We start from the raw sequence: 121896 nt of genomic DNA, 5'->3' as shown, positions 1-121896 counted from the left end.
ACTTGGAGAGTAGTTGGAGTTTGTCAAGATGAATTGCCCATATTTATATTCTATGACTTGTCCTCTTTCCCTCTTACTTTAGAGTTCTATTACATACGTGGATGCTGTGGTGGGGAAGGAACTGAGTGGCAGTTGGATCCACACTGCCCTTTATAGCTTTGATACAGGGGCAGGAGGGCAACCAGGGCACATGTGGTCTGAACAAACAATGCTGGCCAAAACACCCCAATCTCAAGCACCTGGGGTGCATGCACACCAAGAGTAGAATATACAAATAGACGATTCTCGAACTCCAGTTACTATACAAGTTAGTAACTTTTCTATAAATGTTCAAGTTTGGAATAGCTAGGGATTTGTGGTGGTGGTTGAAGTATGCTTGCAGAACTGTGTAGAGTACACAGAACGAGTCTGTACAATATTTGGATGTGGACAGCACTCTCATGGGAATCTGTTTCACTGACAAATTGTGAATATTTGCACATAGGTCTCAAAGTCTATTTTTGTATATGTTCTCTAAAAAATTTCAGTTCCCCTGTGGTAGGATTTTGGTGCACTTCAGTGATTATAAAGAAGGTGTAAGGGAAGAGGCCCTTCACAAATCTGAAATGCAGAGCACGGTCTGACACATGAGATCACACAGGAAAGAAGCACAAAGTAAATCATTGCTTAGGCAGGATCCTGTCACTGTTTAAGCTTCTGTGGTAGATAATTTCCACTACAGTAGTGGAGCAGACAGAAAAAATAGCATTAAAGAAAAGAAACTTCAAGCCAGAGTTTGAGGTAATATTTGCCTACCAGGGAAGCAGGGCAAATTGCATCATATTGATGCATTTCATTAAAGTATTTCAGTGTAAGGGTAGGTAACTAAGTCATAAGGGTCCCAGTCTCCTAGTTCCTACAGCTAATAATCTCTAGCTGTATTACATTTTTAAAAAAATTGTTAATAGAATATCATGGTTGGAAAGTCAAGCACTCCAGTTAAGAAATGCTAGAATTAAGGTTGCCTGTGCAACCTTAATTTTGTCGCTTTGTGCATACATTGTGTTACTGTCTTTAATTATGTGATCAGCTACTCTGATCATGGGTGATCTGAGAGCAGAGGACTTCTTCTGGGAGGCAAGAGTCTGGCATCTGCACACAATGTCCAGCCCAGCAGAGTTGGTGCATGAGGATCATTGCTTCCATGCTGATGATATTGGCTTCAGTGAGGATGCTGGCGTTAGTGCAGTGATCTTCCCACTTGATGCGAAGGATCTTCCAGAGGCATTGTTGGTGGTACCTCTCCAGACTCTTGAGGTGCTATCAATACGTCACCCAGATTTCACATCCATAAAGGAGTGTAGGAATAATAATTGTCTTATAGACCTGGATCTTGGTGTCCTGCCATAGGTAATGGTCCGTGAAAACACATTGGAGCAATTTCCCAAAGGAAGCACTTGTGCACTGAATCCTGTGCTGGATCTCACTGTCAATTTTTGCATTTTGAGAGAGTTGGTTACCAAGGTAGCAAAAGTGCCTGACTGTCTCCAAAGTCTGTCCCTTGATAGTGATTTGTGGTGGGTCATATGCAAGGTCTGAAGTAGGCTGATAGAGCACTTAAGTCTTCTCAATATTGAGTGAGAGTCCTAGGCTTTGGTAAGCTTGTACAAAAAATTCACAGTGTGGACTGAAGGTCATTCTCAGTGTGCAAAGGATGGCACAGTCACCAACTTACTGAAGATCAATAATGGACGCCCTGAGGACTTTAGACTTCGAGCAGAGACAGCGAAGATTAAAACGTCGTCCATCCATTCTGTATTGAATGTCAACTCCATGGGGGAGACAGTCTTTAATGAGGACCAAAATGACTGCTAAATAAATGGAGAACAGGGTTGGGGCAATAACGCATCCTTGCTTAACCCCAGTTTTGATGATGAAAGGGTCCGTCTCAAGATCATTACAGAGAACTGTGGCAGTCATCTGATCATGAAGAAACCTTAAGACCTTAATAAATTTTGGTGGGCATCCAAATCTGGCCAGCACCTTCGACAGGGCTTCGCGATTGACCAAGTCGAAGGCCTTTGTCAAATCGATGAAGCCCATGTGCAGATCCTGATTTTGCTCCTGAGACTTTTCCTGGATTTGGCGGGTAACAAAGATCATGTCTGTTGTCCTGTGGGATGGTCTAAAACCACTGAGATTCTGGCAGTATTTCCTCAGCAAGGGGAAGTAATCCTTTTAAGAGGATACGGGCAAGAATTTTCCCTGCTGTAGATAATAAGGCCAGTGCCTCAATAATTTCCACACTCTGACTGATCTCCTTTCTTAAAGATTGCAACAGTATTGGCATTTCTCAAGTCTTCTGGAATCTTCTCATATCAGATATGAAGAAAAAGTTTGTGGAACTTCCTTACCAGTTCTTCTCCTCCAGACTTGTAGGCTTCAGCTGGTATGCCATCTGGTCCTGCTGCCTTGTTGTTCTTGGTATACATAATGGCTCTTATTACTTCTTCAAGGGCAGGGGGGTCAGCAAGAGATTCTCTTTCATGTTATTGAGGTATAGATTTGATAGTGGCATCAGAGACAGTTGACTCACAGTTCAGGAGTAACTCAAAATGCTCCCTCCATCTGACTTTGATGGCTTTGCTGTCCTTAAAAAATACGTCGACCTGTCTTGGGTTCGGAGTGGTGTGGGACCATGGGAGCATCGACCATAAATGGCCCTTATTGCCTTGAAAAAAGCTCCTGATGTCATGTTTATCAGCATAAAGCTCAATCTCCTTGGTCTCTTTTCGCCACCACTTATTTTTGATGTCACGGATTTTCCTTTGAGCTTCAGCTTTGAGTTGCTTGTATGACTCTTTCTTCTGCTGGTGTAATATGTCGTTTTGCCATATGCAATGAGCTTTTCTTTTCTGGTCGAGCAGGCCCTGAATCTCAGCATCGTTCTCATCAAACCAGTCTTGGTGATGGTGGGTGACATTGCCATTCTCTCAGCATGTGCTGAGTCCGTTGGCTGTGTTCCTGCTCAGTTGCTTTCTGGGATGGCACATGTGAAGTCCTGTCACATATAGGGGCTGTGATGGGATGGAGCATGCTCAGTGATTTGAGGGGTTAGCAGTGAAGCTCTAACAAGTCTCTACTGAAACTGTGCAAAATGCAATTTGTTAAAGGCTCATAACTTGGCCAAATTTGGGTGGTTTTTCATTGGAACAGCTAAAGCCATTCCCTGATACCAGCGTGATTTCTCCCACCCCGCAATGTCAAATTGAAGTCCCTGCTCCAAAGCCTGGAGATGCTAGAGCTTCTGAAGAAAATTCTCATAACCAGGTATTTAACATGGGTAGAACAATATGTTTTCCCCTAATCTCACTGAAATGGCTGAATATTTTTGCTGAAACTTTCAAAAAGAAAAATTCAGCCTGAGGCAGATACACAGCCAGAAATTTCAGCATGAACAGTTAAATCTGGCAAAGTTATAAGCAACTGAAAGTTATAATCAAAAGTGTGAAGCAACGTTAAGTTTACGTGTCACTAGCTGTGTCACCTATAATACAGCACTTTTTATCCATGTATCTCAAAGCATGTGGTCAGTTAGCCAGATTTTCAAAGGCCCCAATATATCTCTGAAAATCTGGTCCAGTATCATTATCCTCATTTTACAGATGGGGAAAACAAGCCACAGGGATATTGATGTGACTTGCCAAGGTCACCCAGCAGGCTAATAGTAGAAGCCGGAACAGAACTCAGATCTCCTGAGTGCAAGTTTAGTAGCAGAGCCAGTGGACAACACTGCTTCCCACTGAGGAATAGAGAAGGCTTTTGGTCACTATAAGAATGGATCAGGACTTTTTAAACTTTCTCTTCCTCTTAATCAGCTACTGGCAGGAAACCCACCAGAATTTTTCTCTATCTGTGTTGTCATAAATATAAAGGGAAGGGTAAACCCCTTTGAAATCCCTCCTGGCCAGGGGAAAGCTCCTCTCACCTGTAAAGGGTTAAGAAGCTACAGGTAACCTCGCTGGCACCTGACCAAAATGACCAATGAGGAGACAAGATACTTTCAAAAGCTGGGAGGAGGGAGAGAAACAAAGGGTCTGTGTGTCTGTCTATAGTCTGTCTTTGTCGGGGATAGACCAGGAATGGAGTCTTAAAACTTTTAAAAAGAAAAGGAGTACTTGTGGCACCTTAGAGACTAACCAATTTATTTGAGCATGAGCTTTCGGGAGCTACAGCTCACTTCGTCGGATGCATACCGTGGAAACTGCAGCAGACTTTATATACACACAGAGAATATGAAACAATACCTCCTCCCAGCCCACTGTCCTGCTGGTAATAGCTTATCTAAAGTGATCATCAGGTTGGGCCATTTCCAGCACAAATCCAGGTTTTCTTACCCTCCACCCCCTTCCCCACAAATTCACTCTCCTGCTGGTGATAGCCCATCCAAAGTGACAACTCTTTACACAATGTGCATGATAATCAAGTTGGGCCATTTCCTGCACAAATCCAGGTTCTCTCACCCCCTCACCCCCCTCCCAAAAACCACACACGGAAATGGCCCAACCTGATGATCACTTTAGATAAGCTATTACCAGCAGGACAGTGGGCTGGGAGGAGGTATTGTTTCATATTCTCTGTGTGTATATAAAGTCTGCTGCAGTTTCCACGGTATGCATCCGATGAAGTGAGCTGTAGCTCACGAAAGCTCATGCTCAAATAAATTGGTTAGTCTCTAAGGTGCCACAAGTACTCCTTTTCTTTTTGCGAATACAGACTAACACGGCTGTTACTCTGAAACCTTAAAACTTTTAGTAAGTAATCTAGCTAGGTATGTGTTAGATTATGATTTCTTTAAATGGCTGAGAAAAGAATTGTGCTGAATAGAATAACTATTTCTGTCTGTGTATCTTTTTTGTAACTTAAGGTTTTGCCTAGAGGGGTTCTCTATGTTTTTGAATCTAATTACCCTGTAAGATATCTACCATCCTGATTTTACAGGGGGGATTTCTTCATTTCTATTTACTTCTATTTTTATTAAAAGTCTTCTTGTAAGAAACTGAATGCTTTTTCATTGTTCTCAGATCCAAGGGTTTGGGTCTGTGGTCACCTATGCAAATTGGTGAGGCTTTTTATCCAACATTTCCCAGGAAAGGGGGGATGCAAGTGTTGGGAGGATTGTTCATTGTTCTTAAAATCCAAGGGTCTGGGTCTGTAGTCACCTAGGCAAATTGGTGAGGCTTTTTACCAAACCTTGTCCAGGAAGTGGGGTGCAAGGTTTTGGGAAGTATTTTGGGGGGAAAGACGTGTCCAAACAGCTCTTCCCCAGTAACCAGTATTAGTTTGGTGGTGGTAGCGGCCAGTCCAAAGACAACGGGTGGAATATTTTGTACCTTGGGGAAGTTTTGACGTAAGCTGGTAAAAATAAGCTTAGAAGGTTTTTCATGCAGGTCCCCACATCTGTACCCTAGAGTTCAGAGTGGGGGAGGAACCTTGACATGTGTGAACACACACACACACATATATATAACTATGTAAAGTATAAAAATTCTGAGAGCATTTAAAGCGGTTCCATTTCCATCTCTTCCATGCTTCCCCTTCCTGGCTCCTGCCATTAAAAGTCACCATGTAGCTGAACTCCTTACAAGAGGGGAGGTTCTGCTACTCCCCTCTGAGCAGTTCCTCAAAACCTCACAGTTCCCAAAAACAATTCCCTGGCAGTTCCCCAAACCTGGACAGCTCAGTAAAGCTGCATGAGAACAGTTGTAGCCACCACTCGCCAGCACAGCTAAGAGTACTTCCTTTTTAAAATGCCTTCCGCTGCTTCCCTTCAAGATTGTTGATGTAACCTTAGCTTGTGTCTTCTTTCAACCTGAACATTTATGGATGTTTAATGTATCTTGTTTTGAATTGCACTCAGCAGCCTTACCTATAAATTAAGACAGATTTTGTGGGGGAGTTATTTCCTTGTTGTACATAAGATGGTGGGCTTTCTGTACAGTTGAGACTTGAAACTTTATAGTTGTACCATCAGCCTGCTAGTTAACGAATTGAGAATGGTAGTGAGTGTTGTAGAAGATGCAGGGTACCAGCATATGACCAGTGTCCTCCAACTCTATTTCCCACTTGACATGACACTGTGTGAATGCAAACCTAACAGTTTTACTTTTTGTGGGCACGAATTTTATTGAACCAGTCTCAGTGCTGCCAACTCCCAGGATTTTGTCATGCATCTCATGATAATTATTGTTTTCCTTAAAGCCCCAGCTCCTGGAGTCAAGTGGAGATGTGATGATTTCAGCCTTCATGCCTAAAGAAAAAGTTTCTAGCCCTCATGGCTGTGGAGAAAGGGTGCACTGGGGTCAAGTTTTGAAGCTAAGGGCTGAAAAAGCAGAAGGCAAATAAAGAACATCAACTATTATTTTTACAGGTTTCAGAGTAACAGCCGTGTTAGTCTTTATACTCCTTTTCTTATTATTTTTACGTAATCTCATGATTTTAAAACCAATCTAATGATTTTTGGTGAGCCTGACTCATGATTTTTGAACATTTGGGGCTGGCAGTACTGCAGTCTATTGAACTGACTCTGGCATTATTGGTCCTCAGACATGGAGTCCTATCCTGAGAGGTGCTGAGTTCCTTGGCCTCCCATTGGCTTCAGTGGGAGCTGAAGTGGCACCACAACTCCCGCGTTCAGGTCCTGATCCAGCAGAGCCCCCTTTCCCTGGAGAAGGCAGTTCAGCCACCCCATGAAAAAGAGTTTTTCACTCACACAAGAGTTGAGTGGCAACAACAGAGAGAGAACTAGAGTGAAAGGCATATATTAAAGATGGCTGCTCCACTGAAAGGTTAGGGAAATGCCAATTGACTATTTCCCTCTTTTATGCTTTAACAAGACTTTCTTGCCATGTGAATTTTCAGAGCTGCCATGCTAAATGCATCAGGACTCAGCTTACTTGTACTACTGAAAAATAATTGTGCTTTTAAAATCCTAAACACCGTAGTGCAGAACAGCTCTCCTGTCCTGAGTGTTTTCAAGCACAACTCAGACTGGTTGCTAGCACATAGGCATTAATTTATTAGCCTGGGTGCCTGGACTTCTCAAATCACCAGGGGAAAAGGAAGTAAAAAAGCTTCAAATAGATGACAGACACTTCCTGATTTTGGATACATTAGCTCATATATAAATGAGGCTGCTCTTAGACTCCATCCTCTTCTGTACGTGCTCTCCCTCCTCTGCGCTTATCATGGCAGGTGAAATAGTTTATGCTGATTTAAACATTTTGAAAGCCTCTTCCAAACCATTGCATCCAGCTCGGCACCTCAGTAAGTCTTTAATTTCTTAGTTTTTGTGCTAGTATGATCTCTCTTTTCAATTAGAAAAATGGAATCCTAATGTACTTTTTTATTATTTGAATTGCAGCACAGATAGCTTAGAAAGAAGGTCTTTAGAACCAAGGAACAGCTCTATATGCTATGTTCACAGAGTGGGACTTCTGAGAATGTGAAATCCCCTACTATTGTCAGAACTGGATACGGAATTTCTTTAAAGCATTATCATAGCAAGCATTATGTCAGTATTAAAACAGCCACATCACTACAAGAGTAGCCGCTGGCAGCCTATATATATATACAATTACAATTATATATACAAATACAATACGTTATTGTATGCCATCTTTCATACATATTAGGAGGATTGAAGTAAACTAGTGAATCTACAATTTACTATAGTGGGATAAGTCAGAGGGATAAGGAGTAGGGCAATGGTCAAGTCTTGGGAAGAGTGAACAGAACAGAAGGAACCTGGGAGGCTCCAAGAACAGGAAGGATTTCATTGTCTCATTAGAGAGGATTAGAAGAAAAGTGGTGGGGAGATATTTAGGTACACTGTGTCATGGAGCCTGTGTCACTAAGAAGTGCAGAGTAAAGAAAAGGATTTACTGGCCTCTGGTTAAAGACCCAATGTTTATTTGAGGAGGTTAGGACCTGGGGCTGGAGAAAAAGGGAAATTTGGCTAATAGAGAAAATTACAAGCAACCATGGGATTTTGCACAGGATTCTGAAATGGGAACATATTCCCACCTTCCCTTCTATCTCTGAGTGCAGAACAGGAGTGGACATGTTTCATACCAAATTAATTTTGAAAAGTTGTAACTTAAAGGAGACTCTCAAGGAGGAACATAGTAGCAAGGATGAAAGGAGAGAGGGAAAATGAATATCAGAATAATGAAGAAATAAGAAACTGAGCTAAATGTTAATTTAAGGCAGGAGTTCTCAAGCTTTTCCATACTGTGATTCCATATTACTACAAGTTTTAGGGCACCCATCCATGTATCCAAAAAGAAAGTGAGTGTGGTCACAACCCCCTGAAACCTGTTTATGCCCCACTGAGGCTAAGAATCCTTGACTTCAAAGGATGCAAAATGCAAGCATAAAAATTATAGAGCAATTTTTAAAGGATTTGCCAGAAAATTAGTATTATTTGAAACTTTAAAATTTTGATGATGCTCTTTTAGAACTGATAAATAGTGTAGATGTTAAATATCTCTTTTCAGGGTAGTACGGTGGAGTGATAACCCAGTAAGACTGTGGCAATTAACCTTTTAATAGGAGTATTAAGCCTTTAGTTTTAAGAAATTATTTCAAAGTGGCAATGAACAAAACACAAATTAAAACTGATATTTGAATTTGTCCTGTTAGTTTGACAAATGTAGGTCCATTACTTAACAGGAAAAGAGAGCAAATAAAGGATGACACAGAGAAAGTTGAGGTGTTTCGTGCCCTTTTTGCTTCAGTCTTCACTAAAAAGATTAATATAGAGCAGATACGTAACACAATATTAACAACAAGGGGGAAGGATCTTGGGCTAGAATATGGGAAGAACAGCTTAAGGAATGTTTAGATAAGATAGATGCATTCAAGTCAACGGGGCCTGATTAAATTCACAATAGAGTATTTAAGGAAATAACCAAAGCAATATCAGAACCATTAATTGGTTTTGAGAACTCATGGAGGATGGGTGAGGACCCAGGGGACTGGAGAAAGAAAATCACAGTACTTATCTTCAAAAAGAGGAAAAAGGAAGACCCAGGAAATTATAGACCAGTCAGTCTAACTTTGATACCTGGAAAGATACTGGAACAAATTATCAAACAATCAATTTGTTCAGACCTAGAGGAGAATAAGGTGATAATTAGTAGCAGCATGGAATGTCAAGCACAAATCATACAAAACCAATCTAACTTCCTTCTTTGACAAGGTAACTGGCCTAGTGGCTGGAGGGAAGCAGTAGACACGATATATCTGGATTTTAGCAAGGCTTTTGACACAGTCCTCCATGATAGTCTCATAAGCAAACAAGGGAAATGTGGCTTAGATGAATTTACTAAAAAAATGAGTGTACAACTGGTTCAAAGACCATACTCAGAGAGTAGTTAACAATGCTTCACTGTCAAACTGGGAGATCGTATCAAGTGGAATTCCATGGGTGGCTTTTCTGTGTCCAATACAATTCAATATTTTCATTAATGACTTAGATGATGGAGTGGAGACTAGACTTGTAAAATTTGTGAATGACAGTTTCTAGCTAGGAGTGGTGCAAGCATTTTAAAGGACGGGTTTAGAATTGAAAATGACCTTGATAAATGGAGAATTGGTCTGAAATCAACAAGATGAAATTCAATAAAGACGTGCAAAGTACTACACTTAGGAAGGAAAAATCAAATGCATACCTCCAAAATGGCGAATAGCTGGCTAGGCACTAGTACTGCAGAAAAGGATTTGGTAGTTATAGTGGATCACACATTGAATATGAGTCAACAGTGTGATACTGCTGCAAAAACAGGCTAATGTCATTCGGGTTTGTATGAACAGGAGTGTCCAATGTACAAGCTTGTCTACTTGGGAACTTTACAAGCCCTTGTGTGCGTTAAACTAGGGTGTGACTCTACAGAGCACCAGCTTGCTACACACTAATGTCACGTCTGGATGCATTTTGTCTGTTCTGAAAGTTCTGGCGTGTGGTTTGGCTTAGTGTTCTTCCAGACACCGGTCAGGGATGGGCTAGGACCTGATATACTTAATCCTGCCTCAGCACAGCTGATAGGCTAGATGATTTGTTAAGGTCCCTTCCATCCCTACATTTCTGTGATTAATCTGTGTTTATACCACCTCCAATTATCAGAAAAAAAATTAAATTAATGAGGTGTATTACCTTTTTTCAGAGCTCTTTGGCAACAAATCTGACTTTTTGAACTGTTTGTTTTGTGTTTTTGCCTTGCAAATTATTTTCCACATGGCAATTGAATTAATACAATAACAATTATAAATATCTACTTCTGAGCTCAATGTTTTCTTCAAATAGTGGGTGTTAAAGACAAAAAGAGAACCCTGGAGTCTGATGCTGATAATGTAATGCTTTTTGGCACAAAAGTTCAGAAGACACTCTGTTACCGGAATAGGAGTTGTTCCCACAGAGGATTTTAGGAGTTAAGACAACACAGTGTTTCAGACATAGCGTTATTGTGGCAGAGGGTTTTCAGCAGAGGATTCACAGGACATGCCTCTTACAAAAAGAACCTGGCACATTCGACTGTCACACAATCCTCACTTGTGTAATGTTTTTCTACCATAATATTGGAGAGGTCTCTGTACCTTAATGCAGGACCTTCCTTGCCTTACCTGTCCTGATAGCTTGACAGGCTCCCTACATTGGGTGAGAAGGGAAGCTGATGGGTCAGGGTAAGATACAATCCAATTTTTCCCCTTACAGAAAGGCGGGGGAGGCCTCCAAGGGGTTGCCAACAGTAGCATTGAGATATGGGAGAGCATCCTGAAACAGCTGTATGGTATGTGACGCAGTAGGAAATTGTGAGTGTTGCTGAGGAAGAAGGGGGCTATTTGCTGATCAGGTTAGGGAACATCTCTTCTCCTGTCAGTGCTCCACATGTACTAAGCTCAGACTGCCTGCTTTACTTTTAAATTGCAATTAAAAATTCAGCCACTTGACAAAGTACAATTAGACGTTAATGTGGACATAAAGACAATGAGACATAGACACCATTATATGGTTAAATGTGGAGGCTGGAACTTTATTTAAAACTATTACCTAACTAGGGTAACTACCCAAACTACCCAGAAAGGTTGTTCCAGTGCGGCTCTCCAGTTGGCACGAATGGCCTTGGTGTACTACAGACTAGAGGGTAAATGTGAAAGTCATGCCCCCTCTCCACCCTCACCCTGACTGGTAAGCCAGAGTCCCAACCCTTCCTCCATGCTAAAGATAGGAGAGACAAGATGAGGTGAGCCACAAGCTGCATGAGACATAGGGTATGTGCACAGTTCGAGCTGGGGTGAGATACCCACCTTGAGCAGACAAACCCCGCACTAGTTCTGATCTAGCTAGTGTGCTAAAACTAGAGTGTATTTTAAAAAATAGTGTGTCTAGCTGAGCAGCAGGACGGGCTCACCACCCTGAGTACATCAGTACGAACCCAGCTGAGACCACAGGCACCTACTCAGAGTGGCTAACACCCTCCTACTAGTCACGTTGCTGCTGCTGCAGCTACGTGTGATTTTTAGGGCACTCGCTCAATCAGAGTTAGCACGGGGAACTGCTCCCCCAGCTCAAAGCATAGACAAACCCCTGCACCAATTAATACTGTGCTCAGGACCATGGCCAAGGCAGACCACCGGGTTACAGGAACCTGTAAACAAACCCTTTCTAAACTACCAGCCACATGGGAACCTGTCAAAGTTGCAACAATTATAATCTAAACCCAGACCACCTTGATGCTGAATGGAAGGTGGAAAAAACCCACACGGCAATTTGCCAATTCTGCCATATGGCAAATATCCCTTCCAGCCTCCAAAATGGTGATCAGCCGAACCCCTGACATCACCAGCAATCCACCAACTATATTAAAGGTGCAACAGGGAGCTCACAATAGTTACCCCACATAGGTAACTCAAAGCACAGTCAGGTAGTTTAGACACTGGTTTTCTAGCAACAAAGGACAGGTCTATGTGTTCTATGCACCATGTATCTGGCAGGACTTAGCTAACCTGAATCCTTTACCACTCCTGGAGCTGGGTACTGAATTTCTTTAATGCCCTGTGGTGCACTTTACTTCAGAGTAAATACAAACTGTCTCAGAAAATGTCATAGTCAGCGACAGGCCCTACATACAAATACAAGGGCCATGCTGTTATATTTTGATGACCCTCTTTTCCTTCAAATTCCTCAAGCCCTATCTCTGCTGTGATACCTACAGAAAAATCAGGCAATCAATGATGCCTAAGTTGAATGATAGTTTGGAGCAACTGATTTAACTTTACCAAAGGAGGAAACAAATTTCAGATTACTTTATTTATTTATTTAGATTTAAAATAACAAAGATTTTTACCCAAGTCTCCAGGTATCCTAACATAATTATACAATTAAATTCACCATCAAACTGTGCACACAGCTAATCTCTGTAATGTCTGATCTTATTATTGTTCTGCTCAGCCTCTCTCCCATTGTGTTCTGTACTCAGTGAGAACGTCCCTGGCATGAGAAGTTTATGATACAGTCTCTTAGGGCAGGTCTATTTCCTAGTGTAGATCTGGCCTTAGTTAGCGGATAGGTTACTGCTCCAGACTGGAACCTTTGGGTGCTACCACAATACAAATAAATCATATATTTCATAAACCTGTTTGGAGGCTGTAACTGAACTATCTAGATACTATAGCAGGGCAAGGCAAATGGTAAGGACCCGTACATTTGGTGAGTCTTGAGAGGAATGACTGGGCAGAAGGCATCTAGCAGAACTTCATTAAAAAAAGAAAAGGAGTACTTGTGGCACCTTAGAGACTAACCAATTTAAGAACTTCATTGTTCTATTAGGAGAGGTGTGGGAGTCTCACAGTCCAAGGAGGAAGGATGGGATCTGAAAATAGTTGGGGAGCCAATTCAGTGCAGGGTGTTGTGGAGCTTGTGCCACTTGATGGGCGAAGTGTGGAGCGGGACAAGCCTACTAGTATCTGTGCAGACAAGAATAAAATCTAGTATCTGAGGAATACAGGAAATGGGGCTGGAGAAAAGGAGGAAAGGAGGGAAGCCTGGTCGAGGGGGAATGATGAAGGCACAAAGGGATATCTTCTCCTGGATTCTGAAATGGACAGGATGCCAAGGACGTTTCCAAGGCTAGGGATGAGGTGTTCACATTTCCTGAGTGCAGAGATAAGCTATAAGACTCGGTATTTGTGGATCAGTCAAAGTTTGGGAAGTTGTGACTTAGAACAGACAGGAGGGAACCCGTGGTAAGGATGAGAGGAGATTGGGGGTGGGCAGTGAATATGCATCAGTATTTCTAAAATAACGAGGAAACAAGAAATCATGAATTAAATTTTAATATAAAGGATGGACACTTTTTTCTTAAAGGATTCCCTTGAAAATGGCTCGGTGTATTTGAAATGTAACTATACAAGTTATTTTACAAAACAGATATCTTTGGGGTGTAACTTCTATAGGTACATGAGCTTATGGATATATGTGAGAAAATTTTAGATGATTATGTCGTCAGCCTCTATTTTTATTCTACTAACACTGCAGTTGCTAAATAAATATTAATATCCCAACTATGATGTTACATAGGGCATATGGAACATGTTAATGTTGTACTGTAATTGGCCAAACTTGCAAGGCCTTACACTCAACTGGGTGGCATTTCTCTGTCTGTCTGGTTGTAACACAATAACTGTAGAGTGTCACTGTCACGCTGCCTGGTAAGGGACACAGCTGAGAGGGCCAATCTCAGATCAGACTGTCAAAATACAGGGCAAGTACCCCAGACTGGTGGTATAGTCTATCATAGAGTGACCAGATGTCCCAGTTTTATAGGGACAGTCCTGATATTCTGGGCTTTGTCTTCTATATGCACCAATTACCCCCCACTTCCTGTCCCGATTTTTCACCCTTGCCATCTGGTCACCCTATTCTATCATAAGATTTCACCAGACAATAACAAATATGTGCTTCCAAAATACTATACTAGTTATCATGAAGCCACATACAGTCCCTTTAGGCTCTACAGTCCCTGTTTACCACTCAGGCAAACTGGACTTTATGATAAAAGGTTATTAAAACCAAAAATCACATACATTGGGTTTTTCCAATCCCAGAGGATCAGTCACTTACCCTAGGTAACAGGCTGCTCAAGATCTTACCAAAATACAGTGCTAGTAGCCAATCCTTATTAAACTAACTAAAGATTTATTAATAAAAAAAGAAAAGAGAGCTGGTAAAAGTTAAAGCAGACTCCGTGAAACTTAAAGTTAAAGTAAAACTCCGTGAGTTTGTGTGTGGGGGGGGGGTGTGTGAGAAAACCTGGATTTGTGTTGGAAATGGCCCATCTTGATTATCATACACCTTGTAAGGAGAGGTTTCAGAGTAACAGCCGTGTTTGTCTGTATTCGCAAAAAGAAAAGGAGTACTTGTGGCACTTTAGAGACTAACCAATTTATTTGAGCATGAGCTTTCGTGAGCTACAGCTCACTTCATCGGATGCATACCGTGGAGTGGTCACTTTAGATAAGCTATTACCAGCAGGAGAGTGAGTTTGTGTGTGGGGGGGGGGGGTGAGAAAACCTGGATTTGTGCTGGAAATGGCCCAACTTGATTATCATACACATTGTAAGAAGAGTGATCACTTTAGATAAGCTATTACCAGCAGGAGAGTGGGGTGGGAGGAGGTATTTTTTCATGCTTTGTGTGTATATAATAAGATCTTCTAAACTTTCCACAGTATGCATCCGATGAAGTGAGGTGTAGCTCACGAAAGCTTATGCTCAAATAAATTGGTTAGTCTCTAAGGTGCCACAAGTACTCCTTTTCTTTTTGCATGACTCATGTCCCAGACAGACAGAACAGGTTGCCAACATGGCCTTATGACAAGGGAGCACCTTATTTTTTCATCTCTGTACAAGATCAGGAGTTGCTGAGTGCTGAAAAAAAGTAGCAAGAAATACCCCTGGTGAATGCGGTTGAGTGCCGATTATCGTTGTTATTTATTAATAATAATGATAATATTGGGAGGAGGGGTGGGGCAGGGGTGCTAAGAAAACAGTCCCTTATTTTTGAAATACAATTTTGGCAACCCTAGACAGAAGAGATATAATGATGGTTGGAGGGGAGTGTGAAGGGGACAATGGAGGGGCATGGGGGAAGGAGGTGTGCACACAGCTTCTGGCCTGGGAGGAAATGGGAGACTTTTGTATGGGGCACAGGGGGAAATGGGGTGCAGACCGAGCCCCTGCCATAGAGGGGAGAATGTGGGAAAGTGGGGCATGAGGGGAAAGGGGTGAAATGGGGGCACATGTAGAGTCCTACATGGAGGGCAATGGGGGTTGCTGGTCCGGGAGGAGAGGGAAAGGGGGTGCACACAGAACCCCGGTGGGAGATTGGGGGAACATGAGTGGAGAAAGGGGGAAATGGAAGGAGGACAGAGCCCCTGGCATGGATGGAAGTGGGGGGAAGGGGGCATGCAGGTGCACACAGCATCCCTGTCATGAGGGGAGAATGAGGGACCTGGAATGGGAAGGAGGGAGAAATGAGGGGAACACAGAACTGCTGACATGGGGTGAAATGGGGGACCCTGGTTTAGAAGAAGGACAGCATGGGGGAAAGAAAAGGGGACACTGGTATGGGAGATAGGGGAATGGAGGGCACAGATCTCCTGGCAGGGGGAGATTGAGGGAGTTGCAGGGAATCCCTGCAGTACAGGAAGGTGGAAGGGGGCACCCAGGGAGCTTGTGGGGGGAATAGAGGGAAGGAGCCCCTGGCATGTTCAACAAGCTTGGTTGACAGATGCTACAACGTGTGCGAGCCTCTGGTTATATGCAGTTGTTCTATGTCACTATGAAAATGTGCACCTATTTGGTATAGATCCAGTGACTCTGACTTCCTTGATATTGTTGCTGTTTTGCCAAGCGTTAGCAGACTTTGGGCCTGGCAGGTCAGTTTCCCATTGGAGGTGAAATTAGTGATCCGGTCTCAAGCTATTTTCTTAGTGAAGCTTGTTTACTTACAAAATACCGACCTGGCTGTCCTTGACCAGAGGTGTAACAGACTGAACACAGATAACTCCTTTGTGCAGAAAGGAAGGAAAGACTTGGGGGTTGCCGAGTCCATCCTGCATTCACCCCGCAGCCGTGGATCCTGCAGCTCCAGTCTGCAAGGCTGGAGCTGCTCCGGGCATTGTGATCTGCTGCAAAGGAACACAGTGGTTTCATTCAGGCTTGGCCCAGTCTCTCCTCAGTCATGATGACAGGGCTGGTGACAGGTCAAATTTGCGTGAGTCGCACTACGAACCTGTGCACTGGGTCACAATGCCACTCACACAAATTCGGATCAGCTGCCCCTGTCAGGCAGGCCAGGCCAAACCTGACCAGCACTGTGACCCTGGAAGTCACAACACCAGAGTGGGGAGCCGAGCCCAGCCCGCCCCATGGGATAGGAAATGCAGATACTGCTGCTGTGATATGTATGGTATACAAGCACTAGTTACACTAATGTGTATATTCTTGAAGAAGCTTATGACAAAGACTAAGATCTTGATTTATAAAGCCTGCATAGTCAGTATCCTCCTTTATGGCAGCGAGACATGGATCTCATATAGCAGGCAAGAAAAGAGATTCAATAGCTTCCATCTGTGGTGCCTGAGATCCATTCTAGACATCACCTGGCAAGGTAAAATTACTAATGAAGAAGTGCTAATGAGGGCACAAATCTCCAGCCTGAGAGCTATTATCAAGCACAACCATCTTCGTTAGTTAGGTCATGTGCATAGGATGCAAGATGGAAGACTTCCTAAAGACATCTTATAATATGGTGAGTTAAAGGAGGGTCAAAGACAGAGAGGACACCCAAAACGTAGGTTTTGAGATGCCTGCAAAAGAGACCTAAAATAGAATCATAGAATATCAGGGTTGGAAGGGACCTCAGGAGGTCATCTAGTCCAACCCCCTGCTCAAAACAGGACCAATCCCCAATTTTTGACCCAAACGGCCACCTCAAGGATTGAACTCATAACCGTAGCTTTAGCAGGCCAATGCTCAAACCACTGAGCTATCCCTCCCAATGCTTTGGTATTGAGTCACAGACTTAGGAAGCCCAAGTACAAAAGATCATTCAAGTTGGCAATCCAGTCTGGAGACAGGCATCACAGAACGTGATAAACAGTGGCTCTCTACACTCAAAACAAAAAGTCAAAGTAAAAAACAAGTGACTAGCCTTGGACAACAGGAAAACACCTTTCGTTGCACTCGATGCGATAACATGTTTGTCCAGAATTGGTTTTTATAGTTATCAAAAAAGCTGCAGCACCAACTGTGACCTCACATCCGCAATACCAAACGTCTGTAAAGACGAACGGGGCCAATACTAACGTGCATATTGTGTGTTGTGGGTAAGATATTTAGTAAGTCGTGTGGCTTTTGCACTAATGCTATTTACTGTGTCGTGACAGGCCATTGAGGTTTACAAATGTGTCCTGACCCCAGAAAGGTTAAGAACCACTGTCTGGTCAACACAAAGCCTGAGGGGGCTGATGCAAAGACTCGACATATATCATGGTCAAATATGCACCACTCTAAGTGGGATAGAACCATGTTGCTAAATAATTGACAGTAGAAATCTGTTAGTATTGTCTTCACCTTTGCAGTATTTTGCTCTGTTTCTTTATGGGGTGCCCTAAGAGTGACGTGGCCCTTAACTGACAGGTTTAAAAATATTCCTAGTATTATGTGAGGACTGAGGGGGAACACAAATGCCCATTCAAGGATGCTGCACGGGTTCCACAGGACAGCAGGTGGCCATTATTATTTCTTGCACAATGTGCTGAAGATATTTCACTCAATCCTGACTCTTCCAGATCATCATCTACATCAGCGTCCCCACTGTCATTGGATCACTGCAGGGCTTGGAGCAGCTGGGATCCTCATCCTGCTGGGAGCTGTGATAGCGATAAGTGTTTGGGGTAAGCAGTTCAAAATTAATTTGTGCAAAATGCGGCACTCTGAAATTCCCCCTTCCTGCACATTTCTGATTCCAAAAATCAGAATAATATCCTGGACTCTTCATTATCATCACAAAGGGAACAATATCACATGAAGAAGCTAGTGTTAGAACTTGATACATGAGACCTATGTGATCCAGCTCTCACAACGCCACTGCTCAGTGTGCACAGGGAAAAGTGGAAGACACCTTATAATGTGTAATAAATTAGATTTTCTCTCTTTCTCTGTCATGCTCTCTCTCTCTGTCCCAGTTCTCAGTTTGATAGCTACAGCATGTAACTGTTTATTACACACACCCTCATTCTCAGTTTGCTAATCCCTAAATGGTAGTTGCCGCTCATTCTCATGCTCTTCTGAAGTTTCTCAGCTCAAAGGATGTCTGAATACACCGGAGAACAACAGTACCAGGGAGGGAATCATCCATCAATCCAACTGCAGCACTGGCCTAAAAGATTTCCATTTCCACTTGAAACAATTTGTGTGTGAATCATCTCACAACAACTCAGCAGGTAACCTCAGCACCTTCTCTCTCCGCAGCTTCCTGTATTGTAGTGCCATCTAGTGGTTAGCTCGGGTAACCCAGTGCAGGACACAAACCACTTCAATAACTACTTATAGGGCATCTGGTAGCGATTCCTGTTTAGGGTCCCTAACGCTTCCATTGTAAAAGGGTCTTGTGGTATCTTTGAGGAGCTCTCACACTTCCCTTGTTCGAAGCAGGCCTTTGAAATAGGGGGCCGAGGGGCCTTCATGTTTTCTTTGGCCCATGAAATTTCATCCAGGTTTTGCTGAGATGGGAACCTTGGAAGAAGAGCCACCATTTCCCTCCTTGCTTGTGATCCTCAGGAAAACTCTGTAGCATGACAAAATAACAGTCAAAAGTGCTGGGCTCACCTTGCCATAGCAGCACACTCTGCACTGGGAGTGACCTGAGCAGATGCAGGTGGAGGTGGGGAGGGGTGAGAGCTGGGCCAGGCTCCCCCTCACTCAGCACATAGCCCCAGTGGTCTATCAACCCCTTGCTCCCAGGAACACCACATGGGTTAGAAGCTCCTCCTGGGGAAGGCAGAGAGCTGGCTGGGCTCCCTTTGACCACTCAGGCCTATTCCCTGCCCCCATCCCTCAGGATCACAGACTTTTCCTGTAACCAGCAAGCAGAGTTATTCCTGTTGCTGGAGCGATAGCAGTGTGGTGTGATACTGAAGATCCAGGGTCCAAACGCTGCTGCTGATTCAAGCTGGTGCAGTTGTTCCAGTCACAGAATTTTTTTATGTTTTTTTAAAAACTAGGAAATTAAACACAATACTGGATTAAGAGAACACAAAGATTACAGAGTCAAGCTCCCAAAAGTTAGGAAATGCCAAATTATCTGCACAACCTTAATTCAGTTACCCGCACAACCTAATTCAGCCCCCATTTGTGTGTGCCTTATGATACGGTCTTTATTGCAGGATTATCTACTATTTTTATCTCAGGGCTGCTGCCTCATTCAGTGCACAGGCCTATTTGGTTCCAGGTCCATGATGGCTCCCCAAGCATTCAGTGTACTGGATGACCTCACGTTGAGGCTGAATTACAGTTGCATGGACAACCATGAATGTGGCATTTCCAATTTTGACTTTGCAACCTAAATAAAGTTTTTTTAACTCTTTTATATGTAGTATTATCTCCCCCCAACTGGCATGCAGCCATCTCTAAGGGGAAATGCAATGGCTGTTAAGCAGTGCACAGGAACACTACACTAAAGGGGAGGAAGTGAAGGAGGATCCCAGTAGAGCCTGACCTGCGTTAGCCCGTGCTATTTCAGGACTGAGGTACTCACAGCTTCACCAATACCCCTCCCTCCTGGCCTGCAGCACCTGCGGCGAGTGGAGTGTTGGACCTGTCCTCAAACAAAGCCAAGGCATAGCTCTGCTGAAAATGTTGAGTCTGGAGGTCTGTGCAGGAGTTTAATGCAGTTCAGAACCTTCAGCTCCATTAAACATTTCCATTTCCCCCTCCAGAGGGATCAGGGTGTAAGCTCTGCCCCCCAAACTGGCTGCTGCACAGGGACAAGTGCTACTGGGTGTCAAAAGAAAAAAATCCCTGGAACGAGAGCCGCGATGACTGTTCAAGGAGGAGCTCTCGGCTGCTGGTGATCCGGGACCAGGATGAGATGGTAAATAAAACTAGTCCTGGAGATATGAACATCACTAGTAATAATTAATACACAAAACCACTGTGCTATGTGTCTGTCAAGGCTGCTCTATATCAGGGGTGGCCAAACTTACCGACCCTCTGAGCCACATACAACAATCTTCGGAAGTTCTAGAGTTCTTCATCCCTGCAAGGAGGGGGGCGGAGGTGGGGGGGTGTCTCAGGGCTTCAGCCCCACAGGAGGCACCTGACAAGGCTCAGGGTTTTGGCCCTGTGGGAGGCATCTGCCAGGGCTTGGGGCTTTGGCCCTGCAGGGGCAGGGGTCTCAGGCTTCAGCCCCACAGGAGGCACCTGCCCAGGCTCAAGTCTTCAGCCCTGCTCCTGCTGAAGCTCTGAGCCCCAAGAGGTGTGCCCTGCAGGACTATAGCCCTGAGAGCCCCCCCTCCATAGGCGCCAACTTTACCCAGCGCCAGTGGGTGCTCGAGCCCCCCACCACCTCCGGCCCCTCCCTGACTCCGCCCCCATTCCAACCCTTTCCCCCAAGTCCCCACCCCAACTCCACCCCCTCCCTGCCCCTATTGGACCCTTCCCCAAATCCCCGCCCCCGTCTCTTCCCCCGAGCGCACCGCGTTCCCCCTCCTCCCCCTCCCTCCCTCCCAGTGCTTTCCGAGCAAAACAGCTGTTTTGCGGTGGCAAGCGCTGGGAGCTAGGGGGAGAAGCGGAGACGCAGTGCACTCAGAGGAGGAGGCGGAACAGAGGCGGAGGTGAGCTGGGGTGGGGCGGGGAGCTGCCAGTGGGTGCAGAGCACCCACCAGTTTTTCCCCATGGGTGCTCCAGCCCCGGAGCACCCACGGAGTTGGCGCCTATGCCCCCCTCCACACTGGCAGGAAGCCAGAGTTGATGCGTGAGGGGGCATGTGCCCCCCAGTTTTCCCCAAGGTTTGCTGGTCCAGCTCGATCACATGGTGCCACTGGGCCCAACTCCCTGCACTGGGAGCTGCGGCTGTGGGGAGAGGCAGCGACAATCAGCTGGGAGCTCCTCACTGCAGTTCCCAGCTGTTTGGCATTGCCTCTCCATTCGGAGCTAACACCTGGGAGATGCAGGGTGGGGGCACTGAGGGTAAGAAGGAGGGCAGCTGGGGGGACCTTGACTCAAGCTGTTGGGAGAGGGAACCTTTAAATTGTGCCCCCCCCTACTCTCAGCAAGCACCAGTCATCTGTAGCAGAAGCCCCTCCTAGCCCCACCACCCCACCGCAGGGCAGAAGCCCTGAGCTCCCCGCCAAGTCTGGTAGGTGGAGAATGGGAGTGGGAGGGGGCTCTGGGAGCAGCACTTTAACTGTAAAGAGATTCCTGTGGCTCACAAGCCATGGTTTGGCCACCCCTGCTCTATACATACCCACACACACTAAAAAGCAAGGAAAAGAAAAGTTAAGGCCAGCAACAGTACATAACCTGTGCCCTGCTACCCAGCGGTGGACACCTCACCGATAGCATGACCCCCAGACACCACAAAGACTGTACCAAGGCCTGAATTCTCCCCAGTCAGGACAGAAAATACGAACTGGCCCACTGTCACAAAGGGTGGCTGTGGTGGAGTGGGGAATTGAACCCAGTTCCCAAAGTCTCTAACTAGCACCTTAACCACGTTAACCCTCCTTCCCCGTCACTTCATTCTTCCATGTCATTTACAGACTTTCATACAAACTACTTCCAAAGACACAAACCAGATCTGGCTTGGACTCACTGTTACATCCTGTGCGAGGAAATGGACTTGGGTGGACGGCTCCCTGTTCAATCAAACACTGTGAGTGTTTTTATCCCATGAGTCCATGTAAGATGTACAGCAGGGGGCACAGGGTTGTTGCTTTCCAGAACTGGTGTCAGCAGAGGCTACATATGGTCGCAAGAGATATTCAGAGCTAGGAATGACACTCTGCACAGAGAGGAGATGAATTGAGTCCTGAGCCTCATTCGATGGCTTTCGCATCCTGAGGGCTGGGTTTTGTAATATGGACAAGTGTTTTCAGAAATAGATCAAGGCCAACCAGCTGCTACAAAAGGGTCATGTGCTCGGAAGCGTTTTATCAATTAGGGCTCTGTAGGAAGAGTTCAGCAGTTAAGGAAGAAATTTGAGAGGTGTGTCCGAATGAGGAAAAGCTGCTAAACATCTTGTTCAAAAATTCTAAACAGGGATTTATTTATTTTGTTTCCCAGGTTCAAGTTAGTGGATCCTGCTGAAGGGAAATGCGGGGTGATAAAAGCAGATGGGATTCAGTGTGAACCCTGCACTACAGTCTCTAAATGGATTTGTGAAAAAGACGCTCTCCTCATTAGACAGTGACATTAATTACGTGTATTTTCTAAGTATGAACTATAAATTCTTCTTTAGTTTCAGTCTGTCACATGAACGATGAATATTGAAGATGAGCTTCAAAGGGAAAAATTGGGCTTGTGCCCTCCCACTTTTCTAAGGTGGATAAAGACAGCCTGAAAGGCTTTTCTTGCATTTGAAATTCAGGTCCTGTCTGGGCTGGCAGATTAAGGTGAAGGGAGAACTAGTGAAATGACATCACAAGTAGAGCTGGGAGACATTTTTCCACTGAATAGTTTATTTGCCAAAAAATGCAGTTTTGGAAGGAACAAGACTATTCACAAACTGGTGTTGAATTCACTGAATAGTTTCAGCCAAAATAATAATAAATAATAATAATAATAATACTAAAAAAATTCAGGCTAGATTCACAAAGGGACATCTAGACATGGCTGTGCTATTTTAGGACCGTTTTCTGTCAGCAACATAATCCATTCCCAGGAAAGAGCTCATCATACCTTATACACAGATATGAGTAAGGCAAATATATTGCAGACCAAGGTTACACAGGTCAGACACCTTCAAGAACCTAAAGAGCTGCAGAGAAGGCACCTAACTCAAGCAGCAACAATCTGCCCTCTGGAATTTGGCATAATTAGCATTTGTGTAATTAGCAGCCTGGACATTCCAGCACTACACGTTGTTGCACTGCAGTTTCTTTATAAAAGACACGTAAGAATATTTTACATGAAAAAGTGCCTTAAAGAAATCTGTCCCTGAAGTGCAGCCTGCGGATGTGAAAATTGGCAGTCAGTGAACAGGGGCAGCACAAAAGTTGGGCAGGGAGGGGAAAGAGGAGCCTCCTGGAGAGGGGGGCAAGCGTGTCAAGCTGGTTCTAGGCCCGTGCCACATTTTCACCAAAGGAGGCTCCCAGGCACAAATTCAGAGGCTGGGTTTGCATGACGACACCCACACTCCATATCTCACAGGGCAGCACAGCTGCATGGCTGGCTGTAAACAACAAAGGCGGACAGAGCTCGGAAGTGCCACCACCCCATGGAACCCGACCACCTGGGCCCAAGGCCCAAGACATTCTATGGCATCCAAGGGGTTGCAGGGATGGCTGTCTGCAGGAAGGTTATCCTAATGATTAGGTTACCCTAATTTGTCACAGTTTGGGGACACAATAAGGAGCCATGAGAACCATGTCCCAGTCTGAAGGGTGCAAACCCCGAGATGGCAAGAAATTATTAAAGGCACCAGGGATCAATTGGAGCTAATGGGATGAATTGTGCAAGGGAGAAATTTTCCGACTGGTGCTGAGGAGACTATCCCCAGCAATAAGGGAGGCTGAGAATCTGGGATATTGCAACCTCCTGCCCTGCAATCTGTTTGGGGACCATTGTGTTAAAATGTATGAGTGGCTTCTCTCTGCTTGTGGTCTACTCCATGGGGGAAGGCGACCACAGCTCCTCGGGAACTACACACAGTACAGGTTGATTAAGCTGAGTCACTAAACAACTCCAGAGAGGTACCACCCTGTGACAGCATGTACTTCCGTAGTCACACTCTACACCCTATTGTAATAATCTTTATAGAAAATACACCTTGTAAGGCATCACTTGAAAACTAATAACTTGCTGGTCAATAATATCATGGTGAAATGGACATAGTAACATTATATGTAAAGTTATAAATTTCCCCAAATGATGTTGTTGGCACACATTCAAACGGACAGAGCCCCAATTAGGCAGCATTGGTCAAGCAGGTCTGAAACAAAGGAGTGTCTTCCCCTCAGTTTACTTCTAAGTTGTAAGACAGCGAGAGGAGGAAGACAGGAGACAGGGAAAATCTGCATTTCAGGAAACAGGTGAGAAGAAACAGCACAGAATTTTTCACCACCAGACATGTCGCCTTTGGTTCACGAGTCCCCTCCCACTACACGCTCCTCTTCCTTCGTAGGGGTATCAGATTTACTGCAGATCCATTTTCTTGATGTGCTGCAGCTGGAGCTGATGACTCTGAGGTCTTCATCCAGGTACGCACAGTCGACTCCACCTTGTATTTCAAATCTGTAACCCAGAGACAATTGGAGCTAGAATCAGTGTGTGCCAGGCACAGACCGGGGGAGACACCCCAGGTCAGGGAGAGGAGCTGATGAACTTACAGACCCTCCGGATCCCCCCTTCCTGCACCAGGCCCCGCTCCCGGCAGGAGGGGAAGTTAAAGCAGCCAGTGGGACATTTCCATCACCTCTGACCCAACACAAAGGAAAAAGACTCACCGATGGTCAAACGCAGTCCCGTTGGCCCATTTCCAGATCTGGCCCGCGTCCTTCCAGAGGCCGATCCAGTGGTCCAGTTTGCCTTTGTAGGGCAGCAGGGAACCCTTACAAATGCAATATAAGCAAACAGCTGTGTTAGACCCTGACTCTGTGCTGCTCCAACACCTCACAGAGCCCTGGGCAGTAGGGGATTTCTATAGGCCTCTTCCATTGTTATTGGGTGAAGGGATCAGATAAGTATTAACCCTTCACCCTCCCCCGTCCTCTTTTTTGGGGCTGCTGTGGCATCCACTGGGTGAAGCAGGAATTGAGCTGCAAGGTCACTGTTCACCCAGCAGCCCCTTCTCAGAGCACAGCAAGGCCAGGAGGGGGAGGGCAGACAGACTCCTGCCACCAGGGCAGGGCACTTGAGGGATGCAGGCACAGAGCCGGTCTCACCTTCAGAGGGATTCCCCCACCTCACCCATGAGGGAACCCTGGGGCTGAGCTGGGGAGGCAGTTTTTCACCCCCTCCAGGCCCCAGACAGCCCATTGGCCGGGACCTGACTGAGGTGGCCCTGTCCTGCACAGCAGGAGTCTCCCACCTGGGGCTCTGAGCAGATGCAAAGTTGGGGAAGTTGGAGCCCCAAGTCCAGCCAGGATTCAACTGCCAGAACCGCACTGACTCTGGCCGCCCAGCCTGGGAGGCACCCGGGCTCCCCTCTGCCCTACAGGGGCTGAGCCCAGCCTGACTCCAGCCCTATCTGTGGTGCCGATGATCGCTGGGCTTGGCACAACACATCTGTGCTTCTCACCAGCTCTTGCAGACTCTCAATCCCAGCCAGGGAGGCAGCGTGCGATGAGCAGAAGCTCTGGCTGTAGGTCCAGTTCCCTTCGGCCTTAGAAAAATAGAAGTATTTCCCTCGGTTCCTGAACCAGCCGTCCGGGCACTGGGAGGCAGCAGCGGGGCCAGGAGGAGGCTGCTTAGATTTTTCCACTAAAAAAGAGAGAGAGGGAGAACCCAGGGTGAGAGACCGTCCCTTTTCTCATCTCTCTGTGGAGAACAAGCAGGAACAGCAACACAGGAACGGCCAGACTGGATCAGACTAGTGGGGCTGACGACTGATCTCTGAGAGCCACCAGCACCAGCTGCTTCAGAGGGAGGGCAATGCACCCCCTAGTGGGCAGTGGTGGGATAGCCGGCCCCAGGGAACATTTCCCCCAAATGCCCTCAGAGGCTGGCTAGACCCCAAAGCGGGAAGATTTATATTCCTATTCGTACCCTGATTCGGCGAGAGAATAGCCTGCCAAGAAGGGTAGGAGGACACTTCTGTCTGCCAGTGGCTGGCTCCTGGCCTGAAGCAGGCGGGTTTGTGCCCCTTCCACACTGAACCCTCTCCAGTATGACTGTGGATGGTCCCATTATCCACATCAAGGTCCAGTCCTTTGATGAATCCAGCTGAGCTCTGGGCCTCAGTTACATCCTGCGGCAGCGAGTTACCCTGAGCCTGAGGCTGCCAGTTATGTATTTAATGCATCAGGATTCAGAGAAAGAAGTTTAAGAGTGGTGCGATAATTCAATCAATTCCACAGAATGGCCACACCAAGCCCCATTCAGCTTTACCTGGACTCCTCAGCCCAAGTCCCATTGCCCCTGCACCCAGAACACCCTCAATGAGTTCCTGTGCATCCAGCTCCCCCCCACAACCCCAGGCCCCCACCCTCAGACTGACCCACACAGAATCCTTTCATCCCAAACCTGGATCCCCCACATTAGGCCGCTCCACACTGGAATCTTGTCAGGATGAGCCTTCTGTCCCCACCTGGTGCACCTGACACAGAGAGGCAGGGCCCTGGCCCTCAGGGTGTTTCTGGGGCAGGCCAGCCGGGCCATGCGCTGTGTCAGGGTCAGATGCAGCCTCGTCATTCAGTCCCTGTCCTGGGAGGTAGGGGGCTGCAGGGATCTCCCACCTCCATGCAGCCAGTGGCCTGGGCTCTCCACGGCCAGGCTGGAGCCTCCACATTTATTGACAAATAAAATTTGCAGAATTTTAAAATATCGTGTGCAGAATTTTTCATTTGTTGACACAGAATTCCCTCAGGAGGACAAGCAGCAGGGAGAGGGCCACACAAAACCACTTTTAAGCCCCTCCCTGAAATGTAACCCTTTTGCTGCAAAGAAAGTTACCTACAAGTAATCACTGGAAACGTTTAAAGTTCCTGAGTTGGGGGAAGGGCTTTGACTCCGATTTGTGCAGCTACAAAAGGTGTGAACACACCTATGGAGCTTGGCAGCTCAGTCCAGGAGGCAGTGCAGGGTGAATACTGAGCGTGTCATTTCAGCTACTAGTTTTGTGGGAACAGGTACAACAGGCGGAGGCACAAGCAGAGAGGCTGCCAGACCTGCTGGGCTCTGCCAATGCCACCTTGAAGACAAGGGGCACTCAGATCCATTCAGTTCTGACAGCCTCTCTGAGCGGGTTTCCTTCCTCACCCATCTCACGTATCAAAGCATCAGATACCCTGGAGTCTGCAGCCTGACCCCAGAGCTCACTACACTGGAGTGGAACATGGGAGCAGTGAGCGCCCCTTCTAATAACCCCGGCAAGCCGCACTTGGACCCTGCTCCCAACTGCTAGATCCTCCTGCACCCCACTTATCCCCTGCAGGAACGTGTAGGGCTGCACATTACCAAAAGGCTCACACTGCAGGGAACTATTCTGTAATTGCACACACTGTCCCTGGGGAGCCCTCCCTTTAGAGACTGCTGACCCATGGGGTAAAATTCTCAACAGCAGGGATGGGGCTTCCCCCCACAGCAATATAGCTCCCAGGGATGCTGTTACCCCTGTCAGCCCTGCTGTGGGACAACCAGGCGGAGGGAGGCAAAATGGCCAGATTAGTAACCTCAAATCACCAAACTGCAGACAAGTTACCCTGCTCAGTGAAGATCAGACAGGGGATTCCTGTCAGTCCATAAATTCAAATGCGTGTAAGGGAGAGTCCCTGGGTACAAAAGGGAGCAACAGAGCGGGCTGGAAGCCAGAAAAGAGCAAGTGTCTCGTGTTCACTGCCCTGGATGACTGGGACTCAGGAAATCCCGATACAATTCCCAGCTGAGCCCGACTCCCTGGCTGACCCAGGGCGAGTCACTTCGGCCTGGATCCACAAAGGGACTTCAGCATTTGACGTCCAGCCTTGCAACGCCAAACTTTTATTAGCCTAGGAAATCACTGGAAGAACAATGCGATCTACAAGGCCTGAGCTGGGTGCCTGGGTGCCCCACGCGATGAACAGGGAGGGAGGGGCGTCTAAGTACAGGATCCACAAGAGCTAGGATGCCAGACAGGGGCTGCCCAAACCAGCCAGTAGAACACAGTGACCAGGGTTGTGCCCCATGCCCTGCCCCTCTCAAAGCTCAGCCCCCAAGCCCTGTCTGCAGGGAGGGGCCCAGCCCTGCTAACAACCTGCAGTGGGAAATCCCCCTCCTGGAGTCAGGTACCCACGTCACTTCTTGTGATAGTGAGCTCACCAGGTGTCACATCCCCTGAAAATAGCTGGGGACAGAGGGTGGGGAGAAGAGATGACATCCTTGATAACCTTTAACTTGTAGGGTTCTTGCCCCCGATGTGGGAGACCCTGCTTCAGTCCCCCTCTCCCTGAGGAGCAGGGATTGGAGAACAGGAAGTTCCCACCTCTCAGGTGGGTGCCCTAAGCACTAGATTATAGAGGGATTCTAACTCTCTGGCACAATTAATATTTAAGTATTCAATCAAAGTGGAACAACTTCAACAGGAAATATTGAGAACACCCCTCCCCCCGCCCCACCTCAGACTGCCCACAGCTCAGTGGCTGGGCTCTCACCTGGGAGGTGGGAGACCCCTGCTCAGATCCCGTCTCGCAGAGGGGACTGGAACCGGGATCTGACATCGGAGGTGAGGGCCCTAACCACTGGGGCAGGGTTAAGGTGGGAGGGTCCTTGCCCCGCACCTGTTTCACAGAGGCAGGCAGCCTAAGCACACCTGCCCAATCCCACCCCACAGGTAAGACAGGCCTTGGGTGTCGAGGGCCAAGCAGCAGCTCAGGGAACTTCTACAGCAAAAGCACCATCCCCAGGTAAGCCAGGTAGGCACCCCCAGGGTTCAGTGGCAGCCGGGCAGGGGGTTGGCAGATCACAGGGGTGCCTGAAACTGGGACTTCGGTGCCTTAGCACCCTGTGGAACCAGCCCCGGTGCCTTGGCTCCCACGCCACCGAATGGGGACAAGGACACATCCCTGCCTCACAGGGGCTGTGAGGAGAAATCCATCAATGTTATGATGCTCTCAGTGACGGACACCATAAAAGAACCTAGAGAGAATCCTGTCTGACCTGACTGCTAAAGCAGTGAGGCGAGGAGGAGAACACACAGAGTTGTGAGCCACTAAGGATAACAAACTCCCCCACACTCAGAAACTGAACCATCAGAGAGAACCACACTCAGAGACTGAACTTACCTCCCAAAGCTGCTGCTAAAGCAATGGTGATTACCACCAAGACCACGACTATGGCAATGAATACAGCTCGACCTTCAGATAAAGCCGCTTTCCTCAAGTTGCCGTAAACTGGATCATCTGGAAGATAAAAACCCGTTAATGCTCCTGGGGCTACGGAAACCAGAATTGTTTGCCATCAGGCTCTGATCTGACACACACCAGGTATTTATTTTGATTTCTAAAATGGTTCTGTCCCAGCTCTGGACACAAATATTAACTCGAACTCCCATCCAGACTGTGAAGGAGAACATCGCTCCTGCAAACACCACTATGTGGTTAATTAACCAATTAGTCCCCAGAAAGGACCATGCAGAATTCAGAGGGATTCAGAGGAGGTTGGAGGATGATCAAGGGCCTGGAGAAACTACCACAAGAGATTGACAAGCCTGGAATGGTTTTGCCATGGAGAGGAGGTAAATGAGAGGGACCAGGATAAACTGTCTATGCAATACAGATGGGACAGAAGGTAGCTGGGAGCTTTTGTTGGTAAAGGTGTGGGCAGTCCCTGCACACCCGCGTGTGGCCTGGTGTGGCACTGTGGGTGCATCCCACAATTTCCCTTGATTGGCAGCAGTAGGTTTGCGTTAACAGCCCAGGGCAAAGAGATGCCAATACTAATTAAGAAAATAGCACTTCCCTTTTCAATAAGGCTTCAGGACAGGGTCAATTACAACAAACAGTTCATACGGCGCTCACCTCAGGACCCTGCGTCATGGATCCCAGAGTTAATCTGTGAAACCAAGTCTCATGAGGTTGGTCTCCTAGAGCCTGAGAGAAACAACCACTGCTGCAGCCTGCCTAGCTTCTATTCCCCTCTCTCCTTCAGCTCCCTCTTTCTCTTTATAAAGCACAGGCCTATGGCGGGGGCACGGCTACCTTGATTACACCCCAGGCTGTCCCAGCTGTAGCCTCCTGCCTGTCCCTTAACGGGGTAGTTCACTCCTTCCCAGTGATCTCTTTTCATAACACAAGAACAAGGGGACATTCAATGAGATTAAAAAGGTGGGAAAGGAACTATTTTTTCCAAGCAACATATAATTAGACTGTGGAGCCTGCAGGGGTGTAATCAGGAAGGACAAAACACAATTGGAGTTGCAGCTAGCAAGGGATGTGAAGGGTAACAAGAAGGGTTTCTACAGGTATGTTAGCAACAAGAAGAAGGTCAGGGAAAGTGTGGGACCCTTACTGAATGGGGGAGGCAACATAGTGACAGATGATGTGGAAAAATCTGAAGTACTCAATACTTTTTTTGCCTCAGCCTTTTTTTTTTTTTGAAGCAGAAAAGGTCAGCTCCCAGACTGCTGCACCAGGCAACACAGTATGGGGAGGTGTAGCGGGGCAGTCACCCTGCTCCCGCCCTGAAAGGGTTAAAGGCCAGCCCTTAGAGAGCACTGGGGCTGAGAGCCAATCATGAGCGGGCTGGAGGCAGCCAATCAGGACCCGGCTGGGCCAGTATAAGAAGGGCTAAGGGAGGAGCTGGGTCAGTCTTACTCCAGCCTTGGAGGACCAGACCAGAGGAAGGGTAAGAAGTGCTAGGGAGCTCCAGCCTGGCAACTCCCCAGACCGAGGCCTTGTTAAAGGCCAAAGCAGGTACTGGGGCTGCAGAGGTACAGGCAGAGGCAGCTGGTCCAAACCCCTTGCCAATGATGGCCATTACAGACTGCAGTTTGCCCCAGAGAACTGGGGCTAGATGACAACTGGCAGTAGCCACTGAGGCAAGGTAGGTATAGAGGGTTGGGGGTTCCCCTGGGAGGAGAGACCCAGAGTGTGGGGGTACTGCTGGGGGTAGAACCCCAAGGTAAGGGGCACCAGGGTCCAGGAGAGACCCGGGGCCTGAGGCAGGCAAGACACCAGCCAGCAGGGGGCACTCCAAGTGCTAGAAAAGAGCTAATTCCTGAGGCAACCAGCAGGAGGTGCCACTGCGGTGAGTCGTTGATCTGCTACAGGAGGAGGTGAGCAGCCTTCAGTGGTGAAAGAATGGGTTAAGAACTATTTAGAAAAGCTGGACATGCACAAGTTCATGGGTCCTGATCTAATGCATCCAAGGGTGCTGAGGGAATTGGCTGGTGTGATTGCAGAGCCATTGGCTATTATCTTTGAAAACTCATGGCGATCAGGAGAGGTCCTAGACGATTGGAAAAAGGCAAATATAGTGCCCATATTTTAAAAAGGGAAGAAAGAGAACCCAGGGAACTACAGACTGGTCAGCCTCCCTTCAGTCCCCGGCAAAATCATGGAGCAGGTCCTAAAGTAATCCATTTTGAAGCACTTTCAGGAGAGGAAGGTGATCAGGAACAGTCAACATGGATTCACCAAGGGCAAGTCGTGCCTGACCAACCTGATTGCCTTCTATGATGAGATAACTGGCCTGTGGATATGGGGAAAGCGGTGGATGTGATATATCTTGACTTTAGCAAAGCTTTTGATACGGTCTCCCACAGTATTCTTGCCAGCAAGTTAAAGTATGGATTGGATGAATGGACTATGAGGTGGACAGAAAGCTGGCTAGACTGTCAGGCTCAATGGGCAGTGATCAATGGCTTGATGTCTAGTTGACTACTGGTATCAAGCAGAGTGCCCCAGGGGTCAGTCCTGGGGCTGGTTTTGTTCAACATCTTTATTAATGATCTGGGTGATGGGATGAATTGCACCCTCAGCAAGTTTGCAGATGACACTAAGCTGGTGGGAGAGGTGGATATGCTGGAGGGTAGGGATGGGTTCCAGAGTGACTTAGACAAATTGGAGGATTGGGCCAAAAGAAATCTGCGGTTCAACAAGGACAAGGGCAGAGTCCTGCACTTACGATGGAAGAAGCCTATGCACAGCTACAGGCTGGGGACCGACTGGCTAAGCAGCAGTTTTGCAGAAAAGGACCTCAGGATTACAGTGGACAAGAAGCTGGATACGAGTCAGCCGTGTGCCCTTGTTGCCAAGAAGGCCAACGGCATATTGGGCTGTATTAGTAGGAGCATGGCCAGCAGATCAAGAGAAGTGATTATTCTCCTCTATTTGGCACTGGTGAGGCCACACCTCGAATAATGCGTCCAGTTTTGGTCCCCCCACTACAGAAAGGATGTGGACAAATTGGAGAGAGCCCAACGGAGGGCAACAAAAATGGTTAGGGAGCTGGAGTACATGACTTACAAGGAGAGGTTGAGAGAACTGGGATTATTTAGTCTGCAGAAGAGAAGAGTCAGGGGGGAACTTGATAGCAGCCTTCAACTACCAGAAGGGGGGTTCCAAAGAAGATGGAGCGAGGCTGTTCTCTGTGATGGCAGATGACAGAACAAGGAACAATGGTCTCAAGTTGCAGTGGGCGAGGTCTCGGTTGGATATTAGGAAACACTATTTCACTAGGAGGGTGGTGAAGCACTGGAGGGTTACCTAGGGAGGCGGTGGAATCTCCATCCTTAGAGATTTTTAAAGTCCGGCTTGACAAAGCCCTGGCTGGGATGATTTAGTTGGTGTTGGTCCTGCTTTGAGCAGGGGATTGGACTAGAACCTCCTGAGGTCTCTTCCAATCTGAAAATTCTATGATTCTAACTCACTGCCACAGGAAATTGAGAACAAGAATTTAGGAAAGTTAAAAAAGAGATTAACCATTTATATGGATAAAAAGAATAGCCAGAGAATTGCCATAATTAATAACCAAAGGTTGGCAGGAAATTTGGAAGAGAGCCTATGTACCACGGAGAGTAAATCCACAAAACCCCTGTGGGAGTTCAGTCTTAGCAAATCCTCTTCCCTAGTGCCCAGAGCCACATCTGAGGGCACAGTAAGTGCACTGGCAAAACACAAGTGAATGTGCTGTGGCCACAGGCAGCTACACCTGTTCCTTGCCCTGCAAAGAGGCAGGGCTCTGCGTGTGTTAGGAGTGTGCACACCTCAGCCTGCCTGCTGCTCACACACGGAAGGGAGGATCTGACCCTTTCAAACAAACGGAAGGAAAGGGCAGTGACAGGACGTATCCACGGAGATGTGAGCCAAAAGGGATAGACCATGTTGTCATAAATATAAAAGGAAGGGTAACCACCTTTCTGTATACAGTGCTAGAAAATCCCTCCTGGCCAGAGGCAAAATCCTTGCACCTGTAAAGGGTTAAGGAGCTAAGGTAACCTCGCTGGCACCTGACCCAAAATGGCCAATGAGGAGACAAGATTCTTTCAAATCTGGAGCCCAGGGGGAACAATGGGTTTGGTCTGTCTGTGTGATGCTTTTGCCAGGAACAGATCAGGAATGCAGCCTCACAACTCCTGTTAAGTTAGTAAGTAAGCTAGCTAGAAATGCATTAGATTTCCTTTTGTTTAATGGCTGGTAAAATAAGCTGTGCTGGAGGGAATGTAGATTCCTGGTTTTGTGTCTTTTTGTAACTTAAGGTTTTGCCTAGAGGGATTCTCTATGTTTTGAATCTGATTACCCTGTAAGGTATTTACCATCCTGATTTTACAGAGGTGATTCTCTTACCTTTTCTTTAATTAAAATTCTTCTTTTAGGAACCTGATTGCTTTTTCATTGTTCTTAAGATCCAAGGGTTTGGGTCTGTGTTCACCTGTGCCAATTGGTGAGGATTCTTATCAAGCCTTCCCAAGCCCTACACCCCCTTTCCTGGGGGGGATATTTTGGGGGAAGACGTCTCCAAGTGGGCTCTTTCCCTGTTCTTTAAAACACTTGGTGGTGGCAGCATACGGTTCAAGGACAAGGCAAAGATTGTACGTTGGAAGTTTTTAACCTAAGCTGGTAAGAATAAGCTTAGGGGGTCTTTCATGCAGGTCCCCACATCTGTACCCGAGAGTTCAGAGTGGGGTAGGAACCTTGACAACATGTGCCGTCCTAAAAATGCACGTGTAACAACAACCACACGAGAGAGCAGCGGCAGGAAACAAGCGGAGTCCATTGAAGGAATACAGCCCCTGCCGCACCGGGGTGGGATGGGGGGGCAGTTACACCCACCACTGAAAGTCAGCATCTCTCTTCAGCCTGTTGCTAGGCAGGAAAACTCCAGTTACCTGGTTTTCCTCTGCTCTTCAAGTCTCTGGAGCCGTTAAGAGGCTGCTCAGAGGGATCTGCTTCCTCTCCCTCCCTCATCTCTCCTCTCAGTGAGGCAGTGGTGGGTGCTAGACTCTCATCAACTTGGACCCCTCTCACCAGCAGCAAGAACCAGCTTCATGCAGCCGTGGCAGAGTCAGCTACACAATCCTCCACGGCTTTGGCTCCCCTCCCGGCTGACCTAGAACCTGAAATGACACAGTCAGGACAACACAAGGGTCAGTGGGTTTGTTTATGGCGTCCCATTCCCCCATCCCTCAGAACAAACCCCAGAGGTAAGAACAGCGTAGTAACCAATACCCTCCGGTGTCATCAAGCCCCTCACTGAAGATTTCCCATTTCCTCTCATCCTTCCCCCTCCAAATTCAGCAGGGGAGGGACGCACTGAGGCTGGATGGGGGTGCAGACAGGGATGTGCACACTCCAGACATAAAAGGCAAGTGTGCACAATACAGAACTGTGTGTAGTGCCTCCCCCTACACTGGCAACTCTAGGGAGGTGGAGGGGAAGGAGTTTGGGAGGGGCACAGACACAGGACTCAGCCTCCCCAACCCCGAGATTGCCTAAAAATCAGTGGTTTAAAATTTGGTGTTTTTATTTAAATACTTTTTTTAAATAACCCCCAACTTAAAATTAAACTTTTTTTTTTATTATAACAACCTATGTTAAGGCCTAAATTTACTATAATCCAATTAAAATAATTTACATTTAATTAAAAAGAATACTATTCCAGCAGAACACATTTGCTGATGAAGTCTTGAAGAAAGTCAAGCCGCTGAGCGGGTGCCAGTCACTGGCTACGCACTGGTGATAGTTTGTTAAAGCAGCTTTGGACAGCAGCAGCCTCTAATGCAGGTACAGAGAGTATTCTCTTCTTTCCAGTTTATTCAAAGAAACCGATTGGGAGTTGAAAAAGCAGCAAAGCTTGTTTTGCCCTTCTAATCTATGGATGAAAACAAGGTGAGCTCAATAGCCATGGTTCTCAACCTGCGGCCCAATCAGCACGCAGCTACAGCCCATGAGACTTCAGCAGGGCCATACACGTACTGGATGCAGCCCACAATGGTAAATAGGTTGAGGACCACTGCTCAAAAGTCTTAACGAAGGTGGCGTGGGAGCCACAAAGGACTCAAGCACTGCATCACAGCTCCTAGCTTTTAGGTGGCTAGAAAATCCAAGGAACACCATTGTGATCCACAAAGCTGACTGAGGCACACATGTGCTTATAACATCAACGGGGAGCCAGCATGGTAGGTGGAAACAACGAGGGGTCCTCTGGCACCTTAAAGACTAACCCATTTATTTGGGCAAAAGCTTTCATGGGCTGGAGCCCACTTCCTCTGATGATAAATTTATCATAGGACTGGAAGGGACCTCGAGAGGTCATCTAGTCCAGTCCCCTGCACTCATGGCAGGACCAAGCACCTAGAGTGACCATCCCTGACAGGTGTTTGTCTAACCTGCCCTTAAAAATCTCCAATGATGGAGATTCCACAATCTCCCTAGGCAATTTATTCCAGTGCTTAACCACCTGACAGGAAGTTTTTCCTAATGTCCAACCTAAACCTCCCTTGCTGCAGTTTGAGCCCATTGCTTCTTGTTCTATCATCAAAGGTTAAGGAGAATAATGTTTCTCCTTCCTCCTTGTAACAACCTTTCAGGTACTTGAAGATTATGTCCCCTCTCAGTCTTCTCTTCTCCAGACTAAACACACCCACTCCTTTCAATCTTCCCTGATAGGTCATGTTTTCTAGACCTGTAATCATTTTTGTTGCTCTTCACTGGACTTTCTCCAATTTGTCCACATCTTTCCTGAAATGTGGTGCCCAGAACTGGACACAATACTCCAGTTTGAGGCCTAATCAGCGCAGAGTAGAGTGGGAGAATTACTTCTTGTGTCTTGCTTACAACACTCCTGCTAATATATCCCAGAATGATGTTCCCTTTTTTCCCCAACAGTTGATACATATTTAGATTGTGGTCCACAACGAGCCCTAATCCCTTTCTGCGGTCTACAGCCTGGTGACCACAAAAGCCAAAGATGCCACTATAACTTCTTCTTTCTGGTGGTGGCTCAATGCTAGTTAGGGTGCGTGCTCGGCACGTACACAACTGCTGGAAGGTTTTCCCTAGACACTACCTGTCAGGCTGGCAGTGGAGCCCCTTGGAGCAGTGCCAGGATGGTGCCCTATATATATGACCCTGCCGGCCCAACCCCCCCTTTAGTTCCTTCTTGCCGGCTACTCCGACATTGAGGAAGGGGGTGGGTATGGAATAGATATGAGCAACACATCTTGAAGAACAACAGTTACAAAAAGGTGAGCAACCGACTTTTGTTCGAGTGGTTGTGTAACCCACACACCTTCTGGGTGCGGTGTGTTGTCCCATGTAGTGGCGCAAGCTCATGCGGTAGACGCTCATGCACTAAGCTCCAGAGGTCCCCAGTTCGATCCTGCCCAACGACGACCCCGCATGAGCTAAAAGCCATCTGGCTCTTACCTAAGGCTGTAGAGCAGAATTATAGAATATCAGGGTTGGAAGGGACCTCAGGAGGTCATCTAGTCCAACCCCCTGCTCAAAGCAGGACCAATCCCCAACTAAATCATCCCACCCAGGGCTTTGTCAAGCCTGACCTTAAAAACTTCTAAGGAAGGAGATTCCACCACCTCCCTAGGTAATGCAGTCCAGTGTTTCACCACCCTCCTAGTGAAAGTTTTTCCTAATATCCAACCTAAACCTCCCCCGTAACAACTTGAGACCATTACTCCTTGTTCTGTCATCTGCTACCACTGAGAACAGTCTAGATCCATCCTCTTTGGAACCCACTTTCAGGTAGTTGAAAAGCAGCTATCAAATCCCCCCTCATTCTTCTCTTCTGCAGACTAAACAATCCCATTTCCCTCAGCCTCTCCTCATTTGACCTCTCTCTGTAAGTGGTCTCAGTGTCACTACATGGGACAGTACACCACACCCAGAAGGTGTGTGGCTTACAGTTGCTCATATCAATTCCAGTTAGGTGAATCCTAAGCCCTACCTCAGAAGTGGGGTCAGAGACAACGTGTCACTGACTGAAGAACTACTGTTTCGAACGCAACGTCACCCCTAGCTTAATGGACATGGCGCAGTGCGACGTGAAGGTGTGAACAGAGGACCACGTCGCCGCCCTGCAGATTTCCCGAAGCGGAACATGAGCCAGGAATGCAGCTGAAGAGGTGGGGGAACTTCCATCCGATCACAGCAAGCACGGATGCAAGCTGTCATCCAGGAGGAAATGCACTGTGAGTAAACTGGCCTTGCATGCGTTCGGCTATAGCCACAAACAGTTGCGTTGACTTTCCGAATGGCCTCATAGGCTCTATATAGAAGACAAGGGCTCTTCTATTTGTATTATTACCTACGATCCCTGGTCATCACCAGGATACAGGACTTTTAAGTCAGGGGTTCTCAACCTTTTTCTTTCAGAGGCCCCCAGAACACACTGTGAAAACCTCCAAGGCCTACCTGTGCCACAAACTCCTTTTTTCTGCATATAAAAGCCAGGGCCAGCATTAGGGGTAGCAAACAACATAATTGCCCGGGGTCCCATGCCACAGGGGCCCCCATGAAACTAAGTTGCCCAGGCTTCGGCTTCAGCCCCAAGTGGCGAGGCTCGGAGCCTCAGGGTTCAGCCCCATGGGGTGAAGCTTCGGCTCCCTGCCCTGGGCCCCCAGCAAATTTAATGCCGGCCCTGCTTGGCAGCCCCATGAAACCTGCTTGAGGCTCCCCTGGGGGCCCCGGACCCCTGGTTGAGAAGCACTGTTTTAAGTCATCAGATTTAAATGCAAAACTTGTTTTGATAACCCTTTTTTCTTACCTCGCCATACGACTGTCAGGCATCCAGTTTCCCACCAGAACTCCTGGTGGAAAAGGGACCCTGGCAGCTGGGGTGGGCAGCACCGACCAGACCGATAAAAGTCCGGGTGCCCCTCAGCAGGGGGTCGGAGCTAGAGCAGGCTCCGGACCTGCAGAGGGCTGGGTGGGGGGGCCGGGCAGCAGCTGGGACCCTGGACCCAACCCCACCGGACTGTGTGGGGCTGGGGAGGGGACCCGAGCCCGTCGTGCAGGCGGTGGGGGGCGGTGGGGGGCGGCTGTTTGCACCTGGTTCCGCACACCCAGGGCTACAGCCCCAGGTGCTGCTCCCACCCTCCGAGCTCCCGGGGGCTGCTCCCCTCCCGCACCAGGGGCCGCTGCTGCTCTGGAAATCCCGGGGGCCCCCCACAGAGCGCGTCTCCTCCTTCCCCCCCGCTCACTGCCGCCGTGTGTGTGTGGGGGGGGGGAATGGCCGCCAGCTGCTGCAGCCTCCCATTCCCCCGTCTCCGGCCGGGCCCTGCTGCACCCCCCAACCGGGGAACCGGCACCTGCGGCCCATGCCCCGGCCCCTGCCCCGCGGCTCCCAGCAGCAGGCGGGGCTGGGGGGGGGGGCACCAAAAGCCCGAGCCAGAGGTTCCGTGGAGGGGGGGGGGTGTCCGCAGCCCTGGACTCAGCTCGGGGACACGCGCCACCCTCACCTGCGAGCCGAAGCCTGGCGGAGCTCGGCGCGGCGCAAACACCTGCGGGATCAGCCCCGAGACGGCGACCCCGCCCCGCGGGCGCGACGTGGGGCCTATCAGCGCTCGCAGCAAGGCCCCCGTGCCCTGCTGGGATCCGGGAAGTGCTGACGGATTCCGCCCCCCAGCCAAAGAGGGGCGGGGGGGGCGGTCTCTGCGGGAAGGGGGCAGGTGGGAAAACACAACCCCAGCTCGGCGTAGGAGAGAAGGGGTGTCAATTCGCTGTGGGGGCTCAAGAAAGACCTTGGGGGGGTCACTGAGCAGATGTTTTTAGAGAACTTGCCACCGTGGACGTGTGGCACCTTAGAGACCAACCAATTTATTTGAGCATCAGCTTTCGCGAGCTACAGCTCGCTCCGTGGGATGCATAAAAGTGGAAAATGCAGTGAGGATGTTTTTATGCACGCAGACCATGAAAAAAATGGGTGTTTATCACTTCAAAAGGTTTTCTCTCCTGCTGGCAATAGCTTATCTAAAGTGATTCCCTCCCCTTACAATGTGTATGATAAACATGGCTGCTACTCTGAAACTTGCCACTGTGTGCAGCGCCATTTTAAAAAAAAAAAAACCTAACCGTCAGGGTGGGAGTGTCAATGAACTAGGGGTCACCCAATGAAACAAATGGGCAGCAGGTTTAAAACAAACAAAAGGAAGTTTTTCTTCACCCAAGGCACAGTCAATCTGTGGAACTCCTTGCCAGAGGATGTTGTGAAGGCCATGACTTTAACAGGGTTCAAAAAAGAACTAGATAAGTACCTGGAGGACAGGTCCATCACTGGCTATTAGCCAGGATGGGCAGGAATAGTGTCCCTGGCCTCTGTTTGCCTGAAGCTGGGAATGGGCAACAGGGGATGGATCGCTGGATGATTCCCTGTTCTGTTCATTCCCTTTGGGGCACCTGGCATTGGTGAGACAGGACACTGGGCTAGATGGACCTTTGGTCTGACCCAGTCTGGCTGCTCTTATGTTCTTATGGAGTCCAGGAAGACCACAAGGGGCTTCAAACCTACTATTGCTTTTACATGGGAGACACCCAGACCCTCGGATGGGGATGGGGCTGTTTCCCTTGTGTTTATTTTCATGTTTATGAATGTTGTGGATGCTGTTGTGTGTATGGCACATGTAAAGGACTTGGAACTTGGTCCTGCCATGAGCGCAGGGGACTGGACTCGATGACCTCTCGAGGTCCCTTCCAGTAATTATATCTTTCTAGGAACTTTCCAGAAGGGACAGGCTCTGAGGAACTTTCACAACACAGAACCTTTTATAAGGGCTGCGCGCCCGTCAGCAGTTGCTGTCCGTTAGCGAGGCAGCCAGTAACGGACTATTTGTGCCAGCTTCAGGAGGTTTCCTTCACCACAGAGCATCCTCACCTGGGACTGACTGACTTGTCGTGTGTGACCTAGTGAACTTACCATCTGTTCCTGTGCTCCTGATCTCCTGTCCCTGGCAATCGCTGGAGGCAGTGGTAGGTCCAGGATCCACCAAGCCCAGTCGCAGACGACCGCTTCTGTGTCCATCATCATCCCGTGGGTCCGTTGGGACCTTGGTTCGTTGAGGACCTGCAAGTACAAACTTTTGGTTATTGCCAAGGGCTGTTTGGGGACCTGGCTTCAGGCCCACTGTTGGGGCAAACCACTGAGTTATTTACTGTTTTTATTTTCCTTTCCCCTTTGCATTCCCTGGTATTGTTAAGTTCTCTAAATAAGCCCTGTTTGTTTTGGAAGATATTTCCTTGTTAAGTCTTCTGTTTACCTGGTGGACTGAGGGAGGTTATTCCCCAGACAATAGATGCTGGTAGCCAGTCAAAGAACCTGGCCCTGTTACAAAACATCTGGGTAACAATGGGGGCCAAAAGTTCCTTTTCAAAAACGCCTTTCCCCATTACAAGATTGATACTCAGAGCATGAACGCCTCCATCTGCCCTAATGCTCCCCAACTTCACAAAGACCCTGACACAAGTCAGCCAACCAGCCCCCAAACTCTGAACACCTTACTCTAAGCAGAGCTTTTACCCAGAAAAGAAAGACGTGCCAGAGACACCATGAAGACCACTAGGGGCTTAGCTATTGATTGTACATGGAAGGTGCCTCAACACCACAGTGAAGAGCGTCAATATAGAACAGTAAAGTGAGACAGGCAGTTCTCCTTCTGGGTTAGGAACTGAGACAAAGGAAAACACTCTTATTTACATGGTGTAGGCCAGGGGTCTCAAACTCAATTTACCTTGGGACCAGTGCCAGTCCTCAAATCCCCCCAGCGGAGCCAATAATAACCCGCCCCCCAAAAAAAAACTCCACCCCCCACCTGCCTAAGGCTCTGGGAGGGAGTTTGGGTGCTGGGTGCAGGCTCTGGGCTGGGGCAGGGGGAGGGGTGCAGGCTCTGGGAAGGAGTTTGTGGATGGGAGGGGATGTGTGGGAAGAGGGTGCAGGCTCTGGGAGGGAGTTTGGGGTGTGTGGGGAGGGGGTGCAGGCTCTGGGAGGGGGTTGGGGGGGGGTGCGTCGCTTACGTGGGGCACCAAGGCGGGGCGGGCTGGGGGGCCTCCATGTACTGCTGCCCCCAGGCACCGCCCCTGCAGCTTCCCATTGGCTGCAGGGGCGCTTCGGGCGGGGGCAGCGTTCGGAGGGACAGCCCTCCACTCCCCACCACGGGGCCGCAGGGAGGAGCCGGCAGACAGGTGGAGCGAGCAGGCAGATGCCACTTTGCTCCACTGCGCTGCCAGGGCCCTGGGCCATTTTAAATCACCTGGGGGGTGGGAGCGCCCGGGGGCAGTAGGTGGGGCCAAGGGAGAGACCTGGCCCCAAAACTGCTGGAGCCCCGTGGGCCACACTGGGGAGGTTCGCGGGCCGCAGATGGCCCGCAGGCTGCGAGTTTTAGACCCCTGGTGTAGGCCATAGGGCTAGGCAGTGGTGACTGGTGCTCCGGGGAGGCATGGGGAGCGATGCTGGAAAAGGGGAGGGGCCAGCGGGGGCCACGATGGGGGGGCCAGCAGGGGCCATCGCCGCCTCTGCCCCCCCCCTTCCCCACACACACATCTCCCCTGCGGCTTGTTACATCCTTGGGGGCAACAGTTTTAGGAAGAAATCACTGGAGACACAGAGAGCTGTAAACCTTGAAAGCAGCCATTTATTGCCACACACTGAACTAACCAAAAACCAGCCAAAACTGGCTGGGCTATCCCCTAATGATCTAACTCGGTTGCCATAGCAACAACAAGGGTCTATTACCACGACAACCAAATGCACAACATATTCCTGCCCCCCTTAATAAGAACATCCCCTAAATAAAACAGACACTAAACTAGAGAAGGAGGGTAGACTGCCTCCGTTCCCGGCTAAACCCTGGAGATTATTTTGCCCCGTAACCATGGGTTCACCCTAGCTAAAGATCCAGCCATTGAGGAGGCCTTCTGTCTCTCGGTGGATTACGGCAGACTTCTGGTGTTGTTGCTCCCAAAAGTGTCTTGGGCGCAGGCCTGACAATGGGCTCAGGGTTCCTAGGGCGAATGGGTGAGGATGTGGTATCAGCTCGTTCTGGGCAGGGCGGTATCTCAGCCACCAGCAGTAATGGAGGGGGACAGTCAGGATCAGGTGACTCTTGATTCGGTGTCTTGCCAGAAGCGGTGAAGTCAGGCAACTCAGCTGAAGATGTCCTGAGGACTGGCATGACCTGGCAGCAGCTGATCTACACGTCGCCGCCAGGTGAGATCCTCTGCAGCCCGGACTGTGTCAGAAACAGGCCCTGTTTGAGCGATGACAGTGGCAGGGACCCATTTAGCTCCAGAAGTATAATTCCGAGCCCAAACTGGCTGTCCCAGGCTACAGGTTCGGTCTTTTGCTCTGGGTGCACGCCTGGTAACTTGATCTTGCTGCTGACTTTGCACAGTTTGTCGGGGTTCAGAAGGTTTCAGCAGATCAAGGCAAGTGCACAGCTGTCGTCCCATCATTAGAAAGCCTGGGACGTGGTGTATCCCATTTGCCTTCATAAAATTTTGCAAATCCTGAGAGACAAACTGCGGTCTGTTGTCACTCACAAGTTGTTCTGGCAGACCGAAACGACTAAAGAGTCCCCGTAGTTTTTGGATAGTACTCTCTGCAGTAGTGGACTGCATTATAGAGACTTCTGGCCATTTAGAATGGGCATCTACCACCACCAAGAACATGCTTCCTTCAAGGGAGCCAGCGAAGTCAATGTGAATACTTTGCCATGGGTTTTCAGGCCAGTCCCATGGGTGTAGGGGTGCCACTGGGGTGCATTCCTCACACCCTGACATGACATACAAGCTCTTGCCTTTTCTTCAATAGCACTGTCCAATCGAGGCCACCAAAAATAGCTTTGTGCAATTTCCTTCATGTGCACTATTCCACAGTAACCGGAATGTAGCTATTCTAACATCTGTGATCTCAGTGGTGGTGGGATAATGACATGTCTCCCCCACAACAAACCAGTTTGGATTGATAACTCCATCCTCCTGGACATGTAGGTAACAAGGTAGGGTGAGATCAGAGAGGTTTGTCGAGATGTTCCATGCATCACCAGGTCCATAACTTAGGACAATACTGGGTCAACTCGAGTTGCCGCCTTTACCTGAGTAGCGGTGATGGGTGTATTCTCTACCTGTTCAAAGTAAAAGATTTCCTTCTGGGCAATATGTTGACGTTTGATGGCAGAGGCAGCCTTGAGAGACCATCCGCGTTGCTGTGCAGAGTGGATTTCCGATATTTGATTTCATACGTGTGTGCGGAAAGCAACTATGCCCAACATTGCATACGACTAGCAGCTAATGGGGGAATGCCTGTGTGGGGTCCAAAAATTGAAGTCAGAGGTTGATGGTCTGTGAGAAGAGTAAACTTCCGTCCGAACAGGTACCAATGAAACTTCCGAATTCCAAAAATGATTCCCAATGCCTCATGTTCGATTTGGGCATAGTTAGTTTCTGCTTTGCTTGGAGTGCATGAAGCAAAAGCAATAGGTCTCCCTTCTCCAGAAGGCATAATGTGTGACACGACTGCTCCCACTCCATAAGGGGAGGCATCACAGGCCAACTGTAGGGGTAAGGATGGATCAAAGTGCGTCAGAACGTCAGAATTTAGCAATGCATCCTTAGCTTTGTTAAATGCAACATCACAGGCTTCAGTCCACTTCCAGGCCTTGTTCTGCCCAAGGAGTTGGTGAAGTGGTTTTAGCAGTGTGGCTAACTGTGAGATGAACCTTCCATAATAGTTTAATAGTCCTTGAAACGAGCGAAGCTGGCTAACATTTTGAGGAGGGAGAGCCTCCACAATAGCCTTAGCTTTTGCAGGGGCCTTATGAAGACCTGTAGCATCAATGATGTGTCCCAAATATTCAACAGGGGGCTGGAAGAATTCACACTTGTCTTTGCGGACTCGTAGGCCATGCTCTTCCAGTCTTTGTAGGGTAGTCTCTAAATTCTTTAGGTGATCCTCCTCATTCCTTCCAGTGACCATGGACTCCTGGCAAGCCACACAAGATCTGGTCCATAGCCCTCTGGAACAGGGCAGGAGCAGACGTTATTCCAAAGGGTAGATGACAGTATCAATAAAGCCCTTTATGCGTCACAATAGTCAACAGCTCTTGGGACTTTTCATCGACGTGCATCTGTATATACGCTTGACTCAGATCAATCTTACTGAACTTTTGTCCCCCAGCCAGGCCTGCGAAGAGGTCATCGATGCGGGGAAGTGGGTATTGCTCTGCACACAACACTGGGTTGACAGTGACTTTAAAACATCATTCTGGGATGTATTAGCAGGAGTTTCATAAACAAGACACGAGATGTAATTCTCCCGCTCTACTCCACGCTGATTAGGCCTCAGCTGGAATATTGTGTCCAGTTCTGGGCACCACATTTCAAGAAGGATGTGGACAAATTGGAGAAAGTCCAGCGAAGAGCAACAAAAATGTTTAAAGGTCTAGAAAACATGACTTATGAGGGAAGATTGAAAGGAGTGGATTTGTTTAGTATGGAGAAGAGAATACTGAGAGGGGACATGATAACAGTCTTCAAGTACCTGAAAGGTTGTTACAAGGAGGAAGGAGAAACATTATTCTCCTTAACCTCTGAGGACAGGACAAGAAGCAATGGGCTTAAAATGCAGCAAGGGAGGTTTAGGTTGGACATTAGGAAAAATGTCCTAACTGTTAGGGGGGTTAAGTACTGGAATAAATTGCCTAGGGAGGTTATGGAATCTCCATCATTGGATATTTTTAAGGGCAGGTTAGACAAACACCTGTCAGGGATGGTCTAGATGGTGCTTGGTCCTGCCATGAGTGCAGGGGAATGGACTAGATGACCTCTCAAGGTTCCTTCCAGTTCTATGATTCTATGAAATATCATGACCTTTAATATTGCCTCACCATCACCAGTATGGATAGAGGATTATGTTCTGACCAACATAGAAACATTCACCTACTTGGGCAACACCATCAGTCTGGGTGGTGGAACAAGCCAGGACATCCGGAATAAAATCAGTAAAGCCAGGAATACCTTTAGGAGCTTAAATACAGTCTGGAAATCATCAAACTACAACACCAAAACCAAACTCAAGATTTATCAGAGCTGTGCTTTCAACACTACTTTATAGTGCAGAATGCTGGGGAATAAGAAAGTATCACATGCCCAGACTGTCTTCATTCCATATGACCTGCCTCAGAAAAATCCTCCATATCTTTTTGCCCCAGAACAATTTCAAACCAAGATCTATTGACACAGTGCAGCCAAGAGGATCTGAGCACCATCTTTGCCAGGAAGCGTTGGAGATGGATCGGCCATGTGCGTCAGATGGAAACTGATTCCATTACCAGAGTAGCAATAAGATGGACACCTGAAGGCAAGCGAAAACGAGGCCGCCTGAAAACAACCTGGCGAAGAGCTGGGGAAGCCAAGTGAAAAACCTGGGGCACAGCTGGGGAACCATTGAAAGACTTGCCAGAAGCAGACAGGAGTGGAGGAACTTCGTTGCTGCCCTAAACGCCAGAGGCATCATGGGAACACGATGATGATGAATACAAGGACCTTACAGGCCCATTCCTATCTATACAATAATTTGAATAATACTGGGCCTGATCTTGGGACAAGAACCTGTCAACCCTCAAAATGATGACTGGGGATTCTTAAGTAATTATATATATATATATATATATATATATATATATATATATATATAGATTGAGCTACAATGGAGGACACTCAGATATTGTGGGGGATGGGCAGCAATACAAAACCCGAAAACAGAACCATGCACGACTGATGCTAGTCACACCACTAAAGCACTGGACAGCACTTGGATACCATGGGGAAGGTGTGGTATAAACCTGAACAACCACATATGAAATCAGAGCTTCATGCTACAAATAGCTTTAGGTAACAAAAATCACCACCACCACCTTCCAAAGCAGCATAAACCTGTGCGTCAAAAACTCCAAACAGCCACAAGTTACCAAAGAATGGGTTCTGTAAGAGGCCCTTACCTGGCCTGGCATCCAGTCGGTCTGTTCCTCAGTTTACCTCTGGCCATGCCTCAGTTTCCCCTCAGCAGTTGGGTAGAAACTTCAATGTAGCTCTCCACAGTCACCATGCCAACAAGTGTCCTCCCTCCTCCAGGGTAAGTGAGAATCCAAACAAAATAACACAAGCCCTTCCTCGCCCACAGTCCTCTCCCCAGCATCTCCCCTTACTTGCAGCGTTCACAGAAGTCCACAATTCCCACTCCAGCATCTCCACACCACCTTCTTCCCAAGATGCAAGGGAGCGAAGGAGGCAAGGAGATGGTGCGGGACTGGTGTCTTTACTTGGGTGGGGGCAGGGGAACTGGGCCCACTGCATTCTTCTGCTCCTGCCAAATGCAGAGTCCTTTACTGGAATGGTCTTGATGGTTTTGGGGTTAACACTCCATTGAGATGCATGGAGCAGCTCCTCCCAATTCAGAGAATGGTCTCAGGCTCTCTGTAGACTCACGCAGATGTTTCTGTGTTGCTTACAGTCAAGTCACAGTTCTGGTCTTTTCTTCCTAAGGACTCAAAACTTTTCAAACAAACAACAACAACAAAACAGTCTGAGGTAATCACATGACTCCAGGTAGGAGCCAGGGCCCTGGTCAGGGTCAATAATGTTTATGCCTTAATCTGGCTCTGATCAATCCCACTCACAAATAGACTCACTCCTGGTCTCAGTACTTGGACAGATTCATAGTTATAACCATGACAGGTCTACAACTTTTTCCATACCAGGGCCCCCAATCCTCGAGACCTGCCATCTAGCTGGGACCCCAGTCTCAATTGGGGAGGTACAAATGCAGCTGTTTGACACCCATTCACAACCCTCCTTGCCTGAAAACACTTGAACCGTAAAACCAGCTGTAGCTTCACATCATGCTCTCAGCTACTCACGAAGAGAGGAGCCCACAGCCAAAGAACCTCTTTACAACTGGAGGGCCCCACTCCATCTACTAGGCAGGCACACTGCTTGGATCAAACTAAAACAGTCCTCCAGATTTTGGATTAGGCACCTAAATACCTTTGAGGAGATCTAGGCCTTGCTCCCTCCCGGCTCTGGGAAATCAACAAACTTAGGAGCATCTGAGAACAGGGGAGCTATAAAGTAAACTGGTTTGCAACCTTCACCAGAGCAGCCAGGCCTGAATCCCCTGCGGTCATTCAGAAGGGAAGCCACTCACCTGATTCATGCCTGTTTCTGAGATTCCTGACCCCTTCATAGCTATTAGAAATCCCAGCCAATGATGGGCAGCCTAATCCTCCCCAGTAGTCAAATAAACTGATTGTCATTTACTGGGAGAAATGATGAGCTGGTTTCTGAGCCGAACCTGAGGGGAGAGATCAGAAAGATCCTCTAAGAATCAGTTGTATTCTACAGAGAACCAAGAGTGGGATTAGAGTTTCTTTGAGCAATTGGAGAGTGATTGGATAATACTTATCTGATCAGTCAGTGCTCAGTGAGAGTCTGTCCATAGGCCCCAGGAACGTTCCTGCAAAGGAAGTAACAGAAAGTTGTTAAGCAAAGCTCAGACTTCAAGGCCAAAAGGGACCATCATGATCCTCTAGTCTGACCTTCTGCACATCGCAGGCCACAAAACCTTACCCACCCACTCCTGTGATAGACGCATCTTCTGAGGATCACGTCAAATAATCCATTGGAAGGAGTTCTGCAGTGTTTTTGGATGCAACCTGGAACGAAAAGGTTGTTTTAAGGTGTTGAGCATGAAGTAATTTTATCCCCCAAATTACTAATAATTTGGAGAAGCACGGACTGGTAGGCTGAACCTTACCATTGCTGTTATTAATGCTAACTCAGGAGAGTGACCCCTAGCACCGCTCCTTACACACTATTTTAGTCATAATGTATCCTTGCTGGAGCTAAGTATGATCCAGAGTAGGCCTTGGCAGAATACAAACACAATAAGTGTCAGCTAACCAAGTAAGCATGTTCCTGACCTGAGCGGGTGATGCAGAGACAAGCTGTCATAAATATAAAGGGTAAACACCTTTAAATCCCTCCTGGCCAGAGGAAAAACCCTTTCACCTGTAAAGGGTTAAGAAGCTAAGATAACCTCGCTGGCACCTGACCAAAATGACCAATGAGGAGAAAAGATACTTTCAAAGCTAGAGGGGGGTAAGGGGGACAAAGGGTTCTCTCTGTCTGAGTGATGCTTTTGTTGGGACCAGGGCAGGAATGTAGGTCAGAACTCCTGTAAAGGGTTAATAAGCAATCTAGTTAGATATGCGTTAGATTCTGTTTTGTTTAAATGGCTGATAAAAGAAGTTGTGCTGAATGGAATGTATATTCCTGTTTGTGTTTTTTTGTAACTTAAGGTTTTGCCTAGAGGGATTCTCTATGTTTTGAATCTGATTACCCTGTAAGGTATTTACCATCCTGATTTTGCAGAGGTGATTCTTTTACTTTTTCTTTAATTAAATTTCTCTTTTAAGAACCTGATTGCTTTTTCATTGTTCTTAAGATCCAAGGGTTTGGGTCTGTGTTCACCTATGCAAATTGGTGAGGATTTTTATCAAGCCTTCCCCAGAAAAGGGGGTGTAGGGGGTGTTGGGGGGAAAGACGTTTCCTTCCTCAGCGGAGGTCATGAGGTGATTACATGGGGGGGCGGGGGAGGTTCTGAGCTGTCAGCCTGAACTCCAAGCCCCGCTTTGCATCCAGCATTTATAATGGTGTTAAATATATAAAAAAGTGTTTTTAATTTATGAGGGGGGGTCGCACTCAGAGGCTTGCTATGTGAAAGGGGTCACCAGTACAAAGTTTTGAGAACCGCTGGTATACGTTTTAAACAAACAATTTAATACTGTGCACAGCAGTGATGAGTGTGAAGCTTGGTTGAGGGGGTGGAGTCAGAGGGTGGAAGGGGGTGGGATATTTCCCAGGGGATGCCTTACTGCTAAGTGATGAACCAGCACTCGGCTGAGCCCTCAAGGGTTAACACGTTGTTGTTAATGTAGCCTCACACTCTACAAGGTTGCACAAATGGAGGGAGGAGGCACAGCATGGCAGAGAGAGACAGAGACACACACCGTGTGTGTGAATGTGTGTGTGAGAGAGAGAGACGTGCATTGCCCCTTAAAGTACGTTGACCCCACTCTAAGTACATTGCCCTTTTAAGTAGATCAGCAAGTTGAGACTGCAGCTGCTACCTGCAAGCTCCCTCCGTCCTGAGGCCTGTTGTGTCTTCCCTCCCTCCCCCACTCTGTGGAGATGGGGGGCAGGAGCCAGGGGAGGGGGACACCCTGACATTTGCACCCCTCTTCCCTCCCCCCTGCACAGCAAGCAGGAGGCTCCTGGGAGCAGCTCCAAGGCAGAGGGCAGGAGCAGCCCAGGGCAGTGGGGGGAGGGACAGCTGAACTATCCAGCAATTGACAGCCTGCTGGAAGGCTGCCCCACAGGGAACGTAGGGGAGCCAATGGGGGGCTGCCGGCCCACCCTGGTTCCAAGCCCCCACCAGCTTGCTCCAACGGGCTGCTCTTCCTGCAAGCAGCGGACAAAGCAGGCGGCTGCCGTACAATGTTATAAGGGAGCATTACACAACTTGAAATGAGCATGTTCCCTAACTGATCAGCAACAAAATAACATGAACCCTTAAGTGAGGAGTTACTGAAACAGAAAATGTGGAACTGGAAGCAGTGCTTAATAACTTCTTTGTTTCAGTTTTCACCAAGAAGGTTGGTGGTGATTGGATGTCTAACATAGTGAATGCCAGTGAAAATGAGGTAGGATTAGAGGCAAAAATAGGAAAAGAACAAGTTAAAAATGACTAGACAAATTAGATGTCTTCAAGTCACCAGGGCCTGATGAAATGCGTCCTAGAATACTCCAGGAAGTGACTGAGGACATATCTGAGCCATTAGCAATTATCTTTGAAAAGTCATGGAAGATGGGAGAGATTCCAGAAGACTGGAAAGGGGCAATTATAGTGCCCATCTATAAAAAAGGGAAATAAGGACAACCCAGGGAATTACAGAGCAGTCAGCTTAACTTGGGTACCTGGAAAGATAATTAATTAAGCAGTTTGCAAACATCTACAAGAAAATAAGATGATAAGTAACACTCAGCATGGATTTGTCAAGAACAAATCTGTGTCAATCCAACCTGATAGCTTTCTTTGACAGGGTAACAAGCCTCGTGGATGGGGGGAAGTGGACGACATGGTATTCTGAATTTTGTAAAGTTTTTGATACTGTGTCGCACTGACCTTCTCATAAACAAACTAGGGAAATGCAACCTAGATGGAGCTACAATAAGGTGGCTGCAAAGCTAGCTGGAAAACTGTTCCCAGAGAGTAGTTATCAGTGGTTCACAGTATGTGGGAAGGGCATAATGAGTGGGGTCCTGCAGGGATCAGTTTTGGATACGTTTCTGTTCAGTATCTTCATCAATGCTTTAGATAATGGCATAGAGAGTACACTTATAATTTTTGCGACTGATACCACGCTGGGAGGGGTTGTAAGTGCTTTGGAGGATGGGATGAAAATTCAAAATGATCTGGACAAACTGGAGAAATGGTCTGAAGTAAATAGGATGAAATTCAATAAGGACAAGTGCAAAGTACTCCACTTAGGAAGGAACAATCAGTTGCATGTATACAAAATTGGAAATGACTTCCTAGGAAGGAGTACTGTGGAAAGGGATCTGGGGGTAATAGTGGATCAAAAGCTAAATATGAGTCTACAGTGTAACACTGCTGAAAAAAAAAAAGGAACATAATTCTGGGATGTATTAGCAGGAGTGCTGTAAGCAAGACATGAGAAGTAATTCTTCCGCTCTACTCCGCATTGATTAGGCCTTACCTGGAGTACTGTGTTCAGTTCTGGGTGCCACATTTCAGGAAAGATGTGGACAAATTGGAGAAAGTCCAGAGAAGAGCAACAAAAATGATTAAAGATCTAGAAAACATGACCTATGAGGGAAGACTGAAACATGATAACCCTTTTCAAGTACATAAAAGGTTGTTACAAGGAGGAGGGAGAAGAATTGTTCTCCTTAACCTCTGAGGATAGGACAAGAACCAATGGGCTTAAATTGCAGCAAGGGAGGTTTAGGTTGGACATTAGGAAAAACTTCCTAACTGTCAGGGTGGTTAAGCACTGGAATAAATTGCCTAGGGAGGTTGTGGAATCTCCATCAGTGGAGATTTTTAAGAGCGGGTTGGACAAACACGTGTCAGGAATGGTCTAGATAATACTTTGTCCTACTATGAGTGCAGGGGACAACAAAGGAGTGCAGGGGAAAAAGTGCTACCCGCAGGCATTTGCTACATCAGACAGCAGTTTCTTACAATCTATTACATATCAGTAACTGCTCCAGGTAGCACATTCCTATGGGGAGCAGTTTCCAACACTACACTGGCCAGCGAGTGTCTGATTTCCGGGGCTAGTGAGGAGAGGGGAGAGACCCAGCCCCATAGACCGGCCTGGGGAAGGGAGATACTGAGGGGAGGGGATGGGGGAAGATGGGTGGGGTGGGGACTTAGAGACCCATCTTGGGGTGCAGGGGAAATGGGGTGGGGAGGAGGGAGCTGGGGGAGAGAAGGGACGCGGGGTGAGGGGGTGACACGCTGCGAGGGGAGGGCTGCATCACCCCCAGTACCCGCTGTGGTGGTGGGTGGGGTTCCAGGGTAACTTCCGGCTGTGTTTGCTTCTAGCGAGTAGTAGGATAGAACTGGGGGGCTGCATGCACGCGCTGGGGGCGGGGGACGAGGGCACAGCCCATGGGCTGTCTGTGGGTTGCCAGCTGGGGGAGCTGATCAGTTCAGGGTGCTCACCTGTCCCAAAATGGCGTCTCCCTTCAGCCGGTTGCAGCTCGGGGCCAGCCTGGCTCTCCTGTGGCCTGGGCGGGGGACAGCTCTGTACGGACTCAGAGAACTAACAGCGCCCTTGGGTGAGCTAGGGCTTGCCGACATTGAAATGCTGCAGAGCCGCAGGAGAACCATTTCGTTGCCCTTTCGCGGACAATCAGTATCTCCTCTGCTCATCAGGCTGCTGCAGACACTCCCCGCCCCCTGCTGCAATGCGGAGCGTGTAATGCTGACACAACGGGGTTTCACAACATTGCGGCAGAACGGTGACGCCTGATGCAATACGGACACTTGTTGCGTTACACTCGCAACTTTAGCTTTTCTTGATGGCTGTCTGGAGAGGCAATAATGCACAAGGCTCCAATACGGCTGGTGGGCTGTGCGGGCCGGCTATAGGCCCTGGGAGTGGAGCTAGGGCTGCCGATGCCTTGCAGAGCTCCAGCTGTCCTTCAGGCAAGTCCCTGCTTCCAGTGTAACTGTTGGCTCGGTATTGCCCATGAGCTCGTCCTACGGACTAACCAATGGAGTTAGCAGGAAAGGCATGAGAAGGAGAATACGGGCCGCAGAGTGGGGTGGCAGCAGCCGCAGAATTCTGAACTTTACAGTCTCCATTTGGGGACTTCAGTGTAAAAGGGGGAAATGTTCCATACTGTCCTTCACCAGATCTCCACAGAATCCATACTTAGCACATACAGCGTTCTTCAGTGCAGGCCCCACAATCCCCAGCAAGGGCCTAGCAACACGCCTCAGAACTAGGCCCCTGGGCGATTGCTTCCACCCCCCTAGCAGTGGGACTCCTCTGTTTTCAAGTCTCAAAGAAGCCTCTGACCCTCTGGGCAGCTTCTCTCAATGGATATCAAAGGGCATTAAAGCTGTCATAGATGTTAAGGCCACTAGGCACCCTTGTGTTAGTCTTGTTTGACCTCGTGCATAACGCAGACCTGAGAATTTCACCCAGTGACGTAAGCATCCAGTCTTGATTTAAAGTGATGGAAAATCTACTGCATCCCTTTGTCGTCTGTTGTGTGTGTGTTTGTGTTTGTTGTGGTGTGCTTGCTGCTGGACTGAAATATACAGAAAGTTGCCAAGTCTCACGAGATAAATATGTGACTCTGCCTTTCAAAAACAAGCCCAAGCCGCCTGAAAACAAGCAGCTCAGTAAGAGGTGACTTGAGCTCCCCACCCCCTCGGCCAGCCACCCTGAGCTCCTGGTTCCACTTCCCCTTTCCCGCTGCCTCTTCTCATCTCTGCTCTGTCCCTCCCTCCAGTTTCCCAACCACGATCGCGCCTCTCCAGCCCCTCCCCCCAGGCTCCCAACCAAGGGCTCGCACCTCTCTCTGCTCCCCCCTACCCCCCCACACCACTCTAGGAGCGCTAAGTAAACACATGGCCTGCAGGTAAAGCGCTATGCGCTAGGGGTTGTTTCCATCTTCATCTCAACCTGCCTCTCCTGGGAAGCCAAGCGCAGAGCAGGGAGAGGGGGGCAGCGGCCCAGGCTAGCAGGAGTCGTCGAGGTAACAGACCTGACAAATCGTGTTGAACTCGACCTCTTATCTATTAATTATTGTCCTGCAGGCCCCCCAATAACTGTCCCCTCCCTCTGCAGCTCCCTGCCCACCCCCGGCTGTAACACTGGGCTTGGGCCCAGCTCTCTGTGCTGGGTTTCATGGCATGAGCTGTTTGTCAGCTGCATCCCTATTGAATGGAAACCCAAGAGAATGTGACCCTGGCCTGGTCTCACCACCCACCCCCCTCCTGGTAACAGTTTTCAAGTTCATAAAAAGTTGTTACAAGAAGGAGGGAGAAAAATTGTTTTGCTTAACCTCTGAGGTTAGGACAAGAAGCAATGGGCTTAAATTGCAGCAAAGGCGGTTTAGGTTGGACATTAGGAAAAACTTCCTAACTGTTAGGGTGTTTAAGCACTGGAATAAATTGCCAAGGGAGGTTGTGGAATCTTCATCATTGGGGACTTTTAAGAGCAGGTTGGACAAACATCTGTCTAGATAATACTTAGTCCTGCCTTGAGTGCAGGGGACTGGACTAGATGACCTCTCGAGGTCCCTTCCAGGTCTATGAGTCTATGAATCTGCGAAGCCTCTAAAAAAGAAAAAGCATACTCCATTTAAATTTTATCAAAATCCGTTGATAAATAAAGGAGGTATGGGAAAAAGAAGATTTTCTCTAAATATAGAGATTTTTGTTCAAATATGACAAAAATATACACATCTAGCTACACAAATACCCTTACCCTACCCTTACCCTTCACTAATTGTTCATTATTGACAGGCAGGAGGCCAGGGCTGAGAAAAAAATTAAGTTTGATCCATTTCTGTCTAACCATATAAAACATTATGGAAGCAGAGGATATGGGAAACCTTCATACTTGTCTAAAACAATATGTGATGAATTCATCCAGTTTATGGCTAAAAAAGTGAGAGGATCCATTTTGGATGACTTAAGAGAAGCAGGATATTTCAGTTTGTGTGTCGACTCTATACTAGATCTTTCACACGTAGATCACTAACTGTTATTGTAGGATATGTGTCACCCGATGATGGTTTTTCCCACTGAGTGCTTTCTAACTTTCCTTGAACTGAAAAATCATAGTGGTGAAAATATGGCCAACATAGTGCTGGATTATCCATGGAATGACTGCAAAGTTGACTTCAGTAAGTGCAGAGGATAGTCATATGACAATGCAGCTAACATGGCAGGTTGGTATAATGGCATGCTGCAAAAACTTCTAGAGAAAAATAAGCATGCTATATATATTCCATGTGCTGGACATTCACTTGCTCTTGTTGGCCGTGCTGCAGCTGATTGCTGATGCAGTTAATTTTTTTGCTATTGTGCAACAGATATACACATTCTTTTCTGCTTCGTCACATTGCTGGGCAGTGCTCAAATCATTTTTGGGTCCTGAGTTCACCGTACAAAAATGTCTTTTTGACACTAGATGGGAAGCACATGCAAAGGCTACAGCAGATAGTTATGGTTCAATTATTGAAGTGCTTAATCATCTTCATACTGATGACGGTGAAAAAGGTGATACAGTAAAAGCTGTATTATCCGGCACTTTATTAACTGGAAAGCTCTATTAACTGGCATTTCTGATATCTCCCAATACAAATCTTCAATCTAGTAACCGGGACTAGTATACTGCCCCAGAGGTTATGCAATTGCACATGCTGCATTCTGCTTTTATGCAAAAGACGCAGAAGACAAGTCAGCAAGCTGATATCAGGGATTTATTTAAAAAAGCAGCTTCCAGGGTGTGTTATAGGGTAAGTACAGGTTCAGCCCAATCTCTTACACCTTCTACATCTACAACGATAATTGATGTTGATAATGATGACCCTGAGGCACTGCAAGATCCTGAAGTGCCTTCTGAATCATCAAAGAAAAATTAAATTACGTTCAGTGGGGTTTTAGTGTTAAGTGTATTTTTAGTGATAACCTACTGTATAGAAAACTTTACTGTACACACCTAAGTACTTCAAGACTCCAACCACTCTGCAGTGCAATACTACTGTTGGATTGGTGAGTACCTGTCTACTATATTACAGCTTATTCATTTTACTGTATTCTCATTCTTTGAAAATTGGTATTCCATTGATAATTATAACTCTTAGTTAACCAGAATATGGAGGAATTAGAGTTTGTGTTCATGTTAGAACTTTGAAATCGTCTGTTGAATCAGTTCCACAAAACCAGCAAGGCCCTACAGGATGCACCGAGAGCTCTTAGTTCATGTGCAAAACTTTACACATCACTCCCCCACTTCTTGAAAGAAACCCGTGAAAGACTAATTTGAACGTAAAGCAAAAGAAAACCTGTCTGATGTAGATTACAAATGTGTAGATAAACCCAGAAGAGTTAAAAAAAAAGAAGTCAATGATGGTGATGCACCTAATGCTGGTGAAACATTTTCTTCAAGAGACAAATTTCGGGTGAAATCCTTTATCCCTGTAACAGATGCACTTGAAACCAATTTGAAGAAAAGAGAAATCGTATATGAAAATGTTGCAAACAAATTTTCATTTTTGGTTGATTTAGATGCCTTGGAGAAACAGCAAATGAAAGAGTAATGCTCCTGATGAAAAACTATCCTGAAGATGTTGATGTTAACCTCACTGGGGAAATAAAGCACTTCCATGCCTATATCAAGGAAAATTATGCAGATAAAGGACATTTAAAGCACCGGGACCTTTATCAAGACATCATCCAAGATAAGATTCAGTTGGCTTAACCTACCCTGGCCTTTAATACCTGCCGTCCATGCTGGGCCTTCACAACATCCTCTGGCAAGGAGTTCCAGAGGCTGAGTGTGTTATGTGAAGAAATACTTCCTTTTGTTTGTTCTAAACCTGCTGCCTATTCATTTAATTTGGTGATACCTAGTTCTTGTATTATGAGGAGTAAATAACACTTCCTTATTTACTTTCTCCACACCAGTCATTATTTTATAGACCCCTCGATCATATCTCCCCTTAGTTGTCTCTTTTCCAAGTTGAAAAGTCCCAGTTTTATTAATCTCTCCTCATATGGAAGATGTTACATACCTTAATAATTTGTATTGCCCTTTTCTGTACCTTTTCCAATTCCAATATATCTTTTTTGAGATGGAGTGACCACATCTGCATGCAATATCCAAAGAGGATGGATCTAGACTGTTCTCAGTGGTACCAAATGACAGAACAAGGAGTAATGTTCTCAAGTTGCAGTGGGGGAGATTTAGGTTGGATATTAGGAAAAACTTTTCACTAGGAGGGTGGTGAAGCATTGGAATGGGTTACCTAGGGAGGTGGTGGAATCTTCTTCCTTAGTTGTTTTTAAGATCAGGCTTGACAAAGCCCTGTCTGAAATGATTTAGTTGGGGATTGGTCGTGCTTTGAGCAGGGGGTTGGACTAGATGACCTCCTGAGATCCCTTCCAATCCTGATATTCTATGATTCTATGTGGGCGTACCATGAATTTCTATAGAGGCAATATGATATTTTCTGTCTTATTATCTATCCCTTTCCTAATGATTCCCAACATTCTGTTTGCTTTTTTGACTGCCGCTGCACATTGAGTGGATGTTTTCAGAGAACTATCCACAATGACTCCAAGATCTCTCTCTAGTGATAACAGCTAATTTAGATGCCACCATTTTATATGTATAGTTGGGATTATATTTTCCAATGTGCTAATTACTTTGCATTTATCAACATTTAATTTCAGCTGCCATTTTGTTGCCCAGCCGTCACCCAGTTTTGTGAGATTCCTTTGTAATTCCTTCACAGTTAGCTTTGGACATAACTATCTTGAGTAGTTTTGTATCCTCTGCAAATTTTGCTGCCTCACTCTTTAACCCTTTTTCCAGATCATTTTTTGTATATGTTGAACAGCACTGGTCACAGTACAGACCACTGGAGGACACCACTATTTACCTCTCTCCATCCCTAAAACTGACCATTTATTCCTACCCTTAGTTTCCTATCTTTTAAGCAGGTATTGGTCCATGAGAGGACCTTCCCTCTTATCCCATGACAGCTTACTTTGCTTAAGATCCTTTGGTGAGAGACCTTGTCAAAGGCTTTCTGAAAATCTAAGTACACTATATCCACTGGATCATCCTTGTCCACATGCTTGTTGACCCCCTCAAAGAATTCTAGTGGATTGGTGAGGCATGATTTCCCTTTACAAAAAACATGTTGACTCTTCCCTGACAAATCATGTTAATCTATGTGTCTGATAATTCTGTTCTTTACTGTCGTTTCAACCAATTTGCCTGGTACTGAAGTCAGGCTTACCAGCCTGTAATTGCCAGGATGGCCTCTGGAGCCCTTTTTTAAAGTTGGCATCACATTAGTTATCCTCCAGTCATCTGGTACAGAAGCTGATTTAAACAATAGGTTATATACCAGTAGTTCTGCAATTTCACATTTGAGTTCCTTCAGAACTCTTGGGCAAATTCCAAAACCTCCACTATTGACACCTCAGTCTGGGACAGTTCCTCAGATTTGTCACCTAAAAAGAATGGCTACAGCATCGTTCCTGGAGTGGCTAAAACTTCCCACCAATGGCAGGAGAGAGACTCCACTATATTGCCCATTGGTTGCTTCACTTTTATCACTGATGGCAGAATATGTGCAAATTTTGGGGAGAGACCGGTATTTTAAAGGACACCGTCAATTTGAAATCTAATCAGTTAGAAAAGCTCTAGCAACTGCTAGTTTTGTTAACAACCTGCTCTGACTCACACTTCCATAGGGTGTAGTCCTACTGATGTCAGTAGTTTACACTGCTGTAACACCAGTGTGACTGGGAGGACAATCAGACACTTTCAGTTCTGGTCCCCAGACGGACTTGGGACCGGTTTAACTAAATCAATTTCAAAATCAGCTTAGTTAAATCAGGGAAACACCCTAGTAGGGATGCAAAAAAAAAAAAAATAAAATAAAATAAGAATAAGGAGCTATTTTCTCCCTCCATCCTCAGAATCCAACATTTTATGGGCGTGAGGGAGAAAACGCCTGACTGGGATGTCAGCTAAAAATCTCCATGATCTGAGTGTGACGTTCCCCTGGTGTTATCTGGACCAGTGATCTGCTAGATCACTCCAATCCTTGACTCTGGGAGCCAGCCTTACCCTGATCTGCTGTGAGAACCCCCACTCCTGGGCTGTTCACACATAGCCTCTGGCATGTAAGCTGCTCCTTGGATTGTGCAACCAAATTACACTAGCCAAAATCTCCGGTCCAAGACACAACCCTAGGAACCGTCTTGCGGTGTCCAGTTATGCCCACTGGATGCTGCAAGCTTATATGAGTTTGTCAGTTTAACAAAGAAATTGATATGCACCAGGCTTGTTATTTCCAGGGGAGTCTCTGACACGCTTCAAATCAAATGCACTGCTTCAGGTAGAATAAATAAACAGATTTATTAGGTATAAAGATAGATTTTAAGTGATTATAAGTCAAAGCATAACAAGTCAGATTTGGTCAAATGAAATAAAAGCAAAACGCATTTTAAGCTGATCTTAACACTTTCAGTGCCCTTACAAACTTAGATGCTTCTCACCACAGGCTGGCTGGTTGCTCTTCAGCCAGGTTCCCCACTTTGATCAGCGCTTCAGTCACTTGGTGGTGGTGTCTGTAGATGTAGGTGGAAGAGAGAGAGCATGGCAAATGTCCCTTCCTTTTATCATGTTCTTTCTTCCCTCTTGGCTTTGCCCACCCCCTTCAGAGTCAGGTGAGCATTACCTCATCCCAGTCCCAAACTGACCAACAGAAGGGGGGGTGACTCACTGGAGAGTCCAACAGATCCTTTTGTTGCTGCCTAGGCCAGCGTCCTTTGTTCCTGTGAGGCTGGGCTGGGTTTGTCCCATACATGCCCTGATGAGGTGTGAACTGCCTCTCTGCTCTTGGAGAGTTTTTTCCTGGGCTTATTTTAAGCCATGAAGAAACATTTTCAGCCTCATAACTACATACATGAAATTATAACCTATAACATTACTATAACGCTGCTGTAACAACAATTACTATAACATCACTATAACAACAGTGCTCAGTGCATTATGAGCCTTCCAAAGACACCCAACAAACTTTGCATTGGATACCACACAATCACTTTATAAAGATGAACATGGGGGTGTAGAGTGGTCCCACGCAGTACAGAATGTCACACTGAGTCAGGGCTAGTCTACACTGGCAATGCTTAAATGTTTTTTCACACCCCTGAGCGAGAAAGTTGTAGTGTTGCAAATTACCACTGTAGACAAGCCCTCAGTGTCAAATCCAAAGAAAGAATTTGAAAACAGAGACGCGGTCGGTGAGGTAATATCTTGTATTGGACCAACCTCTGTTGGTGGAAGGGACAAGCTTTGGAGATACAACAGAGCTCTTCTGCAGGTCAAGAGGTTCAGAGGTCAAAATAAAAAATGTGGGAGAATGAAAGGGCATTTCGCTGACATGCTACACCCCAACTTCCTGCAGTGTCCTGAGATTTCCAGCTAGATAGAACTGGAAGTTCTCCTCTGCCCTGCTCACACTACCATTGGCTCTTAGTAAAGAGATTTTCTATAAGGGGGCTGGTTAAACCCAGGCACAGTGCAGCTCAGTGCAATGTAACAGAGACGCAGCCCTCTCAGTGCTAGGTTAGTTCTGCCCAGGATGGGGCTAGACACTGGTTTGAGGTGTGATCCCCTGGGTCCTTTCCTGCATTGGGAGGTTGCTACACACTGCGCTGGCCCAACCTGTCTGTTCCCTGCACACATGGGAGGGGTTTCTCTCACTTCGTTCCCCCTCCCTCCCTGCCTTTCACTGGGATGGGGCAGGGAGTTGGGAGGGGTTATGGGCACTGGGCTGGGGATGCGGGCTGTGGGCGGGGCCAGAAATGAGGGGTTCAGGGTGTGGGAGGGGTTCAGGATCTGGGCTGGGGCACGGGCTTTGGGTGCAGGAGGGGGTGCGGGCTCCAGCTGGGGGTGTGAGCTGTGGCGTGAGGCCGGGGATGAGGGGTTTGGAGTGCAGGAAGGGGCTGGGGCAGGGGGTTGGGGTGTGGTAGGCGGTTCGGGGTCCAAGCAGCGCTTACTGAGGCTCCCGGCATAGGCACCGACTTCCCCTTTAGCTGGGGGGTGCTTGAGCCCCCACTCCACCCAAGCTCCAGCCCCCATCCCTCCTCTTTCCGCCCCGCTCTGCCCCCATTCCACCCCTTCACCCAAGCCCCCGCTCTGCCCCATCCCCGCTCTTTCCTGCCACCTCCCCCAAGCGTACACCATCCCTGCTCCTCCCCCTCCCTCCCGGAGTTTCCTACATGCCGCAAAACAGCTGTGCTGGAGGGAATGTATATTCCTGTTTTTGTGTCTTTTTGTAACTTAAGGTTTTGCCTAGAGGGATTCTCTATGTTTTGAATCTGATTACCTTGTAAGGTATTTACCATCCTGATTTTACAGAGGTGATTCTTTTACTTTTTCTTTAATTAAATTTCTCTTTTAAGAACCTGATTGCTTTTTCATTGTTCTTAAGATCCAAGGGTTTGGGTCTGCGTTCACCTATATAAATTGGTGAGGATTTTTATCAAGCCTTCCCCAGGAAAGGGGGTGTAGGGCTTGGGGGGATTTTGGGGGGAAAGATGAGTAATGGGTGCAGTGTGCTGTACACATTACTGCTCACACACAGAACGGAGCAGGGCACTCAGTGCGTATGACGCTTTATAGTCCTGCTCAGTGTGTGATGTGTCACTCATTTCAGGGAGCGGCTGCAGCTGTGTGGGCCACAATTTCACGTTTCACACCCTGTACAGGAAATACACAGGACCCCGGGAGAAAGGCTCCCAGACCTGCAGGGCCCTTTCCAGAACTGCCTAGGAGGGGTAGGGCACAGCAAGGAGCCTTGCAGTTCTGGGAGCCCCTGACTGGTGCCGTCTCCACCATCTGCCCCCACTGCATTCTGGGGGCTCCCTGACCCGCAGGTGGGGAACCCCAAGCTCTCAGATCTCACCTTGCGCTGTGTGAGCCAATGCTGCCCATTCCAATAGCCGGCCCATCCAGCAGGGAGCTGGGACTCACAGCCCCCCTGTAGCAGGGCAGCTGGCACCCGTGTATTGATGGGGAGGAAGATACATCTGCGAAAACCCCTCACACAGATGTGCTGGTAACTTACTGCAGTGAACGGCACCAGGGGAAGCCCCTTTCTGCACCACTGCAGCCCATCTACGTTAGCAGCGGGCACCAATTCAATTGCACTAATGTCATGACATTGCACAGAGGATTCCTAATGCAGACAGACCTGGATTCACCCCCCTCAGCCAGCTGCTAAACCCTCCTGGGGCCCAGTGATCAGATCCCAGGGCAACAGATAAATCCCAACCCTGACAATCTTACAGCAGCCCCTTCCCCAGACTATTGGCAGATACAGTAGGGTTCATGTTCACCATGAACAGCCGCCCTCTGCCTTAGCGCACGCTGTCTGTGCAGGCGGGGACGTCAACAGCGCGACGAGACCCTGCCCTCCCGAGGTCACCAGTGGGTGGGTTTCACGCTGCGTTAACGGGGCTGCCGGTACTGCGTTCCACGGCTCCTTTCAGTGACACGCCAGCACCTGCCAGCCCCACCCTGGGCATGACCTAGGGATGCAGGAAGGCCAGGCTGGTACCTCAGGGCGACACGCTGCAGGCAGAGGGCCCAGCTCATTGCTGCCCTGCACCCAGCCCCATCAATCTCCCCCACTCTGCACAGGTATCGGTGACTGTGCCTGGGGCCCGGCAATAGAGACTTGGGTCCAAAGTGCTCAGAGATGGGCTGGGGGGAGCTAATTTCAGTCCCGACGCAGAGAGTGCCCAGCTGCAGGGGTCTGGGAGGGAGCAGGAGGGGGGTGGTGGAGGAACATCCCCCAGGAATCCTCTGTCCCAGGGGCAGAAGCCAGACAGGCCAGGAGGAGAGACTGACTGTGGTGTCTCCATGGGGAATGGGATGCACAGAGAGGAGGGCTGAGAACTCACCTGCCAGGACAATAACAGTGATGATGAGAACTAAGAACACAATTGCGAGGGTGACTGCGAGACTGACTGTATGTTTCTTGCAGTTACAACGAGGTTCTGAAACAGAAAGACCCGTCAGGCAGGGCTGCAAGGACGCATCTCGCTGAGAGCACAAGGGCTGGAGCTGCCCTAGAACATGCACCGTTCTGCCGATTGCTCCTTCCCTCAGACACTCTGGGAGAGGAGCCCGGAGGGTCAGGCCGGCTGGGGCTGGCAGAACAATCCCTCCTTCCCCTCAGCCCAGTGCCCTCCCTGGGCACTCCCAGCCAGGCTGTCACGGGGCCTGGTGAGCTCAGGGTGGCAGGAGCCTGGTGAGCATGTTCTGGTGGCAGGAGCTCAAGCTGCCCCCCATCCCCACCCCCGCTCTGCCCCCTGCTGAGCGCTGGCTGGGCCCACACTGCCAAGTGCCCCTGTCCCCGCACACTGGGGTCTCACACTGGCCATACGCAGCAGAAGGGGGGAGAACGAACCAGGCAGAGATGGGCCAGGGCTGTCACAGGGGGTCTGACACACCCAGCCCAAAAGGCCCCTGCACGGCCCCACGGCCACCGCTGTGTGCACCAGACAGCAGCTGTGAGCCAGGGATCGGTGCCCTGAGAGCCCCTGGGGGTGATCCAGTCCCTGCTGCCCACAGACAGGGGTTGGGCAGTTGCTGCTGCCACTGAGAACATGGACCCATGGCCAGCAGCTCAACCCCCTGCCAGAGGCGGTTCCATGATGATTAAAACCACCTTAAACTCCATTGGCCCCTCCCCACCCAAAGGGCTTCAGAGACCTGATCTGCTATGGGATCTGCCTGACAGGCACCCAGCTGGAGGGGAGGGGGAAGAGCCCTCCAGGAGTGAGCCGAGAATCAAAGGGGGCAGCAGCCCGGCAACCACCGGAGCAGGGAACCGCGATGCCCAGCCACTAGCTGCCTTGTTTCCCATCACAACACATGGGGAGGAAGCGGGAGGGGAAGAATCGCTGCCAAGCCGTCTGAATACACTGGCTGGGGAGAGGGAGGCGGGTTGCTCGTATACAGCACATGCTAACAGAAAGCAACGCATCGCGCCCACTGTGGACCCTGGCTGCGCACGGGCAGGATTGTCCTGGGGCTGTGGCTCCATCAGGGCATTGGCTGTTTTGTATTCTGCTGCTCCATAGAGAGCCCCGGCCGCATCTCCCATGGGCAGCTGCAATGTGATAATCACAGCAATGCACAAAGCATGGTTCAAATCTACAATCCAACCACAGAGCCCGGCAGCTGGGTTAGAGGCCGAGTGCACAGAGGTTTGTGCTGCTCATGCAGGCAGAGGGATGAAGGCAAAAATTCAAGCCAGGAACAAGGAACCGACATTGACAACCATGACAGGCTATGAGCTGTGTCCATGTAGACAAAGATCTCATGCCCCTCAATCCCGACCTGCAGCTCCCTGCTAGCCCAGTTTTGTCAATATTCCTCAGTCCCACCCCAGAGCCCCCTGCAGTTCTGGCCCTAGGTTACCCCAGGCAGCTCTCTTGATTCTCTTCACTCCTTCTGTGGCAGATACAGGATACACAGTGGGGTGGGGTGCGGGTTTCCTTGGCACTCACTTGGAGTGAGCTCCATAACTTGGGGCTTCAACCTTCATAAGTAACATGGCCATTGCAACCCCACGCCAGCCAAACCCATAAATGGCGCCAGCAGGGCTTCCGGAGGCTATTTCTTGTGCTGCGCAGGCCACAGAGAAACGTTTTACGCCATATTTTATGCCCTCAAAAAAGAAAGGTTTTACTTTTTTTAACCCGGCCTGTTTTTTGTTTTTTGGTTTTGGTCTCCTTCTGCACCACTAGCCAGGCCCTGGGCAGAGATTTTCAGAGCTGCTTAAGGGGCCTGGATGCCTAGTTCATCACAAGTCTTAAAAACCTCTTTAAAATGAGCTTCCTAGTGCCCTGACTGGGGGTTGCCTGCTGGGGCTGACCCAGTGACCTCTGGATCTAGAAAGCAGGTGCCTCTAACAGAAGGGAGATAAACCCAGTTGCTCCCAGCAAGCAACCTGCCCACATGCTGCAGACGAAGATGAAACACCCCCAAGGTCCCTGCCAATCTGACCTGGGGGAAATTCCTTCCTGACCCAATATATGGTGATCACTTAGACCCTGAGCATGTGAGCAAGAACCAGCCAGCCAAGCCACTGAGACAGAGAAAACTTGGTAACACTCCAGAGCATTGGCCCACCCCATCCAGTGTCCCATCTCCAACCATGGCCAATGCTGATGCTTCAGAGGATGGAGACAAAAAGCAAACACCTCTCCCGCACCCCCAAAAACAATACACTGGGGGGGGGATCCCTTCCTGACCCCTGCAAGTGACCAGCTGAAGCCCTGAAGCATGACATTTAGGACCATAAGACATATACCAGAGGAGACCCCAACCTTGTCCAGACCACACCCACCATCACAGGCAACCCCCTCATACAATCACACTCATAAATGTGTCCAGCTCTCTCATAAAACTAAGTTGTTTGCCCCCCACAACTCCAATCGGGAAGCTGTTCCAGAACATCCCTCCTTTGATGGTTAGAAACCTTCTAATCTCCAGCCTGGACTTGTTCTTGGCCAGTTGAGCCCCATTTGTTCTTGTATCAACATTATCCTTTAGCTAGAACAGCTCTGCACCCTCCCTGGTGTTTAATAACCCCCCACCCCCACCTATTTATAGAGAGCCATCAGATCCCCTCTCAGCCTTTGTTTTGCTAGACTAAACCAGCCAAGCTCTTCCAGTCTCCTGTTATAAAACAAGCCCTTTATTCCCCATGCGACATTACGCCCCACTTATGCTTATGATATGAGTATGGCATAACTAAGATGTATTTTATGCAAGATGCATCTTGAGAGATATCATTGGAAAGGTTATGATTTACTGAATGTGATTATCCAATTTGTGGGCATGTATCATTTCTGTATCTAGAGTTAGGAATATTGACTATGTAAAAATTAGAACTCTAGTGGCACATGGGAAACGCCCACCAGACAGTAAGCTATCAGCCTGGATGGGCCATTAGGAAAGACAATGGGTCTTTGAAGGTGCTGATCTCCCATCTTCCTGGAGTTCCTTCCTCTGAACATTACAAATAAACCTCATCTCATGGTTGCTTTAACACCACAAGTTCATGTGATCATAGAATCATAGAATATCAGGGTTGGAAAGGACCTCAGGAGGTCATCTAGTCCAACCCCCTGCTCAAAGCAGGACCAATCCCCAACTAAATCATCCCGGACAGGGCTTTGTCAAGCCTGACCATAAAAACCTCAAAGGAAGGAGATTCCACCACCTCCCTAGGTAACGCTTTCCAGTGCTTCACCACCCTCCTAGTGAAAAAGTTTTTCCTCATATCCAACCTAAACCTCCCCCACTGCAACTTGAGACCATTACTCCTTGTTCTGCCATCTGCTACCACTGAAAACAGTCTAGATCCATCCTCTTTGGAACCCCCTTTCAGGTAATTGAAAGCAGCTATCAAATCCCCCCTCATTCTTCTTTTCTGCAGACTAAACAATCCCAGTTCCCTCAGGTGATGTCATCTGGTACAAAATACCACCTTGGACACTGCTGGTACTTTTCCACTGAAGGGGGGCGGAGGGGAGGGGAGATCAAGCAGGGAAACAAAAGATTCCTGCCATATGTAAATCCTATTTAAGGCTGGAGAGTGAGTTAATCCAGGTCGCCCGTTTTTCATTGAATCCCTGCCCAGGATGGCTGCTGTAAACACCTAAAACTGATCTAAGGAGAAAGGTCTGGGGCCCAGGCTGAGACAGGGGTCTAGCCTGTGAAGAGAAATATCTGGAACTCTATGCTGCAGAAACTCTGCAACCTGCCTAAAACAATATTTAGGGTGAGAAAATACTATTTGTAACCAGTTTCTTTAGTGAATTAAGCTTAGGTTGCGTGTTTGTTTATTTTGCTCAGTAATCTGCTTTGTTCTGTTTGCTATCCCTTATAATCCCTTAAAATTCATCCTTTGTAGTTAATAAACGTGTTTTGTTTTCTAAAACCCAGTTTGTGCAATTCATAACTGGGGGGGCAAAGAACTGTGCATATCTTCCTCCATATGGATGGAGGGGGTGATTTTCATGAGCTTACGCAATATAGATCTCTATACAAGGCAAGACAATATAATTTGGGGTTTACATTCAAGAGCGTGTGTGCACAGGGGTGCTGGGCAGTCCCCTATCTGAATCCTCCCACAGAGAGCTGATTGCAGACTCTGTGTGATTCTACAGCTGGGTGTGTCCTGACCTGTGTGTGTGCTGGAAGGGGGCTTGAGAGCCTGTCATAGCAGCACAGAGTAAGGGGAGTCCAGGCTGGTGGGACAGGCAGGCTCAGTGGGACCCCAGCACATCGGGTGGCACCCCAAAAGGGGGGTCCAACCCGTCACACCCCAATCATCCTAGTAGCTCTTCTATGCACCTGTTCCAGTCTGAATTCGATGTTCTTAAGGTCTTGGAGTTAATGAAGGTCACCAGAAGGTTTCAGGACCTTTCAGGCAGGTGGTAACTAAGGTTATCCCCCTGTCTGGCCATCTGTGTATTGTGTGCCTGATGCTGGATACTATGAGTACTGAGCCAGGTGAAAATTGAGAGATTGCAAAATCCACAAAAATAGAAATCTACAGGAAGAAACAAACTGCGGGGTGTCTCATGAAAGAAAGGTCACACTCTGCCTGGCTGTACAATGCTGCAAGGATTTCAGGTGAGCAGGACATGGTTAGACAGGAGAATATCTTGTTAAATAAGTCTAGGATCTAGAATGCATGTTATGATTTTATTTTATGTATAACCATTTGTTTCCAAGACTTCTACTTGAATCTCTGCTTTGTTAAACTGATCCTTGATTTCACTATGAACATATGTAAGTGCCGTGTGTTAAGCGGAGCAGTGATCTGAGGTGGAACTGTTCCTTTGGAAGCCGTGAATCTGTAAATAATACAGGTGACCAGGGGCTGGACGCTCCAGGCGGATGCTCAGAGGGTCTGAGGGCAGGATGGGCCTATTGCTACCCTGCAGTGACTGCAAACCCAGCAGCAAGTGTGTGTGTGGCACAGACAAGGCTCTCTCATACAAAGGGCAGATGGTCGTGAGCAGGGTTGAAAATAATTTAAAGGACTTACCCGTACGCAGGGCAGCCGGGCTCCTGGGCAAGGTGGGCCTGTGTCAGTATATTTGTGTGGCTCTGGGCCCCTGGAAGGGGCGAGGCCTCGGGTGGAAGGGGCAGTGCTGGGGCCAGACTCCCCCAGCCAGCCCTTCAGTGCTGCCCACCCTGCGCTGCCCAGGGCCCCGGCAGCGATTTAAAGAGCCCAGGGCTCCCGGCCACCACTACCATGGCAGCGGCTGGAGCCCCGGGCCCTTTAAATCACTGACGGAGCCCCAGGGTAATGGCAGCGGTGGCCAGGAGTCCCGGGGCTCTGGTGGCGACATAAAGGGCCTGGGGCTCTGGCCGCTGCCTGGAGTCCCAGGCCCTTTTAAATTGCCAGGCCCTGGGGCAGCTGCCCCTTTTGCCCCGCCCCCCATCAGCAGCCCTGCCGATACGGTGCTTAAAGCACTGCTGCAGGGCTGTGTACCGGCCCGTACCAGCGGCCACTTTCTTACCGGTATGCCGTACCAGCCCGTGCTGGCTTACGTTCACCTCTGGTCACGAGATGCCTCACTGCCCTGGGAAGCATCACGGGTTAGTAATTTCTTCCAGGTTTAGGACAGTTATAAATTACAACTCAACACCCCAAACCAGTAAGAAGGACCGAGGGGAGGAACTGTGACTGCGAGGTGTACCTGAGTCCCAATGCCTCCTGGGGTTCTGCTCTGCCCCCGGCTTAGAGCTTTGTCTAAAGCCACAATCCCGCCCCGGGAGCCTAAACACCAGTATTTCATGTTACAGATACACAAATAAAGATCCTCAGCCTGACTGTTTATATCACAGCAGCTTCTTTCTGACAGATCCATTTGAACACAGCAGAACACGTCTCAGACAGAATCTGGGTGCCTTTTATACACCCGCAGCTGTTCCCATCAGTAGAGCCTAAGAAGCTGCAAAATTAAAGAGAGAGTCAGTGTCATTGTGGTCCCTGTAACAAGGAAAGGCCTAGAGGTGAGTCTTTCTTCCCCCTCACTCTTAATGGGAAGCTTGGCTCTGGTGTTGTCCTTCATCTCTGTAACTTTTCTGCAGAGCTTAAGTCGAAAAGACAGCCCTGGAGGTGAGAGGAGCTAGGGGGTCTCTGGCAAGGAATGGAGTAGGCTGAATCTCAGGGGTCAGTGATCTGGTACTTTCTTATTGGAAGCAGCCACCTTGAGCTCCCGCATCTCGGCTTTCCTTTAAAAACCAAATCTGAGTCTCAGGGGAGAGTGGAAATCTGCACCACGTGATCTGGGTAACAGATGGTTGCAGGAAGCCTGAGGACTTGTCCAGATGAACGGTTAGGGCTGGGTTCACAAAGGGATTTAAGAGCCTAACAGGGGTGCCAGAACAGGGGGGACCAGGGGGCCATGACCCTCCCACTTTTCGCCATGAGCATGGCCCCTGCCCTCCTAATCCCACCAAAGCTCCAAACCCTGAGCCTGGGCAGCTGTGGAGAGCCACGGACCTGTCACCTGCCAGGGGTGGAGGGGCCCAAGAGCAGCCCCCGGCCTGTATCCCTGCCACCCCGGACTCCACGCCCAGGGCAGGTAGAGGATCCACAACTCCCCACTGCTGCCCGCGCAGCTCTTACCATGACCGGGTTGTGGCTCCAAGGCCCCGCCCCTGGACGGAGCCAGGTCGGGGTAAGAGCAGTGCAGGCAGCTGTGGGGAGCCACAGACCCTCCACCTGCCCTGGACGGACAGTCTGGGGGGTGGGGACTCCCGCCGGGGGCTGCTCTTGGCCCCCTCCCACTCCAGGCAGTTGGAGGGGCCTGGGCTCCCTGGCCTGCTTCCAGCTTCCAGCTTGACTGGGGTGGGGCCTTGGGGGAAGAGGAGGGGCAGGAGTTGGGCCATGGAGGGGCCCCCCACTTTTGGGAAGGCTACATCACTCCTGGAGCCTAACAGCCACTTTAGGCACCTACATCCCAGAACCATGTCCAAAACCCTGGCTCAGCTGCAACCAAACCCTTGAGGCACCTAAACTTTTTCAGTGCCTCAATTTTCATAGTCAAGGTTTCCTAGGCACCTGTGTGCCTGCCTGTCAGCTGCCTCGCTGCTGCCTCCCTCTAGGCTGCTGGCTGCCTAAGCCCCAGCATGATGCATGAGCCAGCAGCAGACAGACATTCCTCCACCTAACGCGCCTGTGAGCCCCGAGCCGGTACTGCATGTTCAAAGGCCACTTACCAGATTGAGCCCCACAGGTGAACTCCTACAAAATGGAAGGGAGGATCAAGCGCTCCCTGGTAACTTTTAGCCCAGGAGTTTGGGCACAAACCTGAAAAGTGAGAGACACCCAGTTCAAGTCCACTTGTGGCTGCAGGGATTTGAACAGGGGTCTACTACCTCTTAGGAGGAGAAGGAGGAGCAGCCTCTAACCACTGAGCTAAGTGGTATGTTCCAGTGAGGATAAATAATTTAAAGAGTGATTGGAGCAGAGGGACTAAATGTCACCTCAGGATGGGATGGAGAGAGATGATTTTTAGCCCCCATCAATGAACTGCTGCTTGGAGCAGCTGGCCCGGGCACCCGCAAGGAGAGAGGCAATTCCTGATTTAGTCCTCAGTGGAGGACAGGATCTGTCCCAAGAGGTGAATGGAGCTGAACTGCCTGGTAACAGTGACACAGTAATTAAATTTAACAGATTTATTTGAGCATAAGCTTTCGTGGGTAAAAACCCCACTTCTTCAGATGCATGGAGTGAAAATTACAGATGCAGACAAAAATATACTGACACACGAAGAGAAGGGAGTTCCCTCACAAGTGGAGAACCAGTGCTGACGGGGCCAATTCGATCAGGGTGGATGTAGTCCACTCCCAATAATTGATGAGGAGGTGTCAATTCCAGGAGAGGCAAAACTGCTTTTGTAATGAGCCAGCCACACCCAGTCCCTATTCAAACCCAAATTAATGGCGTTAAATTTGCAAATGAATTTTAGTTCTGCTGTTTCTCTTTGAAGTTTGATTCTGAAGCAATGCCCCTCTGCCATGTACATTGGCCAAACCAGACAGTCCCTACATAAAAGAATAAATGGACACAAATCAGGCATCAGGAACGGTAACATACAAAAGCCAGTGGGAGAACACTTCAATCTCCCTGGACATTCGATAACAGATGTGAAAGTAGCTATAATTGAACAAAAAAACTTCAGAAACAGACTTCAAAGAGAAACAACAGAACTAAAATTCATTTGCAAATTTAACGCCATTAATTTGGGTTTGAATAGGGACTGGGAGTGGCTGGCTCATTACAAAAGCAGTTTTGCCTCTCCTGGAATTGACACCTCCTCATCAATTATTGGGAGTGGACTACATCCACCCTGATCGAATTGGGCCCGTCAGCACTGGTTCTCCACTTGTGAGGTAACTCCCTTCTCTTCGTGTGTCAGTATAATAATGCCTGCCTCTGTAATTTTCACTCCATGCATCTGAAGAAGTGGGGTTTTTACCCATGAAAGCTTATGCTCAAATAAAACTGTTAGTCTTTAAGGTGCCACCAGACTCCTTCTTGTTTTTGTGGATACAGACTAACACGGCTACCCCCTGATACTTGTCAGTAATTAAATTTAGCATCCCTGTACGGTGGATAATACCAAAAAAGCCCCAGACAGTTACATTTAACTTCAAAAGGGGAGCTACCTAAGCAAGAAGATACTTGTTGGATGGAAATTAAACAGAGCTGTCACAAGTGTAAAATGCCTCCTAGCAGCACGGACGCTACTTAAAAACACCGTAAGAGAGGCTCAGACTAAGGGCTTGTCTACACTTATAGTGCTGCAGTGAAGACACCACCTACACTGACCAAAGAGCTTCTCCCATCAGCGTAGTCAATCCACCTCCCCAAGAGCGGTAGCTATGGCCACAGGAGAAGCGCTCCCATCAAGATACGCTGGAGGGGAGGGATAGGATACAGAAGGACCTAGACCAATTGGAAGATTGGATAGAGGGTGGTGAAACACTGGAATGCGTTACCTAGGGAGGTGGTAGAATCTCCTTCCTTAGAGGTTTTTAAGGTCAGGCTTGACAAAGCCCTGGCTGGGATGATTTAACTGGGAATTGGTCCTGCTTTGAGCAGGGGGTTGGACTAGATGACCTTCTGGGGTCCCTTCCAACCCTGATATTCTATGATTCTATGATTCTATGAACGTAGTGCTGTCTACACCCAGGGTTAGGTCGGTACCTGTGTCGCTCGGGGGCTGGATTTTTCACATCCCTGAGTGACTTACTTAGACTGACACAAGTTTGTAGTGTAGACCAAGGCTAAATGGGTACCCCAAATAAAAAAAGACAGTTGGAGGACCAAAAAAATGCCACCATGGCTAAACAGCAGAGTAATGGAGGGCATTAGAGGCAAAAAGGCATTCTTTAAAATTTGGAAGTCGAATCCTAATGAGAAAAATAGGAAGGAGCATGAACTCTGGCAAGTGAATTGTAAATGTTTAAGAAAGCAGGCCAAGGAACAGTTTGAGAAACAACTTGCTGAAGGTGCAAAAACTAACAAAAAATTGTTCCAAGTACATTCGAAGCAGGAAACCTGTCAAACAGACAGTGGTTAGATGCAGTGTTGTTCTAGCCGTGTTGGTGCCAGGATATTGGAGAGACAAGGTGGGCGAGGAAATATCTTCTATTGGATCAAGTCCATTGACCTAGCTACTGCCTTCCGAGGGGGTGGCTTTACTGCAGCGATGAAAAAGCCCCTAATGTTGCTGTAGAAAGTGTCTACTCCACTGTGGCCCTGTAATGTAGACAATGCTGCAGTTGTAGCACTTGTAATGTAGTCCAGGGATTCTCAACATTTTACTTTCTGAACCCCAACCCCAACATGCTCTAAAAACTCCATGGCCGGGGGTCGGGGCTTCAGCTGCTGGAGCGGTGATCGGGGCCAGGGCTGGGAGCTCCAGGTTTCAGCTGCCAGGGCTCGGGGCTTCTGCCCCATGGGACTTGGGACTCAGGGCTCCCGGCTTTAGCCCCACGGGGCAGGGAACTCAGGGCTTCTGCCCCACAGGGACACCAGGGCTTGTGGCTCCAGGCTTCACCCCCACGACTCCGGGCTTCAGCCCCATGCAGGAGGACAGGACTTGTGGCTCTGGATTTCAGCCCTTTGGCACTAGGCTTCAGCCTGGCAGGGGCACTGGGTCTCCAATCTTTAGACCCGCAGGAGTTCAGGGGCGCTGGGGCTGGGGGCTCCAGGCTTCAGCCCTGCAGGCTCAGGACTCCAGGTTTCAGCCTCTCGGCTCCGACTTCAGCCCCCTGGGGAGCGCCAGGGCTCAAGGCTTCAGCCCCCAGGCTCAGCTCCTGGTTTCAGCCCCACGGAGGCACCAGGCTTCGGCCACAAGGGCCCTCAGCCCCTTGAAACCAGCTCCCATCCCCCAAAGAGGACACGGACCCCTGGTTGAGAACCACTGGTGTAGACATACTTAGGCACCTAATTCCCTGAGAGAGGCAGTGGTTGGCCTCTTGTATTGGCATCTCCCATTGGCTAGCTCAGGCAGTTCCCCACCTAGTGTGCTGGTTTCTGTGAATCGCATTGTGAGGTGCTTGTCACTCCCCATGCATTGTACAAGGGAGTCTGGGCACTTAACGCGGGCTTTGAGAATCCCAGGGATTTTTCTTGGTGCCTAAAACGTAGGTGCTGATACACTCAGCGTCCCATCCCATAAAAGTCTGTTTGTGAACCTAGCCCTTACGGCACAGCAGGCTGGGGTGTAAATCTAGCTTGTGCTCACTGGCCGTGTGGACAGTCTGACTGCCCACTGAAAACCCGGTAGGAAATTTTTAGTGCACAACAGCAGAGTCCACAGGGCAGTCAGTCTATGGCCACCTTGTGTGACTGAGGTAGGTTCAGAGCCCAGCCTGCTGCCAACCAACTGCTTGTCTAGACAAGCCCAGAAACAATGTGGGGGGGGAGCTGCCCCATACACCTCAGTGGGACGTTAACGCAGATCTGCAATGATGATAAATTCCACTGTTCTAATGCAAGGAAGGAGAGGGAGGATCAAGGGATAAGAATCTGCCCAAGTTCCTAGGAGCAGCAGCTCACTGTGACCCCACAAATGGGTGGTGCCTGAGAGAAATCGTCAAATTTCTTCCCCCTCCCCCGCATCTAACACTGGGAGCAGAAAGACCAGAGAGAGGAGCAGAGCCCAGGGGAACACAGCAGAGCCAGATCAGCACCTTAGCCTTGTCTACACTAGGAGGTGTTTCTGGTGCAGTTATATTGGAAACCCTGTAGTGTGGACACAGCTATATCCATATCTAAGGGCTTGTCTACATTACCCGCTGGATCGACGGGCAGTGATCGATCCAGCAGTGGTTGATTTATCGGGTCTAGTATAGAAGCGATAAATCGACCGCCAAGCACTCTCCCGTCGACTCCGGTACTCCACCGGAGCGAGAGGCGCAAGCCGAGTCGACGGGGGAGCGTCAGCAGTTGACTCACCTCAGTGAAGACACCGCGGTGAGTAGATCTAAGGGCGTCGACTTCAGCTACGTTATTTACGTAGCTGAAGTTGCGTAACTTAGCTCGATCCCCCCCTCCCTAGTGTAGACTAGACCTCAGTGTTTCTACCACTGCAGCTTATGCCAGTTCCCCCGATCGGCATAAGCTACATTTCTGTAAGCACAGGTATATTGGTAGAACTGCAGCTACACTAGGGCCTTTGCTGGCACAGCCAAAATACTCTTAACCAACATAGCTACGCTGGTAACACTTTTAAGTGTAGATCAGGCCTTAGACAGACGTTGGACATTTAACATCAGCAATTTATACAGTGGTGCTTTTCCCAAACATCTATCAAACAGTAAACATCAGGCAGCACTTACAGCATTGGATCTAATGGGGAACCGTCCACCCAGGTCCATTTCCCCCCTGGGGGTGTCACTTTAAGTCCAATCCAGACACTATTTGCACCTTGTGTAACATTCTGTATGGAAGCCTGTGAAGGGCAAAGCAGAGGGGGTGGGGTGAATATGCTGTAACATGCTCAAATTCCCTTAGTGCTCCCGTCAAATGCCTGCTCTTGGCTTCAGTGGCTCTGCCCATAACGCAGCAGGAGAACCCATCAGCACCTGAGCTAATTCACTCTCTCCCCTGGGCGGGCAGAGTCCCAGTGCAGCTGCTGGGAAATGTGGCTCTCTTTGTGCAGGCATGGTAACACCAGTACCAGTCCTTGGTGTCACAGGGTGAGCTGGCTCTTTAAGGGAGTCCTGGGTTCAGCCTCACCTGTGACTAGGTATCCCTGGTCTGAGAGATTCAGGTGATGGAAGCAGATGACCAGGAGCCAGGCCTGGTGGGGCTACAAGGGCAGCCCGAGGTCAGTCAAGGCAGAGAGAGATTTGATGGAGTAGGGGGGCTTCTGTGAGTAGCTCTATGCAGAATTCAGAGTGGTAGCCGTGTTAGTCTGTATCAGCAAAAACAACGAGGAGTCCTTATGGCACCTTAGAGACTAACACATTTATTTGGGCATAAGCTTTCGTGGGCTAGAACCCACTTCATCAGATGCATGGAGTGGAAAATACAGGAGCAGGTATAAATACATGAAAAGATGTGAATTGTCTTACCAAGTGTGAGGTTAGTCTAAGGAGACCATTCAATTACCAGCAGGATACCAAGGGAGAAAAAATCACTTTTAAAGTGGTAATGAGAGCGGCCGATTTCAGACAGTTGACAAGAAGGTGTGAGTAACAGTAGGGGAAAATTAGTATTGGGGAAATTAGGTTTAGGTTTTATAATGACCCAACCACTCCCAGTCTTTATTCAGGCCTAATCTGATGGTGTCCAGTTTGCAAATTAATTCCAGTTCTGCAGTTCCAACTCCCATAAAGACTGGGAGTCAACTGTCTGAAATGGGCCACTCTCATTACCACTTCAAAAGTTTTTTTTCCTCCCTTGGTATCCTGCTGTCAATTGAATTGTCTCGTTAAACTAACCTCACACTTGGTAAGGCAATTCACATCTTTTCATGTATTTATACCTACTCTTGTATTTTCCACTCCATGTATCTGATGAAGTGGGTTCTAGTCCACGAAAGCTTATGCCCAAATAAATTTGTTAGTCTCTAAGGTGCCACAAGGACTCCTTGTTGTCTATGCAGAAGGGCTCTGCTGAGCTCTCAGACATGGCTTAGGTGGTGCAAAGCCTGCAGGAGCCAGCTGGGAACTCTGGAGTAGAAAAGCTCTGGGGTTCTTGTTCTGAATTGTATGTTAATCAGCCAGATGCCCAAGAAGGGGGAAAAAGGAGAAATGGGGAAGAAGGGGTAGAGCCAGGCTGGATAAACCCTGCTGCACTGGGATTGTAACTAGTGACACACGTCTCTCTCCAGCTGGAGTTTGATGAGCCTGTATTTTATGTTACCATCTCCTCCCGGCTCTGGATCACGAGCATGTGAGAGCTCTTCCACAAGCAGTCGTCACGGCTCCCAGTCCAGTCTTTACTCTCTTTAGACAGCCAGTAGCACTTGTCCCCATGCAGCAGCCAGTCCTTGGGGCAGAGTCTGCACTCGGAGCCCCCTGGAGGGAGACATGGGAACAGGGTGTCGTCAATTCTGAAAATTCAAACTACAGCTGGCTGAAAACTTTTGTTCAAAGCTGGTTTTTAATGGCAAAATGCCATTTTGCCCAAAATAAAAGTTTTTATTTTGGTGTCATTTTTCATTTTTTGATGGGGGGAGGTGACTCAAAATGGAAATACTGATTTTCTGTGGGGTGGGAGAAGATTTAATTCACTTTTGGAGGGGAAATCAACACTTACTCTTAACATTTCCCCCCACTGGAAAAGAGGGGGAGGACTTTCACTTTTCCATTTCCTTCAAAGGACATCAAACTGTCATTTCTTTTCATATTTTTCACGAACAAGGTTTGCAATGGTTCTAGATATTGCTGAAGTTTCCCCTACAGCTGAGTAAAAGGCAATGTACTGGCAAGGGCTTTTTTCAGAGGTCAGCATGCAAACAGGCAGGCATGCTGTAGGTCACGACTGAGCGGTGCTGGCAGAGCTGGGAGGGCAGAGAGAAGAGAATTCATCTGAAGTCTTTACACAGAGTTGCTCTCTTATTAAAGATCTGTTCTAACTCAGTCACAAGTTCCAGGTTCTATGCAGGAATCACTGGGTGGGATTTTCTGGATTGGTGCAGTAAATGTAGTTCACTGAGGTTTGGTCATGTGAGATCATAAAAGCTGAACAGAGACAGGCTCTGTCTATACTCCAATGGGAGACCTCATGGGAAAATCAGTGTGGAAACAAATATTGATGACTGAGACGGAGATGGAGGGACACCACCTACTAGGGCAGAACTGAACCCAGTGCCCCAGCCTGGCAGTAGGGGGCACTGTACCACTGCTACTGCCATGGTTCAGCTGAGAACTAAAAGCAAGGTCCACATCAGGTAATTAAGAGCATAAAAGATGCCATATTGGGTCAGACCACTGTCCATCTTGCTCAGTATCCTGTCTCTGACAGTGGCCCATACCAGAGTTTCCTGGGGAGTTTACAGAACAGGGCAATTACGGAGTTATCCACCCAACTTCCACTCCCAGCTTCTGGTAGTCAGGGGTTCAGCATCGCACCAATTATGGGGTTGCATTCCTGACAATCTTGACTAATAGTCATTGATGGATCTATTTCTTTTTTGAACCCAGTCACAGTTTTGGCCACCATAACATCCTACGGCAATGAGTTCCACAGTTTAGTTGTGTGAAAAAATACTTCCTCTCATTGTATTAAACCTGCTGCCTATTAATTTCATTGGATGACCCCTGGTTTTTGTTTTGTGTGAAGGGTAAATAATAGGGCTGTCAATTAATCGCAGTTAGCTCACCCGATTAACTCAACAAAATTAATCGTGATTAATCGCACTTATAACAATAGAATACCAATTGAAATGTATTAAATATTTTTGGATGTTTTTCTACATTTTCAATATTGATTTCAATTACAACACAGAATACAAAGTGCACAGTGCTCACTTTATATTATTATTTTTATTACAAATATATGCACTGTAAAAATGAGAAACAAAAGAAATAGTATTTTTCAATTCACCTCATACAAGTACTGAAGTGCAATCTCTTTATCTGAAAGTTGAATTTAATATCTTTCAAAATGTAGTAAACATCCAAAAATATTTAAAATAAATGTTATTCTATTATTGTTTAACAGCACCATTAATCGCGCGATTAATTTTTTTAATCGCGCGATTAATTTTTTTAATCGCTTGACAGCCCTAGTAAATAACACTTCTCTATTCACTTTTTCCACACCATTCATGTCCTATCACATTTCCACCCCCTCCCCGTTGTCTCTTTTCTAAGTGGAACAGCCCTAATCTTTTCTAGTGTTTCCTTGTATGGAAGCTGTTCCATACCATTGATCATCTTTGTTGCCCTTCTCTGAACCAGTTCCACTACATCCTTTTTGAGATGGGGTGACCAGAACTGCACACAGTATCCAAGGTACACCATGGATTTATAAAGAGGCACTATGATATTTTCTGTCTTATTTTCTATCCTTTTCCTAATAGTTCCTAACATACTGTTAGCCTTTTTGACCACTGATGTATATTGAGTGGAAGCTTTCATATTATCCACGGTGACTCCAAGATATCTTTTTTGGGTGGTAACAGCTAATTTAGAACCCATCAGTGTATACGTATAGTTGGGATGATTTTTTTCCCAATGTGTATAACCTTACACTTATCCATGTTGAATTTCATCTGCCATTTTGTTGCCAAGTAACCCAGTTGTGAGAGATCCCTCGGTAACTCCTCACAGTCAGCTTTGGACTTAACTATCTGGAATAATTTTGTATCGTCTGCAAACATTGCCACTTCACTGTTCACCACCTTTTTTCAAATAATTAATATGTTCAACAGCTCTGGTCCCAGTACAGATCCTTGGGGGACCCCACTATTTACCTCTCTCCACTGTGAAAACTGACCATTTATTCCTACTCGTTGTTTCCTATCTGTCAACCAGTTACTGATACATGAAAGGACCTCACCATAGCTACTTAGTTACCTTAAGAGCCTTTGTTGAGGGACCTTGTCAAAGACTTTCTGAATACCCAGCTACACTATATCCACTGGATCAGCTTCATCCACCCGCCTGTTGACTCCCTTGAAGAATTCCCTTGACAAAAGCCATGTTCACTCTTCCCCAACAAATCGTGTTGATCTATGTGTCTGTTAATTCTGTCCTTCACTATAGTTTCTACCAATTTGCCCAGTACTGAAGTCCGGCTCACTAGGCTGTAATTGCCAGGATCACCTCTGGAGCCTTTTTAAAAAACTGGCATTACATTAGCTACCTTCCAGTCATCTGGCTGTTCTTGAATTCTGGGAGGTCTGAACCTGTTCAGATTCCAGCCTGGGTGACTTCAGTTTGCCTCTCTAAAACACCCTCTGCAATTCCAACAGGCTATGCAATTCTTCTTCAGTCATTTGCCTAAGACAAACAGCTGTTGAGTTTCACCCCAGAGGTGGCTGCATTTCAGTAGTGGGGGAAATGATTCCTGAGAGTATTACATAATTTGAAAAACACTTTGTGATCCAATCTCTACAGAAATTGTATTATTACACTATTATTAAAACTGTCTATGCTCTGGCAATGGGAGTTACTCTGACCACTAGATGTCACTGCTGATCCTCTGCACAAACAGCTGAGAATTATTAATTTCACTTAGATTGTAAATTCTTTGGGGCTTTGGGACTGTCTTTTTATTATGTGTTTTTACAGCACCTCGCACAATGGGGCCCTGAATGCTGAGCCTTTGGGCACTGTTGCAATACAAATCAATAATAATGAATATTAGTATTACAGTAGGACAGAGAGGCCACAACAATGGATAGGACCCCATTGTGGTAGGTGTTGCACGTGCACGTAGTATGACAAGGTATGCTTCAATGAGCTACCAATCTAAACATAGGGTGGGAAACAGGTGAAGATACACAAAGAAGAGCAGGATGACAGGGAGAATGAAATAACCCTACTGGTACAGAAAGAGGCAGCCACAACATTTACCTTGCACCTACCAACTGGGACTCATGAAAAGAAAAAAGACAGAGGATCTTTGGGTGTATAGTACATCACTACCACACCTAAAGCATTAGAGCACATTAAAAAACATTCCATTTACTTAAAAATCACCCTGTCGTCTGAACATTGTTTTCCCTGCTACAGTTATGAGTAGAGTTGACTGGCAAAAAATTGCCTTTCTTCAAAATGAAATTTTTCACAGGAAACTTCTTTCGTCTGAATTTTTCTAGTTTTTGTTGAAGTAACCTTCTGCCTCCCAAACTCTTTGATTAAAAAAGAAAAAGTTTACTCCCATGGTTAGCCCCCTTTACACTGTCACTTTGGCAATGTTGCCATCTCTCATATTTTTATCACACATCTTGTGAAGTTTGGTGTTTTCTTTTACGTCCTAGCTCCTGGAGTCAGGGGATTATGTGAGAATCTCAGTTTCATTACAGAAGGTTTCTAGTCCTCATAATTCTGAGAAAAGCCTGACAGCAGGACCCAAGTGCAACCTAAAGGCTCAGAAACCAGAAGGCAAACATAAAGAACCCAAAATGTATAATTTTTCTAAAATAAGCCAATCTCATGATTTTTAGGGCCTGACTCATGGTTTTTGAATGCTTGGGGATCGCAACACTGGAATATTGTATATAAAGGGGCCTCAGTAAAGCTGACAGTGTCCCTTTAACATGGTGCCTGGATTTTCAGTCACAGCCAGAGTGCTGCAAACTCTTTAAGGGAGAGTGACTCATGGCTCTGGGACAGTAGGAGCTGTGGTTACCTGCCAAGCTGTCATTGTGGGGTTCACATAGAGTTGGTTTCAGGCGAGACCGGAAATCCTCTGGGCAGGAGCATGCAGTGCTGCTGTTGATTCTGGTTTCATTATTCTCCGATGTATTCAGAGTTCCTCTGGTCTTTCCTTCACAAGAGACATGCAACTGGGAAACTTCAAAACAGCATCAGCGTCAATAAAAAATCACTTCTATTGCAGCTATTTAGGGATCAAAAAAACAATCATGGGAGGTGTAAAATCAAACAATGTAGTATCCATCACAGCTAGGCTAGGGACAGAGGAGGAGGGAATCCCATTCACTTCAGAGTATAGGTGCATTTCTGTCTTCCCATCCACATGTAACAGTGAACCTGTTTTAGCTGGATCATATGAGTTTCATGCATCCAGCTCTTAACTGCACATTGTTCCTGTAACATTTTGACCTGGGTGATGATGTAATGCCTAGGATTTCATTCGCAAATGGACAGGAATCAGGAATGGAATATCATTCAGATTTGGGAATGAGAAGTGAATTCATGGAGCACCATGAAGCCCAAATGGATAAATAGATTGGCTCTACTTACCCCAAACCCCCAGTGCTATCACAGCTATTGTCAGGACGATGTTCCCAGTCCATCCGACCCCTACAGCGATGCGATGCCACCAGGGACATGGAGGGGAACCTGTAAGAGGCAATGTTTGGCGAAACACCATCAGTCCCAGTGTGAGAAATAACAATGAAACTTGTTCTTCTCTGGAGCCTGTCCCAGCCTCCTTACCTGGGAGTTCCACTCTTCTTCGTATAACATTAGGGGCAGCTTTGCCGATGGCAGCTTCTTTCACACATTTCTCCCAGAAGCACTTCTACACCTTTTCCCCTCGCTGTTCCTTATGCATGGATGCCCCCCCTGAAATCATTCTACACAGCCACTGCTCTGCCCTGCTTCAGATCCTTTCTTACGTTCCCCCTGTAACCTGATACCCATGGTAAACTGCCTAATAATAACAGCTAGGCAAGTGGCCTGTTAATGATTCATTAATATAGCTTACTTCATTTAAAACCAACAACTACGAAGCCTCCAAATTGTTAACCTAGCTAATACATATCACCTTGTGTCCTTGTGACCATCCCCCTTGTCCTCCCTCTCCTCTATCTTTCCCTTCATGTTCAAAATACACCTGTTGTGTTTTGACCCTATTTAAATCGCAATCCTATAAATACTGTTATGTCAGGAGTCACCAGGTGGTGCTGTTACACACAGTCATACATATTCCTTTTCTCAATGTGTGAACACTTTGAAGAAATGTTACACTATTGTTCATTTTGCGGTATAGGTTCTTTGTGGGGGAGCTGTTGCACCAGTAGGGGAGTTTGCTCTCTGCCTTAATTTCTCTAACTAGAGTCACAACTTGGGGCAGAGTTGCTTCCTGGGAACCAGGCATGGTGTTTTGGCTGAGATTCCTGAAAGAGGGGTTTGTTTGCATGCCATTTGTGACCACCTCTGTTCCAGGACCGGTGTACACAGGGTAAATAAACAAATTCCACTGAGAAAATACCCAGCCTCCATGTCACTGAATTCTTCTCCATTGTGAAAACAAACCAGGCTCAAATGTCTACTATTACTAAGCACACCTTAGTGACAAGGTGACAATACTTGTGCCTGCACTTAACTTTTAACACGTAAGTAGTCCCATTGACTTCAAAAGGACCACTTATATGAGAAAAGTAAAGTATGTGTGTAAGTGTTAGCAGGACTGGGGCCTTAGTTTGTAAATGATCTGATTGAGAAATTTTCCATCGAAACTGATTTTTTGATAGAAAACTGGGTTCGGGACTAAATTTTTTTTGCTAAAAAAGTGTTTGTTTTCTGCAGAAAATTGATTTTTTATTTAATTTATTTATTTATTGGTATTTTGATTCTGAAATGCCACCCACTGTGGTGTCTCATAGAAGTGAAGTTTGGGTGCCTTATTCCCCCATTCTCCTCCATGGGCTGCAGGGCCACACAGAGAGGGTGCCAAAAATGGAAGTTTGCCCCAGGCATCATGTTTAAGTGTGTCCCCAAACCCGTGGAACAATATGATTATTGGATGAAACACAGAAACGTGGGGAGTCACAGTTTCAAATATTGCCCCAGGCCCCCAGAAACTTCTGTGCAGCCCTGATGGACCAGGCTCCCCAGCCAAACTTCATCTTTTGTGATGCACGATGGCCATGTGAGTGCTGCTGTGATAACTAGGCCTACAAATTTACCCTAATTGTGAGAAGTGTGTGAAAGTTAATTAAATGTCACAATAACCTATAATAATAAATGTTGATAGGAAAAGGTGCAAAAGGGAGACAGAAAGACTGAACTAATCTAAACAAAAAGACCTACTGCTATAAATTAAGACCTGTGTTAAGATCATGCATGGTAAAGGTTGCACATGAAAGGTGCCAGAGAGCTGCATCATCAAACAACATAGATATGAACTTTGCATGCTCTCAGTGTGGCTGATTCTGCATCAGGATTTGGACTTCCGTCATATGTAGAGCCATAGATGAGAACTGCGACATCAGCAGCAATGTACTGCTAACACACAGAGTTAATTTGTGAATAAAATAATGAGGGGACGGCTATTCCACCCATCAATCCTTTACGGGGTCCTTAAAAAAAAAGACTTTTTTGGGGGGCGGGGGGGATCAAGAAAAAGCCAAGAAGAAGCTGTCTGCCAACATCTGCTACCACAAGTGTTCCCGTCAGGGCTGCCGCCACTACCATGTCCTGGGACCCACTGCTACACCATTGGGCTTTCGTCATCCTGATCTTGAAAGATGTCCTGACCAGCCTGGCCCAGAGAGAGGAGCCCAGAGGACATTGCTACTTCCACCTGCTCTGGCTAAATTCCAAACACTGCCTGGCATGTGAGACTGTCACCCCCACTCCCCCTTGTTTGTTCTTTTTTTCCTCTACCTTATTTCTTCTCTTTCCTATCCGTTTCCTTTTACCTTCTGTGTAAGAAGAGTCTGGCTTAGGCAGCCAAGACTGTACATTTTGCAACACTGCTGTAAGCCTGTGACCAGAAAAAGACAACCAGCCATAATACAGTCCTATTCTGCTACAAGTTCACCAGGACTCTGAGCAGCGGATATGATTGTGTGCCATGCTTGTGTTTCTGCAGAAACAAGGTTACAACTGAGAGTTAACACCAAAAACAGAAGTTGTATTTTCTATCTTTGCTGTTTCTTTTCCCTCACCTTTTGTTTGTCTTGTTTTCTCTTTTAGAGGAACAGGATTAGACTTTAAACAACAGTAGCAGTAGCTCCAGCCCATCTCAACTAACCTTTTTTCTTTTCCCTCAAAAGAACAGTTATTATCATCATTAATACTATCTAAAGACTGTCTTTTCTCCAGCTAAAGGGAAAGGAAATAAGGAATGTTGTTAAAATGAAAGCCTCACTTAATATTTTAGATTTCAAATGCTTCAACTGCTTTATTAAAGACACAGAAAAAGAAAGAAAGAAAAAGATTAAAATGATTTTTAATGGTGTATTTGCCATGGGACTAACCAAGCTGAGGTACTTGTATGTCAAACCCTGGACCTTGTTTACCAGTGTTTAATGTCAGACAGTGACAGGATCACATTAACACCTTTGATCCTTTGGGCCCATTTAGTCCATGAAAATTAACACAAAAGTGCTGTAAATGGACTGCGCCCCGCCAAGAGGGGAGACCATGATGAATCACGGGAGTTGTATTCCAAGCAGGGAGCCAAGCCCATAGAGGAAAACGGAGACATGAGGCACGCAAATCATAGACACCGAGTTTCTAATGTGTTGGGGGGGGGGGGTGGAACTCCACCCCAGGCCCCACCCCCACCCCTTTCCCCAAGGCCCCACCCCTACCTGCCGTTCCGCCCCCTCTCTGCCCTGCCCTCCCACCCCTGATCGCAGTGGGCGGGAGGCACTGGGAGGAGAGGGGGAGGCGCTGATCAGCTGGGCCACTGATGGGCGGGAGGTGCTGGGGAGGAGCGGGAGGCGCTGATAGTGGGGCTGCCAATGGGTGCTAAACACCCACCGTTTCCCCTCCCTCCCCCCGGGGAGTTCCAAAGTGCTTTCAAAGTAGGCTAGGGGAGTTTCAATGGTGGCTGAAACCCCTTAGGCTTCTTTGAAAATCCCAGCCAAAATACTTTAGTGGTTTCCTATTTTCCCGAGAATTATATTGTGAAATGAAGATAGTGAGCCAGAGTCTATTCTGTTACCCAGGTGTACGCTAAATACAAAGACATTCCACTGAGGTTACATCCGAATTTACACAGAAGTGACAGTGCTATTACATTGACTCAGTGTCTTGATTTTGAGCGGTGATCTTTTGTAACTTTTTGTAAACAGAAGCATCTTTAAACCAAACTCACTCTATACTTTCAAACTATGTTTTCTAGGGAAGGGGTTGGAAACTAACTTCTTGTTTCAAATGAAGCTTGTGACACTCTTAAAGCCACTCACAGAGTTTATAATCACTACAGAAGAATTAAATTTCTTCCTGTCGTAACCACTATTAATTCTAAGTCAATTCAAAAATTGCATCCTTCTGCTCACAAAAGTGCATCCTTATGTATGGCTTTTCACAGAGACCTAATTCAGATCACTACTGTGAACTTCAGAGAACTAATTGTTCTGAAATTATGAGTTGACAAAAATAGTGGAAGTAATTTTTGAAAAGTGAAAAATATTGTCTGGTCTATACGTGTTCAGTACCTAAGACAACGAGGCCCCTGCTCCTAACTAAAGCCTTTTAGCAACACCACCTGGCAAATTTCATATTAATTAATGGTGGTGGTTGTGTTTTCTGTCTTCAATTTAAAATCGCTTGTTGAATTTTGTTTAATGTTTCTAAGGAAAATTATCTTGTAGCTTTGGACTAACAAATTATTTCGAGCTAAAAGGAGAGGGGTTTTCAGGAAAAGGAAGTGGGAAGGTTAAAGTCATCCTTATATTGGAATCTGTCTTCCACTTTTAACTGCTATATGAAGTCAATACTGTGACTTCATGATTTTAACAAGTATCAGGGGGTAGCCGTGTTAGTCTGTATCCACAAAAAACAACGAGGAGTCCGGTGGAACCTTAAAGACTAACAGATTTATTTGGTCATAAGATTTTAACAACAACTTATGAGACAAGTTAATTTTAATTTCAGCATTAGACCCTGATCCTGAAAAGATTTGAGCACAGGTGTAATTTTAAACATATGAGTGACTGCTTCATTGGGATGACTCATTTAATGAAGTAAAACTTATGCATAACTGTCTGCAGGTTTGGGCCTTTGGATGACCCACCTTACAAAGCTCACGGCTAGCCACAAGCATTTGGAGGATCAGGCCTACCCTTAGTTGTAGGACTGGAAATACATTATTACCAAGGGTCGTGGTAGATTCTTCATCACTGAATTTTAAAATCAAGACTGGATTTTTTTTTTTCTAAAGGATACTCTAGGAATTATGTTGGGGAAATTCTACGGCCTGTTATACAGGATATCAGACTAAATGATCACATGTCCCCTCTGGCCTTGGACTCTGTGAATTAAGGCCCCAGTCCTGCAATTGGATCCATGTGGGTGGACTCTTGCGCCCATTGACTTCAGTGGGATTCTGTACAGGTGTGAATGAAGACCAACCATAAGGATCAAATCAGATCACAGGATTGGGGCCTAAGTTTCCATTCATTAACATAAATCGTCAACATAACAAAATGATATAATGGCAGCTAAAAAAGTCATTTAAAGTCAACTTCAGCTCTTGGATACGTTGGTGTAAAAAGTTTAGAGCAAATTCACTGACTTCTATGAAGTCAAGCTGGTGATGTAACAAGCAGAATCTAACTCCTAAAATATTTTTCAAGAGTAGATCGGATCCTGTCTGAAAATAATATCTAAAGTGCATGGATACAATTTCATGAAGGCTCACAACAAGAATTAAATTAGACTAGACAGCCCCATATTATGCTAGTTATTACTGTGATGTAAACAGATACCAAAGCAAGATCCACTGGAAAATATCAACTGCTAATAAAATTCTATCAGGCACCTCTTTAAGAAACCATTTCAGAGGCTGTACAATAATTCCATTATGTTCACAATGTGTAAGCGTACAGCAAGAATTTTTAATTATAATACACTTGTAGCTATACTTAAAGAAGGAAAATGTGTGAGCTAAAGGAAGACAGAATCATTGGCAATATACAAGTATAATTGTAAACATAGAGTATGTTTGAGTATAGTATGTCACACTTGATATACAGCTTGCTGAAATATCTGGACTATTCGAGTGGGATTTTTAGAAACACCTAAGTCACTTAGGAACTTCTGAAAATTTTACCCTTTGTGTAAATCTGTAGCCTTACTGTACTTATGGAAAATATACTCTAAAATAATTATTTAATATATAAATTATTTTTTTCCCAAACAGCCTCCAAACTATCAAGATTTTTAACCTATTTAATATCATTTTTCAGGGGAATCACAAGTTATGATACTCAGTTTACATCCTTTAAGTTGCAATACATACTTCCTTGTATTTTCAATATTCCTAAAACACTGATAACTCTTCATGGTCCCCATCTCCGCCACGGTCTTCTCCTTGACAGTCTTCCCTAACTCCTGACTGTCCATGCTTCAGTGGAGCTACAGTACAATAACTCGCTGTCTCTCCTGCACTTAGAAACAGAACACATCATCTCTGTCCTTGGAAAGCTTTCCTGGGTTTTTGTCCATTTCAGAATCCAGTAAAAAAAAATTCCCTTCATTACCTCTATCATTCCCACCTACCCACCCCACGCCCCATTGGCCAGGTTCTTCTCATTTCTTCTTCTTCTCCTCTGGTCCCAGTTCCTACTTTCTTCAGAGATACTAGGCTTCCCTCTCCCTACCTCCATCAGTACACAGAGGTTTGTAGACCCTTCCTCCTCAATCCCCAGTACCTACCATCTGCCACAGTCTCCATGACCCTCCGCACATAGTTTGGCTCCCTTCTGAATTTCTGATTCCACCTCTTCTCTCAGACCTATGTGGATTTTAACCTTCTCTCTAATAATTAAATTATATTCTATGAGCCTCCCACATTCGCTGTGTTCATTCTTCTCAGATTCACCCAACATACTGCTCTCTGCCCCCTAACTATAACCCACCATACTATGTATTATTACCTCAATAGTTTGCTTATATGCCACAAATACGTACTAAATAAGTAGGAAGGGTATCATAGAAAGTACAGCTATATTTTTGCACTTGTATTTGCATGTTTAGATTGTCAGTGACTGACGTTTTCTGTGACACACTATACTAACAAACTAAAGTGCATTATATTACCTTAACAGAATTCAGTTGCCAAATGCTGAGAGTGGTAAAGAATTTCACATTAGCTAAGTCCTACCATACATAAAGCACAGAGCTGCTCCTTGGCTCTGGACACAATTTCTCTAAACTATCTGTGCTGCAAGTCAAACAAAAAATATCTTAGAAACATGGAACCCTAACCAAGGACTGACCATACTGGTACAAAAATAAGAAACCTAATGCACTTACTGAGGTGCTGAGATCGTTGTGGTGACCTTGAAGAGGAACTGGCTCCAGGAATGTTTAAATCAGCATAAACTATTTCTCCAGCCATGGCAAGTACAGAGGAAGGTCTGAGCATACAGAAGGGGGGTCTGTGCCTAAAAGCAGTCTCATGTGTATGTCTGCCCTCTTCTGAGCAGTAACATATTTCTGTTCTGTTCTATGCAGGATCTTACACCACGCTCATCGTCTAAGTATCTGTGAGACTTCTAGTAGTGCACTAAGCAATGTGACTAACATCTGTCACGTTTGTTCTCTCATCACCTCCCCAGAGGGAGAAATGTGCAGTAGAGTGTCTTGGTTTCGTAGGGTGTGGGTTTTTTTGTTTTGCTTTTTCCTATAAATATACCTGTTGCGATGTGTTTATATTATAGATGGCAAGGTCAAAGAAATGTGCCCTGCACTTGGAGTGGAAGATGGTGAAGTTTGCGATGATCCTTAGTTCTTGGGGGAGTTCATTCCAGAAAAAGTTCTGTCTCCTTCACAGACAAGCTTTGCCCTTACTGTTGAGGGTTTCATTGAGCCAGAGGAATGGAGTTGTCAACCAGTCTTCATCCCAGAGCTTTAGATGATTATTTAGATACCCTAGGTCCAGGCCACAAAGCACTTTGAAGACAAAGACTGACTCTTTGAACTTGATGCAAAATTCTATGGGAAGCCAGTGTGGAGAGTGGAAGACAAGTTTGATGTGTTCATGGTAGCCTGTGCTGCTGAGGACACACACTGCAGCATTCTGTACTAGTTGGCGTTAGTACAGATTACAGCTGTAATCCACCTGAGAAGTAACAAAAGTGTGAAGAACTGAGGCTAGGTCTTCACCTGCCAGGGTGGGATGGAGTCCCTAACTGAGTAGAGATGGTAGAAAGCATTACTCACAGATGCTGCTCTATGAGTGCCCAGTGTCAGAGAGGAATCCAAGAGTATTCTTATATTACAGACTGAATTGACCAATTGTCTGTGTGTACCTTCAACCAAAGGAGACTGCACCATGGCTGCAAGCTTTTCAAAATACTTTCCTCTGCCCATCAGCATCACATCTGTCCTACTCCGGTTCAGCTTCAGCCAGCTGCTCTTCATCCAAGCTGATCTCATCCATTTTTTCCTCCTTTGAGTGACTGTACATGTTACGCTGTAGGTAACTCACAAGCACTTTCCCTTAAAGGAGGTGGGACTTTGGATTTCTTGAAGAGAGCCAGCAGTACTGGCTTGTTAAAGTTGGCACCATCCCGGGAAGCTTGAGTGATAATATCTGGAAAAAGTTATGTACAGACAACCATATTGCTGCTTTGCAAATGGCTACTACCATATGTTGCTCAAGAAGGCTGACAAAGTGGAATGAACTCGAGGGGAATGGGCTGTTATCCTTGAAGGAGCAGAAACCGTTGTTAGATTACAGCAGAGATGATCAATTCTGACTGTATCACACACGGGGCTGTAATCACTTGCCCTTTAATCCTTTCAGAGAAGACCACAGAAAGTCTAGGCAAAGACCTGAAAGACTTTATGTGATCCACGTAAAAGGACAGAGCACTCTGAACACATCCAAACCATGAAATTTCTCATCTGCTTTGTTAGAATGAGGGTATGGAAATAAAAGTGGAAGATGAATGGTCTAATTGAGGCAGAATGCAGGTACAACATTAGACATGAATTTAGGGTGCGGTCAAAGGGAGACCTAGTCCTGGTGAAATATTGTGAAAGGGCGGTCAGCTCGTAGTGCCTGGAGCTGTGATACCTTCCTCACAGAAGTAATTGCTACCAAAATTGCTTTAATTGATAGCAATGATAAGGGACTTGTTGCTAAAAGTTTGAAAGGGGAACGCATTAAACAAGACAAAACTAAATTCAAGTCCCATGAAGGTACTGGATCAGACACGAATGGGTCCATGTGAATAAGGGCCTTTAAAACTCTAGATACCAAGGGATGTGAAAAGACAGAAATAACTCATCTACTGGAAGATGTATAACAGAGATGGAAGCTAAATTGACGGTCACAGAACCAATGGAGAGATCAGAACATTTCAAACGCGGCAGGTAGTCCTTGGGTTGGACTGGAGGGTTTCAGACAGAGATACTATGGACTAGAATCTGTCCATCAGAAGATAAGCCATAGATCACAGAGGCCAGATCCACCCCTACAAAATTTATTCTTTGTGTTGGTTGTAATGTTCATTTTTCTACATTCAGTTTTAGACCAAGATGAGAAAACAGATGTCTGATGACCAGGATGTTGTTCTGGACATAGAACCTTGACCTTCCCCAAACTTGCCAATCATCCAGGTAAGGAAATATCTGAATTCCTGAACAGTGAAAATAGGCTGCTACCACTGCTATATGCTTGGTGAGCATCCTCAAGGCTGAAGGTGGTACTGCATGTTGCCTACTATGACTCAAAGATACTTTCATGTGGACCACATCCCAGCACAGAAAGTAACATCCTGCAGATTGAAGGCAGCATACCAATCTTTCTTCTCAAGGGAACTGATAATAGACTGAAGGGTAACCATCCTGAACTTGATTTTCTTGATAAATCTGTTCAGCTTTCATAAGTCCAGGAAGGGATGAAGACAACCTCTCTTTTTGGAAAGCAGGAAGCAGTAGGAAGAGAAGCCTTTCCCTCTGTGATGGTAAGGAACTTCATCATCTATTGCTCCCAAGCCCAAAAGAGACTACTTCCTGCATTAACACCACCTCATGTCCCTGAAATGGGACCAGGAAGGTGGGCTAGGGAAGGGGAGAGAAGTGAATTGAATAACATATCCCTCTGTCGCAGTGCTGAGCACCCAGTTGTCCATGTACTATAAAAGAAAGATAGGTAATTTCCAAAGGGCGGTGGTCTCTAAAAATTGGAGGAGAGACATTGTCAGTATGCTGTTCTTGAGTGTGATGTCAAAATGATTGCTCCAAAGTAGATGAAGGCTGGTGAGAAGGACCTGCTGTGGATGATGCTGATGGGCAACATCTAGGAGGCTCAGAACTCTGTCTAGAGACATCCTGAGGTCTCAGATGGTAATAAGGTCTGTGTTGCACCTGTGATGTGAACGGTTTCTTCTTAGTTACCGGGGTGCAGATGCACAGCTAATGAAGAGTCGCACAGGAAACTTAACTTGCACATGGTATCATAGGTCTTTTGAGAAAATAGTTTAGTTCCCTCAAAAGATTTTGTAGCTCTCTTGGCATGCCAGAGGCTTGCAACTAAAAAGAGTGTCTCATTCAGATGGTTGTTGCCCTAGAACATGAAGCTGTGTCAGATGTGTCAATAGCCACTCGGAGAGACATCCGGGCAGTGAAGCATCCTTTGGAAACTATGGCCAAGATCTGTTCTTTGTATTCTTTAGACTACTTGTATGTGAGTTTTGAAACTGCTGACCAATTAAGAAAAATATATTGGGCCAATAATACCTGATAATTTGCACCTTAATTTAAAGGCCCACAGTGATATAAGCCTTTGTCCCATATAAATCCATTCTCTTAAACTCCTTTTCTTTCGGGGTAGCCTTTGGGTGCAACTGCCTCAAATGTTCATGTGCTGCCGTGACTACTAGAGAAACTGGGGCAGGGTGGGTGAAGAAATAATCATATTCTTTCTGGGTAACTTGATATTATCTAATCCACCTGTTTGGCAGTGGGTGGAACAGAAGCTGATGTCTGCCAAAGAGTCTTGGCAGTTTCCAGCCAAGCTGCATTAATGGGAAGGGCAAGAGTGTATTGTCTCGCAAAAGTTCTGTGTGCAGTCCCAGAGAAGCAGCCACTCGCCTCATGAGGTCTCGAAAGACCTTAAAGTCTTCATGGGTAGGTGATGTTGACTCCAGTACGATGGTCTCATCCGGAGAAGAGGAAGAAATATCTAGGGATTCCTCCCTTGCTGCCTCCTACTCTGTGGGCTCCAGCGAGAAGGGACATGGAGATTCTAAAGAAGAATGCTCTCTTGGAGCTACTGGAGCTGGAGAAGGTGATTTCCTTCTGGATTGTGTAGCTGAGCGGTCCAGAGGGCCTTGGAGCAGTCCAGGAGGCCCAGTACTGCCCAGGGTGATGGGCACCATAAGAGGGCATCTTTATAAAAATACTGACCTTGCTCAATGTTTTGAGCAAGTCTAGAGCATAATCTATATGGAGACCTGAAAGACCTTGGAGGAGACAGAAGTCTATCATGTGCAGAGTCTGAAGAGGAGGACGAAATATAACTCTCCTCTCTGAATGGGGGAGCACTTCCCGTGACTTTGGTGGAGGTCTCAGCACTGGCGACACATGGTGTTGCCCAAAAGGTACAGACATTGAAGTATCTGACAGTGCCAGCAGAAGTGAACGAGGCAGATTGAAAGCCAAAAAGGTGAGTCGATGTTGAATGCCAGTGGAGCCAGTGCTGACTGCATCAAGGAGGCAGGAGAAACCGATGGTGCCTTAGTGGTTCACAATGACAGCAGTGCCTACATCGTTGAGGCTGCTGTGACTTGTATCGGGCAATGCACTTGCAGCAAAGGTGAGAATGGCCGAGGGAGACACAAATGCTTGTGGTGTTGATGGCACTAACAGGGGAGCTGAGTGCACAGCTGCCAACACTGGTACCAGACCTGACGGTGTGGGGATCAAAGACCTCTCCAGTAAAAGTGAAGGCACCAGTCTTGATGACGCCTCCTCAGAGGGGTCAGTACTTATGACCAGACATCAAACCGGCACTGAAGGACTTTTTAGTGCCTTTTTGTGAGGTGAAGAGCACGACTTCAGTCTCTGATGGTTCTGAGTGCTTTGAGGAGACCACAGGAGAGGAAGATGAGTGAGATTTCTCACACAAATCCAGTTTCAGAGCCAGGGCAGCTGCAGGGATGCTCCATGTGGAGGCAAGGCTGGATTAACCTTGTGCGGGCCCGGCACCAAACATATTTGTGGGCCCCCATGGGACACTACAGCAGGAGTACCGGAACCTCCCCCAGCCCTGGCTCAGAGAGACTCACAGTACCAGTGTCTCCCTGGAGCTTGTGGACACCTCAGACGGGGAGGTGCAGGGCACAGGCAATGTCCCTACATCCAGCTGATCAGAGGTCAGGGAACCTGCTCCCAGCACCTTCCCCAGCGACCCCTCTCCCTGCGCCCAGCCCAGGGCTGCTGCAATCTCCCCGCCCCACCAGAGTTACCTGCGGGGAGTGTGCTGGGGGGCAGGAGCAGCAGGAGAAGGACAGAGTTCCTTTCCCTCCCCCATGACAGGCCAAGCAGAAATGGGGGGCACTTGACTCTGCATGCCGCCCCCACCCAAGCGTCCACACTGGGCCCACCACTTGGAAGGAGCCCATTATGGGCCCCTTCTGAGTCTGGGTCTGGCACCATTGTAAACCTGTGTAACAGTGTCCCTGCAGGGCCCTCCTGGCTCCTGCCCCCGCCGGGCTGAGAAACTCACACAGAGACCTTTAGGTGCAGTGCCCACCTGGTGCTTCTATTTACAGGCTGTGCTCCCACCACCTTTCCACCATACAAGTCATCCCCTTCTTGCAGTCCCCCAGCAGGAGAGAGGGGGCAAGCTAGCTCTCTCTGCTTCCCCTCACTGCCTTTCCTCTACTGCAGCTTTCCTTTTTCCAGCTCCTCCCCCAGCTTCATTCCCCTGAGGCTCTTACTCAGCCCCAGCCTAATGAGGCAGCAGCTGTTCAAGCTTCCCCAATCAGGGCCAGGTGGTCTACCCAGCTCCAATTCACTTCCCTTAATTGGAGCTGGAGTGACAGAGGGTTGGCTAAGCAGTTTTCTGCTTAGCACCCTGTCACAACCCAGTACTGCGTGGAGGCCCTCTCCAGTCTTTCATGGTCAGAGTCAGGCTCTGAGAAGGGACACATCGCCTTTTCAAGAAGATGAATTTGAAGGCAGAAGTCCCTCTGCTTCTTCATCCTCATTGGAAATGAGGTGCAAATAGGACATTTGCCCCTCACATGTCTCTCGCCTAAGCAAATTAGGCAGCTTTTGAGCCTGTCACTGAGAGAGATAGCAGTCGTACATGTGGCATGTTGAAATCCTGGTGATTTCTGCGTGGGAAACCTCCCCACCCCAAAACAGGAAGGGCACATGCACTGACTAGTGGTACTGCAGGCAAAAGTCTCCAGTTTGAGTGCATTGCATTCATATACACCCACAATGGAATGTATCTGTGCACACTGACTCGAAGTAGAACACTTTCAATGGAGAGTTCCACTCAGAGTGCTTATATGTGACCAACTCATAACGTGTATGACATTAGCACCTGCTTCCATAACAATTCCAAAATGCTACCACAAAATACGCGGTAACAGGGTGGCACTCACCTCTCATGAGCATCTCCCTTGGCAGAGCATGTGTGCCTGCACGTTCACTCTGCCTTGCGGTGAGTCTTCAGCAACTCAGCCCTCCGGCCAAGTCACACATACCGACTATGTGAAACAACAGATAGATAAACCCCTTCTGAGGCACAAGTCCAAGAGGGGGCCTATCCCAGTACCTTTCGCTTGGTCAGTGTCTTCCTGCATAGGCGCCAACTTCTTATGGCGCTGGTGGGTGCTCGTGCCCCCCCACCACTGGCCCCGCCCCCATTCCAATCCCTCCCCCAAAGTCCCCGCCCCAACTCCACCCCTCTGCCCCTATTGGACCCCTCCCCAAATCCCCGCCCTGGCCCAGCCTCCTCCGCTGAGTGTGTCGCGTTCCCCCTCCTCCCCCCTCCCTCCCATTGCTTGCTGTGCGAAACAGCTGTTTTGCAATGGCAAGCGCTGGGAGTTAGGGGGAAAAAGCAGGCATGTGGCATGCTCAAGGGAGGAGGTGGAGGCAGAGCAGAGGCAGAGGTGAGCTGGGGCGGGGAGCTGCTGGTGGGTGCAGAGCACCCACCAATTTTCCCCCGTGGGTGCTTCAGCCCCGGAGCACCCACGGAGTCGGTGCCTATGTCTTCCTGTAGCCCTTCTTATGCTTAGGCCCTTACTTAGTGCAGCAGTCTTTAAATGGTCTCAGCCCTGGTATCGAGCCGTATCCCCCAGGGCTCCCTCCCTGGAGGCAATAATGTCTTTGCCATCTCTGGGCCTTTCTGGCCCCGGGGCTCCAGCTGGGCCACTAAACAGTTCAGTTCCCCTTCTGCGGGTATATCAAAGTCCAGGTCACTATAGCTGCTCAGGCGGTCCCCGGGCCAGCTGCACCGGGCACTGCAGAAGTCACAGAGGTCCCAGAAACTCACAGAATCCGTGACTTCCATGACCTCTGGGACAAACTCGCAGCCTTACGCATCACATACACATTCATGTTTGGTTTTATATATCAGGGGAGATACTACTATAGGAGGAATGATTGTAGGAGGAACAGTTGTCCCAAAGATGTATTTTGTGAACTTGAACAGAGCAGTTAGTGAAAAACGATGGTCTCCTGGCTTTGCAAAAACATGCAACAAACAAGGGTGCTGTAGTACTGGTTAACAAGTGGTAACAGAGCTATGCAGTTAACATATAGCAAAGGCCTCTCTGCAAATAACCACTAAACCCAAGGAACAAAGAGTGTTAGGCTGTTCCTCAGATGACTTGTTTTTCTCCACTAGGTTTTCAAGTTTACTATTTGTATTGTAAACATGCAGCTGGGCTGAGGAGCTATGGGCCTTGAGATGTGAGACAATTTGAAGTGGACAGTTTAATTGCTGAAACTCTCCATTTCCTTTCTTTGAAATGGTGCAAACAGCAGAATGCTCTGCAAGGCTATATTTAACTCAGTGTGGGCTGTAACACTCTCTAATGGAAAATACTGAATGAAAGAAGAGGAATAGAGGGACAAAGTCAAGAAGTTCAGGCGGAAGTCAGGGGTTGAAGTTATTGTAGTTAGATAAAGAATTTTAAATGTCACTCAAATAAATATCCAGCTCTTAGTCACCTTTAAAAATATGGTATTACTGGAAGAATGTAGGACCTACCTTATTTTGTTGTCTAATTAGCACTGGAACAAAAACACACTCCACCTATCTCTAGCATTGTACTTATAGTATTCTTCTTTAGTTCTTGTTCTAAAGTCTTGCTATTAAACAGCTGATGTGGTTCATCCCAGAACAGGTGCATTTCAGTGGCAGATGAAACGATGTAGCAGAGGGCTTCAACCTGCAATAATTATTCAGATAAAACTCATAGAGAAGTAAATGTAGAGCCACTAGTTCCAACTTCGAAACTTACTTTTTTTATATGCAGCTATTTATGTACAAGAAATGCATAGTGTGCAAAAGGCGTTGGCAGTTGTTAACAAATGTACTGTGTACAAAATGGCAGTTCGTACACACAGATGTGATTTGTAATTGTAAAACAATGCTTCTGGGTGGATTACTGGCAGGAGAAATTGACCCTACACCTTCTTGATCTAAATACATGAGCCACTACTGCCTGAACTGAAAGAACTTTCTCTGCTAGTTCAGAGGTAATGAACTCAAATTCCTGTGTGCAGCCACGAGCAGGGTTCTGCATGCTGCCGTGTAAGCGTAGGTTACTTCTGCACAGTTACACACGCCAAGTTTGTAGACATAAGTTTACTGGCCAGTTTACAAAGCCGTTCTGAATTAGAGCTGGTCAAAACATTTTCTTTGAAAGGTTTTTCTACAAAAAGTGACTTTCCAACCAAAACGATAATATTCACAGACAGTGTTCGTTTTGGTTGACTTTTTTTTTTAATTTTTCCTTGAGAAAAATTGATTTTTGGGGGGGGGTTAGTTTTGGTGGAAAAAAATCCCACTCACTTTTTTTAGTCTCCCCACCCACCACACCTCTTTCCACTTTAAGAAAAGTAAAAATGGTTTTTCCCCCACAAAGACAGAACACAATTTTTCAAAAATAAAAAGATGTCTTTTTGAAATGTTTCCTTGAAAAATGTAATGACAAAATTTGAACAGCACGCACAAAGTAAAAGACAGTTTTTTCTCCCACAGTTTTTACAATATGAATAGACAAATAGTTGAGAGAAAGGACGATTATCCCTATTTTACAGATAGGGAACTAAGAGAAGTGGACCTAAGATACCCACATTTAAAACTGAATAAAAGATGGAGCCATAGTTTGTTTCAGTACATGGTCTGCATCTATGATTCTTTGGTTTAACTTTGTTTTCCGGCCACACAATATAATCTTCCTCATCCTAAAGTTCTGAGGTGTCCAGTCTCATTAACACTTGAATTGTTGCCCTTCTGTTTGTGTCTATGCATGTGTCTAAGCTTCCGGTGTGGTTTCTCACTGCAGACCGAGGAGGTGTCATCTCTGCTGCCGGCCTGTGCCCTAACTTGGACCATCTCCGGTGCAGTTAGCACTTCTCTTATCTTTTAATCATTTGCTAGGAGACAAAACCCAAAACAGAAGGTGCAGGCAGAAGATGATTACACAGTACTAAACCTCCAGTTGCACAGGAGAAACACCAGCTGCCCAGATCCAAGGTAGAATAATTATTGTACTTAGCACATTACATTTTTCAAATCACTTAGAACTAATTAGGGGTGGGATTTTCATAAGTGCATCAGTGTCCCATAATAAGGTCTGTTCTGCACAGTTTTTATATCAGTATAACTATTTCAGTTTGGGGTATATATATATTTTTAACCAATATAGTTATACCAGTATAACCCTAGTGTGGATGCAGTATTACCAGAAAAAAGTGCTTTACAATGGCATAGCTTATTCCCCTTCCTGTATAAGAATAAGCTGTACATATTGTGACAGGGTCAGGCCAGATGGCTACAGGAGAGTGATCGAAAGTAAATATATTAGTCCCAGATTAAGCAGATCCCTTTTCCCTGAGTAAGACAATGGGCTGTTTTTTTTTGAAACAGAAAGAAAGTTTATTGGTAACACTTACAGAATTACCAAAGGAAACAAAACAACTATGCAACAAAACAACGCAATCAGAAGGTATAACACAGCAGCTTTCAGGAGGGAGAAGTGTTCAGGCTAGCCTGGGCCCAGAGCGGGGGGGCTTCCTCGACACTCGTGGTCTTCCACCCCCTCGAGTTACCCAGTGCCGCGCCCAGTGTCACCGATCCTCCCTCTCCTGAGAGTGCCCGGTAAGATGGGCACGGCTGCGGGGTGGGCGGTTTAGGGAGGGGGGGGTAGACACCCATGTATTATAGGACCCCTCCTAGATGACAGGAAGACAATGGGCTGTTCCAGAACAATCAGGAAGTTGCTAGAACCAATTAAGGCAGGCTAATTAGGACACCTGGAGCCAATTAAGAAGTTACCAGAATCAATTAGGACAGGCAGGTTAATCAGGGCACCTGGTTTTAAAAAGGGCCTCACTTCAGTCAGTGAGGTGCATGCGAGGAGCTGGGAGCAAGAGGTGCGTAAGAAGCTGAGAGTGAGTAGGCATACTGCTGGAGGACTGAGAAGTACAAGCGTTATCAGACATCGGGAGGAAGGTCCTGTGGTGAGGACAAAGAAGGTGTTGGGAGGAGGCCATGGGGAGGTAGCCCAGGGACTTGTAGTTGTCATGCAGCTGTTACAGGAGACACTATAGACAGCTGCAATCCATAGGTGCCAACTCCGTGGGGAAAAATTGGTGGGTGCTCAGCAGCTCCCTGCCCCGCCCCCCAGCTCACCTCGCCCTCCGCCTCTTCCCCTGAGCGTGCTGCCGCTCCGCTTCTCCCCCTCCCTCCCAGGCTTGCCATGCCAAACAGCTGTTTCGTGTGGCTAGCCTGGGAGGGAGGGGGAAGGAGGAGGAACCCGGTGCGCGGGGGAGGAGGCAGAGTGGAGGTGAGCTGGGGTGGGGAGGGGTTCCTCTACCCCTCGCCACTGCCGCAAGGCCCTCCAAGCTCCCCGCACCCCCCCACCCCAGCTCACCGCCGCCTCCTCCCCTGAGCGTGCCGCTGCTCTGCTTCTCCCCCCTCCCTCCCAGGCTTGCTGCACCAAACAGCTGTTTCACGCGGCAAGCCTGGGTGGGAGGAGGGGAAACACGGCGTGCTCAGGGGAGGAGGCGGGGATTTGGGGATGGGGTTGGAATGGGGGCAGAGAAGGGGTGGAGTTGGGGCGGAGCCAGGGGGCACGGCATGAGCACCCACCAGCACTGGGGAATGTTGGCGCCTATGCTGCAATCCACAGGGCCCTGGGCTGGAACCCGGAGTAGAGGGAGGTCCCAGGTTCCCCCCATCCCCTCAACTCCCTATTTGATATAAGAGGAGTTGATCTGGACTGTGGGTTCCACCAGAGGGGAAGGTCTCTGGCCTGTCCCCCGACCCATTAGGTGGGCCAGCAGAGACTGCGGGGAATTTTCTCCTCCTTTTTCCCCATGCTGGCCAGTGATGAGGTTACGGAGTGAACGGCAGGTTTGTGCCACTAACAAAAGGAGCCAAGTACACAACTCTAGCATCCGCTAGAAAGCGCAGAACCCACAAAGGCAGAGAAGGAACTTTGTCACAACAAATAAGCACCTTTAATACCAATATAATGGCTTCTCCACCACAGGAGTTGTAAAACAGTAACTTTTGTGTTCAGATAAAGCCTTAGGAGCACAAATGCCATTGGCTTTCAATGGGCCTTGTGCTGCTAAGTCACTTAAAGGCTACGTCTACACTGGCAATTGAGCAACAAAACTTTTGTAGTTCAGAGGTGCTAAACCCTGCTTCTCCCCCGCCCCCCCAACCCCCTGAAGGCAAAAGTTTTGCCACAGCAAGTGTCAGTATGAATAGCACGTTCTTGGCAGGAGCACGCTCCTGTCGACAACGCGAACACTGCTCATTGGGGGTGGAAGTATTTTGTGGGCAAAAGTGCCAACAAAGAGCAGCTGCACTGCCCGACTTTTAGCGACACGGCTGTGTCGACATGGCTGTGTGGCTAAAAGCTGTGTAGCATAGACAAAGCCCAGATGCTTTTGGAAATCTCACTCTAAGATTGCAAAGTTCAAATTTTAATCATGCCCAGAACCTTCTATTTGAGGAATTAAAAAGACAGGAATTACACAAAAGAATCAGCTCTGTGCAGCAGAAAAGGGGCCATTTTTAGGCTACGTCTTCACATGGTGCCAGGGGTGAGATTCCTAGCTCTAGGAGACATACTCAGGCTAGTGCTAGAATGTAGCCACAGCAGTGTGAACTGCAGAGTGGGCTAGTCACACTGAGAACATGTCCGTCAGAAATGCTGGGCACCTATTTAGGGTTGCTAGCCCATCCTGCAGCTCCCATTTCAGCAGCTACCGTGTATTTTTAGTACACTTGCTCAATGAGAGCTAGTGCTAATATGTCTCCTTGAGCCGGGAATCACACTTCTAACTCCAAGTGCAGAGATACCCTTAGAGTCACTTTTCAGAGCAGAGCTGTGCTGTAATGTAGAATGGCCCCTTTACGCTCAGCAAGATCAGCTCCCCATGTATATCAGTCAGAGTTGCTGACAACAGGGATTAAAACAAGATTTTACTACTGTCTGCCCTGCATAGTCACCACCAACTCCAGAGAAGGAAGTTGAATTCTAAAGGCCTGAATCTCCATTCCCCTAATCCACATGCACTCATTTACACAAGTGCAAAGAGGATGTAAAATTATTCTTATAGGTGGCACTTGTAGAACCACCTACAGTTAAGGTTGCCTGATACTTCATATTATAAGACCCTCTTTTCAGCTGCTTACATCGTTGCCAAGCCGTTTGGACTAGAATTTCCCATGCCAGGTGCCTGCCTCAAGCTGAATTATTATTGATGATTATGATTATTTTAAAATTGCAGGAAAAGTGGTTTAGCTGTCTCAGAGAATGAGACTTGGGGGAAACACATTGTTTAGCTCAAGTTAACAAGGAGTTGTTTGAATGTATTTATTTATTTAGATGTTCTAGCACTTCCATGGTGCTACCACTACCCCATCCCTGTCCACATCCACGGACAGGGATGGGGTAGTGGTAGGGGCCCCCCCTAGAATTGCATGCAGCTCATCATAGAAGCAGCATGTCTGGGGCTCTGACCCAGAGCAGCCTTTTGCCTCTTTGGTTTTTTGGTAGGCTTGCCTGAGCTCCTTAATTTTCATGCGGCACTGCTGCAGGTCCCTGTTATAGCCTCAGTCCATCATGCCCTTGGGGATTTTTTCAAATATTTTGGCATTTCGTCTTTTGGAATGGAATTCTGATAGCACGGATTCGTCTCCCCATACAGCGATCAGATCCAGTACCTCCTGTTCGGTCCCTGCTGGAGCTCTTTTGCGATTCTGGGACTGCATGATTACCTGTGCTGATGAGCTCTGCATGGTCACCTCTGCTGATGAGCTCACCACGCTGGGCAAACAGGAAATTAAATTCAAAAGTTCCCAGTGCTTTTCCTGTGTACCTAGCTAGTGCATCTGAGTTGAAACTGCTGTCCAGAGCGGTCACAATGGAGCACTCTGGGATAGCTCCCGGAGGCCGATACCATCGAATTGCATCCACACTACCCCAAATTCGACCCGGTGATGTTGATTTCAGCACTAATCCCCTCATTGGGGAGGAGTACAGAAATCGATTTTAAGAGCCCTTTAAGTCGACAAAAATGGCTTTGTTGTGTGGACGGGTGCAGGGTTAAATCGACCTAAATTCATAGCGTAGACCAGAGCTCAGTTGGCTCAAGTAGTAGAGGTCGGTGCTGTGCATCAAAGGATTCAAACTCTGCTGTTGATCCACACTGGAGGATCAATATGGTTCCATGTGATGGAATTTATCATTTTTTTCCAGTCTGTTTAAAAAAAGTTAGGAAATTACATAAACAACTACTTTAGAAGAATATTAAGATTGCAAGTCAGTCAGTCAGAAGTTAAGAAATGCAAGATTTAAGTTTGTCAGTGCAATCTTAAATTAGCTTCTTTGTGCATATGCATTATGATACAGTAATTACATGAATAAATTCTGTTTTTAGACAGGACCCCTGCCTCATTCAGTGCACAGCATAGAAGGTGCTCTGGAGATGAATCCGGGTTGCATAGTGAATAGAAGTCATTTTCTGTGGGATTTATTGCAGAAGTCATTTATTGCAGAAGTCAGAAAGTGGGTAATGATTGCTGTGGGGACTACAGGAGGAGAAAGGATAATCCTGTGGTTAAGTTGAATGGCACTCTAGAGAATTTGATTCTATCCCTGCCTCTGCCACAGAGTTCCTGTGTGATAGTGGGCCAGTCACTTAAAGCAAAATATTCATAGCTGGCCACTATAAAAATTATGTGCTCCTCATTTTGTGTGTGCTGCAAGTAAGACACCGACCTAGGGCCAGATTTGCAAAAGTGCTGAACGCTCAACTGCAATGAAGTCAATTGGAGCTGTGCTTTGAACATATAATAAGCTATAAAATTGCTTAGCACTCTGGAAAATCATGGCCTAGGTGTCTCTGCTTGGGCACCCAAAATTAGTGGACACTTGACAATTTTGACCTTAATCTCCCTGGGTCTCAGTTCCCCATCTGCAAAATGGGGATAATACCACCTAATCTGAGAGGAGAGTTGTGAACATAAATTAATGTTTGTGAAGTACTAAAAGATCCTATGGTGAGAACACCATAAATATGCCCAAGAAGAAATTAATTTTTTATCCAGTGCTGTGTTTGAATGGCGTGCAGTAAATTAAGGCCAGGGAACATACTTTGAATGAGGAGGATAAGAAATATTGAATGACTACTCATTCAGTAAGCTGTGATCCATCCTGTGCACTGAATAAAGCAGGGATCCTGTCCAAAAAATAGAATGTGTTTGTTGCCAGCACCCAGTGCCGAGAGGCTGAACAACAGCTTGAGTGGTTCGTTACCCGGTGTGCTACACCCAATAATCACAACGGGGTGGAGAAGCAGAAAAGTTTATTTGCAGCTGCAAAAAGGTACAGGGAGAATAAAATCTCAAATCCTGCACAACAGAGCAGGAAGTTACACAGGCTTTTATACATCCTTTTTCCCAGCATACTTATCCAATAGCAAGCTGCTCCAAGTATCCATATAGCCAGCCAATCCAGTTCCCAGCTAGTTCCCTGATTCTCTGTATCATTTGTTAAACTATACATAAAGCTGCTTTATTCAGCATTGTTCTTCCATATCTCCCCTGTTTGGCCTTGCTTAGTTTCAGGCAGTCTGACTCTGCAACATACTGTTGCAGATTCTCAGCATAACTGCTGTGTGTGCCTCCAGGCGGGGGGGCCAAGGACACTTGGGCCTAACACGCAGAGCTGCTGCGAGTGCCTCCAGGCAGGAGGGGGGGGGCAAGGACACCGGGGCCTAGTGCGAGGGGGCTTCATCGACACTTGTGGTCTTCCATCCCCTCGAGTTACCTAGTGGCCATGCCCCAGTGTTCCCAACAACTCCCCCCTTTGAGAACACTCAACAGCCTTAGCTCTGAGTTTTCTCACTTGGGCTTGCTACATTGGAGATATTAACTGGACGGCAAGTTACATTTCCAAACCCCTTTTTTGTGGTAAGATTATTTGTGTTTCCCTAAAAGGGGAGGAACCATTACACCCACACCGTTGGCCTCCCCTGTTGGTCTTTATCCAATACCCATCAGCCCACTGTGTAATAACACTGGAGCTCTTTTCCCACAGGATGCCCATAGGGATCAGATTGGTTTCGGGTAAAACATAACACTCCCTCAGTGAGTACTGCAACTGAATACTCCTGGTCCTGATAGGTGGCTTGCTGTGAAGAGGTCTTGTTCCAGAACGGCGAGTCCGTTCTTTCCTGCTCTTTGGTGGTGGCTAATTCTGCTAGGGTCAAGGGCAGCATGTCAAGGGGCATTCCCGTTTTGGGGGATAGTGGAGTTGGAGCACACACCCAGCAATCAGTCTGGTTTATTAAAGTAGCAACATGGTGCGCAAGCAAAACAAAGGAGTTATGCTCCCGATATGCACAATTTGGAAATACCAATACAAAGAATAACAATGTTACCCAATTAATTATTACCAGAGTCTTTCCAACCCAAGGTCTTCAATACCTGGGTGGGCCCATTTTAGCATTAAGGTGCCCGCTATTTGTGTCTTTTAAACAGTAGCTTTAGCCCGAGATCGTCACTAGATGAGGAGTCAGCAGGTTGGATGGTCCACTGTTCTGCTGACGAGGGGGCAGGTACTGCCTTCAGACGAGAGTGATGGATCCAGTTCTTGTGTCCCTCGATCTTTGCCGCTGTATGGGAGATCAGCAGGACGGTATAGGGTCCTTTCCACTTTTCCTGGAGAGGCTCGTCTTTCCAGGTGCGAACAAGCACAGGGTCACCGGGCTGTAAGGAGTGAACGGGAGAGTCCAAGGGGAGAGGCTGGGAATCCTTGGTATACCTGTGAAGAGACAAGAGAACAGCAGACAGGGAACACATATACTGTGACAAAAAAACATTACCCAACTCCCATTCCCCTGACAGAACCGGGGTGCCATTCATGGGCCATGCCCTTCCAAACATAATTTCAAAGGGACTGAGCCCTAATCTACCCTTTGGGAGAACGCGGATACGGAGTAGGACGAGGGGCAAAGCATCAGGCCATCGCAGTGAGGCTTCTTGGCACACTTTTGAGAGATGCCGTTTAAGGGTCTGATTGGTCCGCTCCACTACCCCACTGGCTTGCGGTCTCCAGGGCGTATGGAGTTTCCAGGGGATTTGTAAGGCATGTGAGATGCTTTGAATGATTTTTGACGTGAAGTGTGTCCCGTTGTCAGATTCCATCCACAGGGGGAGTCCAAAGCGAGGAATGATCTCCTTAACAAACTTGAGGGCCACTGTTCTGGCAGTGCAGTTACAGCATGGGAAGGCTTCTGGCCATCCGCTGAACCGATCCACTGTAACAAGGAGATATTTGAACCCTTGAGTCCGGGGAAACTCAGTAAAGTCTATTTGCCACACTTGTCCGGGGCCTGGAGTGGGTTCTAGGGCAGCTGGTGGCACAGGATGTCCCGGTCGGGGGTTATTCTTTTGGCAGACTAAGCAGTCCGCTTGTACCTGGGCAGCCAGGGGTCGGAGTCCGGAAGTGATAAAGTATTTTCCCATTAGCTGGATAAGTGTTTCCCTGCCAGCATGAGTGGTTTGATGTAGTTTTTGAAGCACTGGCCGGATTAGGCCCTTTGGTAAGAGGACCTTCCCTTCTGGGGAATGGAGCCATCCCTCCTTTTCCCGGAGACTGAGTTTGTCAGTTAGCTGTCTCTCCTCCCCAGAGTACTGAGGGGTTGGAAGCTCCCCTACTGATGGGATAAGGGCATGCATATGGGCGTTCTCAGCCTGAGGGGATGGCAGGGTGGCAGCATGCTTAGCCTCTCTATCTGCCCGGGCGTTACCTCTGGCCACATCTTGATCCTCCCTTTGATGGGCTTTACAGTGTACCACCGCCACTTCCGAGGGGAGTTGTACAGCTTCTAGGAGCTGGAGGATTTGGGGCCCGTACTTGACAGGGGAGCCTGTCAGCATTCCCCTTTGCTTCCATAGGCCAGCATGAGCATGCAGCACACCAAAAGCATACTTTGAATCAGTAAAAATGTTGACCCGCTTTCCTTTTGACAGTTCAAGTGCACAGGTCAGGGCTGTTAGTTCGGCAAGCTGGGCAGAGGTCCCAGCAGGCAAACCTTCAGCTTCCACAGTGTCATGGAGGGTCACAACAGCATAACCCGCCCTCCTTTGCCCATCTATTACAGTACTGCTACCATCAGTGTACCACTCATAATCTGCATTTGGGAGAGGTACATCCTTTAAATCCGGTCGGCTGGAGTACTGGACATCTATGATCTCTAAACAGTCATGTTTCTGTTCCTCTGTTTCTGGCAAGAGGGTGGCTGGGCTAAGGGAGGGGCAAGGCTGTAAGGTGACTTCAGAGTTCTCTAACAGCTTAGCCTGGTACCGAGCAATCCAAGCCTGGGTGAACCAAAGCCCTCCCTTTGCATCCAATAAGGCTCGGACCATATGGGGAGTATAGATTTGCATAACCCCTCCCAATGTTAGCTTCTCGGCTTCCTCAAGCAATAGGGCAGTAGCTGCGACCGCCCGTAAACATGCTGGCCAACCCTTTGCAACCTGATCCAATTGCTTAGAAAAATAAGCCACGGGACGTCTCCATGCTCATAACAGCTCTGTGAGCACTCCTAGGGCCACCCCCCTTCGTTCATGTACGTACAACTGAAACGGCTTAGAGAGCTGGCAGGCCCAGAGCTGGGGCTTCCATCAATTTTCTTTTCAGGATTTTAAATGCCCTGTCAGCCTCTGGGGTCCAATAGAAGGGGTCATGATCTGCTCCTTTTACACAGTCGTACAGGGGTTTAGCCCACAGTCCAAACTCTGGGATCCATATCCTGCAAAAGCCTGCCATACCCAGAAATGTCCTGAGCCGCTTACGGTTACTTGGGGTAAGAACTTGACAGATAGCTTCCTTTCTTTCGCTTGAAAGCTGACGCTCCCCTTGCCTTAGCTGTAACCTGATCCCTCTCCACCTCAGACAACAGGGTTCTCAGGAGGACGTTACAATTATTCCAGTCCGGCTTGTGACTACTGAGGCACCCCTTAAAGACTGAAATAAACCTGCTTGCGTTCGTTGAGAATTCCCCAGCCTGTGTTTTAAAAGCTGCTAAGTCTATTGGATTGAATGGCACATGGGTGTAAACTTGCATAGTGGTAGCCTGACGTCCATCTGCCCCTGGGCAAGCCACAACCGTCTCGGTAAGCAAAGGATAGAGTCCCACCGAGGGGGCAATCTCTGTAACCCGAGGCATCCTACCCTTATACGGTGGGGGTGTGGGGGCCGAAGGGGACACCGGCTCTGCCATTACAGTGGGGGTGGGGGTCTGGGGACTAACATTAGCTGCTACCGAACCAGTTGGAGTCAGATTACAGTGCTGTAAAATATCTGGTCAAGTACATAAAGTCAGAAACAAATGCGCATACATATGTTCATTCCATTTCCTTGTTCTCTGACAGAACAGGAGTAACTGAAGGATCGTGTTGTAATTAATTGACCCTCCTGGTGGCCACCACTCCTGGTCCTCTAGTTGATATTGAGGCCAGTCAACTGTACAGAATCGTTTTAATTGGCTCTTAGTCATCGGATCCGCACCAAATACCTTCCAGTTTGCTAGAATGCACTCTAGGGGCGTACACCGTGCCCTAACCTCTGAGCTCTGTCCCTGTCCCATACCTACAGGGTAACTCTGGGCGTCCCCAGGTTCCAACAGAGCATATAATCCGGATTTTAAAAGGATCCTACCTTATCCAAGGGACCGGTTCTTCACCGTGGCCTGCAGCTGCTCCTCCCCCATGTCTAAGGGACCGGTTCTTCACCGTGGTCCACAACAGCTTCTCCACTATATGAGTGCGTTGCACCGTTGTGCCCTCTGGGGTCGATCAAATCGCGTCTCCTCCGAGGCCCCCGATGAACTCACCGGTGCACGCTGGGCGTCGGTTCTCGCCGCAATCCTCGACCTCCAGGAGGGGTCCGGGCAAGGCTAAATTGCAGCCTCGAGCCCACCCAGGGACGCCAAAAGCTGTTGCCGGCACCCAGTGCCGAGAGGCTGAACAACAGCTTGAGTGGTTCGTTACCCGGTGTGCTACACCCAATAATCACAACGGGGTGGAGAAGCAGAAAAGTTTATTTGCAGCTGCAAAAAGGTACAGGGAGAATAAAATCTCAAATCCTGCACAACAGAGCAGGAAGTTACACAGGCTTTTATACATCCTTTTTCCCAGCATACTTATCCAATAGCAAGCTGCTCCAAGTATCCATATAGCCAGCCAATCCAGTTCCCAGCTAGTTCCCTGATTCTCTGTATCATTTGTTAAACTATACATAAAGCTGCTTTATTCAGCATTGTTCTTCCATATCTCCCCTGTTTGGCCTTGCTTAGTTTCAGGCAGTCTGACTCTGCAACATACTGTTGCAGATTCTCAGCATAACTGCTGTGTGTGCCTCCAGGCGGGGGGGCCCAAGGACACTTGGGCCTAGCACGCAGAGCTGCTGCGAGTGCCTCCAGGCAGGAGGGGGGGGGCAAGGACACCGGGGCCTAGTGCGAGGGGGCTTCATCGACACTTGTGGTCTTCCATCCCCTCGAGTTACCTAGTGGCCATGCCCCAGTGTTCCCAACATGTTCATGTAATTAAAGATGATATCATAATGCATACACTTGGGGGGGGGATTAAGATTGCACAGGCAACCTTAGTTCTAGCTTTCCCTAACTGCTGACTCCTTGACTTTCCAACCTTAATGTTCTTATTACAGCTGTTTTGGATGTAGTTTAATATGTATATTGTGGTAGTACCTAAAGGCCACCTCTGTTACTTGAGCTAGCTGAGTAACTTGTAGCTAGCCATTATAAGAAATAAGAATTTTCTAGTGGGTTTCAGAGCTATTTGCTGACAGCAGAGAAACATACAGACTTAGGACTCCTGGGTTCATTGGTTAGACCCTTTTGTCTCTGTGATCCCAGTATATTCATCTGCCACCATGTCTCCTATCCGTCTGCTCTTATCCATCCCCTGCACTCTGGATCCAGTTCTCCCACCTTGTCTCCAGACCCCCAACCCCTCTGTCCCTATCCAAACTCCTCACCCCCGGCTTCTAGCTTTGTGCTCCCTAGTCATCTGTTCTGTCTACCTACCACTCCCTGACTCCCACTCTCTGCCTATGTACCCCCCTATCCCTCCCCACTGCTCTTGTCCACCCCACATTAGTTCCAATCTCCATCCCTGACTCCTCCTCCCATCCACTGGCTCCTGCCACCCTCTTCATTCCTCACCCCTCTATTATCCCAGTCAGGTTACCTCCTCCTTTTCCTCACTGCCTGGGCATCAGCAGGGGAAAGCACTGTCTGTCCTTTACTCTCAATCTCCCTGCCCTCAGCTCTGGTACCTGATGTCACCCCAGCCCGAGAAGCAATTGCAGGGAAAATTCTGCTCAGCCACTGTAGCCTTAGGGTGAGGAATGCTTAGTTAGCTTGTGGAGATGGCACATGTGCAGTGCTCAAATTCCAGGGGGGGTTGAGGGGAGCAGGCCCCCTTACTACTTTTAGGGAACACTTCACTTCTGTCTTATCCAAAAGTGCTGTGGGGCCATGTATTGGGCCCCTTCTCACCCAGCTTGGGTGTCTGCTGGGGTGCTGCTGCCTAGGTCCAGCTGCCCTTGGCTCGGGGGGGCCCTGCCACCTGCATGCCTAGCAGCAGGGCCAGGAGCTGCCGGGAGAGCAGCTAGTGCTGCCAGCCCATTGTCAAGGAGCCAGGGTGCAGCAAGGGGCAAAAGGGAGAGGCTACCCTGAGCGATTAGGGGCCCCAGCACCACCACTCCATGGGCAGGGGGCAGTCCCCTGCCCACAGCAGGTCCCAGGCTCGGACACTGCACTCTGGAGATGCCCTCCTCATCCCAGCAGGAAACAAGAGGCACTGCCTGGCACCCTGGCCAGCTGCTCAGCAGAAATCCGCTCAAGCCTGCCATATCCCATCCCGACCACTCCTCCTCTGGGGACAACAGGCTGCGGAGATACAGGGGAAAGGGGGTCAGAGACTAAGAGTGAGGGGATTGGGTGAGCCAGAGGGAGAGGGGGGTCAGAGACTTGGTAAACTGTGGGGGGTCAAGGACCAGGAGACCTGCCAAGGGAAAGAGGGCAGAGAATGGGAGCTGTCACCACAGGGGGACCTAGGGGATAAGGGGGATAAAGACCCAGTGCCCTGACCCTTCTAGGAGCTCCACACTGGGGAGAGGGATCTGCCGGGTTGGGGAGAGTCAGAGTGGAAGGGGGAACAGAGATAGAGGCAGGGTTAGGAGAGGCAGAGGAGGTGTTAGATACAGGGGAAGGCAGGAGTAGACCAGGGGAGCTAAGGGGTATTGGATAGATGCAGAAGGCTGGAGGGAGGCAGGTTACAGACAGGGCAAACTGCAGATGGGAATGAAAGGGGTAGTGCTGGGTGGAAGGGGTGCAGTGATTGATGCAGAAGGGGGAATTATGAGTGGTGGAGGAGACAGGGACAGAAAGTGTGGGTAATGGATAGGGGAGGCAGGGGCAATTAGGAATAGGGAAGGCAGGGGCAGAAAGTGGGGCATTAAATAGTAGGGGCAGGTAGAGACAGTTAGGGGTAGGGGAGGAGGCAGGGACAGAAGGTGGGGGCTTACAGATGAGAGAGTTTACTTTCATTAAGGGCCCCCCCATAATTCGAGCACTGAGCATAAGCAGGCTGGTCAGCACATTGGGGCTCTGAAGGGCTGGAGCATACTTAGTACAGATGGAATCTTCAGGGAATTTCCAGTTACCCCCTCTACTTTGCATTGTTACCCTGGGTGAGGTGCGGTAGAGCAGAATTAAGTTTGCTCTCAGAGCAGGCTAAGAGACGTAGGTGTATGGGTCACCTCCCTGGCTGTGTGGAATGAATAAAGTCCTTAAGGAACCAACTGAAACTGACCCAGATCAACAAGAGGCCCACAGCGACAATGCAAGCTCCAAAGTCTCCTGAATCAACACAACAGTGGGAAGCTCCGGCCAGGTGGGCTTTGAACTCAGCATGGCCCTGCCTGGAGAACAAAGGACAAACATGTACAGCAGGAAATAAGTGTGAGTTCTGGAAGAAACTTGGAGCTCTCTCCTAGGACTGACTAAGGAAGTCAGAGAGAGCCTGAAAAGGGAGCTTACTAGAGCTTGGCTGGTGAATTGTGACTTGACCAGAATGGACTGTGCTTTAACCTTTACTTCTCCGCTAACCTAAGGACTTCCCATGCTGTGTTCCAACTAACTAATAAATCCTCTTGTTTTCAAAATGCTGTTTGGGGTGTTACTGTAAATACTGGCTGGGGTGCATAAGTCCCTGAAGAGTGTACAAGTCTCTCACCAGGATTCTATCTCAGTTGGACTCATTGAACAGAGCCATAGGCGTCGACTTCCTCTTTAGCCGGGGGGGGGGTGCTTCCCGACCCCCGCCCTACCTCTTCCCACCCCGCTCTGCCCCCACTCCCACGCCACCCCTTCCTGCCCCCTCCCCTGAGCACACTCCATCTCCACTCCTCTTCCTCCTCCCAGCACCTCCTGCACACCGCAGAACATCTGTTCCGCGGTGTGCAGGAGGCACTGGGAGGGAGGGGGAGGAGTTGATCAGTGGAGCTACCAGCGGGCAGGAGGCGCTGGAGGGAGAGGAGGAGCTTGGCTGCCAGTGGGTGCTAAGCAACTGCTATTTTTTTTCCCTTGGGTGCTCCTGCCCTGGAGTCGGCACCTATGAGCAGAGCTCATGGTGGAAAGACCCAGAAATTCAGTCTTAGAAGGCTGTGAGGCAGCATGTGTTCTACCGTGTAGAAAGAGTGAGACCCCTTGGGAGTCTGGCACACTAAAGGGGTTCCTCCAAGAGACTGTTCAAAAGCAGGGGATACAATACTTATCCTGTGGATCCATGAGAGTCTTATACTGTGATTGAGAGTACTTTGGGGCAGGGACTGTCTTTTTTGTTCTGTTGTACAGCACCTAGCCCCATGGGGTCCTGGTTCGTGACCAGGACACCTAAGCACTATGATAACAATATCATTTTCCTGCATCTTAAAGTTCTGAGAGGTCTAGTCGACTTAACACATTGATTATTACCTTTCTACTTGTGTCCATGGCAGCATCTAAGCTTCCTCTGTGGTTTCTCTGTGCAGACCATTATGGAGGCGTCATCACTTCCACTGTGCAGCCCTGTGCCCTATCTTGGACAATCTCACTACACGTCCTGCTAGTGCTTCTAGTCACTTGCCAGAAGATAAAACCCAAAACTAGAAGATGCAAGATGAAGCAGGTTACGTGGTTAAATCTCCAGCCCAAGATGAGACCCTAGATACCCACTCCAAGGTAGAATGATACTACTTTGTACTTCTGATTTTTTGAAGCACTGAATATTGATAAATATTTTAATAATCAGTACATATATCCCATCTGAGGAATATAAAGCATTTTATAAAAATGAATTAATCCTCAAGGTCCCTATGAGGTGGGCAGGTATCTCTCCATTTTATAGACGTAGAAACTGACAACCTGACAGCAGATTCCCTCCTTCTCTCCCACTCTTCCCACTACTGCCGGCCTGCAGTCTGGCTGTCTGCCAGTTATTCCCATATGATTCCCATGGGTGCTGCCAGATAGCTCACATTGGGTATATAACAGATCAGTGAGGGTTTCTGGCAGCAGGGAGTGAGTGACTGAGAACTGGGAGGGTTCTGGCAGTGTGAAGGCAGGTCATGTGGGGAGCATATGCCAGGGATAAGAGATGGTTTTGGACTGCATGGAAGCAGGGCAGGGCAAGAGTGACTAGGCAAGTATCTCAGGCTACTAGGCAAGTATCTCAGGCTACTGGTACCTTCCAACTGCTGTAAAACTTCTCTATTAACAAGCTTCCTCCCAAGTGAGCTCCTGAACACCACAGAACACAGTTAGCTATCCAGGGATGGGCCACCTCTAAACTAGCTCATTTCTAATGGCTAATAAGTCACCATCTCTCTGCCCTGTCAATCCCGTTTGGGTCACTACATAAATACAAAAAGAAGAGGAGTGGCACCTTAAAGACTAACCAATTTATTTGAGCATGAGCTTTCGTGAGCTACAGCTCACTTCATCTTCGATACTTAAATACACTGAGCAGTGACTGGAGCAGCAGCAACGACATCTAGTGTCCAGACAGGATAAGCATGGGTGGCTATAGATTTAGTATTGAATTACTTTTTCTATTTCTTTATCATCACAGGTGTGAATAATAGCATAGAATACATACACCAGTATGGAAATGTATTTCTATATATTTTGTCCTTATGGATCTCAGAACACTCTACAATTTCCATAAATAGAAAATCTCTGTACCCATGGTTGCTCCCACACCTATTCTTCATATGCAGCCTTTCTACAGCAAAACAATAATAATGAAACATCTTGTTTAGAATTTTATAGCTTTGTGGGGGTTTTAAAGCCAGAAGGGACCACTTTGATCACCTAATCTGATTTCCTACGTAACACAGGCTATGGAACTTCACCTATTAATTCTTGCATCCAGTCCACGTTAATTTGTGTGACTGCTCCTCATGTTACTGTAAGGCAAGTGATTGTTGTTACTCAGTAAACCAAGAACAATTAGTGACACCCCCACACTCACTTTTCCTTTAGAGGGATCTGGGTGCAAACTCTGCCAATAGGACTGGTTTCCATATAGGAATAAGTGCTACCAGCTTTCTGAAGAGAGTAAGACTTGCAGTCAGAGCCAGGATGACTGTTCAGCAAAGAATTCACAAATTCTAGTGACCCAGAATTAGGAAGAAATGGTAAACTAGAGGGTCACACATTTGGCTTCTGTAGTCTAAGCTCACTGCACAAACCAGGGGCTCCTTCCATCCTTCCATTCCCCCCACAACCTCCCTGTGTGCCCCTTCCCATCTCCTCTATTTCAGGGACTGCAACCACCCCACAATCCCACATGCTAGGAGCCCTGTATGTCCCCCCCACTCCCTCCTTCCCCCATGCCACAGATTCTGTGTCTCCCATACCCCCACCCCCATACCATAGAGCCCATGGCAGGAGAATGGGGGACACTGTGCCCCCCATTATCCTGTTCCCATACTGCCATTTCCTCCCTCTTCCCATACCAGGGTCCCCCATTCTCCCCCACACTAGAAGTTCATACACAAACCACCATAACAACCTCATTAACTCATAAGTAAAATACCAGCACAAGCATAGTGGAAGGTGCAGTGTAGATGGGCCCTGTCAAGGTTCCTTCCCCACCCTGATCTCTAGGGTACAGATGTGGGAACCTGCATGAAAGACCCCCTAAGCTTATTCTTACCAGCTTAGGTTAAAACTTCCCCAAGGTACAAACTATTTTACCTTTTGTCTTTGGACCTTATTGCTGCCACCACCAAACGTCTAACAAAATATAACCGGGAAAGAACCCACTTGGAAACGTCTTTCCCCCCAAAATCCCCCCAAGCCCTACACCCCCTTTCCTGGGGAAGGCTTGATAAAAATCCTCACCAATTTACATAGGTGAACACAGACCCAAACCCTTGGATCTTAAGAACAATGAAAAAGCAATCAGGTTCTTAAAAGAGAAATTTAATTAAAGTAAAAGAATCACCTCTGTAAAATCAGGATGGTAAATACCTTACAGGGTAATCAGATTCAAAACATAGAGAATCCCTCTAGGCAAAACCTTAAGTTACAAAAAGACACAAACAGGAATATACATTCCATTCAGCACAACTTCTTTTATCAGCCATTTAAACAAAACAGGATCTAACGCATATCTAACTAGATTGCTTACTAACCCTTTGCAGGAGTTCTAACCTGCATTCCTGCCCTGGTCCCGGCAAAAGCATCACACAGACAGAGCAAACCCTTTGTTTCCCCCACCCTCCAGCTTTGAAAGTATCTTGTCTCCTCATTGGTCATTTTGGTCAAGTGCCAGCAAGGTTATCTTAGCTTCTTAACCCTTTACAGGTGAAAGGGTTTTTCCTCTGGCTAGGAGAGATTTAAATGTGTTTACCCTTCCCTTTATATTTATGACAGGCCCTGACTGACCAGCTGCCACCCTCTTCCTGGGCCTTCCCTCACGCTTTCTGATGTCCCTGACTGGGCCCCAGTGGTGACCTACATGGCTGCATACAGTCACTTCCCCCTGCTTTCTCAAGGACTCCGCACTGCACACCTGGCTCACCAGTCCAAACACCATTCCAGATCCCAGCCCCGATCTGACCTCACAGCCAAAAGCCAGTTCCCGTCTGCCCTCCCCACTCACAGTTCAGAGAGCTGCTCTTTAGCTGCCTTTCTTGGCTGGGCCATTCACGCAGAGAGGTCACCTAATGATGCAGAGCTGGTAGAGGGGAAGGGAGGGAGGGTCACCACAGCCTGAAGGGCAGGCATCCTAGGTCTGAGGGAGATAACTGGGATTTATGTGCTGGGCTGAGAGGTGGAGGGAACACCTCACAGTGAGTGGAAGGGGCTGAACTAAGATGCCGGTCTGTCTGCCCAGCCCTCAGCTCTGCCACAAACTATCTGACCCTGCAATACCCTTGAGTAACTGCCAGTCTGATCCGCCCCTCCCCACTAACTACTCCAGGTGTGACACAAACTTCCCTACCACTCCCAGTTTGTCCTCTCAATTAACTGCCACGGTCTGCTATAAACATCCCAGTCAGCTCCCCCAGGCTCCTGTGATGTCCTGGACAAACTTGCAGTCTGTCTTCCCCTCACAGATCATAGAGAGTTCAAGGCCAGACTGCACCGCCAGATCATCCAGTCTGACCTCCTGTATATCACAGGTCACGAACACCACCCAGCACCTGCACACAACACACAACAACTGAAAGTATTGCAAAGACCAAAGTGTTACAGCCCTCAAGAGACTAGAATATTATGTGCCACAGACAGAGAACAGGAGGGATCCAGGTGCACCAGTGCCCGAGTCCCCCGCACCAGCAGGGAAATAATTAAGTGAGACGCTCCCAGATAATCCTGACAAGTAACCCACACCCCATGCTGTAGAAAAAGGCAACCTCCCCTGGCAAGTCCCTATCAGTCTCACATGGAGGAAAATTCCTTTCTGACCCCATATATAGCAATCAGTTAGACCCTAAGCATGTGAATTACCAGAGCTTCCCATGTGATAACTAATCGATTGGTGTCCTGCCTGCCCTTGCTACTTACTGGCTGTCCCAGCTCTGAACCTGCCATCCCTAACCCTCCATCCCCACCCCCACCCCCACCCCAAAAATTGTTTCCCATTCACTATCTGACTTTGGCTTTTCCAGAACATACCCCAGCAATGTCACCACTGACTGTTCCCCGCACCCCCACATATATTAATTGCCCTGGTTCTTCCAGAGCCTCAGACCCCATCCACCTCTTTATCCTGAGTAACTGTTTTGCCTCTGTACCCCCTCACACAGACCCCCCAGCTCTACCAAAACCTCCACAATAACCAGCCCCATGTCTCTCTGGCAGGCAGTCTGGTCCCCACATCACTAGCTGACCTAGTACGAACATTAGTAATTATTTGTGTCACTGCAGCACCTAGGGCCCCTAGGCATGGACCAGGACCGCACTGTGCCAGGCTCTGTATGAACAAACCTTCCTCCCAGACCCCAACTCATCCCTGCTGAAAACATGCCTGCCCCTCACTGCCAGACCCTGGTTCTTCCACAACCTTCCCGCATCTCCCTGGGACATCTGTTGGTCCCTAAAACTACCTGCCGCAGACCTGCCAGAACCCCAACTTCACATCCTTATATTACTGCCAGTCTGCCCCCATCTCCTCAGAGAAACCCTGGGGCTTCCAGAACCTTCCACCACTCCCAAGTCCGTGACTAAATACCTGTCTGTCTACCCACCTCAAATCCACACCAACCGCTCTGGGTCTTCCAGAACCTTCCACAGCCCCTCACCCTAGTCACTGCCTTTCCCCACCAGCCAGCCTGTCCCCCTACCACAGACAGACCCTGCTGTGCTGGAACCTTCCGCCATGACCCATTTTGTGTCTCCCTTTAGCTAAGGGTCTGTTCCTCCATCGTTAACTGACCCAGTGTTGCCAAAACCTTCCACACATCCCCCCAGCACACCCCTGCTGAGAACATGCCCGTCCCCCACTAACAGACCCCGGCTCTGCCACAACCTTCCCCCTTCACATCTCTGACTGACTGCCGCTGACTCGCCCAGCCCCATAGAAAGTGGCTCTTCCGGCAGCTTTCTTCACCTCAGCCACTGGGACACCCAACCGCCAGCCTGTCCCCCCAACCCCCACAGACAGAGCCCCGCTCTTCCAGACCATCCCCCCACCTGTGACCCTGACTAAATACCACTCTGTTCCCCAGCCTACATACACATTAACTGCCCTGGCGCTTCCAGAACCTTTTACAACAAATACCCCACGTCCCTGAGTAACTGCCAGTCTGTCCCCCCACAGACAGAGCCCCACTCTTCTCGACCCTCCTCCCACGACCCTGACTAACTGCCAGTCTGTCCCCCCACAGACAGAGCCCCACTCTTCCAGACCCTCCTCCCACGACCCTGACTAACTGCCAGTCTGTCCCCCCACAGACAGAGCCCTGCTCTTCCAGACCCTCCCCCCCACATCCCCGACTACCTGCCAGCCTGTCCCCCCACAGACAGAGCCCTGCTCTTCCTGACCCTCCCCCCACGCCCAGTGGTGAGCTGCTCAGGCCCAGGGAGCCGGAGGTGAGCGGGGAAGGGGGGGGCGCAAGGAGGGCCGCCCGCACCGCAGCAGTAACCGGGGGAGGGGGACACAGAGGAACCGCTCCCCGCCCCAGCTCACCTCCGCCACCCTCGGCCTGAGCGGGAAGCCGCCACCTGCTTCTCAGGCCTCCCCGGCTTCCCGCCGGACAGCCGATTCCCGGGAAGCCGGGGGGGGAGGGGAGAGCGTAGAAGCAGAGCGGGGCGGTGGGTTCAGGGGAGGAGGCGGAGGCGGATGTGAGCTGGGGCTGGGCGCGGCGCAGGGAGCTGTCGGTGGGTGCTCTGCCCCCACCAAATTTTCCCTGTGGGAGCTCCAATCCCGGAGCACCCAGGGAGTCGGCACCTAAGGCGCCACTTTTGATGTGATCAGCGCAGGGAGCGGCCACTCCCCTTGCTCCCCCCCAGCTACGCTCCCCCACCCCTAGGAGCCAGAGGGACCTGCCGGAAGCTTCCTGGAAGCTGCCCCGGGTAAGCACCGCCGGGACTCCCCACCTCGCCCCCCAGCAAGTCCCTCTGGCTCTTAGGGGTGGGGTGGGCACCCACTACGGTGGCCCACGAGACCCTCTTGCCCGGTTCTGGGGGCAGTCAGGGGACAGGGGAGGGGGGTGGATGGGACAGGGGTCCTGGGGGGCGGGGGTGGGCAACGACCCCCTCGTGGGGTGAGGAGGGAACCCGTTGCTAAGATTTTGGCAGCTCATCACTGGCGGCAACTACCATGTAGGGATTAGCAAACGGAGAATGAGGCTGTGTGTAATAAACCATTACATACTGTAGCTATACATTCAGAACCAGGCCAGAGAGATAGAACAAGACAGGACAAGAGAGAGAAAAATTTTTTCATTACACAGTGTAAGGTGCCTTCTGCTTTCCCCCCGCACACTGTACAGTGAAGTTGTGAGAGCTGGATCCCCTGGGGTTTATGTACTGAGCTCTACCACCACCTTGGTCATGTAATATTTTTCCCTTTGTGGTGATAATGAAGTGTCCAGGATATTATTCACGAGTGTGTTGGAATCAGAAATGGAATCACCATGGAAATGTGGGGGAAGGGGAAATTTCAGGGTGCAGCATTTTGCACACATTAATTTTGAACTACTTACTCCAAACGCCCATCACTCTCACAGCAAGTGCCAGGATGAGGATCACAGCTGCTCCCAGCCCCAGAGCGAGCCAATGCCAGCAGGGATGCTGAGTGTGATCTGTAAGAGTCAGTGTTTGGTGAAACGTCTTCAGCACATAGTGCAAAAAATAATAATGGCCAGCTGCTGTCTAATGGAGCAGCAGCATCCAATGGGGGTTTAAATTCCTCCTCACATAATACCAGGAATAGTTTTAAACCGGTCACTTGTAGGGCATTGTGATGGGGTGTCCAACCCACACCGGCATGGGAAGGGTTAATGGAAGCCAGATGGGCCAATTCACCTAGCACATTGAGAGCTGAGAGGAAAGCCCTGCTTAGAGGAACAAGCTCACCTGTGCAGGAACAGGGGGGGGCTGTATAAAGCCCAGGTAGCTGGCTATAAAGGGTGGAGCTGTTGCTGTGAAAGGCTGCAGGGAAGTAAACTGCAGTTGCACCTTGGATCGAGGCAGTAGCAGATTAATGATTTTGCCGCCCCTAGGCCCTGAAATAATTGCCGCCCTCATATGAACTTGTTTTAGTTTTTTTACAAATTCGTTTGGAGGCTGACAAACACAGGGGGTGGGGGGAGCCAGCTATGTAGGAAGAAGCCCAGGAAAACAGCAGCAAGGGGTGGGATGGTACAGAGACTGTGGCTGCTTGTTCTAGGGTCCCTGGGCTGGAACACAGTGCAGAGGGTGGACCTGGGTTCCCCTACCAGCCTCTAGGAAGGCGAAAGGGCATAGGAGATGCCAGCCAGACCGCAGGTCTGGAAAGACTTTGAATTCCCTGGAAGGGGAGGACCTTAGTGGCCTGGCTAGAGGGCCAAGTCATGAAGAGGAGACTGCAGTCCCTGGAGTGAGAGGGGCTGCGGAGTGAGACAGCACAGGAAAAGACACCACCAGATGGGGAGTGCAAGCTTGAAAGAGCTAAAACCTCAGCTACCCCGGCCTGTGACTTCCTGGTCCTATGGGCATTGGCTTCCACTCCTGGGATCTTTTTGTATTGCACCGCAGAGAGTTTATTTCCAGGATGTGACAATGAGGCATTCATCTGTGTCTGATTGTATAGATCGGGGGGATCTGCTGTAGGAGAATTGAACCCAGGGGACCTAATTCTGGATGGGAGACAGGCTCCAAAGTCCTGTATATTACAGAACTCACAGGGGAGAGGAGAAGTAGCTCAAGTGTGTAGTTTGAGCACAGATCTTTCTCCTGAGCTGATACAGTAAATCTAGAACTCAGTGAGGTGCAGGAGATGCTCAGATCAGTCTTTCTGCTGTGCATTACTTTGCTTTTGTCAATGTCAGAATTTCATCTTCTGGAGTGTTAAGCTCTTTCACCCAGTGACGGGTGGTGAGGTCTCTCTGAAGTCCCTTCGTTTTCTCCGATCCTGAGTGACCTAGCTAATCTAGTGACATGCCCCAGTTTTGCAACCTCTAGACCCTCCCTCTTTCCAGATCATGAATATATTAAACACCAGCCCTAGTGAGTGTGGCAGCCCACTGCTAACGTTTTGTCATGATGAAATTGACCATTAAGTCCTACTATTTGTTTCCTGTCTCTAGGCAGTTTCTGTTCCAATCTAGTACTTTACCAGTCACCCCATGAATACTTAGGGCTTTTCTACACAGGGAAATTGACCGGATGGTTGTTCCCGAATAGGTCTCTATGTGCACACTCTATTCCAATTAAAAATCACTTTATTCCAGAATAATTAGTGCACTTTCAAACAGGAGTAATTATTTTGTAATAAAATCACTTTTAAAGTCAATATCCTGGTCAGTTTACCCGTGTAGACAAGTCCTTATTTTCCTTTGTAAAAGGACCTCGTCAAAAGCTCTTTGAAAGTCAGGAGGCTGGCACAGTAGTGTACGTATTAGTGTATCTGTATTCTTAGCACTTGGGATTTATAGCCAGGCACATTATACTGGCACAGTGCAGCTCCCAAATCTAATCTGTCCTTCCTGTGTAGTTTACAATCAGGTGCTACAGTATCCCATTGATTTGGGGAATTCTACCACCTACTGTGTCAGGTCTTCAGTCAGAGTCCGTTCCAATTCACCTGCTTGTTGCCTTGACACTTCTCGCATTTGTAGATACACACGTACAGGTTTTACTTTTGACCATCTGCCTATTTTTATTTAACTCCTTTGATGCCCTTTTGCAGAATTTATTTTTGTGCTCTTACCCTGCCCAGCCTCCTGATCAGCTGTAATGTATGTCCTGTCCTTTACGGCAGTGGTTCTCAACCGGGGTACACATACCCCTGGGGGCGCATCAATTCATCTAGATCTTTGCCTAGTTTTACAACAGGCTACGTAAAAAGCACCAGCACCCTCACTACCTCATCTCTATCCACCGCTCTCTGCAGCTATCTGCGCCGTCACCAGATTATCACGATGGCGCATCCAGAATTTCCACACACACGAGCCGTTTTCCCTTGTCCCCTCCCTGCAAGGTGACATGTACAGGCACAGTCAGTAACAGACACCACAGGGAGACAGTAAGTCACATACCTTGGGTCTCAGGTTGACACGGCCGGTCTGATGTTGTCCTCTTCGGACGAAGGTTTAATACCGTGTAACCCTCTTCGTCCTCCATTGGCCAGGCTTGTCCTGGGTTTGAATTCTTTTCAGCAAATACTCAGAGGAGGAAAAAGAGCCAGCTACCAACTAACCCCCAGGCTCTGCAGCTCAGGGCTCACACCTCCAGAAGCAGCACTGACCCTCCTCATGAGAAACCACAGGAAGTTCAGGCTCTGCACACAAGTGACACCCAACTCATCTGCCTTCCCCCACACCCCTGAGGCCATCACTAGACCCTTCTCTCCTGCAACTTCTGCTGAGACCCAGAAAAGTTAACTTTAATTTCAAGGGTAGGGTCTGAAGTCAGTGGTGCTACACAGAGTAGAAACCCCTATACGTAGTAGTAAGTGTTTGCTGGATCAAGCTGTTAGCTGTGACAAAGGAAATTACTAGCTCTGCTGTAGCAAAGACCTAGAATAGCTTTCTGTTTAAAGGTTGACTGTTCTAAGTGCTCTGAAGTCCACATGGGTACTCAAATTGCCTTAAAATGTGGTGTGCCTCATGGGGCTGCAGGGGACGGCTAGTGATCCAAATTTGAGGTCATTTGACCCAGGGGTTCCTGCGATGCAGCCCCCACAAAAAAACAGCCTTTCTTAAGGTTGACCGATTCTATAAACATTTTTTGTGCAGACCTAGTGATCAAACCATGGCTGTGATTGTGGCCCATGTGGTCTGAATCATGGCACATCTATCCCAACTAGTGCATGACACCCACTGCCTCTCCGGTGGAGCAGGGTTGCAAACAGTATTACAGAAAGAGTTTAGCTCTATAGATAGCTACATGCCTAATGCTCATACACTGCACATGTGGGGCAGAGTAGGCGAGAGGGTTTTCTAGTTTACCAG

The 121896-nt window shown here is 47.9% G+C and overlaps 3 protein-coding genes across 5 annotated transcripts; 1 reads left to right on the top strand and 2 right to left on the bottom strand.

Annotated features, from left to right (window-relative positions):
• The first annotated feature begins 7166 nt into the window (after window positions 1–7166).
• Window positions 7167–22524, top strand: LOC140898179 (killer cell lectin-like receptor subfamily B member 1B allele A). The gene is made up of 6 exons (XM_073311606.1): window positions 7167–7305; window positions 17895–17999; window positions 18399–18548; window positions 20043–20197; window positions 21867–21979; window positions 22390–22524. The coding sequence occupies exons 1-6, from the start codon at window positions 7167–7169 to the stop codon at window positions 22514–22516; spliced, it is 789 nt and encodes a 262-aa protein (XP_073167707.1). The 3' UTR covers window positions 22517–22524.
• A 238-nt stretch (window positions 22525–22762) lies between these two features.
• Window positions 22763–46480, bottom strand: LOC140898183 (C-type lectin domain family 2 member D-like). 3 transcript variants are annotated; one of them, XM_073311613.1, is made up of 7 exons: window positions 46406–46480; window positions 40330–40476; window positions 34289–34516; window positions 29244–29360; window positions 25565–25746; window positions 24771–24874; window positions 22763–24558 (listed from the first exon to the last, which is right to left on the bottom strand). In XM_073311613.1, the coding sequence occupies exons 3-7, from the start codon at window positions 34365–34367 to the stop codon at window positions 24408–24410; spliced, it is 633 nt and encodes a 210-aa protein (XP_073167714.1). In that variant the 5' UTR covers window positions 34368–34516; window positions 40330–40476; window positions 46406–46480; the 3' UTR covers window positions 22763–24407. The 3 variants fall into 3 exon arrangements, with proteins under 3 accessions (XP_073167714.1, XP_073167713.1, XP_073167712.1); XM_073311612.1 differs by lacking the exons at window positions 40330–40476; window positions 46406–46480 and adding exons at window positions 35035–35271; window positions 38876–39029; XM_073311611.1 differs by lacking the exons at window positions 40330–40476; window positions 46406–46480 and adding an exon at window positions 38876–39029.
• A 21793-nt stretch (window positions 46481–68273) lies between these two features.
• LOC140897541 (killer cell lectin-like receptor subfamily F member 1) lies at window positions 68274–82010 on the bottom strand. Its single transcript, XM_073310256.1, has 7 exons — window positions 81999–82010; window positions 81467–81551; window positions 81272–81370; window positions 80697–80834; window positions 76257–76411; window positions 74726–74838; window positions 68274–68817 (listed from the first exon to the last, which is right to left on the bottom strand). Exons 1-7 carry the CDS (start codon window positions 82008–82010, stop codon window positions 68700–68702), a joined length of 720 nt encoding a protein of 239 aa, XP_073166357.1. The 3' UTR covers window positions 68274–68699.
• Window positions 82011–121896: the final 39886 nt, after the last annotated feature.

The sequence above is a fragment of the Lepidochelys kempii genome, chromosome 14, assembly GCF_965140265.1.
Source record: "Lepidochelys kempii isolate rLepKem1 chromosome 14, rLepKem1.hap2, whole genome shotgun sequence".
Classification (NCBI taxonomy): Eukaryota; Metazoa; Chordata; order Testudines; family Cheloniidae; genus Lepidochelys; species Lepidochelys kempii.
This window is presented reverse-complemented; position numbering and strand designations above follow the sequence as displayed.

What these genes read in the sequence shown, in the direction of transcription:
- LOC140898179 (XM_073311606.1), top strand. Translation starts at nt 7,167, where the DNA reads ATGAGGCTGCTCTTAGACTCCATCCTCTTCTGTACGTGCTCTCCCTCC. An exon ending in GATAGCGATAAGTGTTTGGG is followed by an intron (nt 18,000 to 18,398) that starts GTAAGCAGTTCA and finishes GCTCTTCTGAAG; the next exon opens with TTTCTCAGCTCAAAGGATGT. An exon ending in ATCTCACAACAACTCAGCAG is followed by an intron (nt 18,549 to 20,042) that starts GTAACCTCAGCA and finishes TTCCCCCTCCAG; the next exon opens with AGGGATCAGGGTGTAAGCTC.
- LOC140898183 (XM_073311613.1), bottom strand. Translation starts at nt 34,367, where the DNA reads ATGAGGGAGGGAGAGGAAGCAGATCCCTCTGAGCAGCCTCTTAACGGC. An exon ending in TTGAGAGTCTGCAAGAGCTG is followed by an intron (nt 24,875 to 25,564) that starts GTGAGAAGCACA and finishes TGCATTTGTAAG; the next exon opens with GGTTCCCTGCTGCCCTACAA. An exon ending in GGGACTGCGTTTGACCATCG is followed by an intron (nt 24,559 to 24,770) that starts GTGAGTCTTTTT and finishes TCTGGGTTACAG; the next exon opens with ATTTGAAATACAAGGTGGAG.
- LOC140897541 (XM_073310256.1), bottom strand. An exon ending in GATAGCACTGGGGGTTTGGG is followed by an intron (nt 80,835 to 81,271) that starts GTAAGTAGAGCC and finishes TCTCTTGTGAAG; the next exon opens with GAAAGACCAGAGGAACTCTG. An exon ending in TCCAGAGCCGGGAGGAGATG is followed by an intron (nt 74,839 to 76,256) that starts GTAACATAAAAT and finishes TGCCCTTCACAG; the next exon opens with GCTTCCATACAGAATGTTAC.